The sequence below is a fragment of the Raphanus sativus genome, chromosome 6 (genome assembly GCF_000801105.2).
Source record: "Raphanus sativus cultivar WK10039 chromosome 6, ASM80110v3, whole genome shotgun sequence".
In the NCBI taxonomy this organism is placed as follows: Eukaryota; Viridiplantae; Streptophyta; class Magnoliopsida; order Brassicales; family Brassicaceae; genus Raphanus; species Raphanus sativus.
Window position 1 is genome coordinate 43,024,448 of NC_079516.1, and position 140,150 is coordinate 43,164,597.

Here is a 140,150-nt window from a genome sequence, read left to right on the forward strand (position 1 = left end):
AACAATATTTGAAAATTTAAAAATATAACTATATTTATACTATTATATTATTTAATTTCATATTTAAATATATTTTTAATAATGATATATAATCTACTACCATATTTTAAGAAAAAAAATACCAAAAATATAAATCATCATTAAATGAAATCATCCATGTTACTTTTTTCATAAACCATATCATATATCTTATTGTGTCATGTCACGTTTTTGGTGAAATTGTTTATGGAGATGAACATGTCATCATAATTTAAAAGATCACTTGGCAAATAATAACTAAGGGATTGTACTTAGTGTTAAAAAAGACATGATATTTTACTTCTGCATTGATATGCTTTGTTGCCAACGATTACATGGGCTGATCTTTTTTTTAAGCTAAAAACTAAACTTAAAAAGAATTTATTATATTAATGAAAATAATCAAGGTTTTATTACATTGTAAATTGTTTTAAATAAAAATTTGTAATAAAAAATAAACCAACATAGAATAAAGTGAGGTTCTACTAATTCTTTATTTCCTCCATTGTATCATGTATGGTAAGTAAAGAAAAAGTATTTCCTACAACTAGTCTGAAAAGTACAACAAATAAAAGAAACGAAAGAAGTAAGCACATTTTTTGAAGTTAGATCGAAGTGGCCACCTTAACCAATCCGGTAAGAACACTGGAACCACGGGTTTCTTAATTAGTGACCCGGTCCACTCGGGCTGGGCCCGGATTGCTTAACATATACAAGCGGCTCACTTCGATTCACGAACTTATGACCCTCACCACCAGGGCTAGGACCCGATTCCTTGATCGCTCCAAGTGATAAACCATCAAAGAACTTAGCCACTAGCTTCTCTTCGGCCTTCGTTAAACCCAAGGGACGAGCCTCCACTACAAGAACCGAACCCACCAACATGAAAAACAGAATCGAACTCAGAACAACTTTGTTCATCATGATTTTCTTTTAGACGCTTCTAAGTAATTACAGAAAGTCTTTTTCCTTTATTTTTTTGTATATACACTTTCACTAGTCAATATCGAGATAATGAAATTTGTTGTGAGGAGTTTGTGAACTTGGAGTTGGATTATATAATGGTGTGGAGAGGCTGGAGAGCCTTGAAGGAGAAGAAAAGTATGCATTTTTTTAGAGTTTTGACTTCATAAGTTTAGAATTCAACAGAACGCTACTTCCTGGGAAGACACCGAGGTTCCCTCTTGTTTTAAGTAGCCTTATCTTTCCACATAATATAATTTAATTTGAAGAATCAAAAAGCCATCAAGGAGGAATGGAGATCATTTACGTTTTCCTGGCTGAAGAAATAACTTGATTTTCTCTCAAATTGTTTTGAGCAGAATTTTAGTTGTAGATCATACAAAAGATGTTGGATGTCAAATCTAGTGTATATTATTTTATGTCTAGCTTTGGCTGAGAAAAGTTCATTACTTATTCATATCTCTTATATATGAAAAGAATCATTACAACATTTTATCTATGGCACTTGTCATCATTAGAATATTTTTCAGCATTCCTAGAGAAATATGTTGATTCACTAAATATATTATGATTTTCACTAAACTAATAATAAAATAAATTAATAATGTACAATTATTTTTTTTTTCTTTTCTTAAGTAAAATTTATTGAATTACCAAATATGATTATAGTATATATATGACAACTAATGATTTAAATAATAAATATTTAACAATAATTTATGTATTCTCCATCATTTATTTTTAAAATTATATTATTAACATAAAATAAATAATCATATCAACCATATAACAAAAATATTTTTCGTATATGTTATAATTTTGTTTTTAAATGACGATAACTTACTATAAAGAAATACTCTTAGATAGTCCTGAAAAGTTTTTGTCACAAATATATTTCATAAGGGTCAAATGACCAAAATGTTTCATTAAAAAATAAATATATACTTATTCTCTATGATTAACTAATCTAGACATTAGGTTTAGCGTTAAGAGGTGAGTTTGAAATTAAAATAATAAATATTAAACGTTAAAAAAAATTAAAAATAGTTTCAAAAAAACATTTTCCAATTTCAGAAAAGAAAATTTGAAAGAAATTCAAAAAGCGAAAAAGTGAAAATTTATAAGAAGTTCAAACTTGAAAACATATCAAAAGTATAAAAATTCATTATTATTATTATTATTATTATTACTATTGTTATTTTTATTATTATTTATTATTATTTTTATTATTATTTTATTCTTTATTTTTATTCGAAATTGCTATATTAACAAAAAAATAGATTTCTAAACGTAAAATCATTAGTTTCTTATATGTAAAAAAAGTAATAGTACATAAAAATAACTTTTATATATAGTTCTCATTCCGTACAAGGTTACAAGGTGTAGATCTTAAACTAGTATTATATTAAACGACAAAAAGATCCTTAAAAGTCATACCTTTCTTTAGCCTATGACTTCCTGAAAACAGATATGGGAACAACCAGATGGCTAAAACTCGAGCATTCTCGCTAAACCTCCTTCTCTGGATTCAGTTGGTCCAATTTGATTATGGAAATACTCATCTACAAAGACTTGGAAGCTCCTCCATAAAACCAAACTAGTGGTTGAATGGCATCAGATGATATGGCCATATACCATAACATTCTTCCATATCTTTTTTTTTTAATTCAAGAAGTTTAGGCCCAGGAACAAGAACCGGTTGTTTAATCTCCTCTCCGCAGTTACTGACTTGAACCTTGCACTTCAACCCTTTGGGAAGAAAGCTCTACCAATTGAGCTAGCAACTACGGGTCACTTTTCCATATCTTGGCTAGAATTTTCCATTAAACTTGCTAAGGGTGATCGTAGTAGACAATGGTAATTGTATCAGCCGCATCTCTTATAATTAATTAGATTTTGGTATATATATTACTAATTTAAATTAGTATATGCGTTATAAATTAACTTCTAGTTATCATCAGTTTCATCAGATTTTGGCATATATATTATTAATTGAAATTTGATACAATTCCCATTGTAACACATTTATATTTTATAAAATAAAAGCTGAGTGCACAATAAAAATAATACTCCCCTGTTTTTGTATATATATATGACGTTTTATACATTTCATACCAAACAAAACAAGTAGCACAATTCCATTATTAACCTCTATCATTAATTGACGTGAAGAACAAATGAGTCTTTAATGTTAATTAAAAAAAAATATAAAGGGCAAACAAAGTCAATACTATAATATTTTGTCTAATTTTCTGCAAAACGTCATGTAAAGTGGAACTGAAAAACAGTGTGAAAACGTCATATATATATAAACGGAGGGAGTATATTTATATAAAAATAAAATTTGTATATGAAAATCATCGACATTAATTAACATCGTGAAAAATTCAACTCTTATATCAAATTAACAGTCAAAATAGTTTTTAGTTGAAAATTAGTATTATTTGGATATGTCATAGTCAACTATATCAAACTTGATCGATGTTTCAAAAGTTCAAACACCAATCTGCCTACTTTTTTATTTGTTTCTCACGTTTTTTTTATTTCCATTCAAAGTAGCATCCTTTGGTTTACAAAAAAAAGTAGCATCCTTTGGAAAAATCATGAGCGACGTAGATTTTGATTAATCAACTTTTGAATATCTTTTTCGAAACAAATAAGAGAATTTGACCTGTACCCGAGTTAAAAAGCAAAATAGAAGGTTTATGTTAGTCGGTTTAAAATCTCAAAATGTGTCTTTTTCTGTTTGGGTTTGATACTCACTTGAGCCTGAGTTTTATTTTTTAAGGAAAAAAAATTACATTGTATAGCTTTCAAACCAATTATAATTCATTTAAAGATATGTATAATTATTATACATAAGGTAATGTTTAGAATATTAAGACAGCGAAGTCTCACATGTGATAAATTTTAAATTTTACAAATTTATAAGTTAAAGGACATCGTTTTAAATAAAGCGCTTTAAATATCTAATTGGCCAAACATACTGTTTGCGGTGAACATATATTTAAACATGATATTAAAAATTTATGCAGGTTTTTTAAATTTGTATATAGTTCATTATAAAATAGAGAAATTAGGCTAAATAACCATAAGAACACACATAAATTAAGAAACTAACTGTAACAAAATATAGATGTATATTTATATAATATTGCTAGTGTTTTAAAAAAGTGTTTCAAAAAAAAAATATATAACATTACTATTTTTCCTTTTACCGCTTCCCCCTTTTTCAATTAATCTTATTATTCCAAAATTACTTATTCTGATTTCTTATTTATCTATAAAAATAAAGAGTGTTTAATATGTATATCATATTTTGAATGTTTTAAAACAAACATTAATTTATGAAATTTAATATGTAAAGTTATAACAGCACTGTATTTCGTCTTAGATTTGATTTCCGTTGACCACCTAACCGTACTATATTGATAGATTAGATTAGTATCCGGATATAATTTCTCGTGAGATTAGTATTTGTGTCTAGAAAACCTTTAAAATACTCATGATTATAAAAAACTTATATTATGTTTTATTATATTTATGAAACGTAAAATAAAATTGTAATTATACAATCTATCTCTCTCTCATTTTCCTTCACTCCATTCCCTTCTTCCATCTTTCCCTCTCTCTCTCTAATTTTTACAATAATATATTATGGCATTTTATTATATTAAAATCATAATCAATAACACAATTTATATCTCCATCTCTCTTTCCCTCTTCATCTCTTCTTTTCCTCTTTCTCTGATTTTCCTTCCCTCTTATCTCTTTCCCTCCCTTCTCCATTGTAAATATTTTTTTTTCAAAAAGATAATATTGTCTAAATTGATGACAAATTGTCACATCATTTCTTTATCTATACATATATGTTTAGTTTTTAAAAAAAAATTTGCATTCCTAATGTACACTTGACAAATTCACCCTTTTACTCAACTTCATGTCCATGTGAATGAAGATAATTTTGTTCTAATATAGTAAAGTTCATTTTTGTCTCCTTGACAGAATTTAGCAAATACACATAATCAAACATCATTACTTTTTAAATGTATACCTTTGACCAAACTATGATTGTTTTTTTTTTGATTTGCTAGGATGGGTTCGGGCCTTCGGCCTTAATCCTCCCCTAGGCCCGGTACCAGCCTGCGTCTGTACTCCGTAAAGAGGAGGCCTAAGTCATACCGTGACTAGGAAGAGTCAAACCCGGAACCGTATTTGCAGCTGCAAGCCGTTCACCACCAGACTAACTCGTCTGATTAATTATGATTGTTTTTCTTTGTATATTTTTTTCTTAAGATTTTCTGTTTCCATATTTTCTTGATAAAGATAAAAATGTTATTGTATTCTTACTTAGTACTTACTATTAAGGACTTTGCTAGAAAGCAAATAATATTAACACGTATTATAATAATCCATATTTTGTAATATACTTCTGATGTCTGATGAACATATCCAACTTTAGTTAATAAGATCATCTCCAACCCATTTTTATTTTTATCTTTATATTTTCCTCTAAAATAGAAAATTTTATTATAGAAATAAATTTGCTCTAATGTATGTCTCTATAATAGAATTCCTTTATTTATAAAAAAATATATAGAGATATGCTACTTTCATCTTAAAATATAAAGACAAAAAACTAACATTGCTCTATATTATAGAGATATAGATTGGAGTAAATCCACATCTATAATAAGATTTCTATTTTAGAGAAAAAATATAGAAGCATATATTGGAGATGCTTAGCTAAGATTTTCTATATAAATTGACACATGTAAATCCATATATTATAATTATGTTGTGTGTTAACATATCCAAATTTTTGTCAATCATATAAGTAAATAATTTTCTGAACTGATAACCTCATAACCAAACAGGAGAAATATTAACACTCATAAATCTGATACTGCAACAAATTATAATGATGTTAGCACAAATAAATAAATTATAATGATATTTTCTCATATAATCTTTGTATTTAATACTTTTGTAGTATTTTCTTTTGATTCTAATTAATTTTCATATTCTTAATAAATTAAGATTAATATATTAAGAAAGAAAACTACATAACAAACGTTATAAATCTCATAAAGTTTTTGACACATATCAAAATATGTTAATAATAGTTCTGTACGTGTCACACTACAAAAAAAAGGTTTTATGATAGATAAGATTTGTAACTGACGTAGTTTACTTTTTTCTGGATTAAGGGGCAATTACTATCGAATCTCGATGGATTTTCTTACCACAATTTCATATATTGTCTTTATGAAGCAAATTCTATCACTAACAAACCATCAATATATATACTACTTTTAATTTCAACTGAGAATCAAAACATAAGTCTAAAATCTGGAAAAACTAATACCTCAAAAAAAAAAAGCAATAATTTTACGTTATCATGGGAAGTTCTGAGTGTCACGAAACTCATGTTCTACTGGTAACATTACCATTGCAAGGTCACATCAATCCAATGCTCAAATTCGCCAAACATAGCTCACGATCCAACCTCCGCTTCACCCTCGCCACCACTGATCAAGCCCGTGACCTCTTCTCGGCCGGCGCCACCACCACCGGAAACAACCCATGCAGCCCGGTGGATCTCGCTTACTTCTCAGACGGCCTGCCTAAAGACGACCCAAGAGCCGAACCAACCCTCCTAGAGTCATTGAGAAATGTCGGGGGAAATAACTTGTCTAAAATCATCGGTGAAAAGAGATTCTCTTGCATCATCTCTTCTCCTTTCACTCCATGGGTTCCAGCCGTTGCAGCAGCTCATAATATCCCTTGTGCGATCCTCTGGATCCAAGCTTGTGGAGCTTACTCCGCGTATTACCGTTATTACATGAAGACAGACGTTTTTCCCGACAATCTCGAAGATCTGAATCAAACGGTGAAACTACCATCCTTACCGTTGTTGGAAGTCAGGGATCTCCCTTCCTTTATTTTACCTTCCGGAGGAAGTCACTTCAATAAGCTCATGGCAGAGTTCGCAGATTGTTTGAGATATGTGAAATGGGTTTTGGTGAACTCGTTCTACGAACTCGAATCAGAGATCATCGAATCCATGTCAAATCTCAAACCTATAATCCCAATAGGCCCTCTAGTTTCTCCTTTTCTGTTGGGAGCTAATCAGCTCCAAAGCCTAGATGGTGAAAATTTGGATATGTGGAAAGCTGATGATCATTGTATGAAGTGGCTTGACGAGCAAGCTAGGTCTTCGGTTGTTTACATATCTTTCGGAAGCCTGCTCAAATCTTCGGCGAATCAAGTCGAGACCATAGCGACCGCTCTTAGAAACAGAGGAGTTTCATTCCTATGGGTGATAAGGCCCATGGAAAGAGCCCAAGCCGTGGACGTTTTGCAGGAGATGGTCAAGGAAGGTCAAGGTGTTGTGATAGAGTGGGGCCAACAGGAGAGGATACTGAGCCACGCGGCGATCTCTTGTTTCATCACTCACTGCGGTTGGAACTCAACGATAGAGACGGTGGCGGCTGGTGTTCCGGTGGTGGCATACCCGAGCTGGACGGATCAGCCGATTGTCGCAAGACTGCTAGTGGATGTGTTCGGGATAGGAGTGAGGATGAGAAACGACGCAGTAGACGGGGAGCTTAAAGTCACTGAGGTAGAGAGATGCATCGAGGCTGTGACTAAGGGACCTGCGGCGGCGGATATGAGGAAAAGAGCAACGGAGCTAAAGCAGGCAGCAAGATTGGCGATGGCGCCTGGTGGATCTTCGGCTCAAAATTTGGACTCGTTCATCAGAGATATCACAATCATCTGACTCGTTACAAGCCGTTGTCATCAAATCGATTGTATTTTATTTAATCTGTGTCTCTTAGTATTTAATCCGTCGGATCTGTTTTATAATGATGTAATCTATTTTAAAATAATATATAATCAGTAAGAGTAAATAAAAAGATTAGCACCAAAGCCAACCCACGACATACAATTTAAATTCGGTTCAGTTCGGTAGGATTTTGAAAAATAATTTGGTTTTTGGTTTGGTTCAGTTCGGTTTACGATTTTCAAAAAAAAAAAAAATTTAAAAACCGAAAATAACCGACAATATCCAAAAAAACAAACCAAAATTAACCGAAAAGCCAAAAATATCCGAATTTAACCGAAAAACTGAGTTTAACCGAAAATATCCGATTTTTTAAAAAAAATATACTGAAATTAACCGAAAACCCAAAAACTAAGTTATTTTCGGAAATAAAATTGAAAACCGAAAATAACCGATAACCGAACCGTAAACTTAATACATCACCCAAATAAATATGGGAACAAATAAGATGCAAGAAGAGTGAAGTATTCCGGAATCGAAGTGTCTGGTTTTCTAAAGGTATTGCTGCGATTTTATTGTTTGGTTGGCTGTTCAGAATAGACTCTCTACAGGAGATAGGATGCGGACTTTGGGCATTCAACAAGCTTTGTTCTGTGTGGAGAGAGGGAGGAGACACAAGATCACTTGTTCTTTGCGTGTCTCACTCGTATACTGTATGGAATCGCTTAGCTTGCAGACTTGTGGGGAGAAGAATAAACCCAGATTGGCAGGACATGCTCCAGTTCATTCAAACAGGAGCAGCTAATCAGCTTGATCAAGTGCTCATTCGATTAGTCTTTCAGTTGGTGGTCTATCATGTGCGGAGAGAGGAATAAACGAATTCATCATCAAAGACAGATGGGGACTGACCAGATGATTACCCAAATAAATAAGACTGAAGAAAAGGAAAATAAGACTTAGAGTAGGGGGTGTTATTGGTTTATTTATTTTAGTGGATTTGAAAATCCAAACCAAATCTACTGTTATTGGTTCTATGATTTTAAAATTTATATTTAAATCTACTATTATTGGTTTATTGATTTTAAAATAGATTTTAGAATCAAGTGTTATTCAATAGTATAGATTTATTTAAGGATTTGATTTATAATTGGATTTGAGTGGATTTATGAATGTTTTAAGGGTAAAAATATAAAGGAGCAAATATTGAGCTTGTACATGTTATTTTGACTTGGATTTTAACGTTTGGACAAGTTTTCGTATCTTGTATGTTTGGTCAATATCTCGTATCTTGTTCATCATTATTTTTTTCTCTGGGTACCAAACACATCTTCACCTTCTTCGTTTTACAGTCACCAGTGTTTGGTCATGAGTACCTTTTGAATCCCTAGACATGGTTCTTACCTTTCATTCTTTTTAATTGGTAGTTTGGGTTTAGATCGTTCTTCTCATATTAGCATTTTTTGCATGGTTACTTATGCCTACTTGTCAGACATTATGTAATGGTAATTGAATTTTTTATGTATAATTTTGAAACTTTTGATTGAATTGTCTGTTTTACTGCATATTTCAAAGCTTTGAGCATTAAGAGTGTCACCTTACCACACTAACTAACGAAAACTTGTCACCATAATGGTAAATCTATTTGATTGATTTGTAACAATTCACCTGTTTAATTTTGAAATTCATATGAATTATTCTTAAATCCATTTGTTTGATTTAAAAATCATGGATTTATCAAAGATTTCTAAAATCTGTAAATCCATTAAAATACTAGAACCAATAACCCCCACTTAGAGTACAGATCCCTTTTGATTTTTTTAGTCTTTTTAGATATACAAACATCATAAAAATCTCTTATTCGTTGTAAATGCCTTTTTTGATTAATCAATAAATTCAAAATTTCATCAAAAATATACAATATATCTATATTAGTGTCATTTAAATTTAATTATATACCATACAATACAGATAAAGATGATTACTTAGGTTTACTTATCATAAATGAATGTAAATAAACAAGAGTAATTGTTTTGATTTATGTGTGTGCACCAATTTAATTATACACATAATAGCTAATAGTTTCTCAATTATTCAATATATATTTATTATTTTGTGATTTCATATTATGTAAAATAATATTATAATAAATAATCGTACGTAAAAATAATTTGTATATACAATGTTCATTCCACACAAAGTGCATATCTTAAATTACTTATATATTACTTGAAAAACATTGTAATTTTTAAGTTATGGTATATGTCATGTGTCATCACCATATTAATTCTCAATTGTCCCTCCTAAAAAGATTATTCCAGAATATATGGACAATAGTTCTAAACTAACCATAAAATTAATTATTAATACACAACAAATTATTCATTATTTCTTTAGATAGAAGATACATAATTACTTAATGTGATCAAGATATATATGACGATTAATGAATTTTTAATAATGAATATTTGATAACGATTTTGTATTCTTTATCATTTTATTTAATTTTACTATTAAAATAAATTAAATAATCACATTAATCATACATTAAAATTAAGATTTTTTTTATATTATATTTTGAGCTTTTAAAATCGCCTATAAATTATTAAAACCGTTAAAAGTTTCACACTGAAAATTTTGTGATCTGTAAATTATTTTTTTTTGTTATAAAACAATAGAAATCAGATAACCATATAAATATGAAGTATCATTTAATAGTTTTTCATATTAAAATATTTATTTATTTTAATATCGTTCAAATTAAACTATCTACTATATAAAAGTACATAATATTTCAAAATTTGCGTTGAGTAAGTATTGAGAACTTCAGTTACAAAAAATATCGAAAACTTAATATTTTAATTTTGAAATTTACATTGATTTTTTTAAAAAATATTATAACTTACCAAAATAACTTCACGTCCGATATTGTAAATTTTGTTACTAATGGTTTAAAAAGATACAAACGATCATAAAATTATATGAATATGAACTCTTATTTAATAGATAATCACTTTAAAAATATGCTATATATATGTTAATATCTCTTAAACTTAATTGTATGCCATATAAACTAGAAAAAATTGATTGTGTTGATTTATTTACCATAAGATAATGGAAAATAAACAAGAGTGATTATTTTGATTTATATGCTCATATTAACTTAATTATATACATAATACATACTTACTTTTCAATTATTTAATATATATTTATTATTTTATAATATGTAAAAATGTTAAAAACGATAAAAATACGTTAAAATAATTTGTATACATAATGCTTATTCCACGCAAGGCACATATTTTAATATAGTTTGTAAATATTGTGTTAGATATTTTTCATAACCTAAAGAAGTTAATGGAACAAGGTCAAGACATGTATAAACCTTGAAACTCTTCATTTTTTAATTTATTTGTTTTGATTTTTTTTGGCTTTAACCAAATTACAATTGTATATGTCTTGCATTGTATATGTCTTTCATTTTTTTGGCCGTCTCTGTCACTTTGACAGAGTAAAACGGCAGTGGCCTCAACAAGGAACGAGACAAAACGACGATCGCGAAGGTGATGTTGAAAATGAGAGGTGATGTTTAAGTATTCCACTTTTGTCTCCATCATCGCCTTTTTACTCTTTCGCAATAGCAGCTTTAGTGTATCATTTTTAGTTTAATAAGGACTGTATTACTTTGACCAAAAAAATAACAAGGACTGTATTACAAAAATAAACAATGCTAAACACATGTTAAAATGTTCTAAGAGGGACAACTGGTTTGCACCACTAATGATTCGGTCTCTTTGTGTTTCATACTTGATATTCAACCAATTTAATGGGTTAGAATGTAGTTGGGTCTAAAGTTTAAATGGTACTAATGTTCAAAAAAATTTAAATGGTACTAAAGCTGAGCTAACTAATTGACTAAAAGTTGCAATCAGACGCTTTTTCTACTATAGATTTATTTGAAATGCATCATTCCATGAGATCGTATAAAAATAGGGTTCTTAGTGATAAAACCTCTCAACTATTTTTGAATCGTTAAAAAAACCTTAGCTATTTTTTTTAAATTAACCCATTAATTTACAAACCGTTAACGTCTGTCATCCGCCTTCTCTAATTCTTCTATAATTCTGTAACAAAAAGTGACAAATGTTAACGGTTTATAAGGTGAGAGATTAAAATATTAAAAAATTAGTTGAGGTTTTATTTTAAAATTCAAAAATAGTTGAGGGGTTCAATCAGCAAAACACATTTAAAACCAATTGGTTAAAGAAAAAATAAATAAATTGATTTTCTCTAATTATTAAAAAAAATTAACTAAAACATTTTAGCGTAGACAGTATAATTGTAAACGGGAATTCGGCCAAAAAAATCATGAATTTTGCACGAATTGCCATAATAAATACGAATATATTGGCTGGCCAAAAAAACACTGAACTATATTTGACTTTAAACTTTAATCAGTAAGTTATCGCTGACTCGCCAAATTAAACACACCGTTACAGAATGATTAAATAACGTTTGCAAAGATCGTTAAGTAAAACGACGTCGTTTTGAGATGGAATGAAACGCTGTCGTTTTAAGTATTTTTATTATCAAAAATATGTTGTTCGCGTGGATCGAACCTGAGAACTCATGGCCAAATGACGAGGTTTCTTGCCACGAGACTACTGTCACTTTTAAGAATATCCATAACATACTTTCTTTTATTGAATATCAAACAAATCTCAAAAATCTAAATTCTTTTTAAAAAATTCCAATTTTTTTTTAAATCCAAGAAAATTCTGAAAAGTAAATTAAAATTGAAATTACAAATAAGTTTTTAAAAACAATCAATACATTAAAAATTTCAAAAAAATCTAAAATAATTCAAAAAATGCAACGAATTAAATTTAATGATTAAAAACTTGAAACATATTTTTAAATAAATTAACATATGTAATATAAAATAAAAATGATATTATCACACTATAGATTTTAGTATGAATAATGTATTTAAGATAAAATAGACAAATGATAATTAAGATACAATAAACAAACGATATTATCACAATTTTTTTCTAAAATATGATAATAATTAAATGAAAAACATTTGTAGTGTGATAAATATCATTTTTCTATTTTATCTCAAATATATTAATTTATAAAAAGTATGATTAATGTATTTAAGATAAAAAAAATCAAATGATCTTAGATACATTAATTTTTATTAAAAAAATAATGTTTTGATTTTTTTTAAATATTTATAATTTCAATTTTAATTTTAATTTTCAGAATTTTCTTGAATTTTTAAGATTTTTTGGAATTTTTTAAAAACGAATTTAGATTTTTCGAGATTTGTTTGATACTCAATAAAATAAAACATGTTATGGATATATTTAAAAGTGACAGTAGTCTAGTGGTAAGAAATCTTGTCATTTTGGCCATGAGTTCTCAGGTTCGACGCACGTGAACAACATATTTTTGATAATAAAAATAGGTAAAACGACGTCGTTTTACTTAACGATTGTATTTAACGTTGATTAACTACCGTCTTAACTGTTAGTTAACGGTGTCTTAATATGGTCGGTCAATCGAAGTTTCTTAATAAACTGATAAAAGTCAATAAAAGTTCAGGCGTTTTTTGGCGAGACTCGAATCCATATTTCTTTTGGCCATTCTTGCCATGTTCAGTATTTTTTTGGCCGAATTCCCAATTGTAAACTGACAGTGGAACAATAGTAGCCTTAGTACATAAATAACATGACTGTAAATAAAATGACGAAAAATTGATTATCAGATAATATGGATTCCAAGTAAGAAAGTTTGATTCCCCACAATTGCAAAATTATATGAAAAAAAGATTTGATCGCTGCACAAAGTAGTTTTTTTTGTAGAGAATGAATTAGCCCATTGAACATGTCAAGGAATCCTTACATAGGATTTCTCAAGATTTCTTACCAGGCCTTTAGTGATGGTTTTTATAACTCTTTTTATATTTGGCTTATTCAAATATCACCATCAAATAGCTTAAATTATTATCTAAAATACTTCTTTTAACATGTCAAGGAATCCTTCTTTTCTCTTTTCGTATAATCTCATTATGATGATTGCTACTAAAACATTTTTTATATGGAACCCGCATAATCCGATAAACGAATTATTTTTAATTGGTTTGCAATTACGTTCTTTCTTCATTTAGGCTACTGCAATCATTTTGTCTAAGCTAAATGTTCTTAGTTAGCAGAAAATATTTGATAACTAGAGAAAAATCAATTTGTTTTTTCTTAAACCAATTTGTTTTAAAATGTGTGTTTAATGGTTAAATTCCTCAATTATTTTAAATCGTAAGAAATCCTCAATTATTTTTAATGTTTTAATCTCTTAAATTATAAACCGTTAACATCTGTCATCTTCCCTTACATGATTATAGACGGAAGGTGATAAACGTTAACGATTTGTACGTCAAAGAGTTAAAACATTAAAAATAGTTGAGAGTGTAGTTTACGATTCAAAAATAGTTGAAGATGTTTTTTCATTGCAATAAAATTCTACATATTCCAGTTTATAAACAAATAAATAAATAACATCTTATTAAAATTATCTCCTTTGTTTTACATCAAAGACATAGATAAATGAGTACAGTGAAGAGATTAACCATTCTACTAATTATTTAATTTCGCATTTCATTTTATCCATTTCCAATATAAAAATTCATTTTGTTTTCACATTCTCTTGAAATTAACTAGTTACAGTCAAAGATGCAACAATATTGTCTATATGATGGGATGGTATCTTGGTAACTTTAACTATAGAGGTAATTAACACATAAATACATGTGATGGCATCTAAGGTGTTCATGAATGGCATGTAACACGGCAAATTTTTTAACTATAATTGACCAAGTGACAATTGACCGATGGCCATAAAAATATAACAAAATTGGTAAGAATGCTTTTTATTTTGTCAACAATTTTCCACACACACAAAAATAAGTTTGAATCTATTGACCAGTATTTATTGCGTCAGTAACTACTATATATAGGTTTCCCTAACCAATTTAAATTATTGTTAAACTATGAGTCTATGCCCCGTGATTAAAAAATATAAGTATTCATTTTATTCAAAAATATATACAAGTATTAATTTAAAGAGTTATGACGTTAAGAACTTGCTCTTTTCACAACAAGTTTACAAGTTTGAATTGAGGTAAGATGGTAAATTTTCAATCTATTCAACAACGTTTTACTGGGTTACCAATTATTAGAGCTAGATAGATTTTCTTACCAAAATGGGAAGTATTGAGAGTCAATCTATCGTTAGACAGCCATTGTTATATATACCACTACCATCACAGCTCACAAGTTCATACAAAACTCAAAGTCTAATACCTCTAAGTTAATACTAAAAAGAAGTAATAATGGGAAGTACTGAGAGTCAAGAAACACATGTTCTATTGGTAGCCCTACCGTACCAAGGTCACCTCAAACCAATGCTCAAATTCGCCAAACTTCTGTCACGACCGAACCTGCACTTCACTCTCGCCACCACCGAGCAAGCCCGCGACCTCCTCTCGACCGCTGAAGAAGATGAACAACCTAGCCCGGTGGACCTCGTTTTCTTTCCAGACGGTCTACCCAAAGACGACCCAAGAGATGCAGATTCTCTCATCGTGTCGTTGAGAAACGTCGGAGCCAAGAACTTGTCTAAAATCGTCGAATCAAAGAGATTCTCTTGCATCATCACCGTACCATTTGCTCCATGGATTCCAGGTGTTGCAGCTGCATACAACATCCCTTGTGCACTCCTCTGGATCGAAGCTTGTGCAGCTTTCTCGGTTTATTACCGTTACTACATGAAGACGAACACTTTCCCCGACAGTTTCGAAGATCTGACACAAACAGTCGAGTTACCAGGTTTGCCATTGTTGGAAGTTGGAGATCTCCCTTCATTTCTTTTACCTTCTGCAGGAAGTCACCTAAATAACCTAATGGTGGATTTCGTCGAATGCTTGAGAACTGTGAAATGGGTTTTGGTTAATTCGTTTTACGAACTCGAATCAGAGATAATCTGTTCCATGTCTGAGTTGAAACCGTTGATCCCTATCGGTCCTCTGGTTTCCCCATTTCTGTTGGGAGCTGAAGACAAAACCCCAAATACCGGTGAATGTATGGAGTGGCTTGACAAGCAAGCTAGGTCTTCGGTTGTGTATATATCTTTCGGAAGTTTGATAAAATCATCGGAGAGCCAAGTGGAGAGCATTGCAACGGCGCTGAGGAACAGAGGAGTTTCGTTTCTCTGGGTGATTAGACCTAAGGAGAGAGCCCAAAACGTCGACGTTTTGCAGGAGATGGTTCAAGAAGGACAAGGGGTTGTTATCGAGTGGGGTCCTCAAGAAAGGATCTTGAGCCACGCGGCGATCTCTTGTTTTGTTACACACTGTGGGTGGAACTCGACGATAGAGACGGTGGTGAGTGGCGTTCCGGTGGTGGCGTACCCGAGTTGGATCGATCAGCCGCTTGACGCGAGATTGCTTGTGGATGTGTTCGGAATGGGAGTGAGGATGAGGAATGACGCTGTAGACGGCGAGCTTAACGTCGCGGAGGTTGAGAGGTGCATTGAGGCTGTCACGGAAGGACCCGCCGCGGAGGATATGAGGAGGAGAGCGACGGAGCTGAAGAATGCAGCGAGATCGGCGTTGGAGCCTGGTGGTTCGTCAGCTCGGAATGTGGACTTGTTCATCGCCGATATCACTGTCACCTGACTATGCTTTGCTTTGAATTACTCTCTTTAAACCGGCGTTAACCGGATTTCAGTTTTAGTATTTGAACCAACTGTTCATTGAAATGAGTAATTGGAATAATCAATAAAAGTATTATATCTTAAGTTCTTCATCCAGTTCGATTCTACAAAACCTGTTTTCTACATTGTAAAATTGACTACATAATTACATATCAAGCTTTACTGATCCAAATAATGAGTAAAAACAAGATAGTGACAATAGCTAATTTTTTAAAAACATTTCATATATTTAATCATTACATTTGTTGAAGAAAAAAAAATTTCAACCATTACACAAAACTCTCAGTATTTTTGAGAAGTTTTGAAAACTATTGCATTATTTTTTCAAATCTATAAATTCCAAACGGACAAGTTATATATGATTCAAAAAAAAAAAGTTGGGTATGATTTCCATACCGGTTTTCATTCAAATAAATAACCGGTATGGACACGGTAAGTTTGTGAAACCCGGTTACTGCAAAGCCATTTACTATCTTGCTTCAGAGATCTTCAGCTGGGAGAAAACCTGAGTCTCAGATGAATCTCCAATATAGCTGCTCTTCTTCTGAACAAACGAGTTTTCGCTAAACGAATCACTCACCATCAACCTCGGAACCACCAACGAGTTTCCACCTCCGACGCCGGAGATCGTCATGGTGCTATCCTCATGAGGCTCTCTTTGAACCGGCGTCATATGAAGCTGTAGAACGTATTCAAGATCCCAGATCACATCCCCCATGCTCGGCCTATCTTCCCCGCAATCCCTCAAACACTTCTCAACCATCTCCATGAACTTCCTCAAAGAACTCGCCTCGATTTGACCTATCAGTTTCGTATCTAAGATCTCATCGACTATCCCTTTCGACAAGCAGAACATTGCCCATTCCGCAAGGTTCACTTCCTCATGGGGAAGATCGTGCGCGAGAGCCTGTCTCGCGCACAAAACCTCCAGGAGGACGACTCCGAACGCGTACACGTCTGATTTCTCCGTGAATATGTGTGCCTGCAGATACTCCGGATCGAGGTAACCGAACGTTCCTTTGATGTTCATGCTGATGTTGACCGGATCTTGATCGCGGACCGCGAGTTTCGACAGCCCGAAATCGGCGACTTTGGCCACGTTGTTCTCGTCCAGTAGTATGTTTGTGGATTTGACATCTCTGTGGATGATTCCCTCCGAGCCGCTGTGAAGATAATGCAATCCTCTGGCTGCTCCGATGCATATCTCTAGTCTCTGTTTCCACGTCAACGAAGGCAAACCCGAGCCGTAGAGATGCTCCTTAAGCGTACCTTTCTCCATGTACTCGTAGACAAGGATCATCTCCGAGTTTTCGTCGCAGTAACCTTTTAGAGAAACGAGGTGTCTGTGCCGGATCCTCGACAGGACTTGAATCTCAGTTTGAAACTCCAGTATCCCTTGTCCCGAACCGGGTTTCCCTCTCTTGATAGCAGCTCTGCTTCCGTCAGGAAGAATGGCTTTGTAGACGTTTCCGAAACCGCCTTTCCCGATCAACCACTGGGGGTCGAAGTTGTTCGTGGCTCTCCGAATGTCCGCGAAGGGAATCTTCAAGCCTAAGTTTAAGTTGCGTAAAGGCGAATTATGGACCGGATCGAAAGGTCTATTGGTGCGTAACCGCGAATCGAATAGTCTATTGTCGGAACTCCCACCTCTGTACAACTCCAGAGGAGACCATATAGTTGCCTCCTCCTCCTCTGGCTTCTTCTTCTTTGATCTCCTCCGTTTCAAGAAAACGGTAAACAACAAACACAAAACCAAGATCAAACCAGCAGCAACACAACCAATAATGACGTAAACCTTGGTACTACTTTTATCCGGAGAATCAGAACCAGATTTGTTCAGAAACTCCATCACCTCCACACCATTCAGAAAACCAGCAACCTTGCGTGGCTCCTTAGTACCCACGCTGACGTTCAACAGCCCAGAGCCATCAGAGACATCAACCACATCGATGTAAAACGGAGTGACCAACCTAATCTGCTCCGAAGGCTTCGCATCTCTTCGCACGTGCCCGTTCACGTACAGATAAAAATCGGAATCACTGCTTTGCGAACCGCTCGAAACATCGCAGAAATGAGCCCTGATGAAGTGCTTTGTTTTACTCTTCACCTTAAACGACCAAGTGATGTTCATCAGCATGTCCGTCAGCTCGCTTGAGCTACCGTTGATTGCTTTGGCTGTCTGGTAGACAAAATCAGGAGCTGTGAACTCCGTCACCGACCCTGAATCATAGTTAGGCTTTTGCGCTACTCGAACGATCCTCGCAGCCTCTTTTTGGTAGACAAAGTCATCGTCCGAGGACCAGGTACGTCCCAAGGTGTCGTTCTCCGGTGTGACTTTCTGTCCCCCTACGTTTAATCTGTAGATCGTACGCAGATTCTTGTCGGACTCCGGCGTAATCTCGAGGTCATTGCTAGCGGAGAACACTTCGATGGCGTTGACGAGAGCTACATAGGAAGGTTCGGGCACGAATCGGATTTCGAGTTTCGGGGAGTCGATCATGAGGAGGAACTCCTCGACACGTGGGGTCTCGTTGAAGTTCTGAACCGAGAAGGTTTTGAAGTGGCGAGTGGAACCAGAAGTAGCGGAGACGGTGAAACGTGAAGTTAAAAGCTCTGTCCGGGGAGAGACGTGGAGACGGACAAAGTGGAGACCAGGGGAATCGAGTTGGAACTTGTAAGAAGAAGGGCGTCTGAATATTCTTACCGTCCCGTAGATTCCAGGTCCGGATTGGTTGCTGGCTTCGCTCCCTTTACTGCTGAAGGAAACTGAGTTACCACCGGAGATCATATCTCCGACGAAGGTCCGACCACCGTAGGTGATATTAGAATCGGAACCACAGTTGACGTAGAACTTCTCGGGACGAGAGTATGGAGAAGAGGTAGCAGAGAGAGTGTGACGTGGAAGAAGAACAATAACTGTAATAGTAGTCATGAAGACAGAAACAGAGTATCTAAAACAGAGTTTCTCCATAGTTGTGACAGAAAATCTAGAAAGAGAGAGAGAGAGAGAGAGAGAGAGAGAGAGAGAGAGAGAGAGAGAGAGAGAGAGAGAGAGAGAGAGTCTAAGATATGAAGAAACATGTGGTTGGTTGGATGTGAAGAGGATTTAGGAAGAAGATGAGATTGAAAAATAACAAAGAATTGAGATTATTGGTAGAAGACTCGAGTTGACTTTTCAAGTCTTCGTCTCTCTAACTAATCTTTACCTTACGTTTGCTCTCCAAAACTGACTTAGTCATTCATCTGTTATCTATTAAGTTTGTTCGGTTTCTTTTGGCAAGATACATTTTTATTTATTCGAATTTGGTTTTATATGAAATTTTCACTGTTGATGTAGTAACTTGATTGATGTTTTGTTATCGAATTTTATTTCTTTATGATCTAAATATTGCGAGATCGTTTGTTTATAGTATTTATATGATGTTTGAGATTTTTGTTTCTTAAAAATATTTGTCATGTGTTATAAGTTGTTACCTAATAAGCCTATAAAAACAAACGTATCAATTCATAAACAAACAAAAAATACAATACCGCTAATTGTATAAATCTTGCATTATACTCTGCGAAGTACCTACTCGATTTAACAGTTCCATACAAACGAAAACACAAACATAGAATAGATCTGGCTCCCTTGAAGACGCTCGATCTCCTAAAATAGAAGCAAGATATGTAACTCATAAAATAATTGGACTAGTAACAAAAGCATGGGGTCGTCCTAAATCATGGAGTATGTCCCAGACCGGCATTCACCTGACTCCATAAAAAGTCCGGCCAAGCCCGAATCACAAAGCAAAATCTGGTTTGAGTTTGGGTCTAAAAAATCATCTCGAAAAAAGCATGTTAGGAATCTCACGCCAATAATAAGTTTCGCACCTAATCTAACGTAAAAGAGCAAAGATTTAGTGTACAAAGGCGGCTAAGTAGGGAAGCTAGTTCAGTAGCTGCCAGTTAAGTAGTAACTGAAGTGCTCGTAGACTTAGTCTGAAGACTAAGGTGAGAAGCCAAGTTATCTCGAATGGTGTGGGAGAAAGAATTGTCTTGTAAGATTACAACAAAGTACGATGAGGAAATCCCTAAGTGCACGAGAATATGCAGTTGAGCCGGAGAGAATATCAGAGTCCGTTTTCTAAGGGATGGTTCGTGACGAGTTGAAACACTTCTATGACATCACACTTCCGTGAAGAAACATGTGAGACCTTGGGTGGTAAGACCCTTTGGACATGTTGACCCCAAGAAGTTTAAATTGGATATCTACAGATGATCGAAAATCTGTTTTTGAAGAAGGGATAAAGCCATAAACTGATAAGATACTGAAGTTGTTTCACGTGGAAATCTGTATATGAATCATTTTGTTACTTTTAAATAAATATATCTTTCAATAACAAAAGTTTCTATAAAACCATCTTTTCGTAGATAAGAGTAGCATAATCCTTTACCAAGTTCACACATATGTAACTGAATGAGAACGAAATATATTATGACACCTTTAATATATGCTAATCACCAACCCATCTTCCAGTTTATTGTCTACTATATCCAGTCTGGTCCTACAATATTTGAAACAAGGTCAAGAGATATGAAAGCAAAAGAGATTTACAAACGAATCACTTGAGAACGTCTATCATGCAAAACTTGTAACATGAACACAAGTTTGTTGAGGGAACTCAAGTGAATGCAATTATACACGGTAAATTGCGTCAGTCAAAACAACTTTCTTAGTAAAGTTGACTTCACCCTATTTACTGCTGATAATCTGAATCTGGCAAACGAGACCACTGAGGACAGAAAAATGAATTTGACTGTTTTGAAAAGCATTCAGGTAAAAAACTGTTAATAGGAAAAAAGAGGGCCACATACTTACCAATTGCTGTCAACCTCAGGGAACATGGAATTTTCTGTTCTTCCACTACCTATTAGATAAGCAAAAAAAAGGCAGCAAATAACATTCCAGGGGTGAGAGAAGAAGCTTTTTGTTCATTTCACATTTGAGCGTGCTATCTCTAACGAATGAGACACAAGGTAATCATCATAACATTGAAATTTCAGGCTTTATACTACCATGTGAGCAAGTAGCTTTTTTTCTCCACAATTCAAAGGGAAGAATATCTTCAAAATAAAGGTAACCAAATACACCAAATTAAGTGTTTTACCCGCATATGCAGACACAATTTTCATACGAATATTTATTAGTTTATATATTTTATTAAAATATATATGCTTATTATTGTATTAAATTTTTGAAAACATTAACATATTAAAAATATTTTTGATTTTGAAATCTTATACTTTTGTTATCACTTTTTATACACTTATTTTTACTTATATGTTACTCATATTTTCCATTTATTTTCCATTATTTATATTTTCCATTACATATATTTTACTCATCTATACTATTTAAACATAAATAATAAAAAAATTTACTTACAAAAAGTAATAGTTGGATCAATATATTTATTGTTAGATTGAAATAAAAATAATATATATTTTTTTATTAAAATAATATGATTAATATAAGTTTGTTTTATTTTAATATATTTTTTATTTTTGGATAATTATTATTAATATTAATTTTAATAATTTATCTAATCAAAAAAATTAGAATTCGTTTTTTATGTTGTGGTTAATTTATGTTTTATTCATTAAGGATATAAATGATATTGACCACTCTAAATTTTTTATTTTAAAATATATTTTCATATTTTGGATAATTCTTATCATTATTAATTTATTTAGTTATGTAATAAAAAGGTTCTTTTTATTTTTAGGTAATTTTATATATTTATCCATTAAGGATATAAACGATATTAATCACTCTAATTTTTTATTTTAAAATATATTTTTAAATTTTGGATAATTCTTATCATTATTAATTTTAATCAGTTACTTAATCATAAAATTAAAATTCATTTTTATTTTATGGATAATTTATATGTTTCTTTATTAAGAGTATAAACGATATTAATCAGTTTAACTTTTAACGTGAATGTTCTGTTGCGAAAAATCACTTCGCAAATAATATTATAAAATAGATAGAGTCTACCAGGAAACAAAAACCCGGAGGCCTATGAGATATATAAAAACCAAAAATCTTATACATAAAATATTATAAGAAAATGTTAATAATTTGTACATTACAGAAAACTCGATTGAAAAAAAAAACCATTTTAGGATTCTAATATTAATGATGTGATTTTAAAGTCCGATTTTCTTCTTTTTTCAACTATTTTCTAAACCAAAAAATAAAATATATTACTATCTTTAGGAATATTGCTTTTCATTGGTGCACCGAACTTTTTTTTTCAAAAAAAAGGATATATTTTCAAAGTTTTCACACATATTAATTAAAAATATTAAAATTTGATTGTAAATGAAATATTTTTATTAACTATTTTCCATAACTTTTATCAACATAAATTCATTAAACCAATTAATTTTATTGAAGTTTAGAATTTATTATTATTACATAATAAAATGTATTAAAATATTAAAAATGTATATTTTAGAAACAAGCATTTTTAAAAAACATGGATCTTTTTGTAGTGAAGAGAGAATATCTTATATTCATCTCTAACACTAAGACAAATTAACCAAGGAAAATTGCAACATTCAAGCAAAAGCATCGAGAGTCTTATGGACAATGGGACGAGCTTTACACATGGCTAGCAACGGAGTCGCTGGACGCATCATGGGTGCTTCTCTAGTTTCAATAAATTCTTCTCCAGTCCTCTCCCATTCGAAACACTGAAACATCGATCCGAGAGTTAAGCTCACCAGCCGATGGCTTAGCCCTACCCCAGGACAAGCTCGTCGTCCCATCCCAAACGAGAACACCTTTTGCTTTTCCTTTTCATTTTCGAACCTCTCTGGCTTGAACATTTCTGGATCTTCCCATACAGATGGGTCTCTATGCATAGCCCAAACGTTTACCAATAGCATCGTCCCACGTGGAACATCGTATCCTGCCAACATGCAATCATCTGATGTCATGTGAGGCACAAGTGTTGGAGCTGCCGGGTGAAGACGTAAGGTCTCCAACACAATCCCTTGGAGATAAGGGAGACTTTTAGTATCTGTTTCATCTATTAACCGTTCAAAACCGATCTTGGTATCGATTTCGGTTCTCGCTTTCCTTAGTACCTCTGGATGATTCAACAAATTCAACATGGCCCATTCTAACGTCCCTGTTAATGTTTCAGTTCCAGCAAGAATCATAACCTGTATAAATAAAATCAAGAATCAATCAATGGATATAAGATATAAGTTCATTTAGTGTTCTTATATATAAAGAATGGATTTCTCTTCTTTTTTTTTTTGAATGAAAAAAGAATGGAATGGATGGATGGATGGATGGATGGAATGGATGAATGGATTTCTCAAGACCAAGACATATAGTGTTTTGTGCTAGTGTTGCTATGGCATAACCCGGTATTAAAACTGAATAATTCTCAATTACTCACAATTATGATTCCTTTCAGAGTGACATCTGTGTAATAATCTGGCTGAGTGTCTTGGAGAGAAAGCAAGTGATCCATCATAGTGTTCCCCTTTTCTTTATCAGCACGTTTCTCATCCACCAGACTCTGTAAGAACTCATCGACTTGGCCAGCTAACTTCTTGACCTGTTTTTCAAAATTTGTGAACCAACGCAAGATTGGGATATAATCGTTAGCATTGCCGGCGCCTGCCTTGGCCACCACCTTGTCAATCAGATGTCTCACTCGCTGTGCATTGTCATCTTGCTCTGTTCCGTCACCATAGAATCGCTTCCCAGCCATCATTCTAAGAATGTTATTTATAGTCAAATCCATAAACAATGATCTCATCTCCACCTTCGTAAACCCCTGATCCATAAGTGGATCACCCAAACAAACGATCAGTTCTCAATGTGTTCATACATCAACTTTTTGTTATAGATTATATAAACATTAGAGTTCCTTTGCATGGTGTTATATATAGGACCGAACTAACATCTGCAATTTTTAACCAGAGCCCGGCATGTACACTGAAACATCTTAATGTGTCCCTCATTTTATGGGGTCTTCATTTCCAAAAAGAAAAAGAAAAATAAATAGAATATATCTCCACAACTTAAAATATTTTCAAAAATGATAGATTTCAGAATAATTTATGAAATGTCAAGTTCAATAACGGTGATTTCAAATGAGTTTTTAAAATTGTTTGAATAGCAGTGAATTTGTCATTTTAATACAAATCACATAAAATTTTTCAGTTGAATACACTTCCTAAGAGATTAGAGAATAAAAATAGTTGATAAAATAAATTTGTTTCCATAGAATAAAAATTCTGGATCGATTTTATTTTATTAGAATTTAAGTATAAAATTGTATATCATAAAACTGTGGTTTAAAAAATAAAAATTTTTGTTGGGACAGTTATAAAAAGCATCAGTTAATCTGTAAATATTTTTTTTCTGAATAGATCCTTGGAAATTTCAAGCCAGGGTCTGATTGTAGCATTCGAACATGGTCCTAGTTTGGAAGACCATTAATTTTGAAATTTTGTATATAAATTGAGGTATATAGCTAAATCTATGTTTAGTAAAAAAACAATTGTACATGCTCCTGTAAAATACTGATAGGTAAAAGCTCACATACATGTTGAGAGTTCTTGGAGAGACGCCGTAGCAAGTGTCGGATCTCGTCTTTACGGACGGATAAGAAGCCATCGAGCTTGTGTGACGAGAAGATCTCGAGGGTGCTGATACGTCGCAAGTTTCGCCAGTGATCACCATAAGGCGCACTGGTCACAGTAGTGAAATTGTACTCAATGTGTTTTCCGACAATGAACTCTGGCCGGTTAGCCAAAACAATGTCGTTTTTGGTAAAACATTCTTCAGCGACGGAGTAGGAGGAGACTACAACCGCGAGACGGTTTCCGAGGCGGAGGGAGAATATTGGACCACCGCCGAGGGACTGAGAGAAGGTTAGGAATGTACGGTGGAGCGGCTGCTTGAGTAGGTGAAGGTGTCCAATCAATGGCAGTGGTCTAGCCGGACTTGGTGGTAGGTTAAACTTGATATGCCGTTTACCAAACAAAAGTTTTAGAGAAATGAAAAAGAAGGCAAGAGATAAAAACAGGTAATGGGTTTCCATTAGATTTAAGCTTTTTCTTGTTGTTGGAGATTGGAGTTGAGCGTTATACCTCATTTTATAATGAAAGCGGTATAGTCTTCTTGCTAAGAGCATCTCCGAAGTATGCTTCTTTTTTTTTAAATAGATATTTCTATTATAGAAAAATATTTATTCTAATATATGCATCTGTAATAGAGTTTTCTATTTTAGAGAAAATATAGAATAATATTATTTTTTTATCTTTATATGTAGAAATAGAAATAACATACTTTTATATTTTTTTATAAATAGAGAAATTCTATTATAGAAAAATACTTTAGAGGAAATCAACCTCTATAACAGAGATTCTCTATTTAAAAATACATATATCTAAATAAATAAATAGAGATAGATTAGAGATGGTGAAACCCTAGCCGCCTAGCCGTCAAAGGAGAAAAAGAGAGATTTTCTCATAGTTTCAAGCTGGTGATCGAAGGCTTCTCTACCTCCGAAATCGGCTTGTTTAATTCGTTTTGCATTTTTTTTTGGATCTTTTTGTTTTCAGCCGCTGTTTTATTGTCAATTTATTTTGAATTTGACAAGATTTTTATTGTTCTTTTGGATGCTTTCTCTAAAATAGAATAAAATAGAGAGGTGTCTTATCTCGGTGGCTCCTACTGTAGTAATAAAAAAAGAAAGACAATCATTTTCAACTCACTCTAAAGCGTGGTGCTTTTGGATTAATACGAAGATCATCTCCTTTGAGATTCATCTATTCGAGAAGAAAATATGAAGTTTTTATATGAAAAATCTTTAGTCATTCATACGCAAAATAGATATGTTAGTTTATTTTGGATCCCTACTGGTGTATCTCTTTTCTATGTTGTTTTGTTGGTTCTCATTGTTTAGAATTTTTTGCCTTGAAGAATTAATAATACAATTCAGCGACAAAAAAAAAAGATTAGAGATGATGTAAGCAACATGCATACTGATGTATTTCTTTTCTATGTTATTTTGTTGGTTCTATTGTTTAGAACTTTTTGCCTTGAAGATTTAATAATACAATTCAGCTATAAAAAAAAATTAGAGATGGTATAAGCAACATGCATGCTGAAAATAAGTTCCTTTTTTGTATTTGCATGATAATTGTAACACCCGTCACTAAATTTTTTTGTAACGTCTAATGCAGTTAATGAATAGTTGAATACTGAATTTTTGTAATGTAATAAATGTACACATATAATAATTGTCTGTTTTTTTTTGTTTTTATCAGGGTCTTTAATGGATGGACAACTCTTAAAACTTTTCTTTCTTATAAATTTTCTGAATTTTAAATTTTTGGCTTCCCCCAAAAAATTACTTTTGAAATAAAACAAAATAAAATTTCAGATTTTCTGATAAAATGGAAAATCAAAATACTAGTTAACAGTTGATATTTTTATAATCAAAAGATTGCGAACGAAAGGACACTTGAGTTTGTGTAGCCTTGGTTTCTAGTTAGATGTCCACAGCCCCAATATATATCTACTACCACTGAATCACCTTGTCTTCTTAATAGTCGGAAACTCTCACTTTCCGTACGTTGTTCACAAACACTCACTACGTGAACACTCAGTCTTACCATTTCAATAAATTTATCATTAGAATAGAACATATTTCAAAATATTAACCAAATAATAAAAAAGCTAACTTGACGCGTTAGTGTCACTTTTTTTTTTAATTACTAGGAGGTTTGGACCGGAGTCCTAATCTCTCCCTCCAAGAACAAAATAACAATTAGTTTTGTCCTAGCGGTTTTTAGTTGAGCTAATAACCTCTCGTCGTGTTAGTAGTTACCATTTATTAAGGAAGATAACATAAATGTCATTTACAATTCAATCCCCTATATATTATTTTAGGAGCACTAATAAAGATTAACCTTGTCTTCATGTGTTAATTACAATGTGTCATTTCTTATGTGTCACTCCCAAATTCACTCTCAACCTTAACTTGAGAAAACCCTTTAATTGCTAGGAATATTACATTGCATTGCCATTGCTTTATATGTTAGACTTTTATTATAAGACATGATACAAAATTAACCATTTTCGGAGGTATGTCAATATGAATACGTTATGATGTCGTATGACAATTGTTTCCTTAAATGTTTTTTTCTAGACACGTTATTTACTATGTTTATGTTTATGGAAATATGTTTCCATTATGTCTACCAATTGTTTCCTTAAACCAACTAATCATTGTCGAAAATATTAGAAACAAAACCATCCATGCTAAAAATGCTACCAATTAAAAATTATTGTATTCTTCATGCGTGTTAAATTTACGAATTTTATACAAATCTTCATGCTGGCTGTAGGGTATTATATGGTTACATATATTTGAAGATTTTATACTTTTATAGTTTTCTTTTGTTAATGCACGAACCACTGCGTATATGAGTTTCATATGGTTTTGTAAAATAATAACAAATTTAATTGAATCACATTTGATGCTCATAATGTCCTAAAGATGGTATTGCCTATGACGGATTTTCAAATTGATGTTACCAATTAATTATGAGATTAATCAATCATAATGCGTTTCCTAAAGTTTAAAAACCATAACACTCTAATTTCCAAAGTATCATAGATTGATTATTTAAAGAGTTTTATTCCACCAATTATACTGTTGGTCAAGGCATTTTCAATGCCGAAATTGATATGATATTAATTTTACCATATCAATCACCCAATTATGATTCAATGCCATGAATTATTTACCATATTTAAACGAACCTCTACATATTTAAATACCCCACATCAACCACAGACCTGTACACAACCACCATATTTGGAACACCACCTCTCTCAATCTCGAATGACTGCCGGAAACGATGATGAAACTGAAAAGCAAAATTTTCTGTTTAATACTCCTCGAAAATCAATTGCCGAATTGGTAGACTGTCGTCAGGTAAATGCCATAATTTTTTATGTTACTTTCTTGATTTAATATTAAAGTTTACTTATTTTAAAAGTTGATTATGTATAAAAGGTGGAGAGGTGTACTGTTATGGGCACAATACACTTTAAACGAAAAAAAACAATAGAGATAGGGCTGTTCTTTACTTTAAATATTGCTAACTATTTTTTATTATTCACTTGAACAGAATGATTCAGAAAATTCTCAAACATTGAAGGATTTTCCAACGTAATCTTCCAGCCCAATGACGTACCAGAAACTGATGCTCTCAAGAAAAGGTAATGTTTTATTTCGTCTCATCTATTCCGTTATGTGATTTCTAACTTATTTTAACGTTTTTGATATCCTTCGTATAATGTTTACAAGTATTCTTAATTTGTAGACCCACTTTCTTTTTTTTTATAGGATTGCAAATGAAGAGATATTTTCTGAACAATTGGAAATGACTAAAGCAACTTTGGGAGGGATTCCATTTTTTAAATTATAATTAACTTTTATCGTTTTTCACTATTATGTTTCCTATTTTCTGGACCTTATATTATGAAAACAAAATAACATCATCTATTTTCGTTTTATCTCAACTTATTTAAAGTTGCGGTTTAATTTGTTTGTTCATTTAGTTTATTTACATTTCTAAAATCTATGCAACCTAAGACCTTATACAAATATTAAAATAATTTGCCTAAAATAATAGTAATGCAAATTACTTACTCCTGAACCAAACTGCTACATAGGCTATTATATGTTATGAAATATATGTCTCAAACTTATATACTTTATGTAAATATGTAGTTTAAATATTAAGGTTATATTAAGTATACTCACTCCGCGCAGAGCGCGGGTTATCACCTAGTTATTTATTATTATTACACTACTAAAAGGAGAATATAAAGCTCCCTTAAAGTGTCCACATCACTTTTTAAATCGACTAATAGCATTGGAGGTAAGTCGCCACATCAGATTCGCCACTTAGATCAATTGGGCTTCGAAATCACCGGCCCGGATTGTTCAAAGAGACCAAATAATCCTCTTCGTCTCTTCATTACTCCTCTGTGATATCGGGCTTCCCATATTCAAGAGTCATAAAGCTTCATTATTAACTGCAACAATCGATGGTCATGCAACTGTTACGATTCCCTCAACCTCAACTTTATATATACCTCTATTCGGAAACTCTTGGTCTCACCTAATTCACCATAACCAAATATTCACAGCAGCATATGGCTCTAGTTGGCTACCACTGCCAGAACGGAGCAATCAACCGGCATGGCTTTTTTCTTCGGCTATTCAATTGAGCAAAGAGATTTGGGTTTCATTTCTTGGGGAGATTTTGATGCTGATTGCGATAACTTGATGATTCGTCTTTAGGCCTAAGGATTGTTTGGAGTAAGCGTTCAATGCAGTATCTTCCTTCTCTTATCTCTATTAATCTGATTACATAGCATTCTAGATCTTTTTCTTTGTTTGTGATGACTTTTAGGGATTCCTTGTGAAGAACTCTGATAATAATAAGCTTTATCGGCCGGTGACGCTGTATTTGAGGTCATGCAATGTTGGTAAGGCCCGGAATTTTTTTTTATTTGGCTTTGAATCCCAAAATATGATTGAGCTTTGTTTTTGTTTTCTTCGTCATAAGGTGAGATTACAAGTTTGGATCAGACAAGGTCATAATTGATGGGCTACAGATATTCAAATGGTCCGATTCATTTTTTTAAGTTCAACCACAAGAAAACATTCCACAAATTGTTATCACGGACTATACTGCATGGAGCAATCGTTTGTGTAGGAGACAGCCTGAACTCTTCTTCCATCTATAGTTTCTGACTTTATATTACAAAATTTACATTTTCTTTTCCTTGACACAGAAAGTTTAAGAATTCAAGGTTAACATCAATGCTTTATAGTTGCAACTTGATGGACTATGTGTGATGGTAATTCTTGGCCCCATCATCCTGTCATGATCTAGGTGAGATGCTCAGAGGTGTCAACTGTTTCGTTTTGTTATAAGTGTGATGGTTATACATTACTCCCAAACGTATCTGCTTATTTTTCATGTTTGCTCATTCCAAAAGGTCTTACTTGGAAACAACAGTCTTTGCGATGTAGAAAACCATGAGCTTCATAGGCTGGTTTATCTTCTTGTGAGGCCTGGACTTGACCATCGTAAGAAGGCTGGCGCCATGAATTCGTTGGTAAATAATTATGCTTAATTCTTGATTGTATATTTTTCGATGAATGGTCTCTCGCAAACTTATTGATTCTTTCGTATTTTCATGCTGTGCTATTCAATTGAAGATACAAGTCTCGGGGGTTCTATCAATTGTGCCTTATCTTTTGAATGTCGGTTGTGATCACTACATCTACAATAGCAAAACTCTAAGAGAAGCAATGTGTTTTGTGGTAACTTCTAAGTCGGGAAAGGACATTTGTTATGTTCACCACTACCCTCAAAGAGACGACAGATACATTAATGGCAACGTTGTATTCTTCGGTGTAAGTACACAATACTTCTATCACCAAAAAGATAGAAGTATTATAGTTCTATACAACCTTCAGCTTAATTAACTGCAATGGAATCACTACATCTGTCTGCTGTGATCACTACATCTACTTCTATCCCGACAAGATGTATCTGGATAGATGGCAATAGTCCACATCCTTTTTTTGGTCAAAATGTTAAATATTATAGTTCACATCTTCACAATGAGTTTTGTAATTGTTCAATGTGACAAATGTATCGCATATATCATGTATATGCATGTTACAGACACAAGTTGATGACTGATTTATTTGCTGATACGTGAGCAACCTTTTTATGATAGGTTTTGTCTTTCTCAACAGATGTATGAACTTATAGAAGTTGTCGAACAATCTAACAAAATAAGGTACTCTTTAATTTAATAGATAAGTATACAAGCTGCGTGAAATTATTATGTTTTTTCTGGTGAACAGTATCATGTTTTATTGATATATATATTTACTTTCTCTTTCTGTATTTAAATTGATGTTACAAGTTTTTTCACATATAATAAATATTTTTTATTGTTTTGGGTTTTGTTTTACAATTTATTTTAATTTATATTTAAATATAAAAATAAAATTCATTACTGAAAATCTAAAAAGTTTATAAGAACAATAATTTTATTTAAAATTTTTGCAACTGATTATTTTCGAAAATATTATTTAAAATTAGAGATAAATGATTAAATGCAAGTTATCTAATTTAATAAAGACCATTACAAGGAAAATTTGGAGGAAAATTTGATGAAATCTAATTTATGGTATTTTTAAGTAACAAAATACATGCTAATATTTTTTAAAAAAAACTGCCAGCCATGCCAATTTTCGACGGTCACAAAGTATGAATGATCGGAAAAAAAAAACAAATCCTTGAGAACAAACATTAACAGAAAATAACTAAAGGTGCGAAAAAATCATAATGAAACTACCATGCACGATATTTATAATTTTTAGGAGACTTTTCTGAAACATACATAGTAATTGTTTATTTTGTTTTATGTGTGTTATAGCGATAATAGAAAAATATTATTTTAAAATTTATTTCTAAATAATTAATTTATATATACGAGTTATTGATATGAAAAATATTTACGTAATTGATTTTCATATTCAACTATTTCATTTATTAGTTTAACATATTTGTAGTAATTTTGCCATTTGATCTCTTTTGTTTAGTCAAATTATTTTAGTATTTAAACTAATTGTATTCTATCATTTGGATTCGATCATAAAAGTATCTAATATAACTAGGAGTGGACGTTCGGGTATCTACTCGGGTTTAGTTTGGATCTATTCAGGTTTTGGGTTTTCGAAGTAAAATATTTCAAGCTATTTGGATAGTTATAAATTTCGGTATTGGTTTTGTTTGGATAACCCATTTATTTTTTTTTTGAAATTAATATATATTTTATATTTCTAAAAATCTAAAAATAGAAATAATATATAACATATAAATTTGAGTAATGTATGCTAGAATAACTAATTATAACATAAATTAGTTTGGATTGAATATTTGGATGGAGAATCAATATATATTAAGTATTTTGGTGTTCTGGGTACTATTTAGCGACTTTAGAATTTTGTTTTTGACAATTTCTATATATTTTTAAAAAGTTATGGACAACTTCAAAGTATCCTATACATTTTCGATATTTTTTGGATATTAAATATAAAAATAACTAATATATTTAAATATATAAATATAATCCAGATATATTTGGATATCCAAAATATTTTGATTAAGATCGGATTCATTTTCTGTTTTCTAGATATCAAAACTTTGAATCCGTTCAGATATTTAAGAAGTTTCGGTTCGATTTTGATATTACTTTTTCTTATCAGATTCAGTTTTTGGGTTCAATTTTTTTGCTCAAACCTAAATGTTACATAGAAATGCATTTCAAAATTGAATTCCAAAAGAATGTAACATAAGATGGCATATACACTCATATACTAAGTTTTTACATATAAAATAATTAATATTTTCTAATAATACACTTAAAATAATAAATACACTCATCCTAAAATACACAAATGTCTTCTATAAAAAAACTCCACATTTCAACATAATAAAAGATTCTACTTAAATATAACAAAAAAATGAAATATTTCTGATAAATATGACAACAAAAGACTAATAGAATACATAAGTTGATTTGTGTAAGTGTTTTTGGATACTACATTATTTAAGATCCATACAACATAAGAGAATTATGTCATTTTGTCTGAATAATGTATCTCATTGAAAACAATGCTCAAGTTAAGATGAGCTAAACATATATAAACGTTAATTAATTGTTTATAATAAGTTATTGTATTTTACTTTAATTTATCAAATATTATATTGAAACAATTAAATGATATAATATAATGCAAAAAGTTATTATAAAAATTAATCTTTACACAATATTTAATATATATATATAAAATATATAAATTTCGTAGACAAATAAAGAGTTAAGCACTGAGAATCTTATGAACAATAGGACGAGCTCTACACATAGCTAGCAAAGGTGTCGTTGGAAGCATTGTTGTTGCTTCAGTAGTGTCAACATATTCTTCCCCAATTCTCTCCCATTCAGAACACTGAATCATCGACCCGAGAGCCAAACGCAGTACCCGCTGAGCTAGCCCAGACCCCGGACAAGCTCTTCGTCCCATCCCCAAAGTTATCAACTTTTTATCTTCTCCTTTCTTCTCGAACCGCTCTTGCTTGAATTTTTCTGGCTCTTCTCCTATATTTGGGTCTCGGTGAATGGCCCATACATTTGCAAACACCGTCGTGCCACGCTGGATATTGTAGCCTCCAACTAAACAATCATATGTCGCCCTACGTGGAGGTAACGGAGCTGCCGGGGAAAGTCGAAAAATCTCTGATATGACACATTGGAGGTAGGGAAGATTCGTAGCATCTGGTTCATCTATTAACTGGTCTAACTCAATTTTGGTATCGATTTCAATCTTTGCTTTCTTTAATACTTTTGGATGGTTCAACAAGTTCAACATCGCCCATTCCAACGTTCTTGTTACTGTTACATTTCCAGCGAATATCGTATCCTATCCAAACATAATCAAGAATTAGTAATTATATAAATCTGATGTACTAAATAGATTCCTCAATACTTACAGCTATGAGTCCTTTGATGGTGACATCCGTATAATAGTCAGGCTGAGTTTCTTGGAGAGAAAGCAAGTGATCAATCATAGTGTTACCCTTTTCTCTTTGTGCACGTTTCTCATCTACAAGTCCTTGAAGAAACTCATCCACTCGAACCGCCAACTTCTTGACCCTTTTCTCGTAACTAGCAACCCAACGCAGGAGCGGAACATGGTCAGAAGCATGTCCTACACCAGCACTGGATACGGCTTCGTCAATCAATTTCCTCACACGTTTTGCAGCTTCGTCAATCAATTGCCTCACACGTTTCATGTGACTACACGTCTACAAAAGTATAGCATAACGTTCAGACCAAACGACATCTCTTAGTGACCATGACTTTAAGGCCTTGTTTCATGTGAAGAATAATAGAAGGAACTGGCTCAATCTTGTGTCCTTCAACGATCTTTATGTCATAGTTTTGTATGATTTTGACAGCCACTGTCTTCATCTGCGTCATAGCCACTTCTTTCCCCAAACAAGTTCTTGGACCGGCATTGAACGATAAAAACTTAAAAGATGGCACATGTACGGACCTTCCAGTTTCCGAAATCCATCTTTCCGGTTTAAAGTCTGATGCATCTTCTCCCCATACCGATTTCATTCTCCCTAATGAGTACAAACAAAACACAATCTTCATACTTGAATCGACTCTGTGTCCGCTTGGAAGAACGTCGGGTCTTGTAGGAGACTTGTGCTGAAATGGAACCGGTGGATATAGCCTGAGAGCTTCACACAAGGCGCCATGTAGATAAACCAACTTGTTTAGTTCTTGGGGATTGAAGGAAGAGAAACGATCAGAATCATTATAGGTTCTTGGAGATATTTTTGTGTTGATTTCTTGACGAATCCTGGTCGTTACTTCTGGATTCTCGGAGAGAAGCCAGAAGAACCAAGTGAGAGCAGAACCTGTGGTATCTCTACCTGCTAACATGAAGCTTAAAATCATGTCTCTGAGGAATTTGTCATCACCTGGATTCAGCAGCTTGTACTTGGTGGTGTCTACCTCCATGTAAGACATCAACAAATCTTTAGAAGAAGAGTCAGTGCTAGTAACGCCACGGGTTATTTTATCTGCTATGCACTCGGAGCAGACTCGATGGAAAGTGGAGTGAGCAATTTTCATCTTCAACTCATCACCAAACCCAAGCAACCTTTGCATCTTCCAAACAATCTCCGGCTTGAAATGTCTCAAAAATATCGCTTCCTCAGCTTCATCTAAAGCTCTAGCGAACTCGATATCCGGCATTTCGATCGAGAGACAACCAGGATCAATCCCGGTCGCTAAAACAAAGGTAGTGTCGAAGGTGAATCTTTGGAACACATCCTGTAAATCAACTACTAGTTTCTTCTCAGCAAAGTGATCAAGAATTGGGACAAGCCCTTTCTCTAGCTTACTCATGTTTGTTTTTAGTGTAAACCTTTGAAACTCCGGGCTACTCATCATGCTTTGAGCTGACTTCCTCAGATCTTTCCACAAATCGAAGTCGGCGTTGAAAATCCCATCTCCCAAAACATCGAACAGCTTCTTGAACTCGGATCCTTTTGGGTAGTTTGTGAAGTTTGAGCTCATGATGTGATGAATATTAGCCGGATCTACGGTGAACAACATGTCGAGGCCACCGAAACATGGGCCTCTGAAAGGAAAAGTTAAGTTTGAGGCCTCGAGAAGCTCGGTTATATAGTCGTAAACACGAGGGATCTCTACGAGTAGGCCAGGAAGCATACCGAGGAATGGCCAGTTGGTGGGAAACGAACGGTGAGGTTTCTTCATAATCAACAGATATCCAAAAAAGAAGGAGAAGCTGAGGAAAGAAACTGAGATTTCAAGTAAGCTTATCATAGCGCTATTAGAGAGAAACGTAAGAGTTCAAGGAGAAACTGAGATTTTCAAGATATGCAGACGGATATTGAAATTTCTCCGTCGTTTGGATCATAAGATGACATAAAACCTTACTTTTGTCGTTTGCTATTATTGGTCCTCACCAGCTTTGGTCGTTATCTAGCTCTGTTTTACCCACTTTTGAAACCATTAAATACCATTAGTATTAACTAGTTAATTTGATATGTATAACCGAAGAACTCCGTTTTTAATGCGGTCCTACTTGCAATCGATCAATGTCCTTCTTTCGGATTGATCAATCACGGCTAGGATTAGGGATGGCAAACTGGGTACTGGACCGCGGGCCCGGCCCGTTAGGGGTTGGTGTGGAGCGGGTTTGGGCCTAAGAATTCAATACCCGCAAAAAAGCGGGCCTTGCGGGATGGGCCTTGTGTGGTACCGGGTTGAAAGCGGGAAAGCCCACCTTATCCGCGGGATCCCACCTGTACCGCATCTAGAATCCTCGTCTTCTTCACCTGAAACAAAAAGAAAGCAATGAAACCTCGTTTTCTTCACCGAAGCATCTCTTTGTCTTCGCGGAACCACCGGAGCTTCTCTTCTTCCTCGAGCCACCACTGGAGCTTCATCGATCTACCATCGCATGCCGTAGCTTCTCTTCTTCGTTGAGCCACCACCGGAGCTTCTCTTCTTCACCCAGCCACCACCGAAGCTTCTCTTCTTCCTCAAGCGACCACCGGAGCTTCTCTTCTTCCTCGAGTCACCACCGGAGCTTCAACAATCTACCACCGCATGCCGTAGCGTAGCTTCTCTTCTTCGTTGAGCCACCACCGGAGCTTCTCTTCTTCACCGAGCCACCATCAAAGCTTCTTTTCTTCCTCCAGCCACCACCGGAGCTTCTCTTCTTCCTCGAGCCACCACCGAAGCTTCTCTTCTTCACCGAGCCACCACCGAAGCTTCTCTTCTTCCTCGAGCCACCACCGGAGCTTCTCTTCTTCCTCGAGCCACCACCTTCTCCCGTCACCGACCAGCAGGTATATATTTTCTTCCTCGAGCCACCACCGTAGCTTCTAGACTTTATATATTTTGATTACAATTTCTGCATGTGTACTTCGTAAATGATAAAATAGAATGGGGCACTGAAACATGATTTTAATCTGATATTAAGTTATTGTTTTTTATTCTTTGAAAAGACGATTAGGAAATAGAATGGTGCGTTGAAACTGCTTTGTTAATACATGTCTCGTGATTGTGTGTTACTGTCTTCTCTTGAGCATGTCTCTGATATGTAGGAACTAGTAAAATTAGTAAGCATTAGTAGCAACTGTTTGTATTGAACTGTGCAAGTGTATTACTGATATGTCTTTTGACATAGTCTCTGATATGTCTTTTTTTTTCTGGTGTTCTGTATATGAATATGTTTTGTCTCGAGCTGATGGTGAACAAGGAGGAAAAGAAGATACAAAACAGAGCTGAAATCGTTGTAAGTTCAATATACTCTTATCATCTGATATGTCTGAATCGTTGGAGAACTCGATGTATTGATAGGAGAACATGCTTTGGTGCTTTCTGTTCCATATCTGATTTGTCTTCTTCTCTTGTTGTCTTTATTTGTGTTCTGTGGTGAGGTGATGGAGCTATGGTGAACACGGAGACGCCTGGATTTTCTGTTTTAGTTTATTACAAGTTGGGATTTCATGTTTAAGTTTCTTGCATTTGTTTCAGTATTATAATTTGGTGTTCTTGCTTTGTTACATTGTTGTTACAGCAACGAAAAAGACTACTATGATTTGGTATTTTCTTTGTTTTATTACATTGGTGTTTTGTTTCTGGATAACAAGAAAGAGATTTTATTTAATCATTGGTGTTTTTTGTTTTGTTTTTATCAAGTCAGCAACGACACATTAGATAGCAAAACAATGCAGTATTACTTTGTTATAACAAAGTCGCATAAAGGGATGTTTGATACAAGACTAATCTTGTTTACTTTGTACTGTCATTAACTCAATGTTCTGATCGTATAACTCTATGGTAAATGACGTTTATGTTTGTGGTCTGCTAAAATTCATTATTGTTTTCGTGTGTTAGTGCAGGAAGAAGCAGACAGACTGTCTGAGAGAGTGTATTATCCATTATCCCGCGGGACGGCCCGCGAAGACTTGCTAGGAATGCGGTACGGGATTGGGCAGCTATGTTGAGGACCGCATCCCGCGCGGGACAGGCCCGCCGTGTACCGCCAGAAGACGAACCCGCAGCGGGACGGGACGGTGCGGGACGGAAGAGCCCAATTGCCATCTCTAGCTAGGATCGTTTGATCCGAACCAGATTCAGCACGAAGAAAAACTAGAAAATTTCAGCAACAACAAAAATGGTCTGATTTTATCTAGGATATCATTTCTGGTGAGTTTTGACCTCTATCTACTTTTTAAAGCTATTGTTGAGTCTAATTTCCTTTTCGAGACGAGACGTTCAAGTTGTAGAGGTTTGGGAGATGAATGTACTCTTTCTCTAGAGAAATTTTCTCACCCCATCTTTTACTTTCTTATTAATAATGCATATTCTTCATCAGTGTGATAATTGATAAACAAACTTTTTGCCATTTCTGACTATGAGTTTTGGTGTTTCTAAGTATTTTTGGTGTTCATTGAGTCTTTTCATGTTGAAACATGTTGGAATGGAGTTTTAGGTGCAAAGAGTGAGGATCGAAGTAAAATATCTATGACGCTTGATCATATACTTGAATTGGTCGATCAAATGCCCAAGAACACGCCATAAAGCCGAATGGGAAACAGATCGAAGAGAAGAGCAAATAAATTGGTCGTCTCTCACATACTTGTTTAACCTCATGGCTTAGCATCTCGACTTTTGCAATAAAATCACGGTTTCGATTCTGATTATTCTTAGTTAGCAGTTTAACGACACAGAGCTAGGATGATTGATTTCTACTTCAATCTCTAATAAATAATCGTCAAATGTGTTGGACATTGAAATTGTGTATTCATCAATCAAATAAGTAGCCTACACATCTTCTATTATGATCCAACACATATTTGATCATTTTTCTTAATTAATTCACTCGCCTCTAAAACCTCAAAATCCTTGTATTTTCGAGAGAGTCACAACGCTAAAAGCTTGACCAAACCTTAGATTATATATTGACAAAATATTATCTTGTTAAACAATATATTTTTTTTAAAAATAATTTAGCATCACCAAATCTTCTTTATTCCACAAAAGTGTGTCACACACAACATCTTTATGTGTAACAAAGTTACCACAAACCAAACTCCATCAACATATGTTAAATCATTGTCCATGTAAAATAACATGTCAAGCTCACTTAAAGTTACACGGACCAAACTCCAACGAAGCAAATCTTTCAACATCCTTTTTGTGTACATATTGCAACGATAGATCAAACTCCAATTTCTAGAATTTAAAGGAGTGACCTAATCACCTCTTATCTGACCCAGACCCCTCTCAATCATTGTGGTATCAAGGATACAACTATTTTCTTTTCTTCTTTTATTTTTCTTTTAATTTCCGAAAACCTTTACTTTTTAACGGATTTCTTATCAAAACATGTTCTTACTTATCAAAACTTACTCTCTATAACCAAATCACAATCACGTTTGTGGAAACACCGTAATCTTATGGTTAAGATTTAAAGGTTTTTGTACTCAGATTTGGGATTTGAATCCCAAACCATGTAAATTATTGCAGATTGCAGAAAATCTATATTTCAAGTTTCGGAAAACGATTTATTAAACAATTATTATACAGGTAATAACGGTCTATAATATTTCACATAATTGTAGTATCATAGTAATAAATTAGCATTAAAAAAAAAACCCAAATCACGTTACTGGGCTGAGGCCGTATGCGTATCATCTTCGGTGAATTGGTTGAACAAAATTGTTTTGCCAAATTGGGCCTTTTATAAGACGAATTCTTATCAAACCAAAATATCATTGTTTCCAGTTTAGTACGTGGTGGATATGATTGGTCCCGAGGGATATTCATTCTTTTTTGATAAATGAACAACTATTCTATTATTCGAATATTAATTTTTGTTTTTAATCAGTTTGTTGACAACAACAAAAATTCTTATTTTAGATTAATGTATGAGGCCGACCATATTCTAAGAAGCGACCACAGTCGTACTAAATAATTATTAATCTTAAAAATATAAAAATAAATCTCAAATTAATCTCTGATTAATCTCCACTTAATTTTCATTTAATTAATTTAACTCTAGGCTCTAGTCGACCTATGCACCTTGCGTGTTTCTGAACGAGGGGCCAAATGAATACAAATGAACTGCTCTTTGTAATTATTCAATAGGCTCATGTTTGTAAAACCGGCTCATCAAAATTTAAATTAAGGAATGATGATGCTTATAAAAGAAGAGATAATAATAATTATATTAGGGTGTCAAAATGAATTAATTCGCGCAATACAACTCATCTCATGATGACCTTAGATCTTTGATGAACTATTCAGTTCGGTTCATTAACTACATGTAAGTTTTAATATGTAAAATCAAACTTAGGTCATCATGATCACAAGTTAAATGAGTTAGATCACAATCTATTAAAAAGTAAATAAAATCATAATATAACATAAAATTTTAAGATATTATAATAAAATTTAGAACATATATTAATTAAATATTAAAATAAGTTTTAAATGTGAAAGGGAAATACCTAATTCAAGATTAATGATTTTGTGGAAAAAGCTATGGCCTAATATGTTTTCATATAAGGTTATTTTGATTTAAGAAAATTTAAATAACTTTAGAATATAATAATATTTTTCTAAAAAAGTCTTAGATAATGTATTCATCTTATATAATTACAATTAGGTGATTTTCCCGTGCTCATGCACGGATATAACTATTTATAAACTAAATATATTATAATAACAGATTTCTATTTACTTTTAATTTTATTAATTTATAATTTTATGCATAATTTATATTAATAATATTATATTAATTTAATTAGACATGTGATTTTAAATATGTTATATCTAGTTTGTTTTGTTGATCAGTTATCATTTGGATATATTAGATTGCATCTATTTCTCTAAATTCAACTATAATATTTTTATTCTAAATATATTAAAAATTTGATTAATTTTCTTATTTGTATTTAGTTAGTTGTTGTCTTAGATATATAAATATATTTTAGGAATATTATGTATACCTTAAGATATATTGTGCTTAGATTGAAATAAAAAAAAACTAAAGTGTCTGATTCCAAATTACATGATTTAATATAAACATAATATTATGAAGTCTCCTACATATATATATAATTGTTTACAAAAAAACTAAATTGTAGTTGACTATTTTTATTTTCATTTGTTAATATGTTTTTAGTTATCCTCTAATTTATATTAAAATAAATTATTATTATTATAAATTATAAAATTGTTATTGCAATTAATTTATAATTTTGGATATAAGTTGGATTAGTCGAGTTATTCATGTTGTGAGTATATTGATATACATATACAGTAGAATCTCTATAAATTAATACTCAATAAATTAATAATATCTATAAGTGAATAAATTTCTTCGGTCCCGAGTTGGGCTGGTTCAAAATATAATACAAATCGATAAAATAATAAGATAATATTTTTTTAGAAAATCCTATGTAAATATATAGTCCCACTAAAATCAAAATAAATAATATATCTCTATATATATTTCATATAAATACAAACTAATCATTATATTGTTGGTTTTATATTCACAATGAATATACCTCTATTTTTTCTTAACATTTTATTTTGATAATGTTTAGTAAAATTATATCGAAAAATCATATATAAGTTAGGGATATGAAACATAAAATATAACCAAGTACAGTATAATTTAAATTAATACTCTATAAATTAATATATAGTAAAAACCTATATAAAATAATATAGTTTTATAGTTCCAAATTGAGTTTTTGGTTCAATTAATATATCGATAAATTAATCATCTCTATAAATTATAAAAATATAGTTTCAGTATAGTCTCAACATTATTAATTTATAGAGATTTCACTGTAATATAATAAAATAATATGAAATTCAAATTTTTAAAATTTTATAATTGTACAAACGATAAAATAAAATCTATTTTTATTTATAAAATAAAAATAGATAAAATAGAAAAATCTTAAAAATAAAATATTTGTAAATTAATATCTCATTAAATTAATAAAATTTCAAAGTACCAACATTATTAATTTATAGAGGTTCTACTGTATTCTTTCCAATTTGAATAATCAAACGCATGAGCTAACTCTTGCTTATTAAAACTCATTCATATACTTCAAAATATAGTTCATGCTCATTAAAAAAAAGTTGAACTGAGTCAGTTCATGAGCTTATGGCTCATTTTGACATCTCTTGTTAATAAATGGTATAAGTATTATTGTTAAACAAGAATAGTTATATGTTAATCCATAATATATGTTAATCAACGGCAGAAAAACATAAATTACTGTTTGATTTTTCCTTACTTTACTTATTTTCAGTTTATATTTCCTATTTACAAAATCCAGTAATTTTGTGATTTTACTATTTTCTTATAAAAATACTAGTAATAGAATTATTTATATTAGTGTTTTATTAGAGAAATATATAGTTCTATTTTACTTTTTTTATAGTTTTTATTCAAAACACATAATATTTCCTTTTGTTTTTAGAGAAATAAAAACATTTGAGAATATAATTATTACAAAATATATTACTATATTAATATATAGACAATACTATACATTCCAATCTTATGAATAATCTATTCTATTAAAATAGAAGTACATTTTAAAAATATCTCTTTGTTTTAGTATTATTTACAATGATATGCCATTGAGCATTTAATTAATCTTCATATATTAATGCTTGTCTTTTTCAGTTATTTAATGTGTGTTTCTTAAAAAAAATTTGTCTTTTTTTTTAATTAAAGTATTTCCAAAATTAAATTCTATTTAATGTGTGTTACCTTTTATGATTTTTTAATCTTTTTCTGTTTAATTAATACATTTCTAAAATCGAATTCGAAATAAAAAAAGTTTGGCAGCAATAATTAATAAACCTAACTTATATTATTCATTGTTTTTCATATATTCTTATATATGTGTGTGTGTTTGGAAATAGTTAATAAACATAGCTTTGAATATTTAATAAACAATATTATTTTTAAATATGTAATTATATTTTATTATTTATTAGTAATAACTAAAAATAAAAGTCACATTAAAACAATCATTTATATAATATATAAATATATTATGTCACATATATTTTTCATATAAATAATACCACAATGTAAGTTCAGCATGATAAATGTTGAAAATATAAAATATATAACACTATATATTTTAAATAATATATACAACAATTTTATTATACATTATCATAAGTTTTGATCCATAAAAAAATACATTTGTACGGATATATTGGGTCATATTCTAAAAGTATGGATTATACAATTGATGGGTTATAAAACAAAATAAAATTACTCAATATAAATTATAAATTATTATGTTTAAAAATGTCATATAAACAATTATTTAATCGGGTAAATTTTAAAAATACATATTATCTCTTATACAGATAAATACTTATTACAAATTTAGATCATATTCCTAGATTTTTTAACTAATTAAAATTTTCAAAAAAATCTATATTTTTTGAAATTTTGCTAACGTGATTTAAAATATTTTCATAGTGCATACACCTTCTCTATTTTGAAAACTATTGATACCCGCTCGGTCGAGCGGGTCAAATCTAGTAGTATTTTACTTGCTAAACTCCGTTTAAACTCGGTTATTTTTATTGGCATTCAGACTTTGTTAGTCATTGTAATATAAATTTCTATAAGATAAACTAATACTTGAATTAATCAAAATGATCTATATTAATATCCGCTTACTAACTTTTCATACTAATGACTATGATCGATCTGATCATCATCATATTGTACCAAAAGACCAAATACATCTTCAATTATTTTATAGGAATATAAATGAGATACATTATTTTCTCATTCATCAAATTAATATTTGAGAGATATCACCTCTGAATGAAATCTTTTATCGTTAAGAGAATCAATTCTAACAGAAAATATCAGTATGTGTTATTTAAAAAAATATCCGTAGGTGTATTATTTATGTAATTACGGTAATAGGTGGAAACCTAATTAAGAGTCTAGAAAGATTTGTTTGAGACATTATACAAGAAACAAAATATATAAAAAAAAAAGTTATTATAGAAAAAGCAAAGCTTTCATGTTTAAAGAAAAAGAAGGAGAAAAACAGACAAAACCTAGAAAAGAGAAGAAAGGAGAAGTGGAAAAAAAGTTATAAGAAGAAGGAACATATTAATTGCGTTTCGAATCGACGAAAGCTAAAGATACGAGTCTGTGTGTCCCACGTGACGTTTCGTTCAACCAAACCTTTTTTCTTGAAACTGTTCGTTCGACCAAACTTTAAAATGTATTCTCTTTCTTCAGTGTTTTCAAAGTGCATGTATCTAATCAAAATGTATGTTTTTTTATAAAGGGTTTTCTTATCAAAATGTATGTTTTTTTTTTGAGAAAGAAATGTACATTTTTCTTATCAAAATGTATGTTAAACTCTTCAAGAAGGATAGATGTTCAACATTAAATTGTAGATTTCTTAAGGAAATTAAGAATGTTTGAACAATGTAGGTTGAAAAAAAAAAGAATAATGTAGCTTGTCCACGTTGTTTTTTCTTTTAACTACTTGTCCACTTTGTTTTTTTTTTTTTTGAAACTAAAAACAGTACTGTTTGGAGTATAACTTTTTTTTTCTGATAAGGATGTGAGTTTCATTTATCAAATGAGAAAGATTGTAACTAGTACAAAAGTTTAAAAGGAGAAAGCAATCCCAAGCCAAAAAAAAAATGGTAGCTTAATTAAGACAGAAGAAGCTGAGATGATCCATTAGTCATGCATCAACCAGGTTCTCATTAGGTGCTTGAAGTTCCTACGGTTCTTCCTTGCCAAAATAGCATTCCTGATCTGTCTGTCAATCTCTTTGAAACAAACTTGTGGAGGTGTTGACGGTCCGTTGTGAAGGCGTTGATTTCTTTCACGCCACAATCTCTAGATCACTGCTTGGACTGTTAATTTGAAGTTTGGAGTATAACTTATAAGAGAGTTTCAAAAAAAAAAAAAAAAAGAGTTTCAAAAAAAAGGAGTATAACTTATAAGCAAACCTTTACATATCCTCTTTAAAACTCAGGTAGATGCAACAGTTTATTTAATTTAATGTTGCATGTAACTAAAACTGATTTAAATACAGAATAAACACATTTATCTCTTATTATTTATTTGGTTTTTCTGTTTCAAAATAAATGCATTTTTCTTTAACATAGACTAGATTCTGACCCGCTTGCACAAGAATGAGTATATTTTTAATTTTATTTTAAAAGATGGTTATTTAGAAAGTGGTTATTTAAATGCAGTTACCAAATAACTGTTACACTAAACATATATCAATTTTTAGAAGGTGGTTATGATTATTAAGATGCAATTATAAAATAAATAGTTGAAATGAACATATATCAATAAGTCATGTTCCTAATTTAATAGAATAAATTAGATTTTGATCTGCTCTTTTAAATGCGGGATTATTTAGTTTGTAATCTAATTTGTTTTTTATAAATAACCTATTGTAAATAATATAAGTCCATACTTTATATTTTCTTATATTTTATAAGTCAACTATTATTTGGCTTTTTTAATGAATGTTAAATTTATTCATCCGAAAAACTGTTTTTACAATGAATACATGTGTACACTGAATAAATAATTTTAGATTATGTTTGAGACCAGTAAAACAGAGGTTGAAAAAATAATAGGTTGTTGTGTCACCGACTTCCAAGCCACACTCCCATGGTTTTTTCATGTCGGTTTTCCCTAATATATATATATGTGTGTGTGTGTGTTTATAAACATATAAAAAATCAAAATATATGTTTGTATCATTTTAGGCAAGTAATAAGATTACAAATATTTTTAGAATATTTTTATGACCAATTAGACACGTTTTAGGAAGTCGGAATATTTCAAATATTTTTAGAATATTATTTTAACTGAAATTTTCTAATGAAAACATAAGTCGGAATATTATTTTAACTGAAATATGTTTTCTCTTTCTTTTCATAAACAAATGTTTTATAATGATATACTGTTAAAATATTAGAAAAATTTTAACCTGAAATATAAGATTTATAAAATTAGACCATAGAACTCACTAAAGAAGAATCATGGGAAGACGACGTATTTCCCCACCAGAACTATGGCATAGTAATAAATGTACACAAAGTTTCGAGGTCGTCCTAATTGCACATCATCAAAGTTTGAAAACCCGTTTCCACATAATAGGAAAGTTCGAACCTCGTTTCCACCTAAACTTTCGAAATCGAACTAGTATCAACAAATGTCGGTTTAAAATTGGTTAAAGTTTCCTAAACCTAAGCTTAACCAATCGCTTACTTAACTAAACCAAAAACTACCCAATTATAACCCGATTAGAGAATAAAACCCCGATTAAACAACTAAACCAACCAACCCAGAACCCGATTAGAAGCCCTAAATCACCAATCTGTCATGAAGAAGAACGGCCACTCTCTCTCACTCGATTGTGCTCCTCTGATTGTCTCCGATTGTGTTTAGTCTAGGTAATCTCTCGACATCTCTTCTCTCCTCTTCTCTTCTCTCCTCTTCTCTCCTCTCCTCTCCTCTCCTCTCCTCTCTCTCTCTCTCTCTCTCTCTCTCTCTCTCTCTCTCTCTCTCTCTCTCTCTCTTCTCTCTCTCTCTCTCTCTCTCTCTCTCTCTCTCTCTCTCTCTCTCTCTCTCTCTCTCTCTCTCTCTCTCGTTGTTTCTTTGTCCCTCTGTGTCTCTCTGTTTTGATCTCTGTGTGTGTCTCACTCTCGTTGTCTCTTTGCAGGAATCAACAATGGAGTCATTCACTGATGTGAATGTAGAGTGGAATGATGTACCTGAATTCAACCCAGGAACACCTGATGATGATGTCGACTCTGATGGTGAAGATCGAAGAGAGCGTAACGATTCATGGCTCATCAATTATAGATGACTTATAAGTAACATGGATTTTTTTGGTCGATTTAAATAGGTTTGTATTTGATGATTATGCTGTATACAATTTATATACTCTTTGAAATAAAATCACCCTTTAAAAAATGATGATCAATGATTTAAATGATGTTATTAATTATTGCAGGAAAGAAAATATTTTGTCATCAAATTATATACTTAATAAGTTATGTTAAGCTGGCTTCTTATGATCATTGAATAATTATGGTAAAATATATACAAAGCAACGATTTCACCAAAAAGATATTTTTTTTTGTCATCGGAGTATTATAAAAAAAACTTAGTTTGCATCCATATGACTAGAGGTATCTAGCCATCTTGGTGCATAACCATCTACGAAGGGACATAAGAGGTCTCGCGTTCTTGTGCCTTTAGCTAAGCCATCTGCTCGAACATTCAGAACTCGGGGGATGAAAGATATCGAAATTTCCAGAAACCTAGCTGCATAAGTTTTAATCTCTTCCAGCTCCATCGCCATTGCAGGCCAGTCTTCCTCTTGGTTGATGATGTTCACAAGTTGCTGACAATCAGATTCAAAGTGCATGACGTTTTTACCAAGCTTTAGCATCTCTTGCATCGCCCAACTCAATCCTTCAGCCTCTGCATGTAATGGTTATTGCGCTTTCCCACCTTTTGCTCCATATGACAGTATCGCGTTCTCGTGTAGCATAACGAACCCGAGCCCACATCTTTCTTTCTCGTTTATCCAGGAGGCATCAACTTGGCATCTCCATATATTTTTATCATGTTCCTCTGTTTCCGCCAGAGCGTTAGGTGCTGTTACTTCTTCGTCTGCGTCGATCAGCCTCCGGATAACTTGGGCTAGGAACCAGCTCTGTGACTCATTCTCAGCGAGTTGCAGTGTCTCCAGAGGTGTAATATCTTTGTCATTGTAAAGCTTCTCGTTCCTCGATTTCCATATATACCACATAAGCCATGGGAAGATCCTTGTCGTTTCTGCGCTTGCGCCTTGTTCTTGTGCTCTCCATAGTAGGAAGTCAATGTTGCCATACACAGAGTTACACGGGAACAACCCCGGAGCTGTTGGTTTCGCAGATAGCGCCCATACTTGCAAGGCTGGCGGGCATTCGAAAAGCATGTGGTTTATAGTTTCTTCCTCCGCTCTGCATCTTACACACGTACTGTCCGTTGTACAATGTCGTTCTTTAAGTCTCTTAGCCGTGGTTATGTAGCCAGATACAGCTTGCCATATAAAGTGCTTAAGTTTCCTAGGTGCTTTTGTCTTCCATGTGGCCTTTTTCAGGAGAGTTAAGCTCGGTTCTATCACTTCCGGGGACCTCAACGTTTGTCGGAGATTGCGTGCCACTTCATACCCGGACTTCACCGTGTAGATTCCAGATTTAGTGAACTCCCAGCAATAACAATCTGGGCTTCCTATTTTACTTACTTTGATGGCTAGTATGCTTGGTATATCCTCGGGTTTGATGAACACATTTAATCTGTCCAGATTCCAGTCTTGGCGATCATGGTCAATTAGGTGATGAACTCGAAGATCTTGATCCCGTATGAACTTCTTGCTGCGTGCCGGGCGTGCCGGTTTTATAGGTAGCCAAGGTTCCTCCCACACCTTTGTATCATGTCCATTACCTATTTTCTTTTGGAGGTCATGTTTCAGAACCTCTTTAGCAGCAGTGATGCTTCTCCACCCATATGATGGGTTATTCGCCTTATCGACAAACATTGGGTTCTTTTGAAAGGAAGGTACCAAAAAGATATATATCTTTTGATTCTATCTATAATTAATAAAAGTGTAAAATAGCATAGTTGTTCTACAGATCAAAATATTCTGTAAGAGGATAAATCAGACTATATTTTTTTTTAAAAAAACAACCAATTAGTGTAGAAAATATATAAAAAATACTTGACTCTAAAACGGATAGATAGAAAGTCAAGTAAATTATAATTTACTAGGGTAAACCCGCCCTACGGGCGGGCGAATGAATAAACTAACAATACAAATTTGAAATTCTAATTTAATTTTAACTGAAAATACAATTAAGGTTCATAATTGTTTTGCAACAATCTTAGCTATGTATTTTAAAGTTTATTTTAGAAATTATCAACTTATCGAATTGTAGTAAAAATTTTAAAATAATTATTTAATTCCTGTCGGAGTTTCTTTTAGTTTAACTATGCCAATAAGACACACAGTTTTTTAAAATTACAGAAACTATGAAACATTAGATATTTATTAAAGTTTATGTTTATATTATAACATTTACTAAATGTTATTTTTAAATTGTTATTTTCAATTTCTCTTATTATGTTCATCTCTGACGGTTAAAATTGTTTGATGTTATGTTATTCAACTTCAAGAATTTTGCATAATTCAATAATTTTGTTATTATATTTGTTATATCTTGTTAGTTTTCATTTCTCTTAGAATTTTCTGATTATGTATTAATCATTGATTGTTGTTTCATCATTTTTAAATTGATTTTTCAAAGCTAAGTTTTATGACTAAAAATGAAAAAGTCAGTGGTACAGTCTATTTTAAAATTTTTTAACTCTCAAGTCAAGAGTTATAGTGCATGTCGACAGTTCTTGAATTGATTTTTAACTCTCATGTAAGCTTGTTGTTACTGCCATCAAGGGACCAACTTGACTGTAAACCAAATCAGACAACTCACCCTTAACAGCTGGACTTATGCTTATTTCTCGACTAAGTTTGATAAAACATGAACACTTATGATGATGATAAAATTGACCTTCATTACATTTACACGAAGCTGCCTGTGTAATTTGTAAAACATTTTTTTGTTTGTCTTTTTCTTTTTTTTTTCTTACTGATATGATCATCTTTTATCTATGACATTTGAGAACAGCCACTTTATTATAAGCTTAATTAACAGCAATAGATTCAATGAATAAAATTATCGATAAGAAGTGGAAACTAAGAAGCCTTTGAAGTTGTTCAAAAAAAAAGCCTTTGAAATAGAAGTGAGAACAATATAAAAGAATCATGTTTAAATTCTTCATTTTGATTCTGAGCTTTCTAGTGACCTATGATGCTTTTGGATGTACCTGTATCTCGTGCTATCAGCAGTCTGTTCTGCTCTCACCTAGTTTACAACTTAGAAAATCAGAGACAGTGGAACTTGTTAACATCTGCATCACCCGTGCCTTTACACTTCTTCATCTCCTTCTCCAAAGCTTTTTCTATAAACTTTATGAACCAATTTCCAGCTTCTTTTTCTATCTCTTTAGTCAACTTCATTGTATTCCTAACCCGGAAGGAGGAGCAACTGATGATTTCCTCTTCTCATCGTTTGATCTGATCAACAGATAAATCATTGGTATAGTGCATTTTAAGAATTTTTCGAACCAGTCTTGAACCGGTGTCGTAAAGTCGCGAGCATGTGAACCATTGACGATGGCAGACATGAGGGTCGACTGAAACAAATGTAAAAAAGCAAAATCCACAAATCTTTTAAGAAAACAAATTCAAAATCAAGAAAGTAAAATCTTAAATAATCCACAACCGACCTTAAAAATCTGGAAAGTTCGTAGAAGAAACTTATGATGAACTGGCGAGGATATCCTGGAGGAGACAAAGTAGTGTGGTCGCTTCCTGAAAGTGATTCTTTGCAATTATTTGAGAAAATCTATAAATCTCAATCCATGTTCCACTCTTTGTCATCAAATTCGGCATCTCAATCGGTGGGGAGCAGGACCTGGTTTTCAAATCAGAAAAGGAAGATGGATGAGTTAGTCATTTCTGAGAAAGTAAGCTTACTGCTTGATTGATTCAGAAGATGGTTTTCAGAGAAAGAAGGCTAACCTTTTATACTCGCAGTACACCGCCTCACATTCAAGACTACATCTGATTGATTGAATTAACTGGAAGCGTTTCAGTGATGAAGATCAGACGTCGCAATCGAACAAAAAGAGGAGATGAACCCTATTTTTTTTTAGACGACCTAGAGAGAAGATTAGGGTCGACTCTATTGGGCTGGCCGGGTGGTCTCATCCTAAAGCTCAAACACATTGTAAAACCCGTAACAATAAATGTTAGTTAAATGAAACGCTGTGTTTTAGTTAATGGACACGTGTTGCGACCAGAATGATCGAATTGATGATGTGGCGTCCTAACTGTCGCAACAGAAGAGATACACCATACTTTATAGTAATAGATAAGGGTGATCGATTTACATTCGCCGTTATGACATGTACCTAAAATATTCTGACATCAACGTGATTGTTAATTAAAAACAAACTAGCAGTAGGTATAGGAAACTCTCATTGCGAGACAAAAAGCCACATGAACAAGTACATTAAACACACATGTTTAAAATCTAAACACACGTGCACAACAAGTGACAGGAAAATAATTGAACTTTGATAATGGACGACTCTGAAAAACAACACTCGACACATCATTCGTTTTGGGTCATTTCCTCCCGACAACGAAAACGACTGAACAGAATTGTTTTAACACTGCTCCTGCCAAATTCATCAGTCGTTATATTCGCCGAACTTAGTCTAATTTTATTACTGCACTAATAGTAACGTGTACATGTAACGTATCCCGTATACTGTTACTCTTGTTATATAATCCATATTATATGTTATGTCCTTAATCGCACGTTCATGGCTAATGAGCCGCAAAAACCCATTCATTTAGCTCGTGAGTTTCACTCCGTGCGCGGTCAATATGCTAATTTTCAAAAGTTCACAAACTTTTTTAACTGCAATCACACCATAATCATCCTTACACGATATTGCAAATGACTTCTCGATAGATAACACAATATTTTAGTATTCTGGTTTTAGAACGTTTAACTCTGGAACTTTATCTTGATAAGTGACCAAAAATAAGTGTATTTTGATAACATAGGTAAACAAACTAATTATTTTTAACATCTCCAAATATGCACAATCAGTGGCGGATGTACGTTCATAGGAGCGGGGTCACGTGCCCGCAACTTATTTTTCATTTTCTTCAACCAATCCTATGATAATTATTTTTAACTGACTTAAAACCTATAATAGTGATCCCCATTAGTTCAAGTTCTATGCTAGTGCCCCCAGCTATAAACTGTCCTAGATCCGCCACTGTGCACAATAATATACCAATTTTAAAAGCTTTCAGCAAGAGCTTTTTACTGAAAGCTCTTTGTTAAAAAAAGACACATTTTCTCGTAGCTTTTTGTTCTGTAGTTTCTTTTTTTTTTGGTAAAATTGTTCTGTAGTTTTTCTCTGCTCTTGATGTGCAACCTGAGCTTTGGTTGATCAAACTCTTAAAAACATTTTATAACTAAAATTTTATAAAGTAGGTTGAAAAGAAAAGGTTTTTAAAACATTGTTTTATCTTAAGCATTACGATCTATTCTCAAGCGAACAGACAATGCAAATCTGAGCTTTGGTCGATCAAACTCTTAGAGAATGTGGCTAAGCACGAGCTTCTCTGGATTCCTTCCTAGGCCGGCTATGTGCCCCACACCTACTAAAGTTCAATTTTGTTAATACAAATAACAAACACACATTGTACTTCGTTCTGTTATTACAGCCACACCTTAACTAGTGCCCCCCCCCCCCCCCCCCCCCCCACACACACACACTTTCCTTTATGTTAACACATTACTAAGATGAATATATCGTTTCTCAACTGACTTCGATGATTAGTGTGCGACTCGGCCAAGATTCCGGTTATCTATATAAAATATATGCACTAATCTTTTTAAGTTAGCAAAAGCACACATCAAAGTTCACATTCAACGAAAAAGTAGAACCGCAATAGATAGACAATAGTAAAGAAAGAAAAATGACAGTGTTTGCCTATAAACCATCATACTTTCTCTTTTCGATTACAATGTTCAGTCTTTTTTCTGCAAACATATGCAAAGTTAAATAAGATTACAACTTTTAAAAGGGTCCCAAAAACGAAATCATTATAATTAAAATTCCCCTAAATTTGGAAATTCTTAGTGGCAAATCAATGCAAAGTATGTGCATACTTGTGTACATGTGCGGGTGTGTCTGTTTGTAGGACCATAAGGGTGGGGGATATTATCCGCTGTGGTGTACTTACACGCATCAGGTTAAATACATGATAAAATATTTTACTCAATTATTGACAAATAATTATTGAAACACTATTACAAAACATGAAGAGCAAGATGTGCATCTTGGGGTTTTGGAATTCTGTGGATATATGTTAAGGCTAATAACTATTCACTCCGTTTCAAAAAGATGTATATTCTAGATTTTTCACAATTCTTAAGAAAATACGGAAAATTTTGACAATATATGCATTATTTTCTTTATTTAGTTATTTTTTATGATTTTTAACTAATCAAAATTCAGTGAACACAATTAATGTTTTTGAAATTTACAATTTGCTATTATTACATACATTGAAAATGTAAAATATGAATCGTTCAGAAATATTGTTTTCTAAAACATGGATCATTAGTTCTGAAACAGAGCGAGTATATACTAGACTTTGATATGTGCCCCGCGCAAATGAATTTTTCAAAAATATGTTTGCTATTTATTTTTCATGTCGCTATTGTATATCATATAAGTGTTATCATGTAATTAATCATATTTTATACATACCATCATATAAGTAATCACATAATTAATAACATTTTATATGTATCATCATATAAATAATCATATATATTATATTTTAAAAATTTAATGTAAAATATAAAAATCATATTTTAAGTTGGTGTTTGAAATTGGGCTTTGTATTGTATTTTTCTTATATATACTAAAAACATCTTTTATGATGGTTATTGAAAAATATTTTAGTAAAAATTAATTGTTGAATATATGTATATTCTGAATCAATTTTTGATATAAATCAATTTTAAATTATTATTTGATTTGAAATATGTATATAAATTTTCAATTTTGTTTTATGATTATTTTTAAAAAATATATTTTTATATAATTAGATTGAGCTATTTTGTATATTTTTAAAATAGTCCATATATATATAGTTTCTCATAATATAACGTATTTCCAATTTTTCTTAATCAGATAAGCTATTTTTTTTAATATATTGCTATTCATGTTTCTAAACAACATTATAATCTTTATTTTCTATAAATGTTTCCAAACAATTTACAAAAATAATCCAGTTTAAATAATATAGATAGATGTAATAATCTCATATCAAACAACTCAATACAAATCATAAATGTTATACTCTATTAGGTTTGTCACATATATATATACGAAATGGAATAATAAAAAAAATGAATGTCCCATTGTAAAATCGAATTACTAACACGAAATACATTTTGAGAGGCGAAGCTCTTTCTCGTCCTCGCATCGCGTCGAGCTACTTTTCCGCAGGACCTAAAATTAGAGATAGACACTTCGTTATTTTATAGGTTCGGTTTAGGTTCACTTCGATTTGGTTAATTCTACTTTAAAAAAATTTCCAGTTGAAATAAACCATAATTAGTTTGATTTGGATCGGTTTTGGTTCGGTTTGTATTTCGATTCAGTTTAAACGGATTTTTTTAATTTAGTTCTTTTAAAAAAAATCATGTTTCGAAACATCAATGCATGATGACAAAAAATAAATAAATTATATGAACTAAATCCAGTACATAACTATATCAATAATTTATTTGTGTTTAAATGTAAAATCATACGTAAAACCAAACATTAAAATATAATATATTTATTTTAGATTATTATTTTTGAACATAATTTAAATATTATAGGCGGTAAGAATACACTTCGGTTATTTTGTAGATTCAGTTTCGGTTTGGTTCAATTCGATTTGGTTAATTTGGTTCTAGAACTTTTCCAACCAAAATAAACTATAACTAGTTTGGTTTGGTTTGAATCAGGTTCGAGTTCAGTTGCTTTGATTTGACTAGGTTTGGTTCGATTATTTTGCCCATACCTAAAATATTGTTTCACGATCTTTTATACGGATTCTTCTGCAAAAATTCATGAGAAGTATTGTGTTCGTTACTCTCTCCAATTTTCGAAAACGTAATCAAAAACAACAACAGAACATGCAAAGGGATCAAGATCCGATGTTTATTCCGCGACTTCTTCAAATGCACGACTTCGCTCTTTACTCCATGCGGCTGATCTCATCAATTTCCCTATGTGCATAGATTCAGGAATATTTCTTCTTACAAGTAACATATTCAAAGTTTTCCCTTTTGCTTTAACTTTGGATATAAATTCGAAGCTGATGAATAACATCAAAGAAATGTGTAAGAAGAAAACTTAACAATTGAAATATTTAAAGCCCTTTGTCAAAAAAAAAAATTAAATATTTCAGTTTAAATAATGCATTCAGTGATTTTTTATGTATATAATGAATTCGTCAAGGTTAAGGAAAACTACAAAGATTTTTAAAAAAAGTTGTTTAAACAAAACATATATTAAATTAGAATGGATAAAAAGAACATTATAATCTTCAAAAAAATATTAACGTGTGCAATATATATAGGAGGGGTGTATTTTGACATCATTTAATTAATTTTTACATGATTTAATATACTGACTATAGTATAGATTGTTCTTGCGCACGGAGATATTAACAATGATTTAAGGTCTATTATTGACAAGTCAACAAACATTAAACGTGCACCTACTTACTAACTAGTGTTGTAAATAAAGTAGAAAAGAGAAGAGAAGATAGGAATTGGTGTGTCTTATTCCATGAATAATGATCTCCTTATATAGGATACAATAGCTTGGAGACAAAGCTTAACTTGGAGTGGGGAACAAGTATATCTAGGACTTTCCATATGGACATCACTACAATATTTATAACACTTCCCCTTGATGTTCAATATGTCGAAGTGCTTTCAAAACGCCGTAGATGCTGCCTCGTTAAAAACCGAGATTGTAATGCCATAACCGTCTAGAGTTTGTAATGCGTTTGGAATACTGCCTCGTTAAAACCTTTCCATGGTAAACCCAAAAACCCAATGTGGTAAAAATGGGAAGCCATGGATAGGAAAAAGAGTACAGCCGCATTACTTCCCCTGAAGTGAACATCACTGAAGGCTTCTCAGTGATCGCATACCAGTCTGCTGCATAAGCTTCCTGAGCGTGCATGTTGGTAATGCCTAAGTGAAGAGGTCGGCTGAGTTCTCGCTGGATCTGACTTAGAGTACCTTGACCTCTCCTTCTTTCTGAAGATCGTGGGTGAAGAAGAACTTGGGGAGAACATGCTTAGTCTTGTCACCCTTGATGTAACCATCTTTGAGCTGAGCTATGCAGGCCGCATTGTCTTCGTAAAGAACGGTCGGCTCGTCTTTACCATCCGTGATCTCACATGCTGTCTGAATATGGTGTGTCATGAGTCTCAACCAGACACACTCTCTGCTTGCTTCATGGATCGCCAATATATCCGAGTGATTGGATGATGTGGCTGATATAGTCTGCTTGACTGATCTCCATGAAATGGTCGTGCCTCCATATGTGAAAACATAGCCGGTTTGGGACTTAGCACTGTGTGGATCGGACTGGTAACCTGCATCAACAAAATGCTTTCATGATATTCATGGTCCATTCGGATCATATGGTTTACCTCTCTTAGATAAATTCGACCATGAATGTCTTTGTATGTCCATGATCTGTCCGGATCATGACATCATCCATAATCCATCCGGATTATGTTCTTGTCCACTATATATCTTATTCATATCCTTTGACCAAAACTCTTTATGAACTTTTAGTATATGTCCACGGCCTGTTCATGAAGTGGCTATTGTGTTATAGTTTGAAGTTTAATCAAAACTAAGCCACTTTTTGGTCAATAGGACGTTCCTCTCACTTGGATGGTTTAGGTCGGATTTAAGACCTAGAGAAACTGGTCGGAACAAGCTGGACGGGATGGATTGGTCAGGACCAATGATGATTAAGGTCGAACTAGGTCGGACATGATCCTAGTCGGTATGGTTCCCTTTGGTCGTGAATCTGATGGATTCTCGGACCATTTGATCTATCTATTCTTGGTACGTTGGATCATAGATCCCAACATTCATATACGGCTAATGATCTCTATGGCCTTTCCAAGAATCAATCATCTTAATCATCCTTTCTTTAAATATAAACACAAGGAATATATTGACTACTATATGGACTGATCTGAAACGTTCTTATAGAACTTTCTATTAAGCATCACTTAGTCTTATCATATCGTGTGTATGCGGCTGCATTTCAGTCCATGAACAACGCAGGAACGATGTTGTTCTATGAGAACTTCTTTCTCATCTTTTAAGGTATCTTATATTACCTTTATATCCAGTGAAATATCCAATGTCTACTACATCTTTCTTAGATGTCCAGATCTTTATTAATCTCGATATTAGGTAGTAGTATTCACCACATAGGAATTTATTTCCTTGTTCCTTAGTCCCTGTGAGTATCCTTGTGTGATTTAGCCATTCCATTGAATGCTTCATGTAGCAACATGTACGACCACTTGTCTGTATTTTCATGTTCTACTGCTCACGATTTTCTTTTCCTCACAAGACTCATCTGTTCACTGGTTAGATGGCGTCTATCTTATGTATTTTGCCAATACGCCCATCATATTCATTCTTTACTATAACTCCACGTCCCATTCATTTCTCTATGATGAGTACTCTTACGTGGGTTAGTGATCCTCGCATATCTCTTATGCTCAAGTGCTTTCTCTTTATCACTTATTAGTGTGTGTATGTGTCGACACCTTATATAATGTTCCATCGCGTTCTAGACATGATACAATCGATTGAGATTTTATTATTATCAGGATCATTGAATACTTTGTAGTTTGCAAGGCTACATTGTATGATACCTGTACCTTAGGACCGGCCGGTCTTATCTCATTGTCTAGTATGGTTTCTCTTTCATGAACCCGGATCTATCATTATGAGCACCTTATCTCTTTCTATCCGAGGTTCCTTGTATATGGAACATACTGGTCTATCTTGTATAGACTTCTACAGCAACTTGATTATGTCTCTACTAGGACATTTATATAGTGGTGCTAAGCTGGTATGACTTAGTCATTCTTTCGGGTCTGTCTGGCTATCATTCTTTCTTTGTTTATGGACGTCCAGTACATATATATCTGGTCCGAGGATCTTTGCCAAGACTTGGATGGTTAAAACCATTCCACTTTTACTTTCTATTTACCAGCTTATAGCTTTCTCCATGATGTTGGATAGTCGGATTCATCTTGTATGTAATCCGTGTACCTTGGCCACAATATGATCACCTTTGTTTGGCTCATGGTCTCACTGAATTCGTGGGAGAAAGATCATGTTCTCTTATCCAACATATATTCCCGATTTTCATCTCATCCTTAGATGAGGTATTCCATCCTAGATGGCACATAGGTATGTGGTGGTTTATTCATAGACTCTTAGGATGGTCTATATCTGGATTATGACCCTTTATCATCTTTAGACGGGAATATCTATGCTCACTTTATATGGCCTGATGTAACTTATCTTTCATACATGTATTCTTGTGGTGTACCCAAGCTTATAGACTTTTGAAGTCTCAACCTTATAGGTTATGCCTTTTACGGCCAAGCTATAATGCCTTATGGCCTTCAGCCATGCTTATCATGTTCGGGTTTTATAGTATGGTCATGGACCACACGGAGTGTTTATTCTCCCCCTCATGAACATGCTATAAAGTACGTTTGTTTGTCCTCACTTAAACGTAATGCTTGGACGGTCAGCATGGTTTTAGACCATGATACACGAATTTGTGGTCTGGTCATGATCACGGGTTTTGTTCTTACTATCCTCATGATCAGATTATACTTTCGTGTTGCTTGGAACAATGAAGTCTACTGAGTTTCCCTTGTGTACATGTTTCACAACGTGAGATCTTATGGGATAACTCTTTGTGCCTTATTAATCAAGTTCAGACCAGGATGGCTAATCCGGTCATGCCATAAAGTGTATAAATTCGTTGGTGAACCTTACTGGTTACCTAGGCTTTTATGCCTTATCACACCGATCCTTAGCATAGTATTAGATCAGTAGGGAGAATGTAGTCTCGACCTCTTTTATATGTATGCCTTTGGCGATTTTCATAAGCTAAAAGAAACATTTCCTTTTGCTTTGCTCTGCCCATTGGTTTATTATTGAAACCATTTTGATGTGGCTTGTAATGCCATTTCGACCTTTACTCCCTCCTCGACCATGATTGGATCTACAACCACGGTTATTGTGGTATCCTTGTCCACGGCCAGTGGGGATTTTGGGTCTCTCTCAATGGGTCTTAGGTGATAAATTTCGTGCCTCTTAAGGCCATGCCTTAGGTGTGGTGGTCTAGACATACTCTTCTCGAGTTTTCATTCTCATTTGTCAATCAAAAATATTTTTCAAGCAAATCAATCAAGATAAAAGAAAAACTTTTATTAATGCTATGAAATTTGAATGACAAATTATATTTAAAAGAAAACACCAAATCATAAGTATGAAATCAGAATGTCAAAAGGCTTAAACAATAGCCGGCCAGTCCATAATAACATCTTGGACATGGCTCACATTTGGTTCTCTATTCAATGAATAAACCAATCTCATCATCTATATGAGTCCACCCGAATTTTCTTTTCTTAGCTTCTTCAGCATCACCGTATATCATCTCACATTGATACTCGGCACTTATCTCCATAACATAGTCGAGTTTGTCGAGGTTGACTTTCCTTTTCTGCTTCTTTTCCTCAAGAGCTGAAAGGTATGAGAGAAGGTCGTAATAGGTTGTGAAACCTTTAGCCTTCTGTGATAACAACACTTCCTTTGAATGGATCGTGTCACGAGTCTTGCTTAACAAGTCATAGTTTGTTATCACTTCACCACATAGTTTAAGACTATAGGTGATTCTCATAAGATCAAAGTGATAGTCATCCACGGATTCATAATCCTGGAACCTCAGAGCCTTCCATTCTTTCATGGACTCATCTAGTAATGGCTCCAAGAACATGGTGTTCAATCTCGACCAGAGATCGTAAGGATCGTTGATGTAACTGCACTCATCATACAGATCCTTCACGAGATGCTTTCTCATTATCAAAACAGCTCTACGCCTTTCATATGCAAGGGTATTATTGCCGTATTTGATACACTTCCCAAGTCCTTTAGACTTTAAATCAGCTGAAGTGTTCATTGCCCAATCAAGGTAATTGTCTCCATTGAGATCAAGGGCTGGGTAATCCGAGTGATGGAGTCTCGACATCTGAATCATATCAAAATGATTTGTGTTAGTACATACAATTTCTGATGCCATTGGCTATCCAAGAAATAAAAGGCAATCGGCCAGTATGTAAACAATAAAGCCATATGGCTTGTGTGACCAATGTCATTCGGCTATTACATAATTAAATCACATTGCCAGCAAACAAATAAGAGGGCCATACGGCCAGTTTGCATTCTCTTTAGAAATTTACTTTCTCATAACTCATCCATCACTTAATCAACTTATTTGATTTATAAATCCCTTGAAAATAGTGGGATGGACGAGTGCATGGTCTAGACATACCATATGGTATGCTACATCGCCCCATGCGGTTTAATGGTCTAGTAGTACCATTCGGTACACTTCCTCGACCAAATAAAACAGATCGTGATTTAGCTGCACTGTGGTGCGCATCATCCATCACCGGTGATTGTGGATCACTGTGGATCATCGAGGATCACCGTGGATCACCTTGGATCACTGATCATCGTAGATCATCGCGGATCATCATGAATCATAGATCAACGCGGATCATCATGGATGATCACCGTGAATCACGGGTGAAAAATCTAGTTGCACCTGAGGGTGAACATCATCGACCATTGATTTTGTTTTATGGTCTAATCGTACTTAAGAGTACGTATCATCGACCTTTACTTCATATGGTCTAGTCATACCTATTGGTATGCATCATTGACCTAAAAGAAAATCATGGTCTAGCCACACTATGGTGTGCATCATCGACCAAAAGATGTGGAAAACATTAACCTTATGTTTTGTTTGGACATATAGCGTGTCATCCTTAAAGGGGTATCACTTGTTGTCCATACAAAACGAAAGTCATGTAATCACATGCTTTATATTTTAGGGTTTAGGGTTTCTTAAAATCGGACTTAAACTTTAAGGATTAGGGTTTAAAATTCAAATCTGTTTTTAGGATTAGGTTAAACATTGACCTTAAATTTTGTTTGGACATATAGCGTGTCATCCTTAAAGGGGTATCACTTGTTGTCCATACAAAACTAAAGTCATGTAAAACTATTAAGGGTTTAGGGTTTTGATTTTAAAATAAACAGAACTAAAATCAACCAAATCAAATCGCAAAATTTTTAAATCGGATTTAAGATGAAGAGAAGTTTGAAACCCGAATTGCTTGAACCACAAGTAAAGATTAGGGTTCTTGAGATCTTACCTTAATCTTTGCCGATCTTTTCTCCTTGGTTCCTCTTTTAGAAACCTTAAATAATCAACAATGAAAGTTTCAAAGTTGGATTAGTATGAGATCTAAGAACAATAGAAATCGAAATTAAGAGAGATAAGGAGTTGGCGGCTATTAGGGTTTTGGATGATCTTTGACGGCGCGGCTTGCACTGGGAGGTGACGGCGCGTCTGGAGTCGGATTGATGCGTGGTCTGCGGCGCTGGATTCGTCTCGTCAAGAGCTTCAATTTGATATATTACTCGCCGTCTGGATCCTTACGGTTAGGGAGATATGACGGTTTAAAGTTGCGGCTGAAATTAGGGATTTTGTGCTCGTTGGATTTTAGCTAGGGTTTAGAGTCTCGTGCTGATAACGTGTTGTAAATAAAGTAGAGAAGAGAAGAGAAGATAGGAATTGGTGTGTCTTATTCCATGAATAATGATCTCCTTATATAGGATACAATAGCTTGGAGACAAAGCTTAACTTGGAGTGGGGAACAAGTATATCTAGGACTTTCCATATGGACATCACTACAATATTTATAACAACTAGTAACTACTACTAGTACTAACAATTATGATATTTATAAGTAATAACAATGATATGGATAACAATGATATAATAAAAAGGCTTGTAGTCTTGCCGTGATCTTATATAGTTAAGGAATAAGTTTACGAGTTTCTTAAGGAAATTGTTGTTCGTTCTGATTATCTATAACTATATGTTCATGGATTCTACATTTCTATTTTCTGTAAGTTCTGTTTTCACCTGAAAGAAAATAGTCGAAGCGTTACAGTAACGAATAATAATCAACCAATCTTCGAAGTAGGCCAAGTTGCGGCACAAAGCCATAAACTATAGGAAAAATGATCGTTAGCTACGTGAAGTATTAGCCATCACATGGCTAACCATGCAAACTAAACTAATATATACCTAGCTATACGAAGTATATGTTATGTATGACAACATCTCTCAATTTAATGATATTATGTAATTAACATCACGAGTTTATTTTTATTCATTCAAAAACTGATGTAGGTGACAGAGACCGTTTAAATATCTCGTTTCATCAACTAAAATATTATCAACCTGACCGTAATTTATGTAAAATTAGATTTTAAACCTCATTTTAAAAACGTAAGAATTTTCTTAACAAATTTAATTTACAAAATAAATATTTTTAATATTATTTGATAAGTAATATTTTAGAATTTTTATTTTTAGTGTATTTGAAAAGTATATAATTATATTACTTATATTTGTATAAATTTGAAAGTCATATAAAATATTATATATTTATTTTTAATTATAAAACTCATTTAACGTCAATCTGACATTTTATTTGCTTAAAAACTATTTGATGTCAACTTAAACCAAATATTATCTTGTGTATATATTTATTAATAATATACTTTTAAGAATAAATGTAATCTAATAATACAAATCTAATATTACAGTTTTACTAAGTTTAAGTGAATGAAATTTTTGTTTATGAAAATATAAATAAAATAATTCATTAATTTAATTAATTTGTATTAAAAATAAAATTTTAGAGTCAATATATAAATAGACATCAAATAAGTTTTATAATAAAACAATGATCAGATAAGTATCTATCACATAATTAATCAAATGAATTACAGAACTATGTTAAATTTTAATAATAAAACAGATTAAAATAATTTAAAAATAATCTTATATAACTTTCAAATTTAATAGGAACAAAATAATATAATTATATAGTTTTCAAATTCACTAAAATAAAAAGGTAAAACACTACTAATCAAAAAATATTAAGACATATTGATTTTGTAAATTAAAATTTGTTAAAAATATTCTTACGCTTTTAAAATGTGGTTTTAAATCTAATTTTAGATAAATTACGGTCATATTGGTTATATTTTAATTGATAAGATGTGGTATTTAAACGGTCTTTGTCATCCACATAAATTTTGGGATGAATGAAATTAAACTGGTGATGTTAACTACATAACATCATTAAGTTGAGGGATGTTGTTATGCATAACATATACTTTGTGTAGCTAGGTATACATTAGTTTAGTTTGCATGGTTAGCCATGTGATGACCAATACTTCATGTAGCCAACAATTATTTTTCCTAAACTATACCATAAAATTGTGCGTCTTCGATATACTTCGAAAGCTTAAGATTCTAAAGAAATATTAGTCGATTACTGACCATCCCTCCGAAGATAGCTAGCATAGTCTTCGAACTCAAATATAATTAATTTTTTTTCCTTTTCTCTCTTAACAATTAAACATATTTTATATAAACTCCTACATAAAATCAATTTATTATCTAGTAGTGACTTTAATTGTATTTTTCAACTTCTAAAACAATTTAAAACATAAATGTAATCACCGAAATGACTTTTAAAATCGTAGAATTTCAAGATTCATAGATTCCTATCAGAAAGCAATGACCGTAATTTCTTGCAAAAGTTTTTTGATAGTTAGATAGAACTGAAAAGGAGGCCAACACTGGAACTTTGTAGATCGTAGCATTCAGATGTTTTGCGTAGACACCACAGAGAAATTCCATTCGGAAAATGTCATGCCACATGAACATCATTTGTGATTTTTAGGCACTGTAATGTTCAAACATGAGTTCAATTTCGTGTGTGCGCTACTTTAGACTAGAGCTAGACACAAGACAAGGCGAGTACTTATTAGTTTACGTGTATATGCGATTTGATTTGCCTTGCACGAGCAGAGCCGGCCCTTGGAAGAAGCTGAAGAAGCTGTTGCTTCCGGCCGCCGGAGAATATAAAATTTGTCGGCCTTGTTTGGACAGAAAGTTCTCAATAGTTTGTGTTTAAGGTTTAGGTAACAAGGGTTTAGCTTCGCGGGTTCGATTACCCTTGAGCGAATAGGCCACATTTTTCATTTTTGCTTCTAGCCACATATATTCTAGGACCGGCTCTGTGCACGAGTAATAAAATTTTTGACTTGTTAAAAACGAATACTTGCTATTTCGAGTACTTGATTAGAAATTAATTACTTGCAAGTTACTTGTCTTACTATATTACTTATTATATTACAAGTACTTATGAACTATTTACGAGTTTTCAGAATATTTAAGAACTACTTACTAAATAATAGTCTATTAGAAATAGACATGAAAGTTTGTTTTGCTTATTCTATTTAAAATAACATGTGAATTACTTTAAACGAAATATTTGTTCATATTATAGAGAAGACAGATAGAAAATATCTTCTCTAAACAAGTAACAAGTAATAACAAATCATATAACTAAATTTTTAATACTTGTTACTACATAATTTTTTAACTAGATGACGAAGAGTATTTAAAGCTCAAGATGGATACAAAATAAGTAATAAGTATAAGAAAAGTAATGAGTATTTAATGTCCATTCCTAAATGCAAGTAAAAGAAAAAAATATGAACAAATAAATAATAGATCATATAACAAATAGCAAATAACGAGGTAAGTAAAGGGGCGTAACGAGTCAAGTACTAAAAATAGTAATGATACTTGACTTGGTTTTGCAAGTAATAAAAACTGTCGACTTATTATTTGACTAGACAACACCGAGTATTTAAATTTTTAAAATGGATTCAAGTAACAAATTTAACGAGAGTAACGGGTAATAATGTCCAACCCTACTTTAAACACATGGGACCAATTATTTTGGAAAAGAAATTAGTAAGTTAAAAAAGAAACAAAGAAATTAGCAATGAATTCCATACCTACTCAAGAAAAGAACAGAAAAAACGAGAAGAAGTAAACTATGCATAGTCTCAGAGGAAGCACATTAACGTATGCAATACTAAGGAACAGTGATTTGGACGTTGTAAAAATGTTTGAAACGGTCCATTTCTGTGAGCAGTTGTTGTTCCCCTTATATGTCTAATCAAAGATAAGGCATGTCTCGTGCCATCAGTTAGTCTAGATCTTTTGTTTTCCTTTTCACTATATCATATTCACTTATTCCCTCTTTGTTATTTACACCACTAATTATTTTTAAGTACTATTTATAAAAAAATTCTTTAGTGCATCCACATTAAAAATTCCTCACCATAAATCTTTCACCCAACATATTACAAAATTTAGTAAGAATTTGTTTGAAAATCTTAATAGTCGTATGTCAAAACTTCTCAAAAAAAACTTTTTGGAGCTGACAAAAAATGGTATGAATTTCACGAGTTTTAGAAGTTTTAAAAAAATTCTAATTAAATATTCATACTTTGATAAAAAAACTCTAAGTTGATAGACTTTTAATGATGTCTTTAGAGCATTTCTAATAGGAGAGTTTTACTCATCAGAATTCTAAACATACATATATATTATATATATGTGTATAATTATGGGGCCATCATTTTACGGGAAATCCAACCGAAATTTTTTTTAAGTTGTTTTAAGAAATTTTCAATTATATTTCCCGTAAAATCATGGATCTTACAATTATATATAGATGCATACAACATATATATAATATATATATATATTATATATATATATATAAGTAGAACTTCCACCGGATGAAGTATTCTTATCATATCTTAATCAATTAGTATATAACTTATAGAAGTGACAAAGACAAAATGAAATAAGTTTTCAAAATAAATACTCAAAAAACTAGGAGACACGTGCAACACTTGGCCTTATTTTAGTGTTATATAAATTGTCTATAACTAAAATTAATCACAAAACTTAATTATATTAAAGTTTTTATTAAAAGAATATTGTTATATTTTATTGAAATAAAATATAAAAACAATATTAGATCTAAATCCAACATTGTATACGCTGATAAAAATTGGGATCTCCTTTATTAATAGACCCAGTAGATTTAGAGTGAGTCCGGGATGATTCTCCCTGCACTGACTGCAATTAGAAGAATCGAAAACTATAGCTCTGAATACAAAGAAGGTTTGTCAGAAAAATATCCAGATATAGACATCATCCATATAGTCATTGATCTTGTATTGATTAAAAAATCCTCTAAGTATATAATTGAAAAATGATTCTTATATAAGTAATTGAAAAATCCTCCAAGTATATAGCTCACAGTTCATTCATGTACCACGGACGGCAAATTCAAGTGCGGATCATCTAGCACGCAGTGCCAGACAACAATCGTCTTTTGTCATTCACATAGATGCAGAGGGGAAAAGTGCCTATTCCAACCTGAACAATTTGGATCGTGCAAAATACAATCTGAACTAATGGTTAGTGCCAAATACGATCTGAACTCAATTAAATCTTTAAAAACCTATTCGAACTTTTTAAAACGTGCATAAATCTACATTGAAATATTATTAAAAAGTTGAAATTGCATAAACTACTATTTTCATCGTATTAAATTTTAAAACTTTGGTGATAATTTTTTCTGATTTATATAAATACATAACATGTTTTTACTTATTATATCTTCAATAAACTTATATATTACTAAAATATAAATAATAAAATATTTATAATTAAATTATCTTAGATATACTTAAAATTTTAAAGTTATTTATAAAAAAAATGTATAGATTATTTTTATTTTTAAAACTTAAGTGAATTTTTTTCAAAGTTATTATTATATATTTTGATATTTTGTTCAAATTTTTTGAAGTTATTTATATTTTGAACCTTTTACCTTTCAAAATTGAACAAATATTAAAATATATAATAATAACTTTTGAAAAAAAATCACTTAAGTTTTAAAAATAAAAATAATCTATACAAGAAATTTTTATAAATAACTTCAAAATTTTAAGTATATTTAAGATCATGTAATTATAAATATTTTATTATTTATATTTTAGTAAGATATAAGTTTATTGAAGATATAATAAGTAAAAACATGTTATGTATTTATGTAAATCAGAAAAAATTATCACCAAAGTTTTAAAATTTAATACGATGAAAAATAGTAGTTTATATAATGTCAACTTTTTAATAATATTTCAATGTAGATTTAGGTACGTTTTAAAAAGTTCGAGTAGGTTTTTAAAGTTTTAATTGAGTTCGGGTCGTATTTGGCATTAACCATTAGTTCGGGTTGTATTTGGCACGATCCAAATTGTTCAGGTTGGAATAGGCACTTTTCCCAGATGCAGAGCTACCAATTTAGTGTGCAGAGTCTATATGAATCTGTATATTTGATGAAAAAAAAAGTAATACGGGACCCTAAGTAATACTATTAAGTTAGAAACGAATTACAGAACAGTTAAAAAGTGAAAAAATGGAATTGTGGAGTAGTTTAAAGAAGTAAAAGTTAAGTTCTTCATTCTTATTTGTATGATCATTATTTCACATCTTGCTCTCTCGATAAATTAATAAATTAAGTAAAAACAAAAATAAAAATCCTAAAACTAAATGGATGTGCAAGTTGGAGTGGGTACTGGGTACAGCACGAACAAAACGAAAAGAATTGTCCCATGCATGACTTTAATTGCTTTTTAGTTCTTCCAAATCAAGAATTAGTTTTAATTGTCAATGAATAGTACCAAGTACCAACCAACTAGTATTTGTACCACGACTTTAAATTCATACGACGATACTCCCTCCGTTTACATAAGTGTCAATTTTATATTTTTCACACAGATTAAAAAAGCAAAGAAAATATATGTAAGTTTTTATTAATTATACATTTTTGATCAATAGTATTTGAGATAAATAAATTTATTTATAAAATAAGTATAATTTTGCAATTAATTTTCAACTGAAAATAAATATAATTTGCATTGGAATTGTAAATTGACGTTCAAATAAAAAAAGTTAGAATGACACTTATTTTGAAACAGAAAAAATATTGGTTTAATCAGTTTTTGTACATTCACGCATTATTATATTTCTTCTGTTTCATAAAGATACATATTCTAGTAAAAATATTTTTAAAAAATATATTTTTTATTTTTTCAATATACTTTTTATCAACTAATAATGATTAATTGTAAATTTCAAAATGATTAATTGCGTTTACTGAATTCTTATTGGTTTAGGGTCAAAGAAAATAGATAATCGCAAAAAATTATGTATTTAATAATTAAATTTAATATATTTTATTAATTTGTATGAAAAATCCAAAGCATGTAACATTTTAAAACTGAAGGAATATGAATATACATACACACGATTGGTTGTAATATTATTCGTTAGTGGGTATTTGTTACTTGTCTCGTTGTCTCGTACCCGGCTTGAATCAACAAATTCATGGTGTTATTAAATCGAGTAACAAATTTTTAAATTTTGTTACTCACATGTACAAAATAGGTTATATGTTCCATGTTTACTTGTTAGTCGTTTATTTAAAATAATAATAATTATACTTAATAGGTGTTGTTAGCATTTGTGTCTTTATAAACAAAACCCAAAAAGATTTGTGTGTTTAAAATCGAAGTCTTCACTACAATACTAAAGCCAAATAGTATATTGTATTTAGAAGAAAGTGAGTTTAAGTAATTTTTATTTAAGTAATAAACTCAAATAATCAAATAATAGATTTGAGTAAATAACGAAACAAGTTAAATAATTTGCAAGTATTAAGATTTTTGACAAATATTTGATATATACTTGTATTAAACAAGTCAACTCCAAGTAACAAATTTAATCACTTGAACAAGTTAAGCTGAGTAACAAGTATAAAAAAAAATAGCAGGTATTTGCTTCGTGTCCAACCTCGTTAAATATATGCTTAAAAACGAGGTTCAGTGGTGAATTTCTAGTGATAAAAACCCTCATTTTGCAAGTCAAGTTACATGAACAAGTTAAGCCATGCTGTCCACAACTATATTTTGGGATTTTCTTGGCTATTGTGAATGTTTTAAGAAAGAAATTTGTGAAAACTTATTAAGGGAAATAATTTATTGGGAAACGGATTCAAAAGAAATAAATTTATCTCAAAACCTTTTAAGCCACCATGTATTTACTTTTTTTTGTTAATCAATTAAACTTTATATTACTCATTTCACTTCAAAATAGTTGTTGTTTTAAAGTATCTTTTTGTTCTAAAATAAACTTCAGATATAGTTCCACAGTAATTTTGATTTATCTTTTTTACTTATAATTAAATTAATAAACCATTAATATTATAAAAACATATAGTCAAATAAAATTAAACTAAACATTGAACATTTAAACTAAAATGGAACAATTCTTACCCTTCCAACCACTCTCACGAGACCAACAAATAGTAACCCACACAATGCACTCTCTGATCTAAAAGTGGATGTCCTAGTTAATAATGGTTCAAGAACATGTAATTCATAGGCAAATCAAGCATTAGTATATATGCTAAAATTATCGGGTAGATCAAGATGGATGACACTTTACCAAAAATGAGAAATATACGATCAAACATTATTATCAATGGAGAAAGTAAACCGTACATAGAACAGCCATTACCTATGTTTTGGTCCAAATATCACTCCTTTAAAAGTTTTTGGGAAAATTAGGTGCCCACTTAACATCAAATATTTTTCATGGTAACTAATTTTGGGGTGTCTTCCGATTAAGAAAAAGTTGTAAGCAATAGAATACAAGGAGATACTTAGTGTGCACGTTGTGGTGCAGAATAAGAATTTTGATGACAAAGAAAAACTATTTTTAACTTGATATGGAAGTTTAAAAAAAAAAAACTTGATTTGGAAACGTTCCGTGAGAAAAAAAAACTTGATTCGGAAACCAAAAAAATGACACATAATCTAAATTAAAAGGATATTTATTACAACGAAGGAACCAAAGTCAATGCATGGAATAAATTAAAACATTTAGTTAGCCTCCGGACACAACAGCATGATCCCCTCTATGATTATAGTATCAATTAATCCTAATTAATCAAAGTGACAATGTCATTAGCGTTGATAAAAGAGAGTATAAAATTGAAAAGCTCTTTAGCATTGAGTCTATCGACAGTCGCTATCGGCGACAGGCAGAGTCACAAGCCCAAAACGAAAGGGAACCGCGTGGTACGTACGGGCTGACGCCTCGCTACTACGGTCATGACATAAATTGCCTAATCGTAGGAAAATGCCAACGTGGCTCAGACAAAGGGATCCCACTTGTCTGCCCATATTAGCAATAGATTACGTATCAACTGTCCCTCTTGTCCCCCGTCTAGCCCTACAAGTCCTGGCCCACATTTTGTCCACGTGGTTAATACTGACATGGCATTTTCTTTCTTACCACTATAAATACGACTCCATTCTCGCCGAGTTTTCATATCTCCTCATCAAACAATAAAAACAAAGTGTATAATCTTACAAAAAACAACTCAATCATGACCGTTGATTTAGCTTTGAACTCTCCGATGATCCATTCACCACCGTCCGATAAGGACTTGAAGGCTCTCAGGTTCATTGAGGAGATGACACGTAATGTCGATTTCGTTCAGAAGAAAGTCATCAAGGAGATACTCAGTCGTAACTCAGAGACTGAGTATCTGAAACGTTTCGGTCTTAAGGGATTCACTGACCGGAAAACATTTAAGACCAAAGTTCCGGTTATTACTTATGATGATATTAAACCGGAGATTCAACGTATAGCAAATGGTGACCGGTCCATGATTTTGTCTTCCCACCCCATCACTGAGTTCCTCACCAGGTAAAAATCAACCCTAAAATTTTAATTAATGTTCTTGCATGCATATTTTCTTATTTTTAAACATATTTAATCTTTAGTCATTGTTCTCAAAAAAACATGTTTAATCTTCTTTTTTGTGCACAAAACATATTTAATCATTTGATTATAGTTAGTGTTGGTTTTTTTCTTTTGGTAAACTAATTAGTGTGGGTTGCACACTTGCACTCTGTTTTGTGCAGCTCTGGCACTTCTGCTGGTGAAAGGAAGTTAATGCCGACTATTGAAGAAGACATGGACCGACGTCAGCTTTTATACAGTCTTCAGATGCCTGTGATGAACCTGTTAGTTTCATTTATTTCATATTTTAATTTATTTTAGTCAGATAAATTAACTTTGATTCCGTGGTAAATAGTCCAATATTTGATATTAAAACCAAACATATGATTCTATCTTTAAGATTTAACAAATAATCTCCAAATTCTTAACTTATAACCCCTAAACCATATAATATAGCATAATACCTAATTCTTGATTTTTCTTTTTGATTTTTCTCTATGATCCAAACGATTTCTCTAGTTTGGAGAGATTCATTAAAATGTAATTTTGTTTCATTTATCGGAATAATAAACTTAGTTGGAGATATATAATTTTCTGAGTACTAGTCATTATCATTTCCTTTTTTTAACTGAGTCATTATTTCATAACTTTCAATCTATCTTATTAAAACAGAAACATTCTGTTGGATCTAACATTTGTTTTGTAAGTTTTTAAATTAAATACACATTTATACTTTATAGTTAAACATACATTAAAGCACTAATGTTCTTTTCTTTATACTACTATTCATGTTTCCAACAATATACTTATTTCTTTATACTACTATCAACGTTTCCAAATAATATACTTATTTCTTTATACTACTATTAGTGTTTCCAAACAATATATTTTTTATACTACTATCAATGTTTCCAAATAATACAATAATTAATCTTAATTATTTTATATCTATCATTTTTTCTTTAAATTTTTGTAGAAACGTCATAATTTCATAAATTGCAAAATAGTGAACTTTAAAATTTTGATTATAAGATTACAAATTATGAAACTATTACAATTTAAATCCAATTAGATTACATATCGGTCATCCATCAGTTCAATCGGTTAGTCTCGGGTTTTAGTGATTTTTTAATATGAATATTTTAGAAACATAAATTGAATTGTCAGATCTCCGGATTAACCGGTATAATCACAATCGGGTTGAATTTAAAAATACTGATTTAAATGCAAAAATATTTTAAATACACTCTTTAAAAATTACCAAAATATTTGTTAAATTATTAGTGAAATTTTTCATCGTAAAATATCCTGCGCTTCAAAAGCGCGGGTCAGAATCTAGTGTTTGGTTACAGCTACGTGCCGGGATTAGGCAAAGGCAAGGCTCTACATTTTTTGTTCGTGAAGTCGGAATCAAAGACTCCCGGTGGATTACCGGCGCGTCCGGTGCTCACAAGCTATTACAAAAGCGAACATTTCAAGAGACGTCCATACGATCCGTACAACGTGTACACGAGCCCTAACGAAGCCATCCTTTGTCCAGACTCGTCACAAAGCATGTACACTCAAATGCTCTGCGGTCTCCTTATGCGTCACGAAGTCCTTCGTCTCGGTGCAGTCTTCGCTTCCGGTCTCCTCCGTGCCATACGTTTCCTCCAAACCAACTGGCGAGAACTCGTCAATGATATCTCGACCGGAACCCTAAGCTCGAGAATCTCTGATCCGGCGATTAGAGAAAGCATGTCCAAGATCTTGACCAAACCGGACCAAGAATTGGCTGATTACATAACTTCGGTTTGTTGTCACGACAATAACTGGGAAGGTATTATCACTAAGATTTGGCCTAACACTAAGTACCTTGACGTCATCGTTACGGGAGCCATGGCTCAGTATATTCCGATGCTTGAGTACTATAGCGGCGGGTTACCGATGGCTTGTACGATGTATGCATCCTCAGAGAGTTACTTTGGTATTAACCTAAAACCGATGTGTAAACCTTCTGAGGTTTCTTACACCATTATGCCAAACATGGCTTACTTCGAGTTTCTCCCTTATGAAGACGCAACTGATGAAGGCACCGAACTCGTGGAGCTAGCTGATGTCGAGGTCGGGAAAGAGTATGAGCTCGTGATCACTACCTATGCCGGGCTTTACCGCTATAGAGTTGGCGATATTCTTCAGGTGACTGGCTTCTACAACTCCGCTCCACAGTTCAAGTTTGTGCGAAGGAAGAATGTTTTGCTTAGCATTGAGTCCGATAAAACTGATGAAGCTGAGCTCCAAAAGGCAGTCGAGAACGCATCGATGTTACTTAAGGATCAAGGAACACGTGTGATAGAGTACACGAGCTACGCAGATACCAAGACTATACCTGGCCATTACGTCATCTACTGGGAGCTACTAGTGAAGGATCGAGACAACCCTCCCAGCGACGAGGTTATGGCTAAGTGCTGTCTTGAAATGGAGGAGTCGTTGAACTCTGTTTATAGACAAAGCCGGGTTGCTGATAAGTCCGTTGGACCACTCGAGATACGTGTGGTGAAGAATGGGACGTTTGAGGAGCTCATGGACTATGCCATCTCCCGAGGCGCATCGATTAACCAGTACAAGGTGCCGAGATGTGTGAGCTTCACGCCAATCATGGAGCTGCTTGACTCAAGGGTTGCATCTAAACATTTCAGCCCAGCGTTGCCACAATGGTCACCTGAACGACGTAGTTGAGAAGATTTTGTTATTTTCTTCTGTTTTAGGGTTTGTATCGTATAATAAGTTCGATCGGTGTATGGATGTTTACCCGATCAATGTCTTCTCTAGCACCTCACTCTCCTTTGTCTGAATTCAAGTAATAAGTTATTAACTTAATTTCCCAAGAAATAGAAGTCTTTGCATCAATAAAACTTAGGATATGATATTTGAAAAATATGAAATTGATAGAACCTTATTAGTCCAATACAATTTTGAGGGATTATTAGTTAGTAAATTTTAATCGATTTAGAAATCAAATAGACTTATGTGTATTATTACATTATAGATTTCAGATTTTTGTAAAATTTATTATTCTTTTAAATACTAGTTTAATATCCAGAGACCAAAGTTATTGGTTTAATGATTACTAGATTTTGACCCGCCCTTAAAAGGACGGGTATTATTTTCACTTTTATGAGATATATTATTTGTTTGTAACTATTGAATGTATTTATCTTAGTAAAATCTTCTTTATAATAAGTTCGACATATAGAGTTTCTCTGGTAAATTATGTGTTTTTGGCTTTGTTTTATTCTTTCTCTAATAAATATATTTATTTGGTTTGTTGTTAAAATAAGTAATTTTAGAACGTAAATGTATAATACTTTTATATTGATATTTTGTTTAAACAATGTGACATATTTCTATATTAATTAAATATTTACATTGTAATTTTTTTTATACAAATAAACATATTTGTGTAGTTTGTTGTTAAAAAATGATTTTGAATGCAAAAGTACAATACTTTTATATCGATTTTTTGTTATGTGCAACCATTATTTTTTGTTCAAATATAAATCGTTTTCAAATACTTTCGTTATTTGAATAGTTTTCTATATATCAGAACAAAATTCATACAGACCCGGGGGATTCAATTTGAAACTCACACATAAATTTATATTCAAACATGGCCTAATATCAAAACCAAAAAAATATATACCCGAAAAAATTGACCAGTACCTAAATGGGTACCCAAATATTTATTTCTAACGGATTCCGTAAACAAACAAAAAATATTTTATGTGTTTGGCTAAATTAAGTGAAATATAAAATTTTATTCAGTAATATTTGTAAAATATTAATAATGATCAATATATGAATATCAATTTGTTTCAATAAGTTTTGGAATTGTAATCAATGAATTTAAATTGATTTGAAATGCAGTGGTAGAATATGTAAATAAAAAAATACAAAAAGGAAGTACCTAAAAAAATATCAAAACCCAAAAAATATATACCCGAAAGAAACGGCCCGAACCTAAATGGATACATGAATGTATATGTCTAACTGATTTTGTAAACAAATAGAAAATATTTTTATGTGTTTGGCTAAATGAAGTTAAATAGATATTTTTTATTTACTAATATTTTTACAATATTAATAATGATCAATATATGAATATTGATTTGTTTAGATAATTTTTGAAATTTTAATTAATTAATTTAAATTGATTTTAAATGTAATGGTAGAATCTATAAATAAAAAAACACAAAAGGAAGTATTAAAAAGAAATTTCAAAACCCAAAAAATCTATAACCGAAAGAAACGATTCGTACCTAAATGGGTATCCGAATGTTTATCCCTAACTGATTTTATAAAAATATATATATATATATATATATATATATATATATATATATATATTTTTATGTGTTTGGCTAAAATAAGTGAAATATTTTTTTAATAGTAATTTTACATATTAATAATGATCAATATATGGAGACATCAATTTGTTTAGATAAGTTTGGAATTATAATTAATTAATTTAAATTGATTTTAAATGTAGTGGTAAAATCTGTAAATAAAAAAATTACAAAAAGAAAATACCTAATTTTTTATAAATGCAATGACTAAATGTGTAAATATATTGATATCTATGTTTCCAAACATTTCTCATTTAATATTGTTATCTATGTTTCCAAACAAACCTACTTTTTAAACTGTAATTCATGTCTCCAAACACTCCGATTTTGTACTTCAATTTTAATAATATAGATTATCTGATTTCAAAATATATAGTTCAATGTATTTGAAATATTTTTAAAGTTACAGATATGATTATTATCTACATGTCTGAACTTTAGTCAATGAGAATTAAATCTCATATAAAATTTTATTAACTGTTTTATTCAAGTTTAAATTCAATGAATATATAATGGTTGTTGTTTAGTTACAAAGTATATTTCAAAAAATAATGCAAACCTTTTTTCTGGTCAGACTCTAATCGTTGGGAAGTGGAAATTTTAAATATAGTCCAGTAAAAATATTGGGCTATAGAAAGTTATATATGAGATGGGCCGATATGATTCCAGCCCCTACTTACTAACTTGACATAAATGGTTTAATAGTAACTTATTAACATGTAAGTGTTTCATGAAATAAATCGTTTAATGGTAAATTATCTGGTGACAACAACACATGTTAAATATTAATAAAAATTCAATTACAAGTATCACACAATGTATTTTTGTGAGATAATTTTTTTTCTTAAAACATAAATCTTTTCGAAACGAAAAGAATATTAATGTCTAGAAATAAGGAATATCGATAGCCAATTTCTTGAGTTTTGTCCCTGTTCTAAAATGCGCCCGCGTGGGCGATTACGCGGACGAAAACTCGTGCAACGGTAAGTGACCGTGGCGTTTTAGGATGATTCGGTTGTGTTATGCGGATACTCTGTTTTTCTTAGATTTTAAGATCGAATCTGACTTTTCTTTGTAGATCCAGTGTAATTAAGGTATAAAAAATAAGAAAAGTAGTAAAAAAAGAAAAAGAAGAAGCTTAAAAGCCATGGATGTACAAACTTTAGTTGCAGATTTCGTTGAAAAAGAATGGGGCATAATTTGTTTTGTTCACTCTTTAAAAGAAAGAAAATAGAAAAATAAAAAGCCACGTATGATGCTTGAAACCTCATTACCAAAGCCCAATGAACTTACCTAAACCGCTGGACCACGACTACCTTATGTCAATTTGCTACATGTTTAATATATGTACTTATTTGACCAAAAAAAATAATATGTGTACTTAAAGTAGCTACATATACAGAAAAAAATCCCCGAGTACTCCCCGATTTATTTCCGATTTTCTGATAACTCGCTAGGCCCGGACTCACCGCACGGATAGCGCGTAGCGAATTTCCGAACATGGAGTTTTGTTAATGCCAAGCAGAGAGGAAGAGTCTCACAAAGTTTCTAATTTTATTGGAAAAACTCAAACTTCAACTATATTTTATTTTCTTTTGTTGGTATGTTAACAAAATCTCAAGTAAGTTATCATCAGAGCCAGCTTTCGCACTAAACGGATGAAGCATGTGCTTCCAGCCGCATTCTAATAAAGTTTTAAGCGGCCACATTTTCATGTGAACTCTATGTGGTCTAATGGTTAAATGTGCAATATAATTCTATTAGAATTTGGATTCGAGACCATTGAAGTTCATAATTCTTTTTACCAGCCATTTTTTTTGTTTTAGGATTGTGACCATAAATAGTCTAGGACCGGTTCTGGTTATCATATACTATATTTATATATTCCCAAAAAATTGCTTCTGACATTGTTCTTGAAGCAATCACATAGATATGTTCCTCCCAGCTTTCAAAACACACCGTGTTCTTGTTTTTTAGTAAATGGAGTTGTACGATGATCTAGAGATTCTTGAATGCGATACTTGGAATGTGGATTGCTCTTTGAAAGTTGTGCCATCCCACCAGTCTGAATAAAGCCCATAACATGTGTTTTTTTTCTCTAACTTACCATAGGGGTCTAACTGGTGACCATCTCGGGAATAGTAGGAACAAAAAGGAAAAAAATTAATGGGAATAAAATTATGGGAATGATGAGGAACGGTTATTCCATATCAAATTTGGTGAGTAATAAATTTGTTCTTTAATTCTCTACAATAAAAGGAATGAGAAGGAATGAAAAGGAATGACTATTCCTAATGAATGGTAAAATTTGTTAGGAACATTAAGGAATGCATTATTCCTCTTCATTCCTTGGTCACCAGTTAGATCCTATGTTTTGGATTAACAAACCAAGGAAATCAGACCAGGAGAACGTATAATAATAATGTTGTCATAAAAGTTTGGATTTTTAAACTAAAACCCATCAACTAAGTTTATTTTGGATTAAAACCCCCAAACTAAGTATTTAGTGAAATAACCCCCAAACTAATTTTATTTAATAAATTAAATCCTTTCAGGTCATAATTACCGGTACTACTGTAAATTTTTAGTTTATGGGTTTTTACATTAAGTAAACATAGTTCGGAGGTTTTATCATTAAAATAAAAAAATAAAAAAATCCAAAATATAATAACATTATCTAAAAATTAGTAATTTTGGTTTTCAAAATTAGAATTTTTTAATTTATATAGATATGTGAGTCTGATTTTTTAAATCAACACTATATATGTATAAATTAAAAATGTAAAAAATCCAAAATAGGAAAAAAAAATTATCTAAAGCTTTACCTGTAATAAAAATTATCTAAAATTTTAAAAATGTAAAAGACAAGAAAATATACCAAAAATATATATTATCTAGTAACTTTAATTTTCAAAATTAGCATTTTTAAAAGTTTCTATAAATATATGAGTCTGATTTTTTTTTTTAAATTCAACATTATATATGTATAACTTTAACTATACATTTTTTATTGATACATATATAATGTTGATTTAAAAAAAAAAATCTGACTCATATATTTATAGAAATTTCTAAAAATGCTAATTTTGAAAATTAAAGTTACTAGATAAGATATAATTTTTTATTATATTTACTTGTCTTTTACATTTTTAAAATTTTTATATAATTTTTAATACAGGTAAAGCTTTAGATATTTTTTATATTTTTGGGTTTTTACATTTTAAATTTATACATATATAATGTTGATTTAAAAAAAAGCAGACTTATATATCTATATAATTTTTTAAAATGCTAATTTTGAAAATTAAAGTTACTAGTTTTTAGTAATGATTATATTTTGGATTTTTTTTTAATAGTAAAACTCCCCAACTATGTTTATTTATTGTAAAAAACCCTAAACTAAAGATTTACCAGTAATACTGATAATTATGACCTTAAAGAGTTTAATTCATTAAATAAAATTAATTTAGGGGTTATTTTTATTAAATACGTAGTTTGAGAGTTTTTATTCAAAATAAACTTAGTTAAGGGGTTTTGACATTAAAAATCCTAAAAGTTTTGATATGATAGTACATGGTAATGTAAAGAGAGGATTATAAACTTGTCCGCCGCACTTAAATTGTCATTTGTCAAGTGTCAAGACTCAAGACCCATGCGGTTTTCTCCACAGTTTGTTTTTAATAAGAATAAGAATATATTTTTTTTGTCAACAATAAGTTTAAGAATATATACCAATCAATTTTTATTCTTTTTAGTACAGCAACTTCATTATAATAATTGTTCTTATTCATCCATTGACTTTTTATACGTCTATCTATTTTAAAACAGAAAATATATTTTAAAGTAAAACATAACCAAACAATATATTTTTTTTATAATCTCAAGAAAATGATGAACTGTCCTTTGTTAAGATTCAGTGAACAAACGAAGTCGGCCTAACAGCGAAAAGAGAAACGATTAGAGAAAGCTAACTTGGTAAAAGAAAATTTAAAATATTTAGCAGATTTTCTTTTACAGTAATTCTTGGTGAATAACCAATAAAAAGCTGCCACATGTTATATTTTGTTTATAAAAAATAGAAAAAATAAAAGAATATTAATTGAAAAAAAACATTACAAGATTTTAAATCGTAAACTTTATATCTCAAATTCTAAAAACTAAATCTTAAATTCTAACACTAAACTTTAAATTTTAGAATTAATCCTAAATCCTAAAGTTAATTCTAAACTTTATTATTAACTCTAAACTTTAGGATTTTACTACCAGCGTATAGGACTCTATAGTTCAAACTTTAAATCTTGAACCTAAATTCTATAGTTATCACTAAACTATATAAACGATGTCATCAACATCTTAAACTATAAATCATAGGGTTTAAAGTTAATCCTAAGGTCTAGGGATAACCCTAGAATTTAGAATTGACCTTAGAATTTAGAATTTAAATTATAAAATTTAGTGTTAATACTAAAATTTAGAATTTAATTAGCGTTTAAAATTTGAACTATAAAGTTTAGTGTTTAGAATCTTGCAATGTCTAATTTTCTTTTTATAATTAATATTATTTTAATATTTTTTCACAAACATGATATGTGACAATTTTTTATTGGTTAGTATCTAAAGTGAACCCAAGAATAAGTATTTCTTTTATAAATAGAGAGGAAGTTGCTTACAAAGAGAAGTATCATAAACATACTTCATCGTATTTTTGCCTTGAATAGAGAACTAGGATTTTATAAATTTATTGTCTTAAATATTGTTCTCAGTTAATTCATCCTATTTTTGCCGATTTCAATATTTTTTCCCCGCATAATCGATTTAGATTTTCTTAATAATATTTTTAAAATAACTCATCAACTTAATTTACACTTTCAATTTGAAAATGTTGAGTTTAAATTCAATAATTGGCGTTGTCTGTGGATAACTAGAAAACAACACCAAGAAGATCTACAATGATGTCACCTCAAAGAGATAACACAACCGGCCAAACCCAAGTCGATCCAACTGCAGTCGCGCATCCAACTCCACCTCGAAAAATATAGTCGATGTGACGAGCATGATCCAATCTTTCATGGAACAACTCCATCACCAAAATGCAACAACAAAAGCAGCTAACGAACGACTTAAAGCATTGACAAAAACCTATATATGGATTATCGTTGTCTCAAAATCTTGATAGTCCAAGAAAATCCATGTTTCAAAAGACAAAAAACAATTATAATGGGACAATGATTTTCAGCAAACCGACGAAGAATAGAACTGCTCAATCAGAACTCAAGAACTCGATTCTCTCTGAAACTCGCTAAAATACATATCTTTAAAAGTCCGTCATGTGATGAATTTAGTGCCGGAAAGAACGTGTTCTTGCTGTAACAAGATATCCTGCATAACAAAGATCATTGATTGGGTTACGAGTCCGACAATCGACACCCATAACAGGTCTATACACAGACGCAAGCATTAAGTTGGTCATTTTCTTAGTATAAATAACTAACAAACAAATTTGTACCTATCATAAAATTTCTATAAAAGCTTCTTTTCAAAAAAAAAAACAAATTCTATAAAAAATTATTATGTCAAAGGAAAAAGACACACTTAATGAATTACTTCTTATACTTTTTGGAAACAAAATCTCTTTTTAAATATATATATATATATATAATTCTCCTCACCAGACACTAGTTATCTTTTTCACTCCTGTTTTAATATGCAGATGATTATCTGATACCATAATCTAAATTAAATGATATTTTTTCACCATGATTTTTTTCGTATATCTAACTAGTCATCGATTTAGAAAAGCCAAATCGGTAATGCTGAATCAAATGATTATATACATGTTTTTTTGTGTAGTCAATACTTAGGGATCTTTTTTGTAAAGGTACTTAGGGATTTCTTATTCTAAAAACATTGATTATCGAGTGACAAATGTGAAGAGAATCGATTACCAAAAATAAAGTGAGAAGAGAATATTATGAACCTCTGCATATTATATGTGTGATGAGTATCTGAGACTCTCAGACTGAGAGTAAGAAAGACGTGAAACAAAATTACTCCTTGAAATTACAAATACATGAAAATACTTAAAATCGTGTACCTTTACTGAAATAATTATTTATACAGTTTCTGTTAAAAAATAAGAAAAAGCTAAGACTTCACCAAATTTTGCACTAATTTGAGGTTAGTTTTGCATGGTACCTATTTTGCTAATAACAAAGTTTTGTTTGTTGTGTGATAAAAGCTAATAACAAAGTTCGTATATTTTTTCTTAGCTTATGGAGTTGGTGATTAATTCTAGCATAAATAAATAACTCAAACAGAAACATTGAGCTATTGTAAATTTATTTATAAGGTTGTTATTTCAGAGGAAAAATACACACTTTTTGAATTACTTTTTATACCTTTTCTGCAACAAAATAATTATAAAATTATTCGCTTCACACACTAGTTATCTTTTTTCTTTTACTTCTCCTTTAGGCTTTAATATGCAGGTGATATACCTGATACCACAACCAAAGTTAAATTGCTGTAATTTTTTTTTGTTAGCCAATCTTATGGAATATGGATTACTTATCTAAAACAATTATTAATTACTTTTTTGTGTGACAAATATGAGGAGAATATCATTAACATATGTGTATATTTTTTCTTAAACAAAATATTTATAAAATTATTCTCACCAAGCACTAGTTGTATTTTTTACTTCTCCTATAATATAGGAGTTGAATATTTGATACCACAACCAAAATTAAATTATTATAATTTTTTTGTTAGCCGATCCTTATGGAATATGGATTACTTATTCAAAAACAATATAATCATTTTTTGTGTGTGACAAATATGAAGGGAATATTATGAACATATACAATATATATAAGTACTGAGTAAATGAGAGTAAGAAAGACGTGACAAGCCAACCAATAAACCAAAAGAAGAAAAAAGCTAAAACAACTGACACCGGAAAAAGAAAATGTCACGGCTCGAGAACGATCATCCGCTTCTAACCGAGAGAATCCACGAGGAGGAAGAGGAAGAAGAAACCGCATACGAGGAGGCGGAGAAAGTCCACATCGTGAGAGACGAGGACGACAACGAGAGAGACCTCGAGTACGGAGTCGGATGCGGCGGCGCGCCGCCCTTCTCCTGGAGGAAGCTATGGCTGTTCACCGGACCCGGGTTCCTGATGAGCATTGCCTTTCTCGATCCGGGAAACCTCGAAGGCGATCTCCAGGCCGGAGCCGTCGCGGGTTACTCGCTCCTCTGGCTCCTCATGTGGGCGACGGCGATGGGTCTCTTGGTCCAGCTTTTATCGGCGAGGCTCGGCGTCGCGACGGGTCGTCACTTGGCCGAGCTTTGCCGGGAGGAGTATCCGACTTGGGCGGGGATGGTTCTGTGGGTTATGGCTGAGTTGGCTTTGATTGGATCTGATATTCAGGAGGTCATTGGGAGTGCGATCGCTATCAAGATTCTGACCAATGGGATCTTGCCTCTCTGGGCTGGTGTCGTTATTACAGCTCTCGACTGGTAATTATACATTTAAAAGTTTTTAACCTTTAAGCATCAGAACGTCTCGTTGACTATTAGTTTTGTCATTGATTCATGTGTCTGTCCTTTTGCTAGTTGATTAGTCTCTGTGTCTCTCTCCTTGTGTCATTGGTCGATGTGTGTTTTGGTTACAGTTTCGTCTTCTCTTTTTTTCTTAGTAAATATCAAAGTTGTAACCTTTAATCGTTAATTGCCTCGTTAAACTGTTTAGCTTTGTTCAAACTAGAAACTTTTTTGTCGTTATGTAGCTCTAATTCAATCTATGGAGCATCAAAGGTCTGCTTGAACTACTAATTGACGAATTCTCCTTTTGTTACAGTTTCGTCTTCTTGTTTCTTGAGAACTACGGAATAAGGAAACTGGAGGCGGTGTTTGCGGTTTTGATCGGAACAATGGCGGTGGCATTCGCTTGGATGTTCGGTCAAGCCAAGCCTAGTGGCTCTGAGCTTCTCGTTGGTTAGTCTTTTTCTTCTCTCACTAAGAACTCTTACTTGTGGGTTCTAAAGAAGTGTATACTTTCCTGTCCTTGCAGGCATACTGGTACCGAAACTGAGCTCAAGAACAATACAAAAAGCAGTCGGAGTTGTGGGTTGCATTATAATGCCACACAACGTCTTTCTTCACTCAGCTCTCGTCCAATCCCGAGAAGTCGACAAACGGCAGAAGTACAGAGTCCAAGAAGCTATAAACTACTACACAATCGAATCCACGATCGCTCTCATCGTCTCCTTCATGATCAACCTCTTCGTCACAACGGTCTTCGCCAAAGGGTTCTACAACACCGACCTGGCCGACAGCATCGGCCTGGTGAACGCCGGTCAGTATCTGCAGGACAAATACGGAGGCGGGCTGTTCCCGATACTGTACATCTGGGGGATAGGGCTGCTGGCCGCTGGACAGAGCAGCACCATCACGGGCACATACGCGGGACAGTTCATCATGGGAGGGTTTCTAAATTTCAAGATGAAGAAGTGGTTGAGGGCTTTGATCACGCGTAGCTGCGCGATCATTCCAACCATCATCGTTGCTCTAGTGTTTGATTCCTCTGAAGCTACGCTCGATGTCTTGAACGAGTGGCTTAACGTGCTTCAGTCCATTCAGATCCCGTTTGCGCTTATTCCGTTGCTGTGTTTGGTCTCCAAGGAACAGATCATGGGTAGTTTCAAAATCGGTCCTTTGTATCAGGTTTGTGAAACGCATAATATTCAATTAAAAATCACCTTTTTCTAAAGCTCTTTGTATTATGTTTTGTGCAGACAATCGCTTGGCTTGTTGCTGCGCTTGTGATAATGATAAACGGTTATCTGTTGCTCGAGTTCTTCTCCTCGGAGGTTACTGGCGTCCTCTATACAGGTTTCGTGACTATGTTCACGGCTTCGTATGGTGCGTTCATAGTCTACCTGATTGCTCGTGGCATTGATTTTACTCCGTGGCGCTCTAAAGCAGAGTCTAGTCGATGAGAATGTGTGGATCAAACCAGAGAATGTAGCTCTGTTGTGTGTGTTTCGATCATTTTGTTTTTTGTATTATATATGTATCATAAAAAGAAGGCTCTTCTATGTATAAGTAGATAAGCCCCCAGAGATGAGAGAATTGAATAAAGATGTTTTCACAATCTCCTATTGTTGTCAGTATTAACTAATGAGCATAATTAACATCTAAATGTTTGTTCAGGAGTGGAGTATTACTAATGAGCATAATTAACACACATTATTTTTTCATTCACACTCAAACTTCGGATTCAGATATTTTTTGTACCACAATCATACAAGACATGTTTGGTATTTTTACATTTCGAATCGGATAACGGGTAGAGTTTTTTGATTCTTGTTCAGTCCAGATTTCGGGTTCCTAATTTTTATGCGCATGCCTAATAGTAGTAGTGACAAATCGACAATTATCATGAGAAAACATAGGATGTAGCTCAGTCTATCATGACAAAAGTAAAACTTAAATGTGCCGTAGAGAATTCTTTTGTCTCGTTTTAGTCTTCTATTAAATGCATTGCCATATGAGAACAGAGTTTAGGTGAATCAAAAATGGTCCTAGTAATGCTGATAGGGTGTGTAGATTGGGTATAGTTATATAGGTGACCAATACAATAATTGAAAGAATGAAACAGTCAGAAAAATAATTCAAATAAATATTACAGAAGAAATGTCTAATCAATTCAATATATACGATTAGTAAAAATAGCAATTATACATTAAAAAAAGCATTCAAACTAGTATTATACCGGTCTACGGATTCCAGATCAGAACCAAAGTGACAAAAGCCTTGTTGTCGAAAAAAGTGAAGGACGAGCTGACAACAATTAAAATGACTTAAGACATTTAAAGATAACAATAATTAATAAATAATACAGAGCGAAGAAGAAGAAGAAGAAGAAGGAAGATCGATCGAGAGATAGAGAGGAAGATTGATATCTCCTCCTCCTCCTACTACTACTGGGACTATTCATCTTCTCCACGTCCACGTACGTGTTCTTCTCTCTATCTATTTAGTTTCGATCTATCTACTTAGGGTTTCCAATCTTCCCCCTTTGTTTTCTCAGATCAATTGTTTTCTCCAAATTCGTTGTGCCGTTTAATCTAAAGTTATGATTTTTTTTTTTATTCAGGGTAGAAATGGGAATCTCAGTTCTCGTCGACAGCATCTCCTCATTTCTAAATCTGTCATCATCCAGACACATCGATTTGGACCCTTTCGAAAAGTACTACAAGAGAGTCGAAGAGCTGTTGATAGTACTGAAACCGATAGCTGATGCTGCAGCTGCTGCTGCTCTTATCACCACCACCTCCCATCTTGTCTCCGAGGAGGAGAAGATCGGTAAATCGTTTGATGAGCTGACTCAGGATGTTGATCACTCCATTCACCTTTTCAGAAGCTGGCACGCTTTCTCCAGCAAAGTCTATTTCGTAAGTTCCAATTACACTCCTTGTGACACATGCCTAGATATTAGTGTATGTTTCAAATGCTTCCTTTTGTTATTGGTACCACACATTATAAATATTTCTATGATAAAGTTTCTTGAGGCTTTGTGGTTAACTGATCTATTGTCCACAATCTAGGTCCTCCAAATCGAATCTTTGATACCAAAGATGCGAGAAACTATTGTGGATACTTTCCATATTCTCATGTCCTTTGAGCACAACCTACCTGATGACCTCAGTCCAGCTTCCCTCGAGGTACCTACCTTCTCTTTCACATCAAAAATGGGTTGATATTATTAGTTATATGCTCTGTCTGCCTGTTTATATTTGTCTCTACATTAGCAATTGACCAATAGTTTGTTAATTTGCATTTTTTTTTGGATAATTGCAGAAATGTCTAGAGAAGGTTAAGCAGCTTAGTTATGAAGAAATATCTTCTGTCATTGATGGAGCTCTAAGGGATCAGAGAGATGGAGTTGGACCCACCCCTGAGACATTGGTGAAAATTGGGGAGAACACTGGTCTGAGATCAAACCAGGAGATTCTGATCGAAGCTGTTGCTCTGGAGAGGCAGAAAGAGATCGCTGAGCAGTCTGAGAACAATGCTGAAGTCGAGTTCCTTGACCAGTTGATTATTATCGTTAACCGCATGCACGAGCGTCTTCTTCTCATCAAACAGACTCAGACGTCTAGCGTCGCCATTCTCGCAGACTTCTTCTGCCCTCTGTCCCTCGAGGTAATGACTGATCCGGTGATCGTGTCGTCAGGACAGACGTACGAGAAGGCGTTCATCAAGAGATGGATTGATTTAGGTTTGAAAGTTTGTCCCAAGACTCGGCAGACTCTGACTCACACCACTCTGATACCTAACTACACCGTCAAGGCTTTGATCGCTAACTGGTGTGAGACAAATGATGTCAAGCTGCCTGATCCCAACAAGTCAACCAGTTTAAACGAGCTGTCTCCTCTTTTGTCATGTACAGACTCTGTTCCCAGTGTTAGCAACAAGTCAAATGACTGGGATGCTTCAACAGAGAGAGAAGGTGCTTCTCCTTCTGCCTTGGACACTTCTTCACCAGGAAATGGGTTTGGTATGGAGGCCATGAGGATGTCACTGAATGATTACGAAGATAGATCTAACGATTCTCGAGAAATGAAGACAGATGCAGCAGCACCCGGAAGGTCATCTGTATCTTCAACTGCACGGGGCTCAGTTGAAAACAACGGACAAACATCTGAGAATCTTCACCACCATCTTAGGTCCCTTTCTGCTGCTAGTAGCTCAGTTTCAAACGAAGAGTCTCCAAGAGGAGACGCCAACGAGAACTCAGAAGAATCAGCTCACGCCACACCTTACAGCAGTGATGCTTCAGGAGAAATCAGATCAGGGCCTCTCGCTGCTGCAACCACTTCAACAGCAGCACCAGCTCCTCGGCGAGATCTTTCTGATTTCTCCCCAAAGTTTATGGACAGACGTAACCGTGGCCAGTTCTGGCGTCGTCCATCAGAGAGGCTTGGTTCAAGGATTGTTTCAGCGCCTTCTAATGAGACGAGGCGTGAGCTTATCGAGGTCGAGAACCAAGTTAAGAAACTGGTGGAGGAGTTGAAAAGCAGTTCACTGGAGGTACAGAGACAAGCAACCGCGGAGATAAGGTTGCTAGCTAAGCACAACATGGACAACAGGATTGTGATAGGGAACTCTGGAGCAATCGTCTTATTAGTGGAGCTGCTTCACTCAGAAGACCAACCTACGCAGGAGAACGCGGTGACGGCTCTTCTGAACCTGTCCATTAACGACAACAACAAGAGTTTAATCGCTGCAGCTGGTGCAATCGAACCGCTCATCCACGTGCTCGAGAACGGTAGCTCCGAAGCAAAGGAGAACGCAGCTGCTACACTCTTCAGCCTCTCTGTTATAGAAGAACTCAAGATTAAGATAGGTCAGTCCGGTGCAATCGGGCCTCTTGTGGATCTTCTAGGTAACGGTACACCTCGGGGTAAGAAAGACGCTGCTACTGCGTTGTTTAACCTGTCGATACATCAAGAGAACAAGGCGACGATTGTGCAGTCTGGTGCTGTGAGGTATCTTATAGATTTAATGGACCCAGCAGCTGGGATGGTGGATAAAGCGGTTGCGGTTTTGGCTAACCTTGCTACGATCCCTGAAGGGAGAAACGCTATTGGACAGGAAGGTGGGATAGGTCTTCTTGTTGAGGTCGTTGAGTTGGGTTCGGCTAGAGGGAAAGAGAACGCAGCAGCGGCTCTGCTTCAGCTTTCGACCAACAGTGGGAGGTTCTGCAACATGGTTCTTCAAGAAGGAGCTGTTCCTCCTCTCGTTGCTCTTTCACAGTCTGGTACTCCAAGAGCCAGAGAAAAGGTACCATACTTTATCATTAAAAGATTTCATGTTTTTTTGGTTTTAATGTTGTTCTAACGTTTTTTTGGAGGATGTTGTAAACTTGTCAGGCACAGGCATTGCTCAGTTACTTTAGGAACCAACGCCATGGAAATGCTGGGCGTGGCTGATGGATCTCAGTTCTGGAGAGGCCTATTTTGTGTTTGTCATTCTCTTACTAAAGTTGTGATTTTGTACAAAAGAGGTTTGGTTTCGTCTGCAAATGATTCTATACCCAATATTTTTTTCTTGATTACCTACTGCATTCTTTGATTTTCGATTGATACTTGCAAGGAATAAAACTTTGGTTTGGAATTAGAAGTCTTTTTTTTTCTTGTTTGTAAGTTTCTGAAGTAAAACAATGTAGCTGTGAATGTGAATTGAGTGAGTATTTTAACCATTAATAGACTCTGTTTTCTGGTGATTCTCCATCAGTATTGTGTTGTGTCTTTATCCATTTGAAAAGTATGCATCTTTGTTTCCTTATGTCAAATCTTAGTTACTTTACTTTTTAACGTTTTTTCTTTACATAAAAAGAAAAAAAAAAGGTGTTCGTTGACAATGAGATGACAACCGATTTTGTCGGTCGGCCAATGAAGATCGGATCCATTGCTAAATCGATCGTTATGGACGTAATTTGGCAGAATATCGTGATCCCTCTAGTTAAAAACCTAAACACAAAACACCATACATTACACCATACCAAAACTAAAAGGCCTTAGGCCTATGTTGAACAAAAAAAAACTAAGATTGGACAAAATATCAGTTTAGTTTGTTTTCTTTCCTTTCGTTTTGATTTGGTCCTAAAAACTGAAAATCTATAATTAGGTGAAGGAAAACAAATATTAAAATTGAATACTCCATCAAATCATATAAGAGCATCCGCATAAGAATCTCTCTCATGAATATCTTCCCAGAAAAATAATAAAACAACCAAAAGCTGAGAGAAACATAAAAAATAACAAGGATCTCTTTATGAAAAACCTATTCGGAAGAATTGAGAGATCACAATGACATGTGACATTCCATTAGTAGTACTCACTTTTTAGACTTAAATTTTAAGTACATAAACTAGAGTTGTGCGAGTATATTTTTCATTTTACAAACTTTGATATCATCATAATACATACTATAATTATAAATTTATTAAAAATAGCATAGAACTTTTTAGTTTTATAATAAAATTTATTTTATATTAATTTATATTATATTATTAATTATGTAATTAACATTATTTAAGAAAAATATTTAAAACATTGAGTAAAATTTTGTTAAATTTTTCTCAACAGATATTTTGTTATAATTAAAAATAAATTTCAAATTTATAGTTAAAATCCATTTATTAATAATATTATTATTGAGTATTATATCATATTATGTGATTAATGAAATTGACCTATTATGACTCTTTTATTGTAGATAAAAATAATAATTTTCTTTTAATACATAAAAATCCACTAATAATGTTCTAAGAGTAATTCCAGTAAAAAGTTTTTTGAGGTTTTAAAAATACATATATGTATGTATAAAAAAGTTTTAGTACATTAAAACTAATTAATTAAGTTTTACAAAACATTTTTTAAAGTGACTAAATATGTTTCACTAAAAACAAAACAAAAAAACTAAGTTATAGTTAACGAATAATAAATTTAGTGTTATAAATATTTTAAAAATATTATTTTAAATTTTATACCTTAAATAATAAATTCTATATCCTAAACCTTTATCCAAAACTCTAAATCTCACCTTCAAATAACTAAATCCTAATTATAGACTAATCAATTCAAGGATATATGTGTCTTTAAATCTTTTAATAAATGTTATTTTTATCAGTTTTCTCCTCTGAGGCTATTTTGTGAAAAAACTATGCTATTATAATTTTGTTTAATTGTTATTTAACTATCTAATAAAATTTATTTTGATTATTTTAATTTTTGTGAGTTAGTTTAGAAACAAAAGCATATTTTGGGCTCTTTTAGATCATTTCTCTAAGTATGTGTATTATTATTTTATATTTTAAATAAGTTATTCATCAAAAATATTTAGCTATTAACATTGAAAATAAGAGAACTATATGGAATACTATCAATTGTTATTTTTCTAAATTTCATTAAAAAGCATATATATTGATTCTCCAATTAAAGATATAGATTATATTCCGATATCTGAATTGTTAAAGATTGACATCAATTAGAAAATTACTCATCCGGGCGAAATAGAACGATCATGAATAACACCAAAATTTAGAATATTTGCTCCAGTTTGATCCACACGAAAAAAGGAAAATGGATTTATTTGTACACGTAAACACCCAAATTGTATATCAAATGCTGATAAATAATATTGTGAGCAGATGTAACGAGGCAGACAATGCGAAAAGAAGTTGCTGAAACATAAAAGCAAAATAAACCAAAAATTTATTAGTAGGCCAGCGCGAGAAGAGCCCATGCTGTTGTTGCCACAGCTCCCACAACCACATTTTGCATCACAGCGGTTCTTTCTACTCCACTCTGCATTCATCAAAAACAATCCGTTTCAATTTTATAATAATACAACCTAACCAGAAAACACATTTTCATTTTATAAAATCATACATCACACTAGTGTTACCTGATCGTAAAGAATTTACACAAGATCAATATGAATTAATTTTAGAGAAGTATTTAAAATCATACACCACACTATAATGTTACCTTATCGTCTGAGGTGTCGGGAGCGAAAGCATCACTTGGTCCAGGAGCTTCCGTGGACGGATCAGACGGGCTTAGAAGCTCAGGAGCTGGAGCTGGAGCTGGAGTCGGCACGTTCTTGTGCTTCTTTATCTTTTTAGTCTTCTTATGTTTACTCGGACCTGGAGCCGGGACATCAGCTGATGGCGCAACCACTGGAGCCGGGACATCAACTGACGGCGCAACCACTGGAGCCCGAAGATAATCAGTTTCCGGTGAAGGGGTCGGAGTAGAATCAGTCTCCGGTGAAAGAGCCGGGGCAGAGATCTCAGGTGTAGGAGAGGCCTCAGGTGTATGAGAAGGAGAAGACGTCGGTGGCACGAAAGAGGAAGGAGCCTCAATGGAGGAAGGGGAAGATGCTGGAGTCTTCGCAGGAGCCAAATCAGAGGATCTTGGAGCCTCGATGGAAGGGGATGCTGCTGGAGCCTTCACCGGAGCTGTTGTGTGAGTGGATATCGGCGACGGAGAAGCTGGAGAAATGGCGGGAGCTGTGGATATAGGCGACAGAGAAGCAGGAGAAATGGCGGGAGCTGTGGATATAGGCGACTGAGAAGCAGGAGAGATGGCGGGAGCTGTGGATATAGGCTTTTGATGAGGAGATATAGAAGGAGAACTGGTGGGAGAAGCTGCTGGAGCCTTCACCCGAGCTGCTTTGGGAGTGGATATTGGCGACAGAGAAGCAGGAGAAATGGCGGGAGATGTGGATATAGGCTTTTGATGAGGAGATAAAGGAGAACTGGTCGGAGAAGCTGCCGGAGATTGGCCATAAACGTCACCCGCGAAGAAAGTGACGATTAGTGTAACCGTTGAGAGAAATTTGAGATCCATAATTAAGAAATTAGTTGAGAGAAAGAAGGATTTAGACAAAGACTAAGTGAGTAAGTGAAGATAAAAAAAGCTCACTTCTGTGCATCTATATTTATAGATTGGCGAAAATTAAGAGATCTGGACCGGTGATGTAATAGATGAGACCACAGCTATTATTAGCCGTTGGAGCAGAGTGTTGAATGTTCTTTATTGTGTATTTGAAAGGCCATGTCTGGGGGCCCATGATATTCTGTTATTTCTCAAATTATTAACAAAAAGAAAGCTTATATACACTTTACCCGAATGTGGAAGTTGGAAGCTAGGAGGATGGAAAGTTGCATGATCGGCTACGGCTTATGGGCATCTACCATATACAAGGAAAAAAAAAACAGAATTTACAATCATCTCTACTCACAGAACACCATGTCTTTGCAATTTGCAAAACAGTTTTGATATCAGTTGTAAGTTGTAACACTTACATTCCCAAACTCGGTGGATAGGCTCCCACATTTATTTTCTCGGTCCGTTAGTACACTCCGTGCAACGTCTAGCAAGTTATTTTCGGAAAATTCGAAAACTTATTTACTAACCATATAATAACCACAATCATTTAAAAATATCATTATTCACTTTTCTAATTGTCACATATTTTGCAAAGATTTCAGCTTAACTAAAAGTTGATTTCTTAATCATCTTCTAAAGTGAATCAAACCCAGGAATCGAGCTTCTAGTTCTACATAACCACTGGACCAATACGACATTGGTAATATGCCATGTTACACCTACCTATTGTCACTTTGTATAAATGAGATACAAAATCTTACCTCCCGCTTACTTTTTTGATTGTTTTGATTTTATTTAATATGAAAATTCTATCCATATACTATCATTAACATAATGTCAAAAAAAATTATCATTAACATTACTCTAAGAACATCTCTATCAGTGATACTTAACTCTTGAATTATATAATTATTTGAATTGATTACTTCTTCCGTTATAGACTGGAAATACAATTAAAAAAAAAGAAAACAGAAAAAACAGTTATTAAAGATTTAGTGGGGTGTATTTAATTAAGAGTTTTAAGTGATTTGTATTAAAATGACAAATCCACTGTTATTCAAACGTGGATTTTAAAAAACACTTTAAAATTTAGTGTTATTGAACTTGACATTTTATAAAACACTCTGAAATCTACTGTTATTGAACAAAATTTAAGTTGGAGATTTTATAGTACTTTAAGGGGGGTGTATTGAATCTGAAATTTGAAGTGATTTGATTTTAATGAGTTTTTAGATGATTGCAGGAGAATTAGAGAATTTGATGTGATTTTTGTTAAAACACTCTACAATCTCATGTAAAACAGTGGGATTTGTATTTTTATTTTTATAACTAAGGAAATCCTCTCAAACACCCTAGAAATACTTAAAGCACTCTAAAATTTCTAACTTAAATTTTGTTCAATAACAGTGGATTTCAGAGTGTTTTATAAAATGTCAAGTTCAATAACACTAGATTTTAAAGTGTTTTTTAAAATCCACATTTAAATAACAGTGGATTTGTCATTTTAATACAAATCACTTCAAACCTTTAGTTGAATACACCCTCCTAAGTGTTTCTAGAGTGTTTGAAGAGAGTTCCTTAGTTATAAAAATAAAAATCCAAATCTCACTGTTTTAGATGAGATTTAAGAGTGTTTTAACAAAGTAACACCTAATTCTCTAATTCTCCTGCAATCATCTCAAAACTCATTAAAAGTCAAATCACTTCATCTCAAAACTCATTAAAAATCAAATCACTCCAAATTTCAGATTCAATACAGCCCCTTAAAGTAAACTATTATTTAGTTCCAAGTTCTAGCATTTAAGATTTAACCAACCATTTAATTATTTATATGTTTCAAAAACCCTATTTAATTAGTTATAACTTATAAGTGATATATTGAACTAAATTTTATTTGATATTACACGTTCTCTGCTGACAAGTATCAATTGTGAGCCACATATTTCCTATTTATTTCAGAGAGACCAAGTCCAATGTTTGTGTGGCTATCTCTCAGCCAACCACTTGCCCCACTACCTGAGTACAAAAATTATATTCCACCGTCCACACAACTATCCCTATCCGTACTTTACTTTAGTGATCCACACCGTCTTCTACTCTTGGCTTCCGTGTATGACCGACTAAACTATCTGATGGTCATAGTGAACAATTTGAACCAGAAATAAGATCGTATTAGATACCTAACCGTTGCACAAACATTTCGTCAGTAACATATGAATATTTATTTTACCTTATGAAACTCGGAAATTATTTTCACACTCAGTAATACAAGCAATTACATTTTAGTACAAACCCACCGAGTTGGCTAACAGGTTCGGAACCTTTTTAGTTTAGAAGCTTGAGAAAAAAAAAACATAACCCATACAAACGGAACTTGGATCAGTGATTCGGATAAAGTGGCTACAAATCTTCGTATTTTAACCCATTATTATTAAAGTTTTTAAAGTTTTCAAGGAGCTTTCTCAGCAGTAGCGGTGGTTCCTCCACCTGAAGGAGTAGGAGCATCGGTAGATCCACCACCGAGGCCAGCCTTAACCTCTTGGTGGCCTTGGGCTCCATAAGCTTTCATTTTATAATCCTCCAAGCTACCAGAGTCGTCCACGTAAGGACTGTTTGTCGGCAAGTCGTCGTTTTTCACTTCTTGCTCTGGTTTCTTCTCCGTCGTTGTTGTCGTCTGTGGTGTCTTCTCTGCCTCCATTCTTCTTTTCTTTTTTTGTACTATTATAGTTGTTGGGTTCTTACTTATGAACGATGAGATTTGTTTGCCTTTATAGAAGTTGGAGTACACTATGGCTTCTGTGTCTCCGACACGCGGCAGCTACGCGGTTGCTTTTAATCTACGTGGCTTTGTAAGTAATATCTTGCTGATGTCGGTAGCTATTTTGTTTTGGGCTCTACTGTAAGGCCGAAAGATAAAGTGGCCAAGATAAACTTACATAGCTGAAAAATTCATGCATTTAAAGTCCCTCTACCAATTTATATAGGGTAATGCCCATAATACATACACTAGATTTTGACCCGCGTTTCGAAAACGCGGATATTATTTTTTACTTTTATAAAATATATTATTTGTTTGTAACTATTGAATGTATTTTTATTTTAGTAAAACTTTCTTTATAATAAACTCGATACATAGTGTCTCTAGTAAACTATATGTTTCTCTAGCTCTGTTTTATTCCTTCTCCAATCAACATATTTATTTGGCTTGTTATTAAAATAAATGATTTTAAAACGCAATTGTACAATATTTTTACATTGATATTTTATTTAAACAATGTAACATATTTCTATATTACTTAAATATTTACATTATAATTTAAATTTGTATACAAATCAATATATGTGTAGTTTGTGGTTAAAAGAGATGATTTTGAATCCAAATGTACACTAATTTTATATTGATTTCTTTTTCAGTTCATATAAATATTTTAAATATATTTATTTCAACTGAACTAACTAATATTTTGTTAAATTGGCCCCTGAAATATATTTTATACACCAATATTTATTTTTCATAATTAGTGTTATATATTTTAGATGTATCATAATATAACTAACGATATTCAAAAGACCTAGACCGAATAAAGTTATATGGCTATTTTTGTTATAAATATCCGAACCCGTTTTAGATACATTGGTTATTTAGATATTTTAAGGTTCCTATACATCAGAACCGAATTCATCCAGATCCAGAATGACCAACCTCAAAATTCACACATAATTTTATAATATTCAAGCGGGATTTGGTTTCAAACCAAAAAAAAAAGATACCTGAAAGAAACACCATGTACCTAAATGGACAAATAATCTGACTATTTTATAAATTAATAAAAAAACTCTTTCTATGTGTTTGGCTAAATTAAATGAAATATAAAAAGTTTTTTTATCAAGTAAAATAATTATATGGTGTAAAAAATTAAATGGTAATAAATGTAACACATTTTAATTATTTTGATTTTAAGTTATTATTTTATTTACAAAAACATATCTTTGAACTATATTTTTAGGTACGTAATTTTCCACCGATTAAACTAAAATAAAAATATTTTAGTAAAATAAACTAAACCAAACGTTTAATCATATGTAAAACGTAATATTGATTAACTAATAACTAAAAATACGTTATTCATGTTTCTAAACAATTCTCATTTGTTATTAATTTATTGAAAATACAATGGCTAAATGTGTAAATAAAAGAAAATACACATCTCTACTATTCATGTTTCCAAACATATCTCATTTATTCTACTATCCATATTTCCAAATATATTTCATTTATTCTACTATCCTTGTTTCCAAACAAACTCCAAATATACTTCAACTTTAATAATATAGATATAGACTATTCAAGTGTTCAATTATTGGATTCAAATCAAGTTGAGTTTTGGTTTGGGATAATTCCTCTCAAATACTTCTAAAGTTCAGTTTTGATTTGATTCAGGTTTCTTTGAGTTCAATTTGAAAATAACAATTTACACATATCTAGCTAAATCTGTTTTAAATTCGAGTTTTGAATTTTTTTAAAATACATATTTGTGATTCGAAAATATCCATATTTAAATAATTTACACTAACAAAAGCTCTCATAAATAATTTTTAAGATTGTAGGAAGCACTATATACATCAAAGCAACTCTCAGAAGAAATTCATTCATAATTACATGTTAAAATATAAATATTCAATATTCGACAAAATACTAAAATATATATTAAACTGAAAATTTGCATTATTTTTCATATTATAGTTAATTTTAATTAATTATTCAAATCCTTTTAGTATTTTGCATATTTGATCAGAGTTAAGTTTGAGTTTGATATAAGTTTTTTTAACTGTTTTTAGTTCAGACCGAACGAAGAATTAGACCGGTTTGAAATGTAAACCAAAAACATATTAATATCTCAGTAGACTTAGGTCATGATCTGCGATCATGTTCTTTTTTGAATTATAGCTTCTGTTGTCTTATCTTCCACAAACATAATGACCTTTTGAACTGGTTACTGATCATGAATTAGACTTAGTCTCTTTCTCCTTGAACCGTGCTAAACTTGAATCTTCCTCTATCTTTGTCACATCCTTAATGTAGTTTAAAGTCTCCTTTAGTTGATCATATATAACCGGAAATAAATTCAACTAGATTTTGGACACGCACACCCGTGCGGGTGTATTTTATTTAATCACATATTTTTATAATTGTAAGAACATTTATGATATTATTTCATATGTTATCGAGCTATAATATTGTTGTATCTATACTTTTTTAAGTGTACATTTTCAAAATATGAGGTTTTATTGTTATTGTGTTGTATTTTTTATTTTACTTGGTATACTTAACATAAACTGTATAATATTAGAGCATTTAGTGTAGATTTTTGGGTTTTATTAAATTAAAAAACTCTAAAATCTGTGATTTGAATTTATTTTTAGTAGATTTTATTTTAAAAATTATTTCCGATAGCAAAAATTAAAACAATTGTAAAAGTAACCCCCAAAAAGATAACAATCAAAGTATGCATAGTATATTTAGGAAACATAAATTGTATATGGAATTATGAAAAATAACTTTTGGTTAACATGATACAAACTATTAGTAACTATCCAAATTTTTTAAAATATATAACGCATTTGAATTTAAAAGTTTAAATATAAACCATTAATGCATGAATTTATAAGATAGACGATTACATGTCTTTGTGAAAAGAAAATGATATCTCTAATGACCTTAAATTTGGGTATAAAAAATTTAAATTTGGGTTAGTTCAAGATGTTGAAGGACCAATTGTATTTCTAAATCCAAATTACTATGTGCCCTTATTCTTTTTTTGGGTAACCTAACGACCCTTAAATAATAATTTGTTTTATTAAAACGAAGTAAAACCGTTGGTTGTTTTTTGTTGATAACAAAGCAGCGACGACTCAGTTTCAGATGTCATGATCTCAATTTCTTATAATCGATTGTAGGATTTTATAAATCTTGCTTGAAAAAGAGTAAATTGATGGTAAAATATTTGTATTTTTGTTTAAATGTAGTAATTTAAAAATATTTTGTGGAAGTAACTAATATCAAGGAGATGGTTATACAAACCAAGGATTGTATCTGGTTTGCTACGAACATGTTATATACAACAGATTTAAATAGTTTTTAAACACTTATATATTATTTGGTAGTGGTTTACATGAATAAAAATTCCTTGATAGTGATGATCTGATTATAGAATTGGTCTTACCATGATGAGCTACGCATTTTAGCCTGCAATAAAAAAGAGCATCATTTTAATCATGTGTTAAACACATTAGGTAATGTTCAAATATGTCACCCAAAATATGGAAACAACTTACGAAATGAATAATTAATTGATTGGCTATTTTCAAGGGATATCTTAGAAGATTTATTTTAAAATTATTTTCAGTGGCATATGGATGTAATTATTGAGGAAAACTTAGGATTATTTTCAACTTGTACTTCAGTTTTAATAGATTAGATAGCAAAAATGCTTGAAATTTCTCTCGTACATCGATGCTTAGATGACTTACATCGCCTGCAATATTCAGAAAATCATGTGTTTTCATCAATAGTACAATGATCATTTATCTTGAAACCATGCAGCTCTAGCTAAGCATGAACCTGATTCGGTAAAGACATGGGCATGTACAATGCTTCAAGAAGTGCCCAAGTTTCTGTAGACGTAGAAATTGTTTTTAAATCTTACTCAAGACATGATTTTTTTTTTGTAACACCAAGACATGATTTCTTACATTCAGAAAAAACATGTTCGTCCCCTTCTCACATTTTTTCGAGTCATGCTTTCTTATCTGTGATAACCTTCTTTTTCCTTTTGGGAACTCCTCGCTAGTCATCTCAGAGCTTGGATTTTTTTTTACAATGAGCACATCCTCTAATCCTGACACGTTTGGGTAAATGTACATCCTTCGTTTCCATGGAAAGAAAGTCACTGTTATTCTCAAATCTCCTGATATCGACCTTCGATCTTGCCACCTTCTATAGATTGCTTCTTTGGTGTTCTGATTATATTATCTTTATAGATCTAAAAGGATCTCTGATACCAATTTGTGTGACTCATGCCTTGAATCTACTCGATTGATCTCAACCAGAAAACAAACCAAGATAAGCACAAATCTATACCAAGATTTTTTTCCCGTTGTGTACCTCCTCTTCCAATGTGGAAGAGAGCTATAATTTACTGTGCCTGGGATTTCAAGAAATCCAGTAGAACAGCTCTAAACAGAGCTCAAGATTACATTAAAAAAAAAAAAAATCTTTCGTCTCTTTCTCTCTCGATTCATCAACAAAAACATTAGATTGCCTAACTCTATCTCTCAACTCACTTCAACCCTTTGAGCTTACTAAAGATAATACCTCCTAAAATGACTATATTTAGTCGTTTTACTCACCTGGGTAAATCTTTTTCAACTAAACTGAACTACCCAATAACCAAAAAGAGAGACTAGACCAATTGAACAATGTTAAGATTCATTCTTCACATACAATATTTACACAAATGAGAGTTTGAAATCTCAAAATAAATTTCAAGATTGATGTTTTTATTGATGTTTTTAACTTACAATATAACTTCATGAAATGAGATAATGATATCTCACCAAATATACACACACCACCTCAAGCTTGAGTAATAGATCAGCCGTTTGATGTAAAAAAAACACACACACACATATGTATTTAGGGCTAAGAGAGAAACATATTCGGATTTCGGGTGATAAGACAAAGCATGAGTGTTCGGGTGTCCAATTGGGTTTGGTTCAGGTTCAGTCTGGTTTGGTTCTTCGGAGACATGAAATTTGAGCCCGTTCGAATATTCTTAAAGTTCAAAGTTCAGTTCAAATGTGGTTTGGGTTCCCTTGGGTTGTTTCGGATGTAGTATCACTTTGTAAACCTAGTTGAACCAGTTTTAACTTCAGGTTCAGTTCTACATAGGGTTTTGTTTACCCAAATACTTGTGATTCAAAAGTGTACAAGTTAGTTCAAAATATTGACAGTTTTCAATAACAGAAGCTTTGGGGGGAATGATTCAGATGAAATCATGAGAAAAAAAAACATAAACAAGTTCAAACTAGCACAACTAACAACTTTATAAAAGTAAAAAAATATAAACTTAAAATAAAGCAACATTTTAAAAATTTCAAAAGCAAATCTATATTTATAATTGAATTTCTAATGCAATTGTCAAAACATAAAAAATTTAATCTTTGACCAAATACAAAAATATATTAACTAAGTATTTTAACTAGTTATCCATATAATACATATTTACTTTAGGTACTCACTATTTTAAAATATTTTGGGTCTTTGTTCGGGTTTGAATTCAGTTTGATATAAGTTTCTTTTGGGAATTTGAATTTTTTGGATTTTTATAGATATGTAATTGGGTTAACATTCAGTTTAGACAAAAACTTATAATCTGAAATACCATTGAACGAAACATATTTGATATTTATGTCACAGTTGGTTCGGTTTGGTTCAAGTTTTCAGATTTGGTTTATTTTCTCATCCTTTGATTAGAAATTGGACATGACAGAAGAAATCAAATTATATTTTCATTTATATAATTGAGAATTAGGAATGTAAACCGAAAACCATCCCTAGATTGGAAATTGGACATGACAGAATAAATCAAATTATATTTTCATTTATATAATTGAGAATTAAGAATGTAACTGAAGTTTTGGATATTTTGAAGAATTCCTCTTCAACAAAAGATTTTAGGCTTTTGAAAGTGGAGTTAAAATTAATTAAAAAGAAGCCTGGATTGGTCAAATAAAACTACTTTTATTTTGAAAACTATTAACACAAATTTTTGGTTTTTGCTTATTAACATATTTTCATTTTTCAAAAAGAAAATGGACAGTTCGTTATTTTAGTTAATTTTGTTTGTAATAAATTATATAATACTTGGAAGTCTAATCTTTTATTCACCTTTGTTAAACTTTTATATTGAACTTATATTTTTCTCCAACAATATTTTGGGCTTTCATAGTTATATATTGCATATTTTCTAATTTTATATAATAATTATCTTTTTCAATTTCAATTAACATTTTGAAATAAATATTTTCAGAAAATAGAAATAAAATCAAATAATTTATCAAACAAATTGGATCTCTAACTCTTTTAGGATATATAATAAGCGATGTGTCCTCGTTTAAAAGAGTTAGTACAAAAATGCTTTAACCTTTTGACATGTGAAAGTAACTTTAATAAAACAACATTGAAGCCCCGATATCATCTATAAAAACAATCATGTCATAACCAAGCCGCGGTGGTAGGTTAGTTGTAATTTATAGGATTTGGTTTGTATTCACAATCAGTAATAAATTAATTTTTACTGGGATTAAAATATTGTTTTTGACCAGTTTGAGTTTGGACGGCAAGGGAGCAGACACAGGAAGATGAAGTTGTTGGTTAGGTAAAGGGGACCCAAGCGCTTGAGCTTAGATTTGAAAATATTCGAATCAACGGTGTAATATATTTTCAAACTAGTCTATTCTATAGAACTAAGTGTGTTCTGTGCAGAACTAACTAGACCAGCGGATAGAACATATTCCCTCTGTTTTATAATAAGTGTCACTCTGAGTTCATTTTCTTGTTACACAAAGAATGTCACTTTACAATTCCAATGTAAATTATACTAACTTTCAGCTGAAAATTAATTGCAAACTGCATTGATTTTATAAATAATATTATTTATCTAAAATACTATTGGTCAAAGAGATATAATTGATTATAATTTTCATATATTTCAATAAATTTATTAATCTGCGTTAAAAATGTCATAACGACACTTTTTAAGAAACGGAAGGAGTATAAAAAAGGCAAGTTATGTCATTGTACAAAAACATTGTGAGACATTATTAATTTAGTGAAATAAATGCACCTGGCGCAGGCTGGCCAGATATAAACGCTTGTTCAGTATATGCCATTAAATTGCGTAGCTGTTATCCATACAACCAATCTCTACTTTGTACCCGATTTTGGTTGTTTGGTTTTACAACCGACAACAATGGTAATATGTTCTTATAACTAATTATGATTTACAATAGATGAAAATGAAGACCATGAAAATGGATCAGTTCAAGGCTCTCATAAGGAGATAATTTTTTGAAACATTTTCTTTACTCAATTTCATTTGTTATCCTGTTACACTGGTTTTATTTAGTACTTGAGTTTAGTTTAATGATTTATTTTGATCTTCAAATTTTGAATTATGTTATAAAAATTATTTAATTATTATATTTATTTAAACTAGATCGTGAATTAGTTTATTTAATTCAAGATCAAAATGATTTGAATCTGAGTTTATATATTAAAGCTAATATAAAAATGAAATAAGGTGAGTAAATACTAAATTCATAAAAAACGTAAACTCATCATGAATGAATTAAACTGAGTTGATCTATTTATCTCTACTCAGTTTATAATTAAAATTTGAATAAATTATAATTTAAGTAGAAAATGAAATACATAAATAAATAAAAGAGTAAAAATAAGCAAGAAATATTTCTTGATATCAGTGAAAATTGAAAGAAGTTTTAATTTTCACTAAACAGATGGGTAATTGGGTATTGAGTATCTTTCGTTTATCTTTGATCACAGAAAACTTTGTTTTAAATTTGAGCTTGCCTAGCACCTCTCTCTTTTTTTTTTCTTTTAAAGCTTGCCTAGGACCTCTCTTACTAGTGACGAAGAACCCGTGGAGCTCTCCGTTGACACACCAGAATTTTTTTTGATGCTGATATATTTCAAAATATTTATATTCATTATTAATTTTGTATTTTCCGAGTTATGGTTAATAATACTTCGGGTTCGGATATTTTTTATACCACCCTATAAAATTCGTTTGGTATATTTTACATTTCGGGAGGATAACATGTCAAATTTTTAGGTTTGAATTTAGGGTTCCAGATTTATGCGCATGCCTAATATTAACCATCTGACTTCTTAGACTTTCAATAAAACTAATGAAAAATAAGACTTACACTTTCAATAAAACTAATGAAAAATAAGACTTTTGTATGTTGGAACTTGCTCCACGTAGTTATAACCTAGGTCTCACCTAGTGTATGTATATATACTCAGCCTAGACATGTTGCTTCTTTGTATCTTCTTTGAACTCAATCAGCAATGTCCGGACTCATGAGGTAAGTGCTCCAAAGCCTTATTCTAAATATTTACTAATTTGTTTACTTTCTAATATAGTCGTTAGGAGTGAGGACTAACATAATATACAGCAGATTGGATGGCAAGATAGCTATTATAACAGGTGGAGCCAGTGGGATTGGAGCGGAAGCCGCTAGGCTGTTCACCGAGCATGGAGCCAAGGTGGTCATCGTTGACATACAAGAAGAGCTCGGTCAGAACGTCGCCGTTTCTATCGGACAAGACAAAGCATGTTTTTACCGTTGCGATATAACAGACGAGGCAGAAGTGGAGAACGCCGTTAAGTTCACGGTCGAAAAACATGGAAAGCTCGACGTTCTGTTTAGTAACGCAGGTGTCATGGAACAGCCTGGAAGCATCCTCGACTTGGATCTCAAACAGTTCGACCGGACAATCTCGGTCAACGTTCGCGGCGCGGCAGCGTTTATCAAACATGCAGCGCGTGCAATGGTGGAGAAGGGCACGCGCGGGTCAATTGTCTGTACGACGAGCGTGGCGGCGGAGATCGGTGGTCCTGGACCTCACGCGTACACAGCGTCCAAGCACGCACTTCTAGGGCTGATTAAGACGGCATGTGGCGGGCTGGGGAAGTACGGGATAAGAGTCAACGGCGTTGCACCGTACTGTGTGGCGACGGGGATAAATAGCCGTGACGAGGAAACGGCGAGGATGGTGGAGGGATATTGCGCGGCCACAGGGATACTCAAAGGTGTGGTGCTCAAGGCTAGCCACGTGGCTCAAGCAGCTTTGTTTTTGGCGTCGGATGATTCGGCTTACGTTAGCGGGCAGAATCTGGCAGTCGATGGTGGTTACAGCGTGGTTAAGCCGCTGTGAAGAAATTAATAAAAGAATTGGGGACGCAGACTTTTTTGTGTTGAATAATTAATTCTGCATTGTCTTCCAAATCTATTCGGTATAATTTATGTTCTTTGAGAAAATGTTAGTGTGAGATCATGCCCAATGATTTAAATAAAAACTTTATTTACTTAAAGTTATAATAATATTTTAAAAATCTTTTACAAGAGTATTTTATCAAAAACAAAAAAAAAATTTAAAGAGTGCAACTTTTCCTCTAGTACCGATACGAAACCCAAACCAGAGCCGCTAAGGCAAAAAACCTACGAGTAGCGTCGTTGATTTGGCTTGGCGAATCATATATCTTTGCCGATCCGAAACGCAACTAAGTCTTTCTCCACAATCTCAAAGCTTTCTTCTGGTCACCGTTTTGTTGTAGAAGAGATAACGAGGAGACGCAGTAACACCGAGACGGTATTTTTAAAACAAACAAAATGTTGACAAAAAATTAAATCTACTGCCGGGCTTCAAACCCGGAAATTTCAGCTCACTAAGAGTGAAGTGTTAACCTTTGTGCTACAGTGGAACTTATGCTTTTTTTTGTAAACTAAAGCGGAACTTATGCTAGTTGTATATGACTACCGAGAATCAAACACAAAATCGAACTTTCTCCATAATCTCAAAGCTTTCTTCTCTAGTCACCGTTTTGTTGTAGAAGAGATAATAAGGAGATGCAGTAACACCGGGACGGTATTTTTAAAACAAACTAAATGTTGACGAAAAATTAAATCCGGTGCCGGGCTTCGAACCCGGAAATTTCAGATTATTGAGAATGAAGGTTTAACCTTTGTGCTACAGCGGAACTTCTGCAAGTTTTACATTTGTATATATATTATATGATTAACGAGAATCGAACACAAAATCGAACTTTCTCCATAATCTCAAAGCTTTCTTCTCTAGTCACCGTTTTGTTGTAGAAGAGATAACGAGGAGAAGCAGTAACACCGAGACAGTATATTTAAAACAAACAAAATGTTGACAAAAAATTAATCCGCTGACGGACTTCGAACCCCAAAATTTCAGCTCATTGAGAATGAAGTTTTAACCTTTGTGCTACAGCGGAACTTCTGCTAGTTTTACATTTGTATATATTTTATATGACTACCGAGAATAGAACACAAAATCGAACTTTCTCCATAATCTCAAAGCTTTCTTCTCTGGTCACCGTTTTGTTGTAGAAGAGATAACGAGGAGACGCAGTAACACCGGGACGGTATTTTTAAAACAAACAAAATGTTGACGAGAAAATAAATCCGCTGCCGGGCTTCGAACCCGAAAAATTCAGCTCATTGAGAATGAAGTTTTAACCTTTGTACTACATCGAAACTTCTGCTAGTATTACATTTGTATATACAAAACAAATTATTTAATTATCTGACAAAATGTATCATTAATTGCAAAAAAGCAACAGAAAGTATTTAATTTGAGAGGTTTATGATAAACAATAAATTGGTTAATTTTCTGAAGACAAGTAATAAGGAAAGCTTACAAGTTCATTTATTTATATAAAATAAATTATTTAATTATCTGAAGAGAAGTTAATTTAACTTGAATGAAAGAAACTGAAATTGGTGAAGAAATGGACGAAGATATTAATAGATTGGGGCGGTTTAGAAGAAAGAACCATTTGATCCGACTTGAAAAAAATGAAAACGAGAAATGGAAGAAAAGAGCCTTTGTAATATATTTAAAAAAAAGAGAAAGCCTATTAGGGTTTTCAGTATTGTCCAAAAAGTAAGTCGCTGAGTCATCGGCGAGTTAGACTCCGTAATCAAATAACACTCCCCTAATTTCTCCTATCAATACTCTCTCTCCCCCTCTCCCTCTCTGTCTCTTTGTCCCACCAATATTGGATCCACATTTCAATAATCAAAGAAGAAGAAGAAGAAGATGACGTATCGGCGACAAAAGATGGAGAAACTAGAAGCCCAAGCCTACTATCGGAAGCCAATCAAGCAGATCCGTCCGATTCCGATTCACTACAACTCGGATCCGCTTGAGATGAGATCGTCCTCCTCGTTGGCGCAGCAGAGTATGATAGAAGAGTACATGAGAGGTGGGATTGGATCGGTGGGAGGAAAGATCCCTCTGGGTCTGAAACGCAAAGTTCTACGTGTGGTGATGACCGGTGGGGCCGGTTTGCATCCATCCCCTTCATACGACACGACGTCGTCGAACCCATACCGAGGTTGTTCACTACAAGTTCAATCAGAGGCGCCAATGTTGAGGTTTTTTTATTCTATAATATTCTATTTTCTTTTAATTGTTATATCATGATCCTGTTTCCTGCTCCGTCTCCGTATTCGAGCTTCGTTTTCTTTGTAATCTTCTACCTGATAATCTCGCACCACACTCGTATCTTGTATTCGGGTTTTCTTTGGGAATCTGCTAATCTCTCTTTCGGTAACTTCATTGCCTATCATCTCTCGTAGTTGATCGCTATAGGAACGCCATATATTTTGATTCGGAAGCTACATTCTGAATTTAGATTTTGATCTTGAAGTTAGGTTACTTAGATTTATCATCTCTCGTAGTTGATCGCTATAGGAACGCCATAGATTTTGATTCGGAAGCTACATTCTGAATTAGATTTTGATCTTGAAGTTAGGTTACTTAGATTTATCATCTCTCGTAGTTGATCGCTATAGGAACGCCATAGATTTTGAAGTGAGATTTATCATCTCTTGTAGTTGATCGCTATAGGAACGCCATAGATTTTGATTCGGAAGCTACATTCTGAATTTAGATTTTGATCTTGAAGTTAGGTTACTTAGATTTTGCCAATGTTGTCCAATGATTCTGGAGTTAGATATTGATTGCGCTCTACATTGCCTACCATAGATTTTGATTCTGAAGTTAGATTCTCGCACCATACTCGTATCTCTCTTCAGCTTAGTTAGATTCTGAAGTTACTTATTTAGCTTGTTGCTCTTTGCAGGGGATCTAAAGAACGTAATCAGGAAGTCAGATGATGTCGTTGAGTTTCGAGACTGACGAAGTGAAGGCCAGGATTTACCGCGAGCTTCTGATATCGTCGATGAGGAAGACGGGTAAAGAAGATGATGATGCGCTTTTTAGTCGCTATGAAACCTATTTAGCCAACTTTTTCACGAAAGAAGAGATGCAAAAGAAAGAGGAAGATCTCATCAAAGTGGAGGATCGTATGGGCAAGAGAGAGGCAAATCACATCTTCAACAAGTTGGTCTTCTGTGTAAAGGATCCTGTTAGATTGAGGGGTTATGAAGAGATACTTGAAAAGGTGCGCAGCAGAGAGAGAAGAAACAGCGCATAAGCCAAGACTCACCGACGCTGAGATTGAAGAGCTCTGTAAACCAACTAACAAGAAGAAAGAGAAGGCGGAGAAGAAGAAGAGAGAGAAGGCGAAGAAGGAAGATTGACAGTTGCTTGTGCTGAAGCTGAACATGCTGAGGCGAAGAAGAAGAAAGAATTCGATAGATTTTTTTTTTAAAATAAGTTTGTCGTCGAAAATAATTTAGTATTGGCTTTTTTTGTAATAACTGTTTCCAAAGACAATTTTGACCAGAAAAAATATTCTAATAATTTTCAAAAAATAGGAATCATTCTAGTAATAATACAATCAATTTGTGTCATTCTAGTACACTTCCCTTTTTAAATATATTACAAGGGCTCTTTTCCTCCATTCTTCATTTTCATTTTTTAAGTCAAATCAAATGGTTCTTTCTTCTAAACCGCCTCAATCTATTAATATCTTCGTCCATTTCTTCCCCAATTTCAGTTTCTTTCATTCAAATTAAATTAACTTCTCTTCAGATAATTAAATAATTTGTTTTATATAAATAAATGAACTTATAAGCTCTCCTTATTACTTGTCTTCAGAAAATTAACCAATTTATTGTTTATCACAAACCCCTCAAATTAAATACTTTCTGTTGCTTTTTTTTGCAATCAATGATAATTTTGCATAAACTACTATCTTGTATTTTATATGACTACCGAGAATCGAACACAAAATCGAACTTTCTCCATAATTTTGAAGCTTTCTTCTCTAGTCACCGTTTTGTTGTAGAAGAGATAACGCAGTAACACCGCGACGGTATTTTTAAAACAAACAAAATGTTGACGAAAAATTAATCCGCTGCCGGACTTCGAACCTGAAAATTTCAGCTCATTGAAAATGAAGTTTTAACCTTTGTGCTACAGCGGAACTTCTGCTAGTTTTACATTTGTATATATTTAATATGACTACCGAGAATCGAACACAAAAACTGTAACGCCCCGACCGCCCACGGCTAATGGGCCACCCACGCCCGCTCTCTCGGCCCGTGGGCCCCATCCCATCCGACGGTCGGTCGTTAATTTTTCAAGGCTCGAAATCATTGTTTACTGACCCTGCAATCACCACCCGACCTTTCCCCGTGCTTTGGCCTCACTCGCACGCTATCGCGAATCACTTCCCGATAGGTCACCCATCCTTCCACTACTCCAGCTCAAGCACGCTTAACTCTGGAGTTCTTTCAGGATGTGCTCCGGAAAAGGTAAGTCAACTTTGGTGACATAGGTAGCCAAATCAATTCTCTTAAGCTTTTTCGTATTTCACAATTCGGGATGTTACAATTCACCCCTCTCAAAGAACGCAACGCCCTCGTTGCGCCCCACGACAGGTCTCAAGACGCCTCTCAGGTCAGAACTGAGACGGCTAACCAGCTCTGATACCACTTGTAACGCCCCGACCGCCCACGGCTAATGGGCCACCCACGCCCGCTCTCTCGGCCCGTGGGCCCATCCCATCCGACGGTCGGTCGTTAATTTTTCAAGGCTCGAAATCATTGTTTACTGACCCTGCAATCACCACCCGACCTTTCCCCGTGCTTTGGCCTCACTCGCACGCTATCGCGAATCACTTCCCGATAGGTCACCCATCCTTCCACTACTCCAGCTCAAGCACGCTTAACTCTGGAGTTCTTTCAGGATGTGCTCCGGAAAAGGTAAGTCAACTTTGGTGACATAGGTAGCCAAATCAATTCTCTTAAGCTTTTTCGTATTTCACAATTCGGGATGTTACAAAAACAATGTGCGAAGATATTGGTTTTGTTGTTGCAAGATCTCACTGGACGCTGTCCCGTTAATAAAGCGTCAGAAATGAGCTGCCATAGCCGTTAAAAGACCAATCATACAAATAGATTGTGCAGACTAATTTAAAAAAACGTTAAAATAATTGCATTCATATTTACTGGTAAAGTCCAAAGAAGCCGATCTTAAAAAGACATGAACAAATCCAAAAACAATCAATTTCAAAGACAACAAAAGAAACATTCAATATTTCAAAATTGAAAGAACTCTTTCTCAGCATCTTTGAGTTTCTTCCATGTTTGTCTGTTGGCTCACTTCAAGCTGCTACCGGGACCATTAACACAAAGATCACACATACCAACCAGAGTTGCCTTGTCCTGCTTCCCCTTATGTGGGTAAAGCCCCCATAATTAGAGACGAGGAGCTACTCAGAATCATAACTTGTGCCAGTCTTGGTGTGGTGACTTCCCCCATCGTCTTAATAAATATATACAGCCAGATGCAGTGAATAACGAAACGGCACTTAGAGCCATCATCGTTGAATTCTCAATCTTGTCGGAGTACCCTCTCTGCAAAATATGAAGATCAATTTTACACGGAATAGAAGCAAAAAAACATGTTAATGTTTGTAATGGCACATACCTGTATCAGGCAAAACAAGATAGCTGCATTAGCTGGGACTTGAGAAAGGCTTATCATCCCTCCACGCAATTCATTCGGTACATACCTATAAATAAAAAACAGCAAATACATTACACCAGACACAAATAAAGGTTCTCGTCTCAGATGAATAATCTGAAAAAAATGAACAGTTTAAATGTGTGAAAGATTTACAAGGTCCTTAATCTGGCAAGCAAAGGCAGTACCAGTCCTGCGAAGCCATGAAATAAGCAGAAAAGTACTACTAAGGTGCTGATTTCCTGCAAGATAGTGTGTGGGGCATCAACATGAATGGAAACGAGACTGTTTTTTATTAAAATTTTCTGAAACTGGTAATAGAGTTACCTGATAATCATAGGCTACTATAGAAAACACAAACCCGAGGATTACGTATATGTATACTAAGCAATCTTCAAGCCGGAGCAATGACTGTCCGCTCATAAGCCATGGGAATACTGTACTCCCAAGCATTCTTGAACCAAAGAAACATGGATATATCAATCCCAGATTCACTTCTCGCCCATCAGCCTGACCCAACATAACAAATTATATATTTAAAACATCGACTACCATCATGTGACTGTCTAATCTTATTATAAAAAGATCCTTTTGTGTCTTTGAAATAAATACTAATCTAACATCCCAATTTGGGGATCAAAGGATGTCTTCAATATCACATGAAAGTAAGCATCATTGCTAATATGATTTCTGAAACACAAAGTTGATTGAAGTAACTGCTAAGAAGGTTGATCGTACCACTATCGTCGGTGCCCAAAGAATCCAAAAGACTGCAGTGGAAAACTGGAGGCAGGCTTGTGCAGTTCCTAGAAACCATATTCTTTTATCTGATATAATTAAAAAATAAAAAAAAAATGAATCTGGAAAGTTTCAAATAGAGAAGGAATACAAATAAAAAAAAACAAATGAAAAAGCCCTTACCACCAAGAACATATGCATAAAACGCTGCAGAATAATCTCTAAGTGGAAGCGTCTTAACAGGCTCTTTCGCAGTCCGGACAACACAAAAAATAGCCACAACAGACAAGAACAAAGACGCCGTAGCAGACAAGGCAATGCCACTCTGAACATTACCATCCGCAAGCCAGTTCGCAAGAACTTGACCTCCAATCAAAGAAGCAGACTCGAGAAAAGTCATCAACCAGAACGTCTCATTCAACGAATCATTCCGCTGACTTTGCTACAAAGACAGCCATTACAAAAAAAAACCATAACTTATTTTTATGTTGTAATGACAAAAAAAAAAAAAAAACAAGGATGCATACATACATACATACATACCTTCTCATGTTCCACAACAAGCCAAGTCTCGAACCCAAATGAATGTATGAGAGCAGCAAGAGACAAGCAAACATTAGCAAACCAAGCACTAGGACTCACTGTAATCCTCTTCCACACGCCAACAACGAAGTGCAAGACGCAATAGAGTAAACAAATCCTCTTCTGACCTCTACAAAAAAACAATTCAAACTTATGTGTTTGTTTTCACACAAGAAAAGGAACTTTATTACACTTACATGAGATCAGAGAGGAGACCAAGTAAAGGACCGAGAACAAGAGAAGTGGAGTAGCCAACAGAGAGATAAAACACCATTGTTTCTTTACTCACGCCATAAGATGCTAACTCCGATTCTCCATACACCGACCAGACACCTTCCATCACTGCGAAATAATAAAAAAAATAAAAAAAATCAAACCAATAGATCTCGAAATCAGAAACTGAGATCGCCACTTACCTGAAGAGAGGGTGTAGATAGATAGAAACCATCTTTGGAAGCGAGAAAAAGATGAGGAGACGGTGTGATCGAAGGTAGTACCGAACGTTCTGTTTTTGGAGAGGTAGGGGAGCAGGAATATGGATAGAAATGTGGAGAGGAGGAAGAAGAGGAAGACGCTTGAGGTTGGCTCCCAGACAAAGCTCTCGATAACCACACCCATCGATCGATCACCTCACCGGTGCCGGAGACAAGGATTGGAGTTTTTAGATCTTGACTTTGGCTCCGTTTACAGGTTATATCGGCCCAATAGTGAAAAAATCTAAAGGCCTCTATTGAGTTGTATTGCACCAAAATGTTGTATTAATCTTTAGATGTAAGAATATACAGTTTTTTTTTGTTTCCACTCTGTAAAAATATACAGTTTAGATGCTGATTTTTGCTAAACAGTACTTGAATATTATTTTTATTTTTTGAAAAACCACATTCTTATAATATTTTCTACTAATTCATAATTTATCGATATGCATAATTTAAATATTCATCTAGTGCCTATTAGCGATCGTCAATTCTTAATGTATTATTTTCTACTAATTCATAATTTATCGATATGCACAACTTGAAAATTCAGCTAGTACCTATTAGTGATCGTCAATTCTTAATGTGTTTTTATTATATAACATAAATATTTGTTAATGTGATTTTTTTTTTAAGTTCTCTATATACTTTTGATTATTTTTTTGTTGTTTGAAAATCATACTTTTTAGATATTGCAATAATAAAAAGCATGACTGTTTTTGTCAGTATAAAAAGTATAATTTAAAAAGTGGTTTCGTTGTGGTGGAGTAGGAGATTATGCGTGTGTATATCGCAGTTTAAGCCGTGATGCTTTGGATTTTAGGGGTTATATGGTTCGTTGTAAAAGGCTGTGTCGAAGTTGTGGTTAGTTTTGGTCTCGGGAGGTTCAAGCTGGTTCGGAGAGATGGGATTAGTAATGTGTCGTGCACCAGATTGGAGATCGAGGATCTCTCGACAGAGCGTATAGCCGTATGGAGCGGTGCTTTCCTTGACAACGTTGCCTTTTCAACATCTTTTGTTCTGTTTCTTTATTTTCACCAGATGAGATTTGGGTTGTTTTCGGATTTTTCTTTATGAGTTAGTGTAGTGGCACTTGATCCCACTTCAAGTTCATCTCCTTTGACTTTCACTTTAAGCGGACTCCTTTGCATCTTTATGTTGCTGATTAACATTTTGTCTTGGTCACTAATTTTGATTGTAACAATAGGGAAAGACGTTCAGTCTATGTTCTAAAAGTCGGTATAGGTTCTAAAAAAATCGGGTTAGACACCGCCTAAATGCAATAGATTAATATCTCTTGGTTGTTTTCCTTCTTTCTTTTAGGGGAGTGTATTCAACTGAGAGTTTCAGCTGATTTGCATTAAAATGACAAATCCACTGTTATTCAAACATGAATTTTAAAAACTCATTTAAATCCACTGTTATTGAACTTGACATTTCGTAAAGTACTCTGAAATCCACTGTTATTGAAAATATTTTAAGTTGTAAGATTTTAAAGTTTTGAGGTGATTTTAAGATGTTTGGGTGGAGTTTCTTAGTTAAAAAAAAATAAAACTCAAATCCCATTGTTTTAGGTTATATTCTAGAGTAGTTTAACAAAAATCACCTAAATCTCTACAACTTATTAAAATCATCTAAAACTCCATTAAAAATCAAATCACATCAAATGCTAAATTGAATACATCCCCCTTAGTTATAGAGTTTGCTCTGTTTGCAAATATCTTTGTTACGAATGATTAATTTACTTTATGTCCATACTTTCTACTGTTATGATTTTATTTCGAGTTCAGCTATGATGTTATTAGGGATATTATATCCCACATCTTGTTTTTTACATCTGCTAATTAACTTAATCATATTTGTTCGAGTTTCGAGTTTATGGCTAGGTTTTTACAATTTCCGGAGATATTTTTGGTTTTCGTTGGTTTGAATGTCTCTTTATGGATTATTGTAAAGAGTTATTCTTGGATTCACCCCTAGAGTGAACATAGAGGTTCACCCAACCAATAGAAATCACTCATTTCACAATTGATATCTTTTAAATAAGGAAACAAAATATTGTCAAGTTATTTTATATTTTAAAATAAATAAAATAAAAACAAATATAAATAATAGTAGTTACAAAAAGTAATTTTAAAAAATATATTTTAACATTTCCAAAGAATAAAATAAACCCTAAACTCTAAATCATAAACCCTAAATCCTTGAGTATATCCTAAACCCTTGGGTATATGCTAAACCTTTGGATAATCTTAAACTCTAAATGATAAACTCTAGTATATGCAAAAAAAATATATATATATTTTAACGCCATCATCGAAATACTAAACCCTAAATCCTAAACTCTAAATCCTAAACTTTTGGGTAAATCCTAAATTTTTTTCTCGATTAAGGATTTGGTATTTTTAAGATTTAATGTTTAATGTTTTTAATTTAAATTTTAGAGTTTAGGCTTAGTGTTTTGATGACGGATTTAAAATATTTTTATGTTTTTTGCATATATTACTATTTTTATTTATTTTTAACATTTTTATTTTAAAAACATAATATAACTTGATAATATTTTGTTTACTTATTTAAAAGATATCAATTGTGAAATGAGTGATTCCTATTGGTTGGGTGAACCTCTAGGTTCACTCTAGTGGTGAATCCAAGAAAAAGTCTATTGTAAAACTAAGTTTCTCTAAAATAGTTCCACTTCGTGAAGAAAAGGAAGCATGATTTAAATTTGTGATTTTGCATTAGATTCACAGAATCAAGAATTAAGATTAGTCTCTCCATCGCATAGCGGCATAGGCCGATATCAGTCCCTCCATCTCATACGGGCCGATCATCCTGCGAAATATAGTATTTTAGAAATTGGAAAGAGCTTACGATCGGGCCAACTGGGCTAAAAGGCATAAGGCCCAATATAATAAGAATCGAATCATCCAGAGTCAATAGCGCGGTAGGTGATTGGTGAATGGTGCATAAGTGGCGAATTTATTGTGAGTGCGCATTATAGAAAACGCAAGTGGGACAATATAAATAACTCTTCTTTCAACATTGTCGGCTAGATTATTCCCCATTTCTTTCTGAAAAATTAGGGTTTGCGTGTTCTCATCTTTCGTGTTCTCTTTCCTTCGCCGCGTGTAATCGAATCAGACAGAGAGAAAGATGGGTGGAGGAAACGCGCAGAAATCGAAGATGGCTCGTGAGAAAAATCTCGAGAAGGCAAGGCAGGCTGGAAAAGGTAAAACCAAACATAGTTTAACCAATTCGATTTATTGTTCGAGATGATGGATCGAACGTTTATACAGATATTTCTGCTGATGGATCGATTCAATATAAGGTATTTGTAAAATTAATATGATTGTGATTTTTGATCTATTACAGGAAGCCAGTTGGAAGCGAACAAGAAAGCTATGTCCCTTCAGGTGATCTCATTATCTGTTTTCTCAAGAACCAAAAAGTTTATTAAAAAAATATATAATGGAAAATAAGAAACTTCGATCGCTTCGTTCCTTCATTATTTCGAAGATTTTAATAAATAGTGGGATTTAATTCAAGTCCCAGCTATATTCTTCGTAGGATTTGAGTGTCTGAGGATGTAACTGAACGAAATAGAACTTAATTACCGTGAAACATTAGTTTAGCTTTAAACGGTCTTTGTAATGAATGGTCGTTAAGACTTGTCTTTTTTTTTTCGACTTGTCTCATGTTGATGCACAAGTTCTCATGGTAATTGAATATAATATCCTGCAAATTCAATAACTTATAGTATTGTTGATGCCTAATTCTTTACATTCGTTTATGAATTTCTGTTCGTTTTACCGGTACCCAGCTACTCTGATTGAATATTGAGTTGAGCGTTCTGTTCGTCCTATTCATTAACTCTTGGTTACTCGTTGATACAGTGCAAGGTTTGTATGCAAACATTCATCTGCACTACATCGGAAGTGAAATGCAGGGAGCACGCTGAGGCCAAGCATCCTAAAGCCGATGTTGTCGCTTGCTTCCCACATCTCAAGAAGTGATGAAACTATCATCTCTCGCAAAGAAAAGGATTCCAATGTAAATGTATGGGTCCTTCTTCTACTATGTTTGTATTATCAAAGTCTTTAAGTGTCTTGTGTCAACAAGATAATGGTTCTGTTTCTCTTTCTACTCAAGACTTTTTCAACAATAAGTCTCTTGCTATTATAATTATATATGCGATGAAACTTTCAATATTGTTTTCTTTTTTTAAATTATGTCACTATAAAGATTTAGCATTACAGTAATTAGTTTAAAAGTAGTAGAAAGCACAAAGATTTTGTTCTCATAAGAGTTCGTAGTCTGCTGCTCTCAGCTTTAACTTGAGCAAATTATGGATGTACTTATAAAACAAAGTACCACAGCTCATAAGTCAATGGTCTGTAGATGTTCATACAATGGAGTCCATAAACTCGTTGGTTGCTGCATTGATAAACCTGGCCCATGGTTTCCTATTACGCCTACACATTAAATGAAGATTAATCAGACTAATACAGAGGTGTTTGTGCTACTGCTGATCGCTCGATCGATCACCTTCTTCTTCAGGGGTTTGAGGATCTTGATAATGCAGCATTCTTTCGTGTTGACTTTCTTGTTGTCTCAGAGGAAGTGCGCTAGCCCAGTTGGAGACGAATATGAGTGGAGAAAACTAAAACTATCAAAGCTGGATCGAACCGATTTGTCATACTTTGACAAGGAAATAAAAGTGAATTCAAGCCCAAAGCCAAAATCTTATTTGACCTAATTAGAAAAGCACAGAAGTTCAAAAGAGCAGCCCAACAGACGAGAAACTCTCCTGCACAAATTCAGCGTTTCGGGTTCTAATCGAGTTTTGGTTTTATCTAATCGAATTTTGATTTTTCGAGTTTATTAAAATCAGCTACATTCGAGTTATATAAAAATTAGTTTCTTTCGATTATATCAGATTCGGGTCAAGGTTAGTAAATCTTCAAAAAATCGGTACAATTCGATGTACTTTCGGATTCAAGTTCTAATCGGTTATTCAGTTTAAAAGTATCTCATTGTACCTATTTTGTAACTAAAACATAGTAAAATCAGTTCTTTGGTTTTAAAATATTTGATTTGTACATATTTTATAATCAGAACATAAATAAAATCGATTCGAAAAAAGAAAAAGAATATCAACTGTGATCATTCAAAATCAAAAGAGATAAACATATTTATGATAGAAAAAACCAAATAAAGCATAAAATGAAAACCAAGTTCTCATAAAATGAAATGAGAAACATTATTCAATAAAAACAAAACTAAAATCTAAAAATTTCAAGATTCAACCACCAACCTTCATATAATAGAACCACCGACTTTTATGTAATATTTTCAATATATCTTAGTATAATTTGGATACATGTTAAGAATGTTAAGAATTGAAATCATGTTTAACACAAGACCTTTTGAAAGTTTTGAATGTTTCGGGTTTTATAGGATATCCATTTAAATTCGGGTTTGGTTCGAATAGTACACATAACTCGAAATACCATAAAACAATATTCATTTGGTATCTATATTGTATTCAGATCGATTCAGATTCAGTTCGGGTTTCTGGGTTCGGTTTATTTGCATAGCTTTATCTAAAGAATATTACTCTAATAAAACGATTTACAAAGAGAACCAAACGCCACCGTTACATGCCAGCAAAGCAAAGACAAGAAGAAGAAGAAAAACGAAGACAGAAAAGCAGTTCGTTACCATCTCTTTCAATTAGTCTAAAATTATTTAGAGCTTTTTTATTACTTAAATAAATGCTAAATGGCCTTTAGGCCTTACGGATTCACAATCTCCTCCTCCCTTCGCAACGCTTCCGCCGCCAACGACCGCCTCTTCTCCTTCCTCTCCGTCCCTCCTCCTTCCTCCCCGGCCACGTGGCAGAACCTCCTCTTATCTCTCCGCGGATTCGCCTCTAGCGCCTCGCTCTACCGCCCCCAACAACAACAGCCTCGCGTGAAAGGTTTAGGTAAACCGGAAGAAACGATGGCGCAGAAGATCGGTAAATCTATCCGGCGCGCCGGTGAGCCGTCGAAGGCTAGGGTTTACGCCGACGTCAACGTCGTCAGGCCTAAGGAGTATTGGGACTACGAGTCCCTCGCTGTTCAATGGGGGTACGTATGAGTCTTCCTCTCCCTTCTTAACCTAATTATGTCGATTGTTGTGAGATTTGTTTGCGAACTGCTGGTTCTAGAATCAAGGTGGAACGTTGATTTATGGTTACATATGTGTGTTTTGAGGTTGCTTCCTTGATGATTTAGGGTTTACTTACTATTCCGAAGATATGTGTTGCGATTTAGGTAGCTTCGTTGATGATAATGATGACGTGGATTCAGGGTTGCTCTTCAGAAAATATGTTTTATTTTGAGTTTTTTTTATGGTGTGTGTGTTGCTATCTGGTTTATCAGTGTTTGAGGTATCTTCGTTGTTGATGGTGTGTGCAGTGTACAGGATGATTACGAGGTGGTGAGGAAAGTGGGAAGGGGAAAATACAGTGAGGTCTTTGAAGGCATCCATGCCACTGATGACGAGAAATGCGTTATCAAGATTTTGAAGCCTGTGAAGAAGAAGAAGGTTTTTGTAGAAAAGATTTCATGTCATGCGCAGGAGGAGGAAGTGTGAATTCTATCTCTAACATAAGTTTTTTTTTTGCTCCTCCTTGCTGCAGATTAAGAGAGAGGTAAAGATTCTGCAGAACCTCTGTGGTGGGCCGAACATTGTGAAGTTGCTTGACATTGTTAGAGATCAGCAGTCGAAGACGCCCAGCTTGGTATTTGAGCATGTGAACAATAAGGATTTTAAAGTCCTTTATCCAACTCTCTCGGACTATGATGTTAGATATTATATCTACGAACTTCTAAAAGTAAGCGATCAAGTTTCTTGAACCCTAGATTGGGTTTGCCTCTATAATATAATGATGTTCCTTGATGGCTCTGGCAAAAAAGTAACTCAGCATCCCATTCGTTTTGTGCAGGCGTTGGACTTCTGCCATTCGCGAGGAATCATGCACAGAGATGTGAAACCGCATAATGTCATGATTGATCACGAGCAACGGAAACTACGTTTAATTGACTGGGGTTTGGCGGAATTCTACCATCCTGGGAAAGAATACAATGTCCGTGTTGCTTCAAGGTAGTAGTCCCTTTTGTTGCTAATCTTTCTCTCATCTCCAGGATTCTCTTTCTTGTAATTGTTAACTAGCGGTTTCTGTTCATTGAGGTTTTAGCTGAAATAAGTATTATAGTTTGGATGTATAGAAGATTGCATGCATCGAGATATTAGAAGTTGCAGCATACTATTATTAATTATCTTTGCTGATGTATAGGTCTAGGCGCTTGCTTTCAAATTTTTTTTTTCTCTCACTTCATATCTATGAGCAGATATTTCAAAGGTCCAGAGCTGCTGGTTGATTTGCAGGACTATGACTATTCCTTAGACTTGTGGAGTCTCGGGTGCATGTTTGCTGGAATGGTGAGCGTTTTAAGCTATAACTAGTTTAACGGTTGGCTCTGTATTGATAATAAGTTAGTCAGTGCTGATTTTTTTTAACCATTATTATATACTCCATTGTAGTATTTGATGCTGAAATTTGATGCAGATATTCCGCAAGGAGCCCTTCTTTTATGGTCATGACAACTATGATCAATTGGTCAAAATTGCAAAGGTAACATCGCGTCCCTTTATCACTGAACAGAGATGGCAGTCCTCCAAGTTATAGCTACCAATAAAAATATGATTCTGTAATGGTACGATAATATCTGCTTATAATCATGGCAGGTACTTGGCACAGATGAACTCAACACCTACCTGAACAGATACCGCATAGAGTTGGACCCTAATCTTGCGTCCCTCGTTGGGAGGTATCTCCGGATTGATAGTTCTTGAAAAGCTTTCAGTGTTCCATTGTTTTAAGAAGCTTTGAACGATGCACTCTTGTTTTTTTGATATATAGACATAGCCGGAAGCCGTGGTCGAAGTTCATCAACTCTGAAAACCAGCACTTAGCAGTTCCTGAGGTACATATTATTTAAGAAACCCTTCACTGGTTTTACGGATGAAGATTACCCAGTCAGTTAATTTCCCTTTAATTTTGTCTTAAAATAGGCTGTTGATTTTGTGGACAAATTGCTGAAATATGATCACCAAGAAAGGCCAACTGCTAAAGAAGCAATGGTAATCAACAGTTTCTTCACCTTATTTTGATAAAATTATAGATTTGATTTGAGAATATGTCGATTTTTTTTCCAGGCACATCCGTACTTCCACCCGATTAGAAATGCTGAAAGTAGTCGCACCCTTCGTGGCTAAATGATCCTGAAACATTTGCTGGTTCACTATTTGATTTTCACGTCTTTACGGATTCTATTGGTTTAAAATCGATTGGCCATGTTTCTTTCTCTCGATTGTGTATTGTTGTGGGGTTTTTCTCAGTGTCTCTTTTAAATATTTTATAATATAAAATTTAACATTCTTTTGACACATCAGATGGCCTACAGAAATGGTCGAGATTTCTTGGCTTTTGATAGAAAAGTTGGTTGTTATGAATATTATGTACTTTTTTTTTAGATTTTTAAGGTTTCTAAACAATGGTGCAAAAACTTTAAACACCAACTAAAATGATATGGAAGAAATAATTAAGAAATTCATGACTTTCTAATAGTTGATGCTGGCTTAATACCTCAATGAGGATGCCGGTCAATAATGTTTACGCCTTGATAATTAGTACAAAAATTAGTATGTTGATTGGTACTATCTCAATCTTTGGCTAGTTCTATTTATATGCTCTTTGAGTTCATTATGTCACCTATTGGTGATTACTTTTCGATTTATTTAGCTTTCCTAAAAGCTTGTTGTTTGAACTTTGCCTTTATGGCTTAAAACTAAACAGTGTTAAAAAAAAGTTTGGGATGGAAACATGTAATTCCTCTAATCCCAAAACCCCAGGTTACTAATTAAATTTATAGTGATTAGTGTTTTTCAACTAATAAAATACTATCCGTATTATTTTAAGTAGTGTTTAGGAATTTTGTTTTGTTTCATAATATGTGGTGTTTTCATTATTCAAAATAAAATTTAATGTCGTACAAAATTTGTAACCAAATTACTACATTTTTTTTATTGGCTGAACTTATTTTATTATTGATACTTTTATTTAATCAAGAGAAACTGTATTAAATTTTGAATTTTCTTAATATTTGTGCAAAACCTTAAACACCAACTAAAATGATACATAGGAAATAATTAAGATAATCATCTGACTTTCTAATAGTTGATGATGGCTTAATACCTCATACTTCCTTTAATCCTTTGTATCGCCATTAATCACTTCGAGTGGTTTTCAAGGTTTTTCCATGTAGATTAAGAAAACATAAACTTTTATACAATTTATCTCAGTTATTTAAAATTGTTACTAAATAAAACATGTGTAACCAGTAAAAAAATAGACAGTATTTTGTAATTGGTCACAAAATTTAAATGTTATTAAATTATATCTAGAATAGTGAGAATATCAATTATTTTGTAATAAAATAGTTTATTTAAATGTCACTTATAGTGATACGAAGGGAGTAATAAATATATCTTGTCTTTTTATTTTCTAAGGATTTCGACTCTCACCATTAAACTAGTATCATAACTAAACATTGAAAGTTGAACTTGTCAAAACTCAGATACATCAACAAGCAGATGTATTGTTGATGTATATATATTTCATAGATTCATTGATTCAAGCGATTGAATAGGCCCGTCTTGATTACAGAAGGGGAGTGAGTTGTTACGTTCGGCAGATAGCTGATACGGTAGCTCACTGAGGGCAAGCCATTGCTCCACAGTGAATTGTTGATTGTCGATAGTAGTTCCAGTCTTCTTGCTCGTCGTTACTTTCACGTACTCAGCATACCAGCCGGGCTTGTGGCCAGAGCCGTCAGAGAATAATTTCATAAAACATACTGGGTTGGGAAGACACCGCTCCGTCCCATTGAAAGTATCCAGATCACCGTTCTCGAAATAGTCTAGACCTGGCGTTGTCCCACCCCAACTCACTAGGTCATTAATTTCGATATACCTTCCGTCTTTGTCGGCGAACATAACCCCTATGATTGAATCTGTGCCGGAATTTTTTCTCGTTCCGGTTTGGATACTTATTTTGTATTGGCAGTCTTCCTGCAAAATCAAGAAAAATTATAACCCGATCGAGAAACAAAATTTATCACCCAATAGTTTAAACAAATTTCGCTAGATAAAAAGAAAAGTCATTATTTAGATGACGAGATTTGGGGGACATACCGCAGATGCAACGATGGAGATGGTGGCGATGAGGACGGAGAGGAAGATAACGTCTTGACGAGTCATTGTTAGTGATTTGAATGTGAGAAATAGAGATCTGATATGTCCTAACTATTTATAGAGTTGAAGACTTTGAGATTTCTTTCTATTGGTATAGATTAAGGATTATCAGTTAAGTTATACTTATCTAAGATATTGATAAGTTAGAGTCGTCCTTATCTTGTAGAGATTCTCTATTAATCTCTTCCATAAATACACATCATGTGATCAATGAAATACACAAGTTATTTTATATGGTATCAGAGCACTTCTGATCCTAACCAAAATCTTTGTTCTTTTTTTTTTCTAAAGGCTGTGACTCCATGATTGGATTCTTGAGGCTCTGAAAGGTAAGAAAATGTATAGTGATTAGTGTTTTTCAACTAATAAATTATTACTCTATCCGTATTATTTTAAGTGGTGTTTAGGAATTTTATTTTGTTTCATAATATGTGGTGTTTTCATTATACTTTAATTTAATCATGAGAAATTTTATTTATTGGTTGAACTTATTTTATTTATTGATACCTTCATTTAATCAAGAGAAATTTTATAAAATTTTGAATTTTCTTAATATTTGTGCAATAACTATTTAAATGATATAGAGAAAATAATTAAGAAGTTCATCTGACTTTCTAATAGTTGATGCTCGATTAATATCTCATATTTCTTTCTTATCACTATAAGTGATTTTTAAGGTTTTTTCACGTAGTTCAAAAAAACATAAACTTTTATACAATTTATCTTGGTTATTTAAAAATTTCATTAAATGAAACATGTGCAATCAATAAAAGAAATATAAAGTATTTTGTAATTGGTCACAAAATTTAAAAGTTATTAAATTATATCTAGAATAATGAGAATATCGATTATTTTGTAACAAAATAGTTTATTTAAATGCCACTTATAGTGACACTGAGAGAGTAATAAATATATCTTGTTTTTTTATTTTCTAATGATTTCGACTTTCACCATTAAATTGGTATCATAATTAAACATTGAAATTTGAATTTGTCAAAACTCAGATACATCAACAAGCAGGTGTCTATATTAATACCTCGAAAACAGTATTATAGTAATTTGTTTAAATCTCACATGCAACAAAAAAATTATTCCATTAGATATTTTATATTATTGCTATGCATGGTAAAAACACACAAAACGACATTTTTATTAGGGAGAAATTAACATTCAGAGTCACTTTATGACTTTTAATATCACAATAGGTCATTTCTTACTGCTAAGACACTTTTATCAATTCCTTCCCTTCTTTTCTAACTATTCCTGTAACCAAATATAACTAGTAGGACCCACCACCTACTCTTCTATTTATTTCACCAAAATCTCTACACATTTAATTTATCTTCTTCATCTTTGATTTAAATCCTAAAACTTGAATGGATTTTTTCCACCGAACTAACATCACGGCCGTCATACCCCATGTGTATGTCTTCATCATTAGCCATGAAAGCATCACCACCAAACTTTCTCCTTTGCAAAAACTCGACTACGTCTCCTTCTTTTGATTCAAAACCACATCAAATCTCAATCTGTGACCATGAAGCTTCTTCCTCGACACAAATTCACTAGGGTGGTCGTCGGGAGTTATCGTCGCTTCAGTCTTCAAGCCACAGAAGAAAGCTCGAGTAGCAATGGTGATTTGTGTTTCTTTTGCACTTTTGGTCCTCCAAGTTTTTAATTGTTCTCAATTTGACGCCAAACTTTCAAAATTGCATATAAATCCTCGTGAATTAAACCCAAATTTCTAAGTATGCATTCCAGCCCTTTCTTATATTAACAAGCTTGAATAACTCTATACACACAAAAAAGTATAAACTACAATGTACAGACGGATAAGAATGACTTTGTACAACCAAACACGATTAAAACATGTGCAAAGTGTACAATTTCAGTGAAACTGGTGCATGAGTTATTGGCTAGGAAGCTTGTGACAAAGAAGAGGTACGAACTGTGGACAATGTTCAGTGTGATATTGAAGAGGTATGAACTGTGGCCAGCTTATGTACGCATGTACAATTACAAAGTCGTGTACACCTAAATGTATTTGTCCCTGGGTACACTAGATCGTATATCCACGTGTACACTGGTTACTAAACATATATACATGTACATAAGTAGCTAAATATTTTTGATCGGTCACATGTGCATCGTGTACATATACTTTTTTTTTTGATAACTTTGGTATCTGGGCAGCCACATTCCTAACTATCCTCCGAAAGGGATCCAGCGCCCCAACGGAAGGGATGTTAAATCCGTTGTGGCCAAGGTTCGAACCCGGGTGGCAGACAGTACAGCTGTACCTTTTTTACCACCAAGCTACGAGCAGTTGGTTGTGTACATATACTTGCTCTTTCCAATGTCTATCATGCGCAAGAAATTATAAGATTTATAGAATCAAAACTTTTTAATGTTCAATAATTCAAAGCTCTGACTTCACTTATATAGTTTTATATTTTTGTAGCTTTGTTTGTCAACACATACCAAGTCACAAACGATTGAATTTTTTTGATAAGAGTAGTTCTCTGCTTTGATAAGTCAACATGTACGCATAATTTGGACTGTCACATGTACACATAATTTTGACTGTCCACATGTACACTAATTCACAAAAGCTTTTGCATATTGTCCACCAGATGTACATCGGTGTACAAAAGGACGTACATACTTTATTCCTTACATATTGCCCACCCTTGTGAATACTTCCTGTGAAATAAAGCAAAAAAAAAGTGTGTACGAACTGGTTGAAGAAGTGCAAAGAGATAAATGAATTAATTCTCTGATATTGCCAATGCTTGGGATGTGTCAACAAACAAATATAACACCAACATTCTAGCTTTATGTCATAGATGTAATAACTGTGATTATATGACAAAACAACTCACTTCAATTTTTTTCACTCATAAAAGAGTTTTAAAAAAAATCAATTTTAACTCGAGAAGAAGAAAAGGATATCAATACAAACTGAAACAAGGAACTAAAGTCAAACATGCCGCTACATTGACACAATCATATATCTCACGTTTCTCTGAAATAGCATAGTCAATGTTATAAACTTCTTAAAAAGCTTAAGTTCTAGAGTTAAGAGAGAAGAATACATAAAATTTCAAGTTCTCATCTTTTGGAGTCTCAAGCCAATATTTTGCAGTTACATTTAAAATGATGTAATCCAATTTCTGAACTGCCAGTAAATTAACCTGCAAATTAACTTATAACAATGAAATTGTATTTCCCAAACTCTGTTTCCAACAAAATAAGCACTTTCCTTCCAAAAGAAATTGTATTTATGGAGAATCTAAATTTTCTATACTAAATTCACCCATAGAAACCCAGAGGAAAAAAATAAACCTTAGAAAAACCATAAGAAAGACACGACAGTGAAATAAATACCTTTAAAGATGATCGATTAGCAAGGGTTATGATCCATGAGAATCTCACGGTATGCCGAAGCTGACTGAGCCGGAGTATCCCCCGTAGATTTTAGCAGCAATCATGACTTTTACGAAGTAACAGATCTAAATGGGAGGAGAGACCATTTTTGTGGGGTTTAATGGATTCTGCAAGACTCTGATTAAAAAAAGATCATACTCCCTCTGTTTTTTAAAGATACATATTCTAGACTTTTCACATATATTAAGAAATCACATTAAAAATGCATTGATTTTTGTGAATAATAATTTTCTATACTCTTTAACCAATAAAAATACAATAAACACAATTAATTTTCTTGAAGTTAACAGATTTTCATTAAATAATACATTGAAAAAATAAAAAATGTATCTTTTTAAAACAAATTTTTTTCCTAGAACATGGATCTTTAAAAAACAGAGGGAGTATAAGATAAAGATGTGTGGTGGTCGGTGAGGGAGATTATTGGACCGTGGTCAGGATGAACAAAAGAATAAAGGAAAAAAAAAGAGAAAGCTTTAATTGCTTTGAGATCTAATGAAGAAGAGATAAGAAAAATATGATCCACCAATAATAATAAGTGATTAGGTTTAGTTAGTAAACCTAACTAGAAAGAGGAAAAAGTTAGAGAAAGTGTCTATGTATAAGAAAGTGATTCATAGTGTAATTCATAACTATAAAAGTGATCCATGGTGTAATTTTTTCTTTATTTTATTTGAAATACATATCGCCATTAATCGTTCACAAGATATATTTCATGGATTCATTGATTCAAGCGATTGAGTCACAGAAGGGCAGTCGTCTCGTGCGGCATATAGCTGATACGGTTTCTCACTGAGGGCAAGCCATTGCTTCACAGTGAACTGATGAGTGCTCGGAGTTCCAATCTTGCTCATCTCTACTTTCACGTACTCAACATACCAGCCGGGCTTGTTGCCGGAGCCGTCAGTTGATAGTCTCATAAAACATATTGGGTTGGGAAGACACCGCCCCGTCACATTGAAAACATCCAGATTACCGTTCTCGAAATAGTCTCGATCTCTAGTCTCACCCCAACTCGCTAGGTCCTTAAATTCGATGTACACGACTTTTTCGGCGAATATAACTCCTATGATCGAATCTGTGCCGGAGTTTTTTCTCGTTCCGGTTTGGACATATATTGTGTATTGGCATCTTTCCTGCAAAATCAAGAAAAATTATAACCCAATCGAGAAACGAAGTTTATAGCCTAATAGTTTAAACATACTTCCTTAGATAAAAAGAAAAGTCATTATTTAGATGACGAGATTTGGGGGACATACTGTGGATGCAACGATGGAGATGGTGGCAATGAGGACGGAGAGGAAAATAACGTCTTGAGGAGCCATCATTAGTGATTTGAATGTGAGAAATAGAAACATATCAACAGTTTCTGTCATACATACTGAGACACAACACAAGGTTTGGATGTAACCAGAGAAGAGAGCTCATATCTTACATTGGAAAAGATGTTTTGCCAAAATTTCGCTAGGCATAAACTCAGCAACAAGAAGTCTCTCTTCACCTTCATAGCAACATCCAAGCAGATTTGCCATCCTATATTTCCTTTAACTGCCCAACAGCTTTAGCGTCCTCCTCCTATCGAAAAAATAAACCAAAGATTCAAGAACCAGGATTGCATAAAGGTAAGAGCTTTAACCCAAGATGTATACCAGAAACTGACGAGAATCAGGCCAAGCTTTCCTATTAAACCTCCTGACAGCAATACGCTTTGGTTATCAAGTTTTTCTTTGTACACAACACTGGGAGCTTTCTCTCCATGCTTTGATACTTTATTCTCTGTAACAAAACCTGAAATAGCGTTCCTTAGCGTCTTGATGGAGAATTCACGAAACTGAGGCAGATCATTACCTTCACCTATCCTATCATCACCACCTGAGAGAAAAATCCAAATCCACGATTTAACAACAACAACAAAAGGGTCAAAAATCAAATAAAGTTATCAGTTACACCTAAGGCTGTGACTCCATGATTGGATTCTTGAGGCTCTGAAAGGTAACAAAATGTACATAGCTTGGAAACCTCACAACATTTCAAGTGTTTCAGAAACCATAAACCCCTAAAACTGCCGTTATATCAAATCGACCCAAAAACCACAGGTTACTAAAGTAATTAAACTTACAGTGATTAGTGTTTTTCAAACTTATAAATTATTACTCCATCCGTATCATTTTAATTGGTGTTTAGAAATTTTATTTTGTTTTATAATATGTGGTGTTTTCATTAATCAATATAAAATTGAATGTCATATAAAATTTGTGACCAAAATACTATATTTTTTATTTATTGGTTGAACTTATTTTATTTATTGGTACTTTTATTTAATCAAGAGATATTTTATAAAATTTTGAATTTTCTTAATATTTGTACAATAACCAACTAAAATGATACTGAGGAAATAATTAAGAAATACATCTGACTTTCTAATAGTTGATGCTGCCTTAATACCTCATACTTCTTCTTTATCACTATAAGTGATTTTCAAGGTTTTTCCATATAGATTAAGAAAACATAAAATTTTATACAATTTATCTTGGTGATTTGAAAATTTCATTAAATGAAACATGTGCAACCAATACAAAAATATACAGTATTTTATAATTTGCCACAAAATTTAAATGTTATTAAATTATATTTAGAATAGTGAGAATATCGATTATTGCCACGTGGGCTTTATTCAACTTACATATGGCAAAAACACACAGGGCAACATTTTTATTTTATTTGAAATACATATCGCCATTAATCGTTCACAAGATATATTTTATGGATTCATTGATTCAAGCGATTGAATCCCAGAAGGGCAGTCGTCTCGTTTGGCAAATATCTTATACGGTTCCTCACTGAGGGCAAGCCATTGCTGCACAGTGAACTGATGAGTGCTCCAAGTTCCAATCTTGCTCATCGTTACATTCACGTACTCAGGATACCAGCCGGGCTTGTTGCCGGAATTGTCAGAGAATAGTGTCATAAAGCATACTGGGTTGGGAACACACTCCGCCGTCCCATTGAAAGTATCCAGATCACCATTCTCGAAATAGTCTAGACCTGGCGTAGTCCCACCCCAACTCACTAGGTCCATAATTTGGATGTGCACGTCTTTGTCGCCCAATAAAACCCCTATTTTCGAATCTGTGCCAGAATTTTTTCTCGTTCCGGTTTGGATACTTATTGTATATTGGCAGTCTTCCTGCAAAATCAAGAAAAATTATAACCCGATCGAGAAACAAAATTTATCGCTTAATAGTTTAAACAAATTTCGCTAGATAAAAAGAAAAGTCATTATTTAGATAAATAGATTTGGGGGACATACCGCAGATGCAACGATGGTGATGGCGGCGATGAGGACGGAGAGAAAGATAACGTCTTGACGAGCCATCGTTAGTGATTTGGATGTGAGAAATAGAGATCTTATCTGTACAACTATTTATAGAGTTGAAGACTTTGAGATTTCTTTCTATTGGTTATATATAAGGATTATCAGTTAAGTTGTACTTATCTAAGATATTGATAAGTTAGAGTCGTCCTTATCTTGTAGAGATACTCTACTAATCTCTTCTATTAAATACACACATGTGATTAATGAAATACACAAGTTAACATAAACTCTATATGGTATCAAGGCACTTCTGATTCTATTCTTTTCTTAAACTTAAAATTTGTATTCTCTCTTCTACGATGTCTACAGAGTCTTCTATGACAGCTGAATCAACCATTTTTTCAATATCGTAAAAAGCACTCTCATCTCTCTCAACATGTCCAACATCACAAAGCTTACTGCAACAAATTTCATAACATGGGTCTTGCAAGTTCGCGCTCTTCTAGAAGCACACGAGTTGCATTGCTTCATTGATGAAGCAGATCAAACACCTTCTACTATCACGACAATAACTGAACCAAATCCTAGCTTGTTGCTTGGAATCATCAAGACAAGATGCTTTACAGTGCATTACTTGGATCACTGTCTTTAGCTGTTTAACCTATTGTAGTAAAGAGCTACTAACACTCGTGAAGTCTGGCAAATTCTCTATCGAACCTACGGCAAACCAACAAGAGGGCACATCAAGCAATTGAAACAACAAATCAAAATCCACCAACGGAAGCAAGTCAATCAATGAGTACATGCCTATCATCATTGATAAAGTTGACAAACTGGCTCTTCTTGGAGCAGTGTATGATCATGAAGATCTTCTGGACATCATCACTGATGGACTAGGAGATGATTACCGTGAAGTTATCGACATGGTTAATGGTTGTGACACTCCAATTACCATTTATGAACTTCATGAGAGACTGATTGTTCGAGAGCACACGCTGAACATCACCAATCCTATTAATCTCTCTGTTCCAGTAACAACAATACATCACAAGCTCGTCCTCACCAAAGTCAAAGCTACTCTGCTCCTCGTGGTGGTTATCAAGGATCCTCTCGTGGCGGTTACAGACAACAACGTCCGTATCTAGGAAAGTGTCAGATTTTTTGCATTTGATTTCAAGTTTTATGTCATATTTGCAAAACTCCTCTTGTTATCCACGATTTACACACAAATAGCATTTTCTTCATCTATCTTATTAAAACAGAAACATTCTGATGGACCTAACATTTATTTTGTAAGTTTTTAAATTAAATACACTTTTATACTTTATAGTTAAACATACATTAAATCACTAATATTTCTTTCTTTATACTACTATCCATGTTTCCAAACAATATACTTATTTCTTTATACTACTATCAATGTTTCCAAACAATATATTTTTATACTACTATCAATGTTTCCAAATAATACAATAAGTAATCTTAGTTATTTTATATCTATTATTTTCTCTTTAAAATTTTGTAGAAACGTCATAATTTCATAAATTGTCAAATAATGAACTTTAAAATTTGGATTATAAGATTACAAATTATGAAACTATTACAATTTAAATCCAATTAGATTACATATCGGTCATCCATCAGTTCAATCGGTTAGTTTCGGGTTTTAGTGATTTTTTAATATGAATATTTTGAAAACATAAATTGAATTGTCAGATCTCCGGATTAACCGGTATTGTCACAATCGGGTTGAATTTAAAAACAAAATATTTGAAGTAAAAATATTTTAAATACACACTCTTTAAAATTACCAAAATATTTGTTAAGTTATTAGTGAAATTTTTCATCGTAAGATATTCCGCGCTTCAAAAGCGCGGGTCAAAATATAGTTTCGTGGTGTTTTGTGACTTTTTAAATTGGTCACAATCTTTTTATATTTATGTTGTGACTATAGCTGAGGTTTGTACTATTGTTAATATTCAACATGAAACTAAAATTATTTTTATAGTGTACATTTGTTTTCATAGATTAAATATGTAATTCTATATTTATTTTAACCAACTAGCGAGTAATAAATAAACAATACAAACATTAAAAAAAACAATAGAAACGAACCAACGCGTGTTGGCCTAGTGGTAAAGAAACTCCGGCTGGAGTGCCCGCCTTGGGTTCGATCCACGTTGGCCACGAGAGCATTTACATGGGCTTCTCTCGCCTTCCAGATCACTTCGCGTAACCAGGGGCCTTTAAGTGGAAGCTTAAAAATCCTGTAATGGCATGGGCATAAGCCCGGTGGGTTAGTCGATCACGCTTAGTGGTCGGATACTGGATTATCAAAAAAAAAAAAACAATAGAAACGAAACATAAAGGAAAAGAACAAAGAACAACATAATCGGAATGAAAAACTATATTTGTTCATCTATACTATTAAAACACAAGATTTTTTTTTTGAGATGTCTACTTGTTTCAACACTATTTATCATTCTTTGTCACTGAGTTATTCATAAGCTACTAGATTCTTTCTCCGTGCTACGCGCGGAAAAGTGCATTGATTGTTTATTTTTCGATAATATATGTCAATGTTTGTGTTTGGAATAAGGGTGTTGTATTTGTCAAAGCAATGAAAAAGTCGATGAATTATTTAAGGGTGCTCAATCCGGTAAATCTTTTCAATTTAAAACTGGAGGTAACTATTTCAAAAAAAAAAATCTTTGTAATGTAATTTTTATATTCAAAAGTTTCTTTTCTATTGATTTTTTAAAAATAATTGTTACAAATTTATTATTTTAATTTTTGGCCAAATTTCTAATTCGATATTAATAAGTTAGTTAAATAATCTTTTTCTTCGGGTAAGTAAATACTGAAATTGAAAATCATTCAATTATATTTTTAAATTAAAAAATTATTTTGATATTCTTATATTTTAGAAGATTAATAATATTATATTGATATATAAATATTTAATAAATTTTATTAAATTATTGATCTATAGTTTAGCAACAGTCGATACCAATGATCTCGGGACTCTTGAAATAATCTGGTTTAGTGTCCAAGTCGAGTTTAAAATGTTGACAGTGCGTAAATGGTTTTACTATTTTCTTTATTTTAATAGTGTTTTACTTTCTTATATTTATTAATTCTTATATATATATATATATATATATTTTAGCAATATTTTACATGATTTGCTGCAGCATTTGATTTTGTGATTTCTAGGTTTGTTATTTGAGCGAGGAGAATAACTTGGGTTGTTATGGCTTGTAAACGAATAAACCAGAACATTAAAAACCTATTCTAATATTTACAAATTATTCAAAATATTTTCTATTGATGGATCATATAAACAACCAATTTCTAAGTCTTGTTTATTTCTTTAAGTTCAGAGGTGTTTATTGGTATCATATAAACAACCAAATTTTTATGGTCTTTTTTATTTTTAGCTTAATCTGAAAATTCCAGACTCTGTCAATGATTTAATGATTTGTTGTTTTTATTTTGTGGTTATTTGGAATTGATTAGTTAATAAAGAGTTCAGGTTACACAGAGAATGAGGATCCCATAGATTAGGGTTAAATCAAGGTGATACACCCTTATCCTAAACACAACTCTTTTCACCAAAATGGAAAGCCCGAAGGCATATATGTTTGCAGCTGACCCTGATTATAAACAAAGTGATATATTTCCATTTTCCTCATAACACTGGCATATTTGCTAAGGAATAGTAATGTGACTACATGAATGATAAACAAAGCTTCAGTACGTCTGCGAGAGTTAAGAAGAACTTCATAAGTAATTTCTTACTGCATCATGGAAATAGCTGGCTTTTGATATAATCTTCTGGAAAAATTATCTTGCCTAGCAAAAAAATGATGAGTACCAGAGTTTGAGACTTAAAGTAAGAAAGCTACAAAAGATCAAAAAATAGATCATATACTTCATTTGTTTCCTATGCTAGTTACTACAAATACAATATCTACATAAATTCCTATTCTTTTGGCTAAAACTACAGTAGACATATATAACTCTCCTCTGAAATTAATGCTATATCAATACAATACTAATCGAAACTTATTATGATGGGTAACTGAGATTTAAGACAAACAATAGAAGCAATCTCAAAACCATTTCGAAAATAATCCTAAGTTCAAGCATTGAGATCGAAACCAAGATATTAATAAACACATTCTTAAGAGATCTTACGGGTGGTGTAAATGTAAATGTTTGGGAATGAAAAAGTACAAAGCTGTCTGGTGCGATCAGACAGCCTGTCTCATCAAAGAGGCCATGAATGTCGGTACATCAAAGAGGCCATGAATCATTCTCAGATCAAGATTTTCCGTGATTTTGAGATTTGAAACTGATTTTGTATTAAACTAAAGATCATGTGCATTGATTAGATTGTGGGAGTTTTGATTTATTCCGGAAAACCTCTGGAAACTCTAGTCAGCCCCACGTACACCTATCACTCCTTGAACTTACTACAAACAGATTCTCCCATACCCACTACATAAGTCAACAAAACATAAAACATACTACATATGCAAAAGGCAAATGACCTTTCCCCAGATCCCTAAAGGAGCCCGTGTCAAAGAACCATAGACTGTGAAAAATCGTAAATGAACAACATTAAAATTAAAACAGAACACATGGGTTTGTCTTTCAGCAACTTGATAACATGCCACTACTCGTATCTAACTTAACTTCACTCTTAAGAACTAAAAGACTTAAAACACATAAATACTACCAAAACAATGTAGATTTGAAAAAAAAAAAAAGATTAGTGAACCAGTAGATAGTAATACCGAAATGGTTCTAATCCTGCAAAAACAGAGTCTAGAAAGGAAAGTAACAATGCATAGTCTTTAATAAAACCAAAAATCAGAGATAATAAATTTAAGCCACAATTGCACTGTTAGACTTCTGCTGACTCAACAACATCAGAACTCTTCTTCACCTTCTCATCGGCAGATTTCCCCTTTCCATCTTCAGCTTCCTCATCCAAGTTGCCATCCAAGATGCCTTCAGGGTCCAGAGCCTCAGGGCGCAGTACCTTGGTGACAGTGAAAGACATGAGAAAGAAACATGAGATCATCCAAGCCAAAGCAATATTACAACCTTAAAACGTTGAAAACCAAACTGAAGATACAAATGATTTGGTCTGGTCAGGGCTTAGCGAGTCCGGGAAATCCACCGTGAAGTGGATGTAGAGCTTACCCTTCATGAATGGCCTCTGGTATATCGGCATCCCTTCATCGCTTATTGCCTTGTATGAATCTACCAAAACACATCAAGATGAGTAATCATCACGTTTGGGTGGTAAAAGTAGAAGCAATGAATAATCATGAATGAATAGATAGATACCAGGTTTAACGACGTCCCCGGGATAAGATTTGATGAGAAGATTTCTGCCATCCAAGTGGGTGAGGACGAAGGAAAAGCCACATAGAGCTTCGGTGAGAGAGAGAGTGTGTGTTCTACAAAGAGGTCTTCTCCTTTTCTCTTGAACTTTGGGTGCTCTTTCTGCTGAATGACAAACACTATATCTCCGGTTACGGTGTCAGGTTATAAAAAAAAACCCACCAGATGAAAACATTACAATATAAAAGTGAGAAAAAATGAAAGTTTAAGACAACAGACCCGTTGCACTTGGAGCAGGGAGTGTTTCTAGAAAGAGAGAGCTTCTTGGTAGTACCAAGGTAGAGATCCTCAAGGGAAACCTTCAAAAGATGAACAACATCTTCACCACGCCTCTGCATCCTCCCTCCTCCTCTGCTGCTACCACCTCCAACCTCCAAAGGGGCTGCCACCGCCAACGAAGGATGAGAAGATATCAAAAGGATCATGCCCACCTCCTCCACCACCCATTCCTTCCTTGAGTGCATCCTCTCCGTACTCATCATATATCTCTCTCTTCTCTGGGTCGCTCAGAACTTCATACGCCTGTGCTAGCTCTTTGAACTGCACCAATCAATCAACATCACAATTCACATAATCGGACCAATTTCAGATCGGATCTAAATCGATCGAAGAAAATTCACAATCAAGCTAATAACAGATCGAATCCAGGTGAAAAGGGATCATCTTTACCTTCTCAGGATCTCCACCCTTGTCGGGATGGTTCTTGATTGCTGCTTAGGATCTCCACCCTTGTCGGGATGGTTCTTGATTCCACATTAATAAAATCTAAATGGTTTTCCCACAACACCGGCGACAGCGTTGGCGGAGGAGTCACCAGTTATGTCTCTTTTTGGCCTAGCTACGACAGAGGAATCGGCGGTTTCAGAGGAACGATTCACAGGCTCACCGGCGGAGTTGATCAACTTCGCGGAGGTAAGATCGCCGGAACCAAAGGTCTTGCTGTTGGAATTCATCGTTCTTGAGATTTTTGAGAGTATTGAATCCTTTCGATATAAATAGGAGGAGACACAGGAAGGCAAAACGAACCCATTAAAAAGAATTCATGGCGCAGAGATGGATTAACGGGGTGGTGGCGATGAAACTATTTCCGTTGAGAAATCCAATCGCCAATTTCTCCACTCTCGTCCAAGAAAACCAGGAAGCCAAGGTGACAGTGTCAAAACATTCTAATGTGATTGGTTGAGTTAAATTGATGACGTGGACATGATATATGTGGTTCTTATTCTCCTTTTAGGCCTCGATTGGTACAACTGATGAAGAAACAGTAGCAATATGCTGTAGAAGCAGTATGTTGCAGAAGTTGTATGCTCTTACTAAATTTTTTAATAAGATGATTGGTCGAGCAAAAGCAGTATAAAATTTTAATTTTTTATAAAGTTAGTATATAATATATTTATTTTAAATATATATATATATTAAATTATAATATATATTAATAATATTTTTGTTACTAAAAATAATGAATCTCAATTAATAACATAAATTAAATTAATTTTAAATGTGATATATTATTATTAATAGAAATAAATATATATATTTTTTTAAATATACATTTTTGGATATAAAATAATTTTGAATATTATTAAAATAAATAAAATATAAATTTATTTTTGGATATAAATAATTTGAATATTATAAAAAATATCATTATATATATCTTTTTATTTTATATATTAATATATAAAAGAGATATAATTAATTTATTTTATTTACTAATTTCAAAATTATGTTTATATCGAAAATTTTATTTAAAAAGAAAATTTACAATTAAAATATCTATTTTTAAAAATAATATTTTCATTTAAATATAATATAATTTATATAATTAAATTATATTTTAAATGTGAAATACTATTTTTTAAAAAAATATTTCTATTCTAAATTTATTTTATAAATCAAAATTTTATTTTCTGGATAGAAAAATAATTTTATGATATTGTTAAATCAAATAAATGAACTAATTATATTTATTTCTTAAATTTATAAATTATAAATGTAAATGCTCTTCAAAAAGCTTCATATGAAGCATTTGCTAGAGAGCATTAGCATTTAGTAAATGCTTTTCTAAATGATTTTCTAACAAATGTCGATTAGATAATGTGGAGTATAATGCTAATGCTATCAGTTTATTCCAAGTTGATTTTCCTTTTCTTACGGTTTCAGTTTGATGCGTTTTAGAAAAAAAGCTACTGTATATAGATGGCGAAGTCTGCGAAAAGGAACAGCCACACTCGATGTTTTCTTCTAGGCTGTCATGTTCGAAGGCGAATCAATCAAAGCCCTCAATCAAGACGAAGGAGGAGATTGATGTCAGTAAAAAAGCCAGCAACGTAACTGGGTATATACTTCTTAGTCTGAATTAGTTTTCTTGGAAACCCTAGATTTGATTTGCTAAGATCAATTACTAAGCTTTATTCACAGTTAATTGGTATCTTTCCCTTCAAAACGAGCTCAAAGTTTAAGCTTTATATGTTTCCACAATGACTTTACATTCAATAGTTTCTTTGTCTTTCCAAATTGATATGTTTACCAAACGTTAGTACTAATGGATACCTTTTTTCATTTGACTCAAATATTTTGAAGAAGAGAAGCAGTAAGCCTTTTGTCTGAATCTGTTGAATTTGGCTAAGTTTAATCGTATTTGTTTGAGTCTTGGAAACTTTAAAAGGCTTTATCACATTGGTGCTTTTGCCTGTTATCTGACCCTGAGGAGAAGAATTTCTGTGGAGGGTCCTTTTGCACTTTTTATTCTCCATCATATTTCCCTTTCTCAGCTTATGTATTTCCAGCTTAGAAATAAAATTGTTCTTGCTTTGAAATTATTTATTGTACTAGTATTATCTCCCGTGCTATGCACGGGCATTATTATTTTTAGTTTATAATGAAATTGAATATATTTTGAGATATTGTTTACAATGGAAAAATGTTATTTTCAATGTTTTATGTTTAATCTTTTTCCAAAACCAGAAAAAAAAATCATTACATATGAAAAATAAGATTGCAGGAAAGCATAGTTCTTGCATGAGTACAGTTAAAATACTAACCTTGATTTTGAAGATAGTTGACATTAGCATATATTGTAGTATTTTCCTTCATTTATGTTTTCTTTTATTTTCTTCCTAATACTCTTATATATTTATATACATATATAATTTTTCATTGTTATACTTGGAGTTCTTTTTTTCTACCTACAAATAAAAAATAGAAAGTAATTAGAAGAATAAATTAATATTTTGATCTGAAATTAAACAAAAATAATATCAGAACATTTCTATAAATTATAAACACATAAAAAGTTGATCAAAACAATAAACATACACAAAGTAAGAAAATCTTACTATCAAGTCAGATCTTGATCTTTTTGTTTTCTCTAGCCATGAATCTTTTTGCTTTCTCTAGTCCCTGAATTTCTTACTTGATGGTTCAACTTAGACTCCATTTGTGCCTTTTATCTCTACGTTTTCTCCTCTCTATTTTCTTGTGGTGGTTTGCATTATAGGGGCTTTGTACGTGTGTTTAAAATTCTCTGCAATCTAAATTAATTTAATAAAAAATATGTTGTTTAATATGCGTCCAAACGGCCTATTTTAAAAAATATTAGCTTACATGTTCGGCCGTGCCGATTCCAGAGACTCCTCCAAGATATAGAAAGTAAACCACTGTGAGAAGCAAAACACTCTTAAAAAAAGAAAAAAAAACACTAACGTTTTCAGTTATAGCTTTAGCATTTGCAGTCACTAAAAATTACTCAAAAAACTTACTTTAGCGAGAAGAGAGTGAGTGAAGACTTTGCTATCAGCGGTATTATAGACTTTGCTATTGGCGGTAAAGCTCTCTAAGCTGCTCACTTCTCTCAAGACCCAACTGGTCAGCTTTGACTTTCGTTGCTTGAACCGTGTCTTCCTCGTCTTAATGTCTTCATTGTAGTTATCCATCTTCCCATTTATTCCTTTTTTTAGCCCACAGCATACAGATAAACTGACCATTCATGGTGACGTTAAAATAAATAAACTGACCATGGGCACATCACTTATAGCTTCACCCCAATAGTGTTCTCTCTTTTTATCTAAAAGATAAGGCAGTTTTTAGGATCGTGGGATCATGGGCTTTGAGAAATATTATGAATTTTTATTTATATTGAAAAGTAGAAAACACGAAACAGTTTATTGCATTTAAATGTTTTTGAAATTTATTTTTTCTTTAATTTATCCAGCATATTCCATGTGTCAAAATCTGATTGGCAAGATGACTTGTGCTTTAGTATATAGGGATGTGCATTGTTCTCTTTTGTTGATAAACTCATTATTATTTGATATGCAATTTACTTGCACCTGTTCCATATTGCAGTGTTTCAGTGCCAATGGTCCTTATCAACAAAGCTTTGATTATGCAATATCCACAGTTGGTGACTTTTCTAACACTTCGGATACTGAAGATTTTCAACACCAAAGGTATCTCCTTCTGTCAATCCAAATTTATTATTACTCATTTTCCCTCAAAATTCTTATTATGAATGGGTCATGTTGTTTTCTTCTTTGGATTTTGTTAGCAACTGGCTAATTCATCGCTTATACATTGTGGCAGACAAATGGAACACAGTAGAACTAACGTAATCGTTTTGGCCTCCGAAAGTTGGCTTCTCAAACCACTATTTTTCATCTTTGGAAACAAAAGAACAACCTAATGCATAACCAGACCGCTATCCCGCCAGATTCGGTCTTTTATGCCATTGATAAAGAGATGAGAAATATTATTTCAGCAAGGAGAAGTAGAAAGTGTTTTCATTCTCTCATGGAGTTGTGGTTGAGATAATCTTTTTATCTTCTTTGTAGTGAGAAAATCCATGGTCCACTTTGTTTTTATCTTTTTTGCCAAGTGGTTCATCTTAGATCTTCCTTGTAAAATCTACTTTCATTATATGATATTTACATTTTAGCAACAAAAAAAAAAAATCGTTTGGCCACTTCCGAAAAGCTTCTCTGCGTTTCCATCTTATACAGTGCCAACATTGTATTTGTTCTTGCAAGGCTGATATGATTCAGTATTTCCTTACATATAGTCTTCTAAAAGACTCACTCATGTTGTTTATTGTTTTGATAGCCAATTGTATGTTTTGTAAACGGAATCCAACTGTGTGCCGTATATAATATATTCTTGAATTAGGACTGATCTACCTACGTATAAACTTTATACAGTATGTGCTACTAACAGCTGCAGGTTGTTTAGTTTCAGACTTGGAGATTTGGTAGAGAAAATATATATGGGATAAGTGATATTGGATAATTGACGTATATTAATCTATAACATTATACTCCACGACAAATCGATGCTATGAATATATATCCTATATATTAACATCTGCACTAACTGTTTGATCTATAACATTATTATGTGACAATCAAACATCATCTGAAATTTTGTTTTTAGAATGTGGATATACAATAAGACACAAGTATAGTATAATATATTCTATAAAATCAAAGCTAATTTATAGATATTTTCAGACCTATACAACAAACACATAAATAGAAATTTAGGATATCTAATAATTTAATTAAATTGAGTTTCAAATGATAATTATCTAAACTAATATTTTAAATTCAAAATATTATTGTTAACCCAATATCTCAACCAAATTAATATTGGATTCCATCGAGATATAAAAAATAATTAAAATAATATCCATGCATCAGAAACGAATTTAAAAATTATTCTCTAGAGGCCGAATTTCCAATTTACATACATTAAAAATCCATATAAATTAAAATTCGTAATCCCGAGATTTAGTTATGATTTTATATTCTTAAAATATATAAAATATTAATTAGAGTTTGATTTCTAAAGTTAGCTAAGAAAATTTGTTATAGTGTATTTTAATAATTTATCTTATTAAAGATTTACTTACGAATTTATTCTCAAAAATTGCCATTTATTATTTTT

At 32.9% G+C, this 140,150-nt stretch overlaps 22 protein-coding genes and 5 long non-coding RNA genes across 33 annotated transcripts in view; 11 read left to right on the forward strand and 16 right to left on the reverse strand.

Moving 5' to 3' along the window:
* Positions 1-389: 389 nt before the first annotated feature.
* Positions 390-1,071, reverse strand: LOC108810468 (PAMP-induced secreted peptide 2-like). Its single transcript, XM_018582571.2, has one exon. It carries the CDS (start codon positions 940-942, stop codon positions 685-687), a length of 258 nt encoding a protein of 85 aa, XP_018438073.1. The 5' UTR covers positions 943-1,071; the 3' UTR covers positions 390-684.
* A 5,270-nt stretch (positions 1,072-6,341) lies between these two features.
* On the forward strand, positions 6,342-7,815 carry LOC108811060 (UDP-glycosyltransferase 84B2-like). Its single transcript, XM_056988093.1, has one exon. The coding sequence runs from the start codon at positions 6,383-6,385 to the stop codon at positions 7,763-7,765; it is 1,383 nt and encodes a 460-aa protein (XP_056844073.1). The 5' UTR covers positions 6,342-6,382; the 3' UTR covers positions 7,766-7,815.
* A 7,132-nt stretch (positions 7,816-14,947) lies between these two features.
* On the forward strand, positions 14,948-16,752 carry LOC108810831 (UDP-glycosyltransferase 84B2-like). The gene has a single exon (XM_018582905.2). It carries the CDS (start codon positions 15,162-15,164, stop codon positions 16,503-16,505), a length of 1,344 nt encoding a protein of 447 aa, XP_018438407.2. The 5' UTR covers positions 14,948-15,161; the 3' UTR covers positions 16,506-16,752.
* LOC108813555 (probable receptor-like protein kinase At2g23200) lies at positions 16,743-19,816 on the reverse strand. Its single transcript, XM_018586139.2, has one exon. The coding sequence runs from the start codon at positions 19,512-19,514 to the stop codon at positions 17,013-17,015; it is 2,502 nt and encodes an 833-aa protein (XP_018441641.2). The 5' UTR covers positions 19,515-19,816; the 3' UTR covers positions 16,743-17,012.
* A 3,173-nt stretch (positions 19,817-22,989) lies between these two features.
* LOC108809686 (cytochrome P450 81D11) lies at positions 22,990-25,694 on the reverse strand. Its single transcript, XM_018581844.2, has 3 exons — positions 25,162-25,694; positions 24,004-24,387; positions 22,990-23,761 (listed from the first exon to the last, which is right to left on the reverse strand). The coding sequence occupies exons 1-3, from the start codon at positions 25,657-25,659 to the stop codon at positions 23,153-23,155; spliced, it is 1,491 nt and encodes a 496-aa protein (XP_018437346.1). The 5' UTR covers positions 25,660-25,694; the 3' UTR covers positions 22,990-23,152.
* Positions 25,695-29,567: 3,873 nt separating this feature from the next.
* Positions 29,568-31,374, forward strand: LOC108811923 (uncharacterized). 3 transcript variants are annotated; one of them, XR_008935646.1, is made up of 5 exons: positions 29,568-29,961; positions 30,056-30,131; positions 30,212-30,541; positions 30,648-30,767; positions 30,871-31,374. It is a non-coding gene; the product is annotated as an uncharacterized LOC108811923 (long non-coding RNA). The 3 variants fall into 3 exon arrangements; XR_001943408.2 differs by having other exon boundaries at positions 29,571-30,131; positions 30,212-30,357; positions 30,441-30,541; XR_008935645.1 differs by having other exon boundaries at positions 29,570-30,131.
* A 2,115-nt stretch (positions 31,375-33,489) lies between these two features.
* LOC108807418 (cytochrome P450 81D11) lies at positions 33,490-34,525 on the reverse strand. The gene is made up of 2 exons (XM_018579706.2): positions 34,223-34,525; positions 33,490-34,152 (listed from the first exon to the last, which is right to left on the reverse strand). Exons 1-2 carry the CDS (start codon positions 34,523-34,525, stop codon positions 33,553-33,555), a joined length of 903 nt encoding a protein of 300 aa, XP_018435208.1. The 3' UTR covers positions 33,490-33,552.
* Positions 34,526-34,559: 34 nt separating this feature from the next.
* Positions 34,560-36,261, reverse strand: LOC108807417 (alkane hydroxylase MAH1). Of its 2 annotated transcripts, XM_018579704.2 has the most exons (2): positions 35,981-36,108; positions 34,560-35,889 (listed from the first exon to the last, which is right to left on the reverse strand). In XM_018579704.2, the coding sequence occupies exon 2, from the start codon at positions 35,862-35,864 to the stop codon at positions 34,560-34,562; it is 1,305 nt and encodes a 434-aa protein (XP_018435206.1). In that variant the 5' UTR covers positions 35,865-35,889; positions 35,981-36,108. The 2 variants fall into 2 exon arrangements, with proteins under 2 accessions (XP_018435206.1, XP_018435205.1); XM_018579703.2 differs by having other exon boundaries at positions 34,560-36,261.
* Positions 36,262-37,132: 871 nt separating this feature from the next.
* Positions 37,133-39,114, forward strand: LOC130496976 (uncharacterized). Its single transcript, XR_008936052.1, has 3 exons — positions 37,133-37,575; positions 38,181-38,492; positions 38,779-39,114. It is a non-coding gene; the product is annotated as an uncharacterized LOC130496976 (long non-coding RNA).
* Positions 39,115-55,172: 16,058 nt separating this feature from the next.
* On the reverse strand, positions 55,173-61,620 carry LOC130496342 (uncharacterized). The gene is made up of 2 exons (XR_008935442.1): positions 61,386-61,620; positions 55,173-56,719 (listed from the first exon to the last, which is right to left on the reverse strand). It is a non-coding gene; the product is annotated as an uncharacterized LOC130496342 (long non-coding RNA).
* On the reverse strand, positions 59,589-62,060 carry LOC130496341 (uncharacterized). Its single transcript, XM_056988344.1, has 2 exons — positions 61,622-62,060; positions 59,589-60,429 (listed from the first exon to the last, which is right to left on the reverse strand). The coding sequence occupies exon 2, from the start codon at positions 60,427-60,429 to the stop codon at positions 59,752-59,754; it is 678 nt and encodes a 225-aa protein (XP_056844324.1). The 5' UTR covers positions 61,622-62,060; the 3' UTR covers positions 59,589-59,751.
* An 8,781-nt stretch (positions 62,061-70,841) lies between these two features.
* LOC108839029 (indole-3-acetic acid-amido synthetase GH3.3) lies at positions 70,842-74,117 on the forward strand. The gene is made up of 3 exons (XM_056988578.1): positions 70,842-71,205; positions 71,424-71,525; positions 72,594-74,117. Exons 1-3 carry the CDS (start codon positions 70,883-70,885, stop codon positions 73,957-73,959), a joined length of 1,791 nt encoding a protein of 596 aa, XP_056844558.1. The 5' UTR covers positions 70,842-70,882; the 3' UTR covers positions 73,960-74,117.
* Positions 74,118-82,518: 8,401 nt separating this feature from the next.
* On the forward strand, positions 82,519-84,785 carry LOC108813627 (metal transporter Nramp3). Its single transcript, XM_018586239.2, has 4 exons — positions 82,519-83,147; positions 83,488-83,624; positions 83,701-84,353; positions 84,425-84,785. The coding sequence occupies exons 1-4, from the start codon at positions 82,594-82,596 to the stop codon at positions 84,626-84,628; spliced, it is 1,548 nt and encodes a 515-aa protein (XP_018441741.1). The 5' UTR covers positions 82,519-82,593; the 3' UTR covers positions 84,629-84,785.
* Positions 84,786-85,486: 701 nt separating this feature from the next.
* On the forward strand, positions 85,487-88,900 carry LOC108812929 (U-box domain-containing protein 4). Its single transcript, XM_018585326.2, has 5 exons — positions 85,487-85,644; positions 85,789-86,086; positions 86,240-86,356; positions 86,493-88,478; positions 88,568-88,900. The coding sequence occupies exons 2-5, from the start codon at positions 85,796-85,798 to the stop codon at positions 88,625-88,627; spliced, it is 2,454 nt and encodes an 817-aa protein (XP_018440828.2). The 5' UTR covers positions 85,487-85,644; positions 85,789-85,795; the 3' UTR covers positions 88,628-88,900.
* A 1,825-nt stretch (positions 88,901-90,725) lies between these two features.
* LOC108807296 (lysine-rich arabinogalactan protein 18) lies at positions 90,726-92,197 on the reverse strand. The gene is made up of 2 exons (XM_018579565.2): positions 91,190-92,197; positions 90,726-91,006 (listed from the first exon to the last, which is right to left on the reverse strand). The coding sequence occupies exons 1-2, from the start codon at positions 92,051-92,053 to the stop codon at positions 90,917-90,919; spliced, it is 954 nt and encodes a 317-aa protein (XP_018435067.2). The 5' UTR covers positions 92,054-92,197; the 3' UTR covers positions 90,726-90,916.
* Positions 92,198-94,293: 2,096 nt separating this feature from the next.
* LOC108806896 (uncharacterized) lies at positions 94,294-94,843 on the reverse strand. Its single transcript, XM_018579105.2, has one exon. The coding sequence runs from the start codon at positions 94,791-94,793 to the stop codon at positions 94,545-94,547; it is 249 nt and encodes an 82-aa protein (XP_018434607.1). The 5' UTR covers positions 94,794-94,843; the 3' UTR covers positions 94,294-94,544.
* Positions 94,844-103,159: 8,316 nt separating this feature from the next.
* LOC108835682 (short-chain dehydrogenase reductase 3a) lies at positions 103,160-104,277 on the forward strand. Of its 2 annotated transcripts, none has more exons than XM_018608909.2 (2): positions 103,160-103,267; positions 103,361-104,277. In XM_018608909.2, the coding sequence occupies exons 1-2, from the start codon at positions 103,251-103,253 to the stop codon at positions 104,118-104,120; spliced, it is 777 nt and encodes a 258-aa protein (XP_018464411.2). In that variant the 5' UTR covers positions 103,160-103,250; the 3' UTR covers positions 104,121-104,277. The 2 variants fall into 2 exon arrangements, with proteins under 2 accessions (XP_018464411.2, XP_018464410.2); XM_018608908.2 differs by having other exon boundaries at positions 103,177-103,267; positions 103,358-104,277.
* Positions 104,278-105,767: 1,490 nt separating this feature from the next.
* On the forward strand, positions 105,768-107,755 carry LOC108810156 (UDP-glucuronic acid decarboxylase 4-like). The gene is made up of 2 exons (XM_018582288.2): positions 105,768-106,369; positions 107,080-107,755. The coding sequence occupies exons 1-2, from the start codon at positions 106,032-106,034 to the stop codon at positions 107,111-107,113; spliced, it is 372 nt and encodes a 123-aa protein (XP_018437790.2). The 5' UTR covers positions 105,768-106,031; the 3' UTR covers positions 107,114-107,755.
* Positions 107,756-109,317: 1,562 nt separating this feature from the next.
* LOC108806720 (uncharacterized) lies at positions 109,318-111,919 on the reverse strand. The gene is made up of 9 exons (XM_018578903.2): positions 111,608-111,919; positions 111,389-111,533; positions 111,153-111,321; positions 110,793-111,051; positions 110,610-110,698; positions 110,199-110,381; positions 110,028-110,113; positions 109,836-109,920; positions 109,318-109,762 (listed from the first exon to the last, which is right to left on the reverse strand). The coding sequence occupies exons 1-9, from the start codon at positions 111,807-111,809 to the stop codon at positions 109,628-109,630; spliced, it is 1,353 nt and encodes a 450-aa protein (XP_018434405.2). The 5' UTR covers positions 111,810-111,919; the 3' UTR covers positions 109,318-109,627.
* Positions 111,920-114,692: 2,773 nt separating this feature from the next.
* On the forward strand, positions 114,693-115,875 carry LOC108811335 (uncharacterized protein At2g23090). Its single transcript, XM_018583381.2, has 3 exons — positions 114,693-114,896; positions 115,040-115,080; positions 115,561-115,875. Exons 1-3 carry the CDS (start codon positions 114,821-114,823, stop codon positions 115,678-115,680), a joined length of 237 nt encoding a protein of 78 aa, XP_018438883.1. The 5' UTR covers positions 114,693-114,820; the 3' UTR covers positions 115,681-115,875.
* Positions 115,876-117,406: 1,531 nt separating this feature from the next.
* On the forward strand, positions 117,407-120,163 carry LOC108811330 (casein kinase II subunit alpha). The gene is made up of 10 exons (XM_018583375.2): positions 117,407-117,798; positions 118,129-118,258; positions 118,353-118,547; positions 118,659-118,816; positions 119,065-119,155; positions 119,283-119,348; positions 119,462-119,544; positions 119,637-119,700; positions 119,789-119,857; positions 119,933-120,163. The coding sequence occupies exons 1-10, from the start codon at positions 117,449-117,451 to the stop codon at positions 119,990-119,992; spliced, it is 1,266 nt and encodes a 421-aa protein (XP_018438877.1). The 5' UTR covers positions 117,407-117,448; the 3' UTR covers positions 119,993-120,163.
* Positions 120,164-121,393: 1,230 nt separating this feature from the next.
* LOC108808567 (PLAT domain-containing protein 3-like) lies at positions 121,394-122,035 on the reverse strand. The gene is made up of 2 exons (XM_018580691.2): positions 121,970-122,035; positions 121,394-121,846 (listed from the first exon to the last, which is right to left on the reverse strand). Exons 1-2 carry the CDS (start codon positions 122,033-122,035, stop codon positions 121,394-121,396), a joined length of 519 nt encoding a protein of 172 aa, XP_018436193.2.
* A 2,479-nt stretch (positions 122,036-124,514) lies between these two features.
* Positions 124,515-125,694, reverse strand: LOC108811337 (uncharacterized). Its single transcript, XR_001943279.2, has 2 exons — positions 125,417-125,694; positions 124,515-124,732 (listed from the first exon to the last, which is right to left on the reverse strand). It is a non-coding gene; the product is annotated as an uncharacterized LOC108811337 (long non-coding RNA).
* A 433-nt stretch (positions 125,695-126,127) lies between these two features.
* Positions 126,128-127,317, reverse strand: LOC130496537 (PLAT domain-containing protein 2-like). The gene is made up of 3 exons (XM_056988656.1): positions 127,126-127,317; positions 126,736-127,051; positions 126,128-126,612 (listed from the first exon to the last, which is right to left on the reverse strand). The coding sequence occupies exons 2-3, from the start codon at positions 126,850-126,852 to the stop codon at positions 126,190-126,192; spliced, it is 540 nt and encodes a 179-aa protein (XP_056844636.1). The 5' UTR covers positions 126,853-127,051; positions 127,126-127,317; the 3' UTR covers positions 126,128-126,189.
* A 797-nt stretch (positions 127,318-128,114) lies between these two features.
* LOC130496431 (PLAT domain-containing protein 3-like) lies at positions 128,115-128,893 on the reverse strand. Its single transcript, XM_056988496.1, has 2 exons — positions 128,787-128,893; positions 128,115-128,663 (listed from the first exon to the last, which is right to left on the reverse strand). The coding sequence occupies exons 1-2, from the start codon at positions 128,850-128,852 to the stop codon at positions 128,238-128,240; spliced, it is 492 nt and encodes a 163-aa protein (XP_056844476.1). The 5' UTR covers positions 128,853-128,893; the 3' UTR covers positions 128,115-128,237.
* Positions 128,894-133,848: 4,955 nt separating this feature from the next.
* LOC108811333 (chaperone protein dnaJ 3-like) lies at positions 133,849-135,460 on the reverse strand. The gene is made up of 4 exons (XM_018583379.2): positions 134,880-135,460; positions 134,430-134,750; positions 134,154-134,329; positions 133,849-134,066 (listed from the first exon to the last, which is right to left on the reverse strand). The coding sequence occupies exons 2-4, from the start codon at positions 134,690-134,692 to the stop codon at positions 133,909-133,911; spliced, it is 597 nt and encodes a 198-aa protein (XP_018438881.1). The 5' UTR covers positions 134,693-134,750; positions 134,880-135,460; the 3' UTR covers positions 133,849-133,908.
* A 1,658-nt stretch (positions 135,461-137,118) lies between these two features.
* The window catches only part of LOC108808571 (uncharacterized), a 6,137-nt gene continuing 3,105 nt past the window's right edge, over positions 137,119-140,150 (reverse strand). Inside the window, exons 3-4 of one of the 3 annotated variants that reach the window (XR_008935204.1) lie at positions 137,549-138,276; positions 137,119-137,398 (exon numbers count right to left, since the gene is read on the reverse strand). This is a non-coding gene — a long non-coding RNA (uncharacterized LOC108808571). The remainder of the gene's footprint in view (positions 137,399-137,548; positions 138,277-140,150) is intronic. The other 2 variants (XR_008935205.1, XR_008935203.1) reach the window with 2 other exon arrangements.

What these genes read in the sequence shown, in the direction of transcription:
- LOC108810468 (XM_018582571.2), bottom strand. Translation starts at nt 942, where the DNA reads ATGATGAACAAAGTTGTTCTGAGTTCGATTCTGTTTTTCATGTTGGTG.
- LOC108811060 (XM_056988093.1), top strand. Translation starts at nt 6,383, where the DNA reads ATGGGAAGTTCTGAGTGTCACGAAACTCATGTTCTACTGGTAACATTA.
- LOC108810831 (XM_018582905.2), top strand. Translation starts at nt 15,162, where the DNA reads ATGGGAAGTACTGAGAGTCAAGAAACACATGTTCTATTGGTAGCCCTA.
- LOC108813555 (XM_018586139.2), bottom strand. Translation starts at nt 19,514, where the DNA reads ATGGAGAAACTCTGTTTTAGATACTCTGTTTCTGTCTTCATGACTACT.
- LOC108809686 (XM_018581844.2), bottom strand. Translation starts at nt 25,659, where the DNA reads ATGGAAACCCATTACCTGTTTTTATCTCTTGCCTTCTTTTTCATTTCT. An exon ending in TCTCCAAGAACTCTCAACAT is followed by an intron (nt 24,388 to 25,161) that starts GTATGTGAGCTT and finishes CTTATGGATCAG; the next exon opens with GGGTTTACGAAGGTGGAGAT. An exon ending in CTCTGAAAGGAATCATAATT is followed by an intron (nt 23,762 to 24,003) that starts GTGAGTAATTGA and finishes TTATTTATACAG; the next exon opens with GTTATGATTCTTGCTGGAAC.
- LOC108807418 (XM_018579706.2), bottom strand. Translation starts at nt 34,525, where the DNA reads ATGAAACGTGTGAGGCAATTGATTGACGAAGCTGCAAAACGTGTGAGG. An exon ending in CCATCAAAGGACTCATAGCT is followed by an intron (nt 34,153 to 34,222) that starts GTAAGTATTGAG and finishes ATGTTTGGATAG; the next exon opens with GATACGATATTCGCTGGAAA.
- LOC108807417 (XM_018579703.2), bottom strand. Translation starts at nt 36,095, where the DNA reads ATGATAAGCTTACTTGAAATCTCAGTTTCTTTCCTCAGCTTCTCCTTC.
- LOC130496341 (XM_056988344.1), bottom strand. Translation starts at nt 60,429, where the DNA reads ATGTCGAGACTCCATCACTCGGATTACCCAGCCCTTGATCTCAATGGA.
- LOC108839029 (XM_056988578.1), top strand. Translation starts at nt 70,883, where the DNA reads ATGACCGTTGATTTAGCTTTGAACTCTCCGATGATCCATTCACCACCG. An exon ending in ATCACTGAGTTCCTCACCAG is followed by an intron (nt 71,206 to 71,423) that starts GTAAAAATCAAC and finishes TGTTTTGTGCAG; the next exon opens with CTCTGGCACTTCTGCTGGTG. An exon ending in CAGATGCCTGTGATGAACCT is followed by an intron (nt 71,526 to 72,593) that starts GTTAGTTTCATT and finishes GTTTGGTTACAG; the next exon opens with CTACGTGCCGGGATTAGGCA.
- LOC108813627 (XM_018586239.2), top strand. Translation starts at nt 82,594, where the DNA reads ATGTCACGGCTCGAGAACGATCATCCGCTTCTAACCGAGAGAATCCAC. An exon ending in GTTATTACAGCTCTCGACTG is followed by an intron (nt 83,148 to 83,487) that starts GTAATTATACAT and finishes CTTTTGTTACAG; the next exon opens with TTTCGTCTTCTTGTTTCTTG. An exon ending in AAATCGGTCCTTTGTATCAG is followed by an intron (nt 84,354 to 84,424) that starts GTTTGTGAAACG and finishes TGTTTTGTGCAG; the next exon opens with ACAATCGCTTGGCTTGTTGC.
- LOC108812929 (XM_018585326.2), top strand. Translation starts at nt 85,796, where the DNA reads ATGGGAATCTCAGTTCTCGTCGACAGCATCTCCTCATTTCTAAATCTG. An exon ending in TCTCCAGCAAAGTCTATTTC is followed by an intron (nt 86,087 to 86,239) that starts GTAAGTTCCAAT and finishes TCCACAATCTAG; the next exon opens with GTCCTCCAAATCGAATCTTT. An exon ending in TCAGTCCAGCTTCCCTCGAG is followed by an intron (nt 86,357 to 86,492) that starts GTACCTACCTTC and finishes GGATAATTGCAG; the next exon opens with AAATGTCTAGAGAAGGTTAA.
- LOC108807296 (XM_018579565.2), bottom strand. Translation starts at nt 92,053, where the DNA reads ATGGATCTCAAATTTCTCTCAACGGTTACACTAATCGTCACTTTCTTC. An exon ending in CCGACACCTCAGACGATAAG is followed by an intron (nt 91,007 to 91,189) that starts GTAACATTATAG and finishes TGATGAATGCAG; the next exon opens with AGTGGAGTAGAAAGAACCGC.
- LOC108806896 (XM_018579105.2), bottom strand. Translation starts at nt 94,793, where the DNA reads ATGGAGGCAGAGAAGACACCACAGACGACAACAACGACGGAGAAGAAA.
- LOC108810156 (XM_018582288.2), top strand. Translation starts at nt 106,032, where the DNA reads ATGACGTATCGGCGACAAAAGATGGAGAAACTAGAAGCCCAAGCCTAC. An exon ending in TCAGAGGCGCCAATGTTGAG is followed by an intron (nt 106,370 to 107,079) that starts GTTTTTTTATTC and finishes TGCTCTTTGCAG; the next exon opens with GGGATCTAAAGAACGTAATC.
- LOC108806720 (XM_018578903.2), bottom strand. Translation starts at nt 111,809, where the DNA reads ATGGGTGTGGTTATCGAGAGCTTTGTCTGGGAGCCAACCTCAAGCGTC. An exon ending in TTATGCATATGTTCTTGGTG is followed by an intron (nt 110,699 to 110,792) that starts GTAAGGGCTTTT and finishes TAATTATATCAG; the next exon opens with ATAAAAGAATATGGTTTCTA. An exon ending in TTTGGGCACCGACGATAGTG is followed by an intron (nt 110,382 to 110,609) that starts GTACGATCAACC and finishes ATGTTGGGTCAG; the next exon opens with GCTGATGGGCGAGAAGTGAA.
- LOC108811335 (XM_018583381.2), top strand. Translation starts at nt 114,821, where the DNA reads ATGGGTGGAGGAAACGCGCAGAAATCGAAGATGGCTCGTGAGAAAAAT. An exon ending in GGCAAGGCAGGCTGGAAAAG is followed by an intron (nt 114,897 to 115,039) that starts GTAAAACCAAAC and finishes GATCTATTACAG; the next exon opens with GAAGCCAGTTGGAAGCGAAC. An exon ending in AGAAAGCTATGTCCCTTCAG is followed by an intron (nt 115,081 to 115,560) that starts GTGATCTCATTA and finishes TCGTTGATACAG; the next exon opens with TGCAAGGTTTGTATGCAAAC.
- LOC108811330 (XM_018583375.2), top strand. Translation starts at nt 117,449, where the DNA reads ATGGCCTTTAGGCCTTACGGATTCACAATCTCCTCCTCCCTTCGCAAC. An exon ending in GGTGCATGTTTGCTGGAATG is followed by an intron (nt 119,156 to 119,282) that starts GTGAGCGTTTTA and finishes AATTTGATGCAG; the next exon opens with ATATTCCGCAAGGAGCCCTT. An exon ending in AATTGGTCAAAATTGCAAAG is followed by an intron (nt 119,349 to 119,461) that starts GTAACATCGCGT and finishes TAATCATGGCAG; the next exon opens with GTACTTGGCACAGATGAACT.
- LOC108808567 (XM_018580691.2), bottom strand. Translation starts at nt 122,035, where the DNA reads ATGACTCGTCAAGACGTTATCTTCCTCTCCGTCCTCATCGCCACCATC. An exon ending in TCTCCATCGTTGCATCTGCG is followed by an intron (nt 121,847 to 121,969) that starts GTATGTCCCCCA and finishes TTGATTTTGCAG; the next exon opens with GAAGACTGCCAATACAAAAT.
- LOC130496537 (XM_056988656.1), bottom strand. Translation starts at nt 126,852, where the DNA reads ATGACAGAAACTGTTGATATGTTTCTATTTCTCACATTCAAATCACTA. An exon ending in TCTCCATCGTTGCATCCACA is followed by an intron (nt 126,613 to 126,735) that starts GTATGTCCCCCA and finishes TTGATTTTGCAG; the next exon opens with GAAAGATGCCAATACACAAT.
- LOC130496431 (XM_056988496.1), bottom strand. Translation starts at nt 128,852, where the DNA reads ATGGCTCGTCAAGACGTTATCTTTCTCTCCGTCCTCATCGCCGCCATC. An exon ending in TCACCATCGTTGCATCTGCG is followed by an intron (nt 128,664 to 128,786) that starts GTATGTCCCCCA and finishes TTGATTTTGCAG; the next exon opens with GAAGACTGCCAATATACAAT.
- LOC108811333 (XM_018583379.2), bottom strand. Translation starts at nt 134,692, where the DNA reads ATGATGAGTACGGAGAGGATGCACTCAAGGAAGGAATGGGTGGTGGAG. An exon ending in CCCTGCTCCAAGTGCAACGG is followed by an intron (nt 134,330 to 134,429) that starts GTCTGTTGTCTT and finishes CCGGAGATATAG; the next exon opens with TGTTTGTCATTCAGCAGAAA. An exon ending in CGGGGACGTCGTTAAACCTG is followed by an intron (nt 134,067 to 134,153) that starts GTATCTATCTAT and finishes GTGTTTTGGTAG; the next exon opens with ATTCATACAAGGCAATAAGC.